At 31.4% G+C, this 117,193-nt stretch overlaps 8 protein-coding genes, 5 long non-coding RNA genes and 2 other non-coding genes across 15 annotated transcripts; 4 read left to right on the top strand and 11 right to left on the bottom strand.

Moving 5' to 3' along the window:
* Positions 1 to 4,647: 4,647 nt before the first annotated feature.
* On the bottom strand, positions 4,648 to 11,613 carry LOC106367480 (WAT1-related protein At1g25270-like). Its single transcript, XM_013807264.3, has 9 exons — positions 10,900 to 11,613; positions 10,418 to 10,480; positions 10,183 to 10,299; positions 9,454 to 9,712; positions 8,955 to 9,113; positions 8,705 to 8,856; positions 5,350 to 8,604; positions 5,132 to 5,182; positions 4,648 to 4,891 (listed from the first exon to the last, which is right to left on the bottom strand). Exons 1-7 carry the CDS (start codon positions 11,127 to 11,129, stop codon positions 8,436 to 8,438), a joined length of 1,149 nt encoding a protein of 382 aa, XP_013662718.1. The 5' UTR covers positions 11,130 to 11,613; the 3' UTR covers positions 4,648 to 4,891; positions 5,132 to 5,182; positions 5,350 to 8,435.
* Positions 11,614 to 28,103: 16,490 nt separating this feature from the next.
* Positions 28,104 to 36,574, top strand: LOC106367483 (mRNA turnover protein 4 homolog). The gene is made up of 8 exons (XM_013807268.3): positions 28,104 to 28,249; positions 28,410 to 28,575; positions 28,678 to 28,768; positions 28,845 to 28,903; positions 29,007 to 29,067; positions 35,915 to 36,005; positions 36,084 to 36,160; positions 36,242 to 36,574. The coding sequence occupies exons 1-8, from the start codon at positions 28,222 to 28,224 to the stop codon at positions 36,356 to 36,358; spliced, it is 690 nt and encodes a 229-aa protein (XP_013662722.1). The 5' UTR covers positions 28,104 to 28,221; the 3' UTR covers positions 36,359 to 36,574.
* Positions 36,575 to 39,221: 2,647 nt separating this feature from the next.
* On the bottom strand, positions 39,222 to 41,976 carry LOC106367481 (protein indeterminate-domain 16). The gene is made up of 3 exons (XM_013807266.3): positions 41,387 to 41,976; positions 40,765 to 41,170; positions 39,222 to 40,065 (listed from the first exon to the last, which is right to left on the bottom strand). Exons 1-3 carry the CDS (start codon positions 41,502 to 41,504, stop codon positions 39,438 to 39,440), a joined length of 1,152 nt encoding a protein of 383 aa, XP_013662720.1. The 5' UTR covers positions 41,505 to 41,976; the 3' UTR covers positions 39,222 to 39,437.
* A 12,119-nt stretch (positions 41,977 to 54,095) lies between these two features.
* Positions 54,096 to 62,782, top strand: LOC125577951. The gene is made up of 2 exons (XM_048740150.1): positions 54,096 to 54,256; positions 61,463 to 62,782. The coding sequence occupies exons 1-2, from the start codon at positions 54,100 to 54,102 to the stop codon at positions 62,239 to 62,241; spliced, it is 936 nt and encodes a 311-aa protein (XP_048596107.1). The 5' UTR covers positions 54,096 to 54,099; the 3' UTR covers positions 62,242 to 62,782.
* On the bottom strand, positions 56,491 to 56,597 carry LOC125578706. Its single transcript, XR_007316789.1, has one exon. It is a non-coding gene; the product is annotated as a small nucleolar RNA R71 (small nucleolar RNA).
* A 1,018-nt stretch (positions 62,783 to 63,800) lies between the features above and the next one.
* On the bottom strand, positions 63,801 to 65,336 carry LOC106364754 (putative clathrin assembly protein At1g25240). Its single transcript, XM_013804272.3, has one exon. It carries the CDS (start codon positions 65,054 to 65,056, stop codon positions 63,920 to 63,922), a length of 1,137 nt encoding a protein of 378 aa, XP_013659726.2. The 5' UTR covers positions 65,057 to 65,336; the 3' UTR covers positions 63,801 to 63,919.
* Positions 65,337 to 66,726: 1,390 nt separating this feature from the next.
* LOC106363326 (ADP-ribosylation factor GTPase-activating protein AGD12-like) lies at positions 66,727 to 67,818 on the top strand. The gene is made up of 4 exons (XM_048740494.1): positions 66,727 to 66,732; positions 67,155 to 67,309; positions 67,384 to 67,534; positions 67,642 to 67,818. The coding sequence occupies exons 1-4, from the start codon at positions 66,727 to 66,729 to the stop codon at positions 67,816 to 67,818; spliced, it is 489 nt and encodes a 162-aa protein (XP_048596451.1).
* Positions 67,819 to 67,961: 143 nt separating this feature from the next.
* On the bottom strand, positions 67,962 to 68,932 carry LOC106364755 (DNA-directed RNA polymerase III subunit RPC10). The gene is made up of 3 exons (XM_013804273.3): positions 68,773 to 68,932; positions 68,583 to 68,673; positions 67,962 to 68,337 (listed from the first exon to the last, which is right to left on the bottom strand). Exons 1-3 carry the CDS (start codon positions 68,866 to 68,868, stop codon positions 68,213 to 68,215), a joined length of 312 nt encoding a protein of 103 aa, XP_013659727.1. The 5' UTR covers positions 68,869 to 68,932; the 3' UTR covers positions 67,962 to 68,212.
* Positions 68,933 to 78,900: 9,968 nt separating this feature from the next.
* On the bottom strand, positions 78,901 to 79,764 carry LOC125577950. The gene is made up of 2 exons (XR_007316327.1): positions 79,229 to 79,764; positions 78,901 to 79,115 (listed from the first exon to the last, which is right to left on the bottom strand). It is a non-coding gene; the product is annotated as an uncharacterized LOC125577950 (long non-coding RNA).
* A 1,467-nt stretch (positions 79,765 to 81,231) lies between these two features.
* On the bottom strand, positions 81,232 to 82,352 carry LOC125577949. The gene is made up of 2 exons (XR_007316326.1): positions 81,560 to 82,352; positions 81,232 to 81,446 (listed from the first exon to the last, which is right to left on the bottom strand). It is a non-coding gene; the product is annotated as an uncharacterized LOC125577949 (long non-coding RNA).
* A 1,058-nt stretch (positions 82,353 to 83,410) lies between these two features.
* LOC111200575 lies at positions 83,411 to 84,476 on the bottom strand. The gene is made up of 2 exons (XR_007316325.1): positions 83,906 to 84,476; positions 83,411 to 83,792 (listed from the first exon to the last, which is right to left on the bottom strand). It is a non-coding gene; the product is annotated as an uncharacterized LOC111200575 (long non-coding RNA).
* Positions 84,477 to 85,890: 1,414 nt separating this feature from the next.
* LOC111200574 lies at positions 85,891 to 87,985 on the bottom strand. Its single transcript, XR_007316324.1, has 2 exons — positions 86,219 to 87,985; positions 85,891 to 86,105 (listed from the first exon to the last, which is right to left on the bottom strand). It is a non-coding gene; the product is annotated as an uncharacterized LOC111200574 (long non-coding RNA).
* Positions 87,986 to 88,024: 39 nt separating this feature from the next.
* LOC111200573 lies at positions 88,025 to 89,021 on the bottom strand. The gene is made up of 2 exons (XR_002654234.2): positions 88,520 to 89,021; positions 88,025 to 88,406 (listed from the first exon to the last, which is right to left on the bottom strand). It is a non-coding gene; the product is annotated as an uncharacterized LOC111200573 (long non-coding RNA).
* Positions 89,022 to 90,991: 1,970 nt separating this feature from the next.
* LOC125578726 lies at positions 90,992 to 91,098 on the bottom strand. Its single transcript, XR_007316809.1, has one exon. It is a non-coding gene; the product is annotated as a small nucleolar RNA R71 (small nucleolar RNA).
* A 19,926-nt stretch (positions 91,099 to 111,024) lies between these two features.
* LOC106367360 (anthranilate synthase beta subunit 1, chloroplastic) lies at positions 111,025 to 113,113 on the top strand. The gene is made up of 8 exons (XM_013807122.3): positions 111,025 to 111,282; positions 111,364 to 111,545; positions 111,901 to 111,971; positions 112,060 to 112,097; positions 112,192 to 112,302; positions 112,384 to 112,483; positions 112,568 to 112,703; positions 112,801 to 113,113. Exons 1-8 carry the CDS (start codon positions 111,171 to 111,173, stop codon positions 112,900 to 112,902), a joined length of 852 nt encoding a protein of 283 aa, XP_013662576.1. The 5' UTR covers positions 111,025 to 111,170; the 3' UTR covers positions 112,903 to 113,113.
* The last annotated feature ends 4,080 nt before the right edge of the window (positions 113,114 to 117,193 follow it).

Below are 117,193 nucleotides of genomic sequence, written 5' to 3'. Positions count from 1 at the left end.
TGCACAAAAAAAAAGTGTTCACATGTGGCAAAAAGTAAACAATTTGTGTAAATGGTGGAACTCATTCTGTTGCCTTTTCCAACATAGGGAGTCATCTACCCATCTAAATAAACCGCTAGGTCAATCTGACATCAAAGTCTAGTGAAAGTTTTGAAGTCATTTGACAATACATGCACAGCATTTTAGGTCTATTTGTTGGAATAATATTGTAAATTTTAAAATGCACCATGTGCCTTTCTGCTTGGCATTCTCTAGAACTGTATCTACTGAAGAAAGAGAAGCAAGACGTGAAATAGACGTGATTCTAACATGGGCTTTGAGTTATATTGACTACAATTTTGCTTAGATCGTTGATTTGGTTCGCAGACATATTAAAGTTAACATAACCGTTCGTCAAAAATGAAAAAGTTAAAACAACCGGGATGTAACTTTTAATTAAACATTGTAGCTATTATAGCCGAACTGGATTATATGATAATCTCAGAAACATGTAGAAACCCATGCCTTTTGCTTCTCAAAGCGTTTACGGTTTACGTAGACTGTTTAGAAACCCAACAATGGAGATCCATAGTTGGTATGAGGCTTTGATCCATATATAGACAAATCCTCTACCATTCTAACTCAACAGTGAACCACAACCACTTTATTTATTGATTACGATATTGCATACTATGTTTTAAAAAGATACGATTTAAAGATACGATTCAACATATTGTATATATAGATCTTAGTGAATACAAAGTTTAAGCACCAGACTAACCACTTGCTCTTTTACCACCTGCAATAAAAAAGTACACCAACATCAGTTCCAAAACCCCTTTTAGTTTCACCCAGTTGGAAAACAAAATCAACTTATATATGATCGGCTTAGTAGACATACACCGTAAAAGTTTCATTACATGGTAGATTAGACTGCACCCTACGGTAGGGACCGGTTTCATTATTTTTCTAGTGTTATAAAGTATACTAGATTTTGATCCGCGCTTGGAAAGCGCGGAGTTGTTGGATTATATTATAATACAAAGTTTTATTATATCGAAAAACATAATGTTTAACAGCTATATAATCTACAAATTAGTTTATTTGAGATTTTATATGTACATTTTTACGTAAGTTTCTTTTCGACATGAGAATTATATCCGGATCAAAAAACAAACCGAACCGACCCAAAATTATAGGTTTAGTTCAGGTCCAGAGAAGATAACATATTGGATTTTTTTTGACCTGCAAGTCTTTGTTTGAGTCCGGATCCTATCCTAGACCCGATCATAAATATGTGTTTATTAGGTATATTTGGATATTCCGAATATGTTTCCGGTATTATGGATATTGTTTTTAAGTTTTTGGTTTACGATTAGAGTTTTGATTTCAAGTAAATTTTTCAAATTAAAAAAAATTGGGTGTTTGGATAAAATTTTGGGTATTTTTCAGTTCATCGTGTCAGATTTTGAATAAGATTTTAAAATTTTAGGTATTTGAATTTTTTTGGTATTTGTTTGGAGTTTCAAATACTTTTCGTGTTTTGGATATTTTTCAGATTTTTCATATATTTCAAATTATTTTAGAATCTTAAATACCCGAACAGATGTGGACTCATTACGTCCATATCAGGTCCAAGAACCTTTTGATATAAATTTTTAACGTTATTGTACAAAAACATGGTTGATGAAATATTTTTCTGAGTAAAGGTATCATAAGAAATAATATTAAGATCTGTTAAAAATATTTAAAATATTGCATGTTTAGAATGATTAATGTATTATCAGAAAAATAATAAATAGTTATACATAACTCCAACAACTTTTTTATATTAGATTTTTTAAAACTCTTTCCTTTTTAATAGTATTGATTCGTTTTAAGTGAAAAATATATAAAAGTATAATATCTAAATAAATAATTTTCAAAATCTTGAATAATCAATACTGATATCGTGAAGTCAGGTTAGCTTTAATAGAACCAATGAATTTCTTCATTTTTGTGAAGGTAACATGAATATTTAGAAAAATCATTTTTAAATATGAAAATATTATCAAACTATAAATTGAAAGTTTAGTATATGATATGAGATTTTAGTGTGAAAGTTTATATATGATATGATTATTTTATTATAAACGAAAGAGGAAGTTAGAATGTACACATATATGTCTTGTAATTTATCTTGCTTTAAATCATATATTATATGATAAAAGTGATAATATAAAACATTAGTTTCAATGCTTTTACGATTAAAAATCAAAATGATAAATATAGTAATAGTAATGATTAGGATTTAAGAGTGAGATTTAAATAAAAAAAAGAATTGACTAAATTATTGTTAGAGAAATATATGGTAAGACTAAAAAATAATGAATTAAATGAAAGGGTTCAAACAACTTTTATAGGTAGATTTTTTTACACTCTTTCCCTTTTAATAGTATAGATTTACCTCGGCTGCATTGATGTTTGCATTTGGACGTTTTTTTGGCTGAAAAATGAAATAGTATTAAAAAAGATTTATAGAAATGGAATATGTGTGTGTGGCAATTAAGAAAGAAGAGAGTATATACTCACGGTCATGCTGGACGCAGCCGGTGGCGCAACAGTCGTAGCAGTCGCCGGGGCCTAACTGAGCCTCCACCACCATGTCCGAGTTGGAAGATAAAGCCACCAGAATCAGAAGAGCTACCACTATCATAACTTGCGTCGCATGTACCTGTTGCCAGGTTTGACCACTAGTACATGTACATGTGTCATGATTGTCACCTAGTGTTATCTATCAGCATTGTTCACAGTATTAACAACAAAATTATACTTCCTTTTTTTTTAAAGATGTTTAGCATAAACACATAAATTAAAAAAAAATTTACTTTCGATCGATAAAATTACGTGATTACAAAAAAAAAAAACTAAAAATAGTTAATCATTGTTATTCTGAACAAACAAAAACTACATATTAACTTTAAATATTTTAATCAATTGTTAAAATAATTTTGCATAAAAAATTTCAACAAATAGAAACAAAACTATCTTCTAAAACATCATACAAAAAAAATCAGAGGGAATATATCAACCGCTTTTATTTAACTTCTACTCAGACCAGCCTAACAAAAACAGATACCCCAGACGAGTATACACACACTATGAATGTCGATCATTTGTTCGTGATTTAAACCGAGTTTTGATGGAATTGCCGAAGGACTCTCACCAAGCTAAGAAGAACAAATCGAGAAACTTACCGATTAATCTAGGTCAAAAGCAAAAAAGGTCGATTGGAGGTTTGAACCTTAACGTTAGTACAGTTGATGAACTGGAGGAAGAAAAAGTATAACACACTTCCTCATTCATCTTATCCGTAAATGAGTACAACATTGTTTTTATATAATGAGTTTATCTCTAGTTTACATGACATATTAGCTAAACAACATTAAACCAACATTGATTACATGGTTATCTACACTACTACACACATTCGTTAAAACATATATAGATAAACAATCCTACTTGAGAAAGGAAAAACCACTTAACGAAAAGGACGTCCTTTTCTCTTTAGCTTAATTGATACTTTGATGCTAATGAAAAAGTACAAGCTTAAATTACTCTCCCTCATTTTAAAATATTAGTTTCAGTTTCAGTGAAAAGGAGATAAACTAGTAGATGCATAGATTTAGCCGAAAATGGAAAAATATAGGCTCCGAATGGTGACTGTGGCTTGAGCAGTGCGGAACAAGCGGTTTAATTGCGGTGCGGTTCTAACAGTTATAAAAATGTATAGATATAGGGTATATATAGAGATTTTTGTTACTGTTAACTGCGGAGCGGGGCGGGACGGAAAACTGGTTACTATTCGAAGTCATAGTAAACAGCGTATGATTGATTAGGGGTGGGCAAAAAACCTGAACCGAATTGAACCAAACCAAACCGACCCAACCGAACCCATACCTATCTAAACCAAACCAAAGTATATGTGTAACCCGTTTGGTTCAAGATTTTATCAAACTAAATGGTTCGGTTTGGTTTGGTTTAAAACCAAACTGAAAAACCGAAGTGTTTTTTAATTAGATTAATTGCATATACTAATAATATTAAGATTTAATGTATTTAACCATTTAGCATAAATAACTAAACATAATTTATACATTTTACTTTAAAGTGAATAGAATAAGCACAACTAAAAATAAAATAAAAGAATATGAACCTCATACATTAACATCAAAACGAAAAAGTTATTTTTTATGATATTTTTACTAGGTTTGAAGATAATAATATAAAATTATTGAATTACATTTTCTACATATTTATTGTGATGTTTGGTTTTACGTTTAAATATGAAGGAAATAATGATTTAATATCAAATGATAATTTGTTTATGTTTTTATAGGTCATATTTTTGTAACTGAACTAGAATAAAACTAAAAAATTAATTCGGTTGAAGTGAAAAATACAAATTAAACCAAATTAAACCGAACCAAACACAAACCAAACCAAATTAAAACTGAATCGAACACAAACCGGACTGAAGTAAATCCGAACCAAACCAAACTTAAACCAAACCATACTAATTTGGATTGACTTTGGTTCAAGATTTCTTAGACCCAAATAACCCAAACCAAACTGAACCCAAACCAAACCATAGTTAAACCGAAATGCCCTTCCCTATGATTGACAGCCTTTTAGTAAACCGGTTGGTCCGGTTTTCATTACATTTCAAAGTTGTTAATACATTATTGTACTAGAAGTGAAATCAAGCATTGTAGCTGTATTGCCTTATTGACTGATTACGATAACAACACACAATAGGAAATATGTTTTGAAGCGATACAGTTATGAAACGGAGATTACAACATCATTGAATCTAATTGGATCATCGTGGATATAAAGATTTATGCACCAGTCTTTCTTGCCTTTTTAGCATCTGCAATTACAAAAAAAAAAACACATTAGTTCCAAGTCCGCTTTTGGTTTTCATTCAGCTCCAAAAACTCATGCCGCGGGCCACATCGTATGATCCGATTCTGCTAGACAACATGGTTTTATGTACATTACATGTATGATAATCTACAAACCTAACCGACCCGGTTCGGTTATGGTTGCTATCGACTATATAAAGTATATCACAACCCGGTCTGGTAAGGATCCGGTTTCATTAATTTACCTGGGCCGCACCGAATGGAGCACTTGCGATCGCATCGGGCCATCTTTCTCGCTGGAGACAAGAAAAGAGAATATTAGAAGGTTATGTTTTTCAGTTTTTGTTTTTGTTTGTAACCAGAAATCTCGAATCAAAATTGAGACTAAGCTTCGATGTTTTATAGCATCTAGGATTCATATAAAGGGAAAGAAAAACTTATTGACAAAGAAGAAAGTGCTCACAGTCGCGCTGGACGCAGCCTGTGGAGCAACCATCGTAGCAGTCTCCGGGGCCTAACTGAGCCTCCGCAACCATATCTAAGTTGAAAGAAAAAGCCATTATGATCAGAAGAGCCGCCACTATTGTCACTTGCTTTTTCATCATTCTTATTTTTCTTTAGATCTTCTTTGTTATTGTTTCTGGTTTCTTTCTCTTTCTCTCTCCTTTAATGTGAGCTTTTGTGAATGTTTATAGAAATGTCACCGTTGCCAGGTTTGACCGCTAGTCCATGTGCCGCGCATATTCCTCTCCTATCGTTATCGATCCCTTTAATACTACTGCAAAAGTGTCTACTTCTTTTTATTTTCTTCCACTATTTTAGATTAATGGTTCACCGATACCAATTAATTACAGTTGGAAATTTGAGTCACACTCCCTCCCTTTTTAAATATAAGTCGTTTTACAACTATTCACATAAATTAAGAAAAATATTTATTTCTTATATTTTCTAAACAAAAACATCATTAATTATTTACCTAATCACTATTCAACCAATAAAAAAGTAGAAGATATATTATCATTGGTCAGACAATATTAATTAGTAATAAATTTTACATAGAAAACCGAAAACGACATATAATTTGAAACAAAAAAATTTCTCTAAAACGACTTATATCAAAAAAAAGAAAGGAATACTAATTAGTAAGATCCTACTATTTAATTTACCGCAGGCAGATGCACGCTGACCAACTTAAAATGTTTGAGATGCAAATAAAGATACGGATTAAATTTATTTTATGTGGAACCAACTGTGTCGAACTTAAACAGTTGATACCTGATAATCCACAATTTCTATAAAAAAAATCTAAAAAATATTTTGTAAAATTATAAATATTTATTTAATTTTAATTATAAATATATAACTATTTTATTTTCTAAAAATAATTAGAAATATATAAATAATTATCTTATCAGAATTAATATTATGCGGATTTCCTAGATCACTCGTCAATTTAAATAGACAAGTACAATATTTTTTATGCAGACTATGTGAATCGATTTTTGTACTAAAAGAATCTTCTAGTTTGCAGGAAAGTAAATTTGATCCGATTTCCAACATCCCCTTATTATTAAAGCAGAAGCAAATTAAAAGAGTAAGCTTTAAAAGGTAAATCATTTACGTTTATGCTATCTTCCATACGTGTTACCATGAAAATTATTTTTAGTCTCCTTTGATGTGTTATAACTAGACTATTAAGATGCCAATGGATTGACGTGTCACATAACTTGAGTAATCATAGTCATAATCAGGCCCGTGCCTTCCATAAGCCTGATGAAGCAAGAGTTTCAGGCCACAAAAAAAGTATAACTTTTGAGGCCACATTTTCAAAATATTAATATAGCTGAGTGGTTAAAAATATTGTTTTTGACTTCTTAGTTTAAGTATTCTTTTTTCTGTATTGTGATTTTTCTTAAACTATTAAAGTCTCTGTTTTTATATTATGTTCACATTGTATTTATCTTTTGTTTTGGACACCTGATTTGTTATTTCTTTTGTTTCTATTATCTTTGCTATTTATAACCATTTGTTATTATTGGGTGTTTTCTAATCTCCATCATTGCATATGAAATTATAGAAAGTAAAGAAGAATGTAATGTGATTGAATGTGTATGTGAGAAAGAAACTAATGTTAGAATATAATGGTTCAAAAATATTTTTCTCTAAAACCTTTTAACAAAAAAATGGTTCAAGAAACTACTAAAATGTGTTTATTATTTGTTAAAAACACTAAACATTATAGGTACAATATCACTTAATAGTCTACTATTCATCTAAATTTTTTATGCAGGACTAAACAATAATATGTTTCTCTTAAAAATAAAATATTGTATATAATATATAGTATGTTGATAAAAATATTATTAAATAGCATAGGCCACTATTTATAATTATGCTTCATGCCACAAAATATATTGGGACTGCACTGGTCATAATAACATTAGAGAACTTTACTACATGTTGGAAAGTAATCATAGTCGTAAACCTGAAATTTTGAACTATCATAGGAAGAAGACAATGATAATTTTTTTATAACTAGACTTTTTTGACAATTACATTAGAGAACTTTACTACAGATGGAAAGTAATCATTTTTTCTTTGGTAAATTTCCTTGATCATAACAACATTACAAGGTAGAATGACAAAGCCATCGAACACACACAATCCCCATAAACATCTATCCGAATAAAAAACTCCCCTAGAGATTAAGTCGGCGGATGAACTGCAAGTCCCCCAAAACCATAAACAAATATACAAGCTAAGAACTTAACAATACAATTTAGAACCAAACATGATAAAAAGACATAAAGGAACGTCAACATCCACAGTTGAAATTATTGAAGGACCAAACATGACACTCTTATTAAGGCTCTAAACCACACTAATCCAATTCCACTATAGGAGCCATGCCATGAACCGAATCGAACTGGTCTCTAAGGAAAATTCAGAGAAGACCTTGCTTTTATCTGACGACTCCCAAATGACAAGATGAACAAATAGCAAAAGCTACATATTCATTGAAAGAAGTCGGAAGTCTTCTATAAAAGAGAAGAAAAACGGGCAAACAGGTAAAGTAACATAAAATGAGAAAGACAGAAAATCACAAGAAATGTTTTTTGAGCGAGAGATTTTCAACCAATTTCGAGATACTCTCTTTTCATTTGTTCTTTTCCAGTTTCATTGGTTAAGTTCTTTTTGTTTTAAAGTTTAATAAAAAAGATTATATAGGAGTATATCAATATAATACATGTGAAAGAAGGTTCTACAAAGTTTTATCGTTAATGATGCTCTTAAATTTAAGCCGATTAAAAATAGCTAGACACTTAGGACTCTATTTGTATCATGAGCAATTTGAATTAGTTGACAGAAATTTTCACGATATAACATAGAACATAGCTTTTTAAGAGATATAAGTAGCAAGTTATAGATAGTGTTTTAATATTGAAGTCAGGGTGAAAAATCAAAGACATTGTCCAAATTCTCCATCTAGTAGTCCATATATATTCCATTTCTACGGACTTTATTTGATGATGCAGCTATATGGTTGGTTCACGGGTCATCTCTATTATTTATTGCTGAGAGATTGCCAAGGTTCACTTCTTTGATATTCTTGTTTGTTTCAATGTGGTCCAATGTAGCAGAGGCACTCTTCGCTTCCTTCATTTTACACCATATAACTAGGTATACACCTCCCACCATTATCATTGCACCAATTATACTGTACGTTCCACAAAATAAAAAGAGAATGAAATTTACATACTATATATATCATACACAAAACATTAGTTTGATGAAACACATGCATGATTTGGGTGTACCTTCCCAAATGAAGCGTTTCCTCTAAAGCAAATGATCCGGCGAGGGCTACGATCACAAGCCTTATAGGGCTAAACATCGTAACATATAACGGTCCTTTTGTTTTAATGCACCAAGCAATAAGAGGTATGACCATTCCTGAGACCACGACTCCCTACAAGTCACGGACAAGATATTCAATTAAAAACGTGTATCAAGTATACACAAACACGTCTTAAATGATCCTTAATCATTGGGTAGATTGTTTTATACCGAATAAACCGTAGCAAGAAGGCTGATGTTCCATCCTAATCGCCATTGTTTCCAGTTACGTTCTGAACAGAGAGCAACAATCATGCAAACCAAACTTCCCATCGCATTCATCAGACTTACGTTCCAATAACTTCCTCCAAGTTGATCGCCTATTTTTGCCTGTAAAGAAAAAAAATTACGTCTCTTGAAACATCATATCAACGCCAAAAATATGAAAGAAAATTCTTGACCAATATACAGAGGTTCTTTTTCAACATATTAAATTATATATTGTATATATATATATATATATTAATGGGTACATAAAAATACATGTGTATTCTTCACAAAGAATATGTATTTAGCTGTAGTTATCAATATAAATTAAATGTCTAGGAAGTAATATGGTAATTTTCTATTCAGATTTGAAACACAATCACACATAAAACATGTCGAATACGTTAGATTTCTTTTTCTTATTTTAAGACAATCGTTTGGTTTATGAAAAAGCAGCACTTACCTGCAATATTAACCAAAGTGAGAAGGAAACGTTACATCCAAAAACCATAAGAACTCCTGGAATTGAGATGTGGTGGTTCTCAGTGGCTTGGCCAGAAGATTGACCAGCGTTCGAGTTTTTAAGTAAGTCAACGTGTGTTGACCAGATATGAATCTCAACACCTTTATAGAATACAAATACGAGAGCCCCACCGGCACCAAACAACGTCCCCACAAGCTTAGCCCTCCCTTCGTTCGTTCCCAGCCGAAGAGTCTCTATCCTGTTAAATGAGAATTATATCATTAGTTAGCCTTTTCATTTCATTTCTCGACAGGCCAAGTTTGCAGATGAACCCCTTGATTCATATTCTCTTAGTTTTAAGAAGTTCCATTCTAACACGAAAAAAAAACTAAAATATACTCCTTCCATTTTTTATTAGATAATGTTTTAAAATTGTGCTTATTTATTAAGAAAATATTTCATTTTAAAATTTTCTAACAAAACCATCATTAATTATCCAAATATAATCATAATTCAACCAATAATAAAATAAACTGCACAATACCAATAAATATTGTACAACTTCAAAAAGTTTTACATTGAAAACTGAAAACTTCATCTAATTTTTAACAGAAAAAATTCTAAAATTTCAGATATTTGAAAAGGAGAGAGTATAATTTTGGGAACCAAATGAATATATCATACTTTTCCAAAAAGTTTTTGTTTAGCATTGGATGTGCGGTGCTTTACCTAAAAGCGACTGACAATACCAAGGTGATCAACGGACCAAGGATACTGGCCGCAGTCGAAAAGGTAGCTGATGTAAGAGCAAGTCCTGGCAAATAGAGAAAATTTGGTATCGCCGCTCTGTAAAGAAGTCAAATACATGAATCACATCATCTATAAAATTCCATGTATATATTTATAATAGTTTATGATTGTCAGTAACAGTTCAAATGAAATTACTGTACTAAGTTCTAAGTACCCAAGCATCCCCGAAAGAAAGGCTAGAAAGAGCAGTCTCCATGTAAATTCTGGCCGCTTATCCCTGATCACATAGAGTCCAAAAACAAAAAAAATTGATTGAAATAACATCAGAGTATTTAATTTATTGAATATGAACACACACACACAAATGTATGACTTAATGTAGTAGATCTGTTGGACGCCAGATTCCAACATGGTCATTCAAATCAGAGCCGGTCATGGTCAAATGAGCAAATAAAACATTGTTCTATAAACACCAAATTTTAAGAGATCATTTACATAATATAGCCTCCGAAAATTATTATTATTTTTGAACTAAAATCTTTTTAATTTGTCTATCACCCCTAAAATTTGAAGAACTGTCGTGATGCGAATATGTAACCCAAAGTGTATTTAAATCCGGTTTGGCATATATAAGAATATATGGTTTAATATAATGCAAAAATAACAATTATATACAATATGTAACAAAAAGGAAACCTCTGGAAGATGAGGGCGAGGGGAAGCATGGAAATGGTGGCGAAGGAGAGACGATAAGCCACGAGGATTCTGAGATTTGTACCATCATCGACCGTTAGCTTAAACAAAATGTACATTCCTGCGAAAATAAACTGGACCACCAGCATTATACTTATAGCTTTAACTTCTTTCAACATATCTCCAATTCGCCCACAACTTCTATATTGTACTTTGATACCCAGTCTAACCATTAACTATCCCTTGTAGTTGGATGAGCTTATTTATCTAGCCAACGTGTCTTCGTCTTTAATTATATTCCTATACCTTTTCCATTGTGCTCCACTTAAAATTTAGAGACCATGAAAAAAAATTAAGTGATATAAGAAGATGTGAAATTCAAGTGTTTGTTTATGGAAACTGGTGAACAAAGTAGCAAAGTTGTTAAGGATACAACTTTGAAGGCTTAGTGAGTGTGAAAGAGATACTATGTATACAAATATATAATGAAAAAGGGAAATAGAATACGTAAGTGAAGCGGTTATGCATAATAAAAGAAAGAACTATTTAACTATCGTTATAATCAATGGACCTCCACGACCACGAGATCTTAAGAGCGTTCGCAGAAGCATCTTTTTGTAGTCGTTGCAAAAGCATCTTTCTTTTTATCTTTTATTAAAAGAAAAGAGAGAAAAAATATTGGACATGTACATTGCCTTGGTGCCGCAAACATTTGTATGCATGCTCAGGGTAATTCGTTTTATTAACATTAGTTGTAAATTTTAAAAAGATTATAAAAGCGACATATTGGGTTGATGTTGACACGTGCTAAGCATGCTCTATATATGGTTCCCTTCCGTGGCTTGCCACACGAGAGAATTCCAAAAGAGATAAAAGCCTTGGTACACTTGGTAAAGATCAAAATTTGGAAGTTTTGGGTTTGGATTATCTTCCATTTTCTAGTGTGTTTCATTTAATTAGCAAAATGTTCGTGTATGTATTGTCCAGTTTTATCTGAACACAATACAGTAAGAACTCTATAAATTAATAATGTTATAACTATAGAATTGTATTAATTTATAGAGCTATTAATTTATAAAAAATATATTTTTTGCATGATAAAAATAATTGATTCACATGTTTATATACTCATTAGAATTTATAAATTCAATCCTCATGCAATTTAAATGTGTTTTCAGAGATAACTTTATTAGGTACAATCAAAATATTATTAGATTTAGATAAAAATAGAAATAAAATATATTCTAAATATTAAAATTAATACAATATATTATTTATACTTATATAAATTATATATACAAGTTACTAGTTTATGATTTTAATAGGACTAAATATTTACATTTGATCTTTTTAAAAATACTAGGTGGGCATTAACATTAATATTAAATTGATAATTACTGATTTACAACTAAATAATACTTATGTTACATGTATATGGTTAATATGAAAGATTCGAAGTTACATATTGATATTTATATTATGTTTATATGAACAAAGAATACATTAGAACGTTTAGAAAACGATCACATTTAACACTAATCTTAAAACATGAGAAAAATATAATTGAGAAAAAACAAATATTTCACGCATAACCCCAATAAAAAAATCAGCCATGAAATATAAAAGAGAGATTTGAATTACTTGAGATTTATTATCATTGGTTTCATTGTAACAAGAGAGATGATTTACGGTTTCCTTCTCTAAGCTTGAGTCAAAAAAGAGGCAATTCTAACAAAAATATTTAAAGATGTAAACAATCCCCAAAAGATAACAAATTATATAATTGATAGGACAACGTTAATGAGTTTCAAAGTTTTTAAAAAGCTTTGAGATTACCTTTGGCTCTCAGACGTACCGAAGAGGATCACGCACAATAAATAAATTGCACTTGATTAGCATAGACATCTTATATTATATTCTTGATAAGTGATTTAACTTTATAAAAAAGAGAATTACCTTTTCCGAAAGGGATGATCAGTTCCTGGATAAACAGAGTCGTCTCTTTTTATTAGTTGAATCACTACTGATGCAAAAATATAGATAGAGATACAACATGGAGAAGAAGATAACAAAAATAAAACGGAGAAGAAGAATCCCCCATAAAATTACCAGTAATGGTGTTCCCGTCTATGAGTTACTTATTGATTATCATACACCTGCGCAAGATCACAAAAGTAGAATTTAAATTAAAACGATCAAAAACATATGAAAAGTTAAAAGATAGATGCGTGAAACTAATGGGGTGGTGTGATATTTATATAGCAAATTAGTTTAAATTTCTAAATGACCTAGTTTTCAAGAGAAGTTATAAGATATAATATCCTCTAATAAATTTTAATTCAGCTATGAGATAGAATATCTTCTAATAAATTTTTAAAGATATTCTTGTTATAATATATACATAATTTTGGTAACTCAAATTTTGCTATATATATATATATATATATTTAAATATTAAATGCATGATATTAGAAAAGAAAATATATCGTTAGTTGATTGCAACTGGTTTTTGATAAAACAAATCCCACTATAAGGATTTAAATAATAGATAATGAGAAAAGAATAAGGAATTTTAACGTTAAAACCCCTCAACTAAGTTTGTTTTGGGTAAAAACCCCCAAACTAAGTATTTAACGAAAAACTCCATAAACTAACTTTATTTAATGAATTAAACTCTAACATGTCATAATTACTATTACTACCAGTAAATCTTTAGTATATGGGTTTCTACACTAAGTAAACATAGTTGAGGAATTTTATCATTGAAAATGAAAAAAATTCAAAATATTGTAATAGGAGTATAAATTTTCAAGATACATTTTATAAATTAATGTATAAGCTTCTATAAATGATTTAGAACCTCTTATAATAATTTAAAACGTCTGATTCTTATAAATGTATTTAGAATTTTATAAATGATTTATAAAGCATGCATTGAATTATTAGACATTAATAGTTATTATGATACTTTATATACATATATAATTCTTTCTATACAAATATAAAATCATTATATCAATTCAAATACACACTTTTGTTTATTTTTAATGTAATTTATAAATATATAAAAAAAATTGATCGCATTATTACTCTTTCATAGTTTCAACAATTAGTTACCATAAATAATTATTTCTAATATTATGTAGATTATTTGGAAAATGGTAATTGAATTATCCTTTCCTTTTAGATATAATTATAATAAATAAAATTAAAAATCATCGGTCAATCAAATTATAACAATTTGAAGAGTTTATTTATGATCAACACATAATAAAAAATCACTTATGTGACTTCTCAATCAGTATATAGTAGAATTTATATTTTTATAAATAATTTATCACACTATATAAATAATTTTAAAATTCTGATAAATTTATTCTGTAAACAACGATAAATAATTTAAAATCATATTAATTAACATGTTTAGATTTTTTAATATTTAAAATAGTTATTATATAATTATATTCGAATACAATTCATCAAGTAGAGTATAAAACTATTATAAGTATCTTATATAAAAATTCATTCATTATATTTTAGAGTTTATAAATATTAAAAGTAATAAATATAACATTATTAATCATTATATAATTTCGAGAATTAGTTACCATAAATTATTATTTGTAATATTCTTTAGATTATATGGCAGGTGATGTTAAATGTTTTTAGACTTACCTTAAATTTTAGATCTAATTTAAATAAATAAAAATTAAAAACAATCGACCAATCAAATTATAACAATTTTTTTGAAACTTCACATATGAGCGACACGTCACCGGACCTCACTAAAGTGACTTCTATTTTAATATATAGGGGTATTATTTTATCAATTTTTATCATATTTTGAACCGCCCTAATTCGAAACTGACGAAATTTATTAATTATATCATTTATTAATTTATCGAGTATCAATTTATAAAATTTCTACTGTACTTTTTTTTCTTACCAAAATATCTTATAAATAAAAATCTTATTTTATTAATAATTATTTTACAATATGAAAATTTTCATTTGAAATATTTAAAAATATCTGCCACCTAATAAAATAATTATTTTAATTTAATTTTTTCTATTATTGTGAGATTCTTTTAGTGAAATATTTAAATGGTCATGTTCTCATGGTATGAGCATCTACCAACAAATTCTCAAATAAAAAAAATATTTTTGGTATATATTAATAATATTTTATATTTAAATCAACTAAAATATTGGATAGTTGACAGTTTCATTGGATTTTTATTTCAACGTTTTGACAAAGTTTTCTCCTTCAGAACCGTTTTAAGGTAGACCAAAGAAAGTCAACCTTGTAAACATCATTCACAAGAAAATTCCAAAATAGAGGAAAACGCTCCTGCGTCAATAAGCAACTCGTAAAGTGTACACTTGGTATTGATCCAAATTTGAAAGTTTTGGGTTTGTGCACTAATATAATTTTCCTTTTAATGGTAAAAACATCATTTATCTTGACTCAAGGGTCCTGTACACTAATATAAATGTTACTTTTAACTGGTAGATTTTTAACTGCGCAAAAAGCTTTATATTTTCAAAAAAAAAGCTTTATATATATATATATATATATATATATATATATATATCAATTTGATGAAAACATCTAGCTCCAATTTCCCTTAACAAAGTAGCTAAATAGTCAAGCATTAGTTAAAAGCCTTGTTCGGAAACTCGTTAGGCGCTACGCGTGCGGCGCATATGGGTCTAGCGATTTATTAAAAACACGAAAAAAAATCGGAGAGTACTCGGCTCAGCGTAGTCAAGCATTAGTGCATGGCTCAGCGTAGAAAGCATCCGATTTTGCCCAATTCGCCACGTTCCACCTACGCATCATGTATACTCGGCCGAGTAATCGGCTCTGCGGACGAGTTTTTGAACAAGGGTTAAAATTTTAAGAAGTGATCCACTTAATTAATGACATGACGCCATCGCCACTTCTTTTCTTCCACTTGTGCTATTTTCCATCATTTTCATTTCTATAGAACCGCTGCTGTTGTTACCACTGACAACAATAGTCCTAACTGATTTTTGTACTTCGTTTTCCTCCAGTGGAACTAGTCCATTTAGCTTTTTCTTCATCTCATTATGCTTTCCCCATAACACAACATATAGCCCGCATACAATCAAGATTGCTCCAAGTACACTAAAATTTTGAAAATATTATTAGTATATGCGTTTTACTATATATATATATATATATATATATATGTCTAATTAAATCCCAAAATGTATATTGCATTTACCTTCCTAAATGTATATTGCATTTTACCTTCCTAAGTAAAGCTTTTCGTCCAAGAACAAATTACCAGCTAAGGCAACAATCACGAGCAGGAGGGGGTTAAAGACGGCTACGAAGTACGAAGAGTGGACCCCTTAGCCTCGCACAAATTGACATTAGTGCTACAACTAGTGCTGGCCCCATTGTTCCCTAGTTGTTTTAGTTCCAATATTTATTCGTTTGGTAATAGTGTTAGTTCAATATAAAGAGGTTTGATAGCATATATTATATTCCAAAAATGTCATAGAATGGAAATGGGATATATACCAAATATGCTACGGTCCATAACCTAATGTCCCAGCCGAGCTTACATTGTGTCCAATCCCTCTCCACACACAATGCATATATAGTCGATTGGAAGAAAGCCATTAAGCTCATCAATCCTGTACTCGCGTAATGGCATGGAAATGTTTCACTCATCTTTGCCTGTATTGAAAAATTTGTGTACCAAAAACAACTCATACATGTCCTTTCATTACTCGATGTGTATATATATATATTCTCTTTTCATAACCGCACATCCTAGACCGACCAGATCGTTCAGCTTACACACAAGACCCTAACAATAATGTATAGTATATGTTACTAAAGAAGGTTAATGTCAGACTTCAAAAAATCAATAGAAAAGCCTTTGTAAAAGGTTAACAGCATCGCTCCACCTATTCCCATTAACGTCCCGAATACTTTTGTTTTTCCTACTGCTGTTCTAATTTCTCCAACCTTTGATATAACATGTACGTATGTTATACAAATAAACACACACACACACACATCACACATGTATGCTTTTCGATATGTGTATATATATAGTAGAACCTCTATAAATTAATAATGTTGTGATTTAGAATTTTATTAATTTATAGAGATATTAATTTATAAAAGTTTTTTTATTTAGTTTTTTTATTCTAAGATACATTTATTCTAAGATAAGAAAATTATTTGATTTTAGTGTATACACATTAATTGTTATTCTTAGAAATTTGACATTTATATTAATTTTATTATATTATTCAGTGTATATAATATATATTGCATATAACTTAAATGTGGTTTTAGATATAATATTACTAAATTTCATCGAAAATATATTAAGTGTAGAAAATATAAAGATAATTTCATTGCGAATATAAAACAAACAATATAAAAATATAAAGATAATTTTATTGTGAATATAAAACAAACAATATAAAGATAATTTCATTGTGAATAATTTTAGTGGGACCATATATATACATAGAATTTTCTAAAAAATTTATACTATTAAAAGAGAATCATTCTAAAAAATCTACTTAAATAAGGTTGTTGCACCCTTTCATTTTTAGTCCAACCTATTATATATAACTAGATATTATAACTGAACTCCTATTACATAGCAACCAAATAATATTTTCCAAACGTAATTGACTTTTATAGGATCTACAACTTATAACACTAACCATTAACTAACGTGCTATACCAATATTAACACTATTAACAAAACAAATTATATCAATGTAGAAGGTTTCATATTATGTTATTAGATTATATATTTGGGACTGCAATACTAAATTAAAAAAAATATGCTAAATAAATCTTAAGACTTATCAACTCAACAAATAAAAATATTATAAAATGCACACCAAATATAATGAGAGAGAGTAAAGTTTAATATTTGGGTCTTCGGACCGAGTTGGATCGATTTCTTTTATGTCCTAGACATTTAAACCAACTAGATATTTGAAAATTTCAGTTCGGATTCGGGTTGGTTCCGGATCGGTTCAGATTCGTAATTCAAATAACTATAATTTTTGGTTACATAACAGGTCTGACCGATTTGAATATTTAAAACCCGAAAAGATTTGAAATACCCGAAAACACAAAAATGCATGAAACATGAAATTTTTTGAAAACTCAAACAAAACTCTAAAAAGTTCAAATAGTTTATATAACCCAAAACTTTACCCAAAATATGAACTAAAAAACAGTAAATATCCAAAATTTTAGTTGAATACCTGAAATATATAAGTAAATTTTGATAGCATCACCTTTTAACTTAAAAATATCCATAATACCAATCTTAATTATCCAGATATGCCTAATATACACAAAACAATTAGGTACTTTATTTAGCCGATCAAGTCTCAGATAAAACTCGGACCTAACCGAGACCCGCATGTTCAAAAGTATACCCAATAAGTACTTTGTTTTAGAAATTGACCAAACTGAATATGTATTTTTGGATCAGTTTTGGTTCAAATTTTTGGGTTCGGATAGAGTACATATGCCTAATAGAAATTTACATAAAAATAAATATACATTGAGAATCTCAAATAAGCTAATTAAATCTAAATAAATATCCTTCTTTGATATAATACGACTCTGTAACGTAATAATGTAAAACAATCTCAAAATGATAATTCATATCAAATTGTGTTTTTTCTTTATAATCCAAAAACCCGCGCTTCAGAGCGCGGGTCAAAATATAGTATTATCTTATTATTTTATCGATTCATGTCAAATTTTTAACCGGTCCAAATTGAATCCGATAAAATTTATTAATTTATAGAGATTATTAATTTATTGAGTATTAATTTATAGATGTTATATTGTACTACTTTGCTATTACGCCAATGACAAAAGTTACGGCAGGTATAAGATTTTCCATTGCAGTTATGAATGTAGCCGACGTTAGTGCCATACTTTCCATATATAGATGGTGCCCTAGAGATCCTCTGCAATATCATATGTATTTATGTCTAATTAGTTTATATATATGTATTTATGTCTAATCATATTTATAGTTGGAAAATATACAAAATGTCATGACATATATGAAGTTCACAATTATAAAAATGGCATACTTAATATCATGTAATCAATTATAGTGGTACAGATTAGTGATTATTATTACTATCAATTTAGAATATTGTCATTCACATGTTTAATTATAAATAAGGTAGAGATCTCAATGAGAAAGTTAACAATGATGTACAGATTCGATGCCACCCTACAATTTTGGACGCCGTTCGTTGTATATTCTTGATCTAGTAGCATTTTTTGTATATTTCTCTATTTCAACGATCAGTTATATGCAGTAATACGCATCATATATATAGAAACATATATGTTATACCCAGCAAGAGCAATAGTAAAAGAACTTTTATGACCTGTTGATAAAATTTTATATATTACAGAAGTTTTAGGCAAGTTTTATCCCTCATAAAAATAAGCACAGCTCCGCATGCATATATGTCTACAAGATTAATTAAGGTACCTCAGCTTAGAGTTAATTGAAAGATGGAACAATTCAAAATTATTTACCCGAATAAGCCACACAGGAAGCCTTGGAAAATAATTTTCCATGTTATGTTTGGTCTTCTTTCCCTGTAAAAAGAATAAATATCTTCGTAATTTTTTCTATGAAGTGCAAAGGTTAGCATCCGGTTCATGTAACACAACTTGATGAACTGTACAATTTTTTTGTATTTAAGAATATTCAGGTATACGAAAAGGGGAATCTGCTAAGCAGCTTACCAAATAGATTGAATAATCATACATATGTATAACCAGGGGCGAATCTAGGATTTTTATAAACTGGGTGCACCCATTCATAATAAAAGAAACAAAACATATGAAAGCATCGAACCCAGGTTTTTATGGGTGCACTACCTAAGCTTTTACCATCTATTCTAGCATTATTATGATAAATTTTCTCACAAAATCAAAACATAAATATAATTACGGATGCACTTGCACCTTTAGTGTTTCAAGTGGCTTCGCCCCTGTGTATAACATAGTTTTAATTCTAGTTTATATTCTGGAATTCGGACATATAATTCTGAGTTTCTATGAATATTAACCATATATTGAAGAGAAAATAATAAAAGAAGAAGACACACTAAAATTTGTACATGGCCTCCAAATAAAATGATCATGCTAGGCTGGAAACTTGCCGGTTGAAGAAGAAAGCAAGAGGAACCATAACAGCTGTGGATAGGAGGAAGCGGTAAGCGAGGAGGACATGTACGCTCACGGCACTGCTTATGGCCAGCTTGAAGAAGATGTTTGCTCCGGCTTGAGCCATCTGAACCACCAACATCAGTATCACCGGCTTCATCCCATTTGCCAGAGCCATTTCCACAGATAATAACTTGTTTGATTAAGGGAAATGAACATCTAAGTACATGTGGCTAAGTACATATAAATATACATGTTGGTGTATATAAGGAGAATCAGAGATAGTAAAACATTTGTAAATAAAAAGGTGAATCAGGGAGCCAATTTTCTCCGACCAATATGCGATTTTAATTTTCATTTTTATGTGCAATGAAAAATATATGGTGGTAACATATACAGTACAAAAATGTTATAATTACCCATGAAGGCCATCACAATTCGCTATTTTTTTTCATTTCTATACAACGATGTTACATATATAAATTCAAGACTAACCAAATGAAAAAAAATGTATGCTTAGGTCAAAAATTACTTATAAAATAATTTAGCAGTTAATTGGGCAGCCAGCTTGAAGGACACCAGTTTTTTTTTTTAAGGACTACAAGAATTATTCAATATTTTGAAGTATGGTTTTTGGTGGTTTAGGTAACATTGACATATTGTGACTCGAGACCTTTTTATGTCCAAAAACAAAAGAAAAACAAATCTTTTAAATTTCATTTTTAGATTAGCTGTTAAGAAAGAACTTTGTTATACAGGGACTCATCATCAGACTCTCAAGCGTCGAAAAGACAACAAAAATGGAACTTGCATATTTTGACTCTGCGGTGTCCAGCATTTTTCGTAGGCAAGGAGTTATAAAATAATAGTTTCTCTTATTAGGTGGTACCTTTTTCCTTTTGGGTCTTACTCGAATTTGGCAGTTAGTTAATAAGATTCAGTTTTTAACTTTTTATAGATTCTTGTAGTTTTAGATTCAAATTCTCATTTATTAGGATAACTTATTTTCTGCTGGAATTTATTTTTGTCGTAGAAGATTTTATTTTCTATAAATACTTAATTTATAGTCGATTCTAATTATTAACAATTCGAATTTCTTTGATGGTGCTTAGAACAAATTTCACCAAAACTACTTCTTCGCTGGTAATAGATTTCATTATATATTATGCTTAAAACGTTTCAGCATCTTGTTTGTTTATTGTTAATTTACTAGTATAAGTTAATCATTTCTGTTTTATTGTTGATATGTCATGTTTATCATGTCAATCCGTTTTACATTAATTAAACTAGAAGATAATCCGTGCGCGTATGCGCGGAGTGAGTTTTTATAATAATGTTTGTTTATAAAATAATTTTAATATTTTGTAACGTTATAATCTTTATCGATTATAAAATGATGAATGCAAATATTGGCCTCTTAAATATATCATCGTTTTTAAAGAGTTAACATATTACATCTTATTTAAATTATTTTTAAGACTTCATATGCACAAAAGAAAATTAAGTTTTACGGTTGACACAAATCACTAAAACCAAATAGACAACATCGATTGTATAATGCCAAAAGGGGATTAGGTTTTTTGCTCTCGATTTGTTTACTATTGACTCTCAATAACGGATTTCATTTTTTACTTTTATAGAATTGTGCTTTCGTTCTCGTCTTTGTTTCATTGATATGAGTTAAGTTTATTTTTTTTAACTTCTTCTATGAATTCAGTGAATTACATAAGTGTTAATTAAAAAAATGGAAATCTGTAAAAATTAGTTTCACTCCATATATATATCTAAGAATCAAAATTTTGAAAAAAATCACCGGCAAACTATATTAGCATGTTAGTGTTCAAATCTAATATATCAAGCTGTTATAAAATATAAGTGCAAACTCGAAATATAAATGTTTGTCTAGTATATATTCACTAGTCCAGTCGTCTAAAAATCATCTAATTAGAACAACTGAACAAATTACTTATTTCACCAGTTCCAGTAATATCTGAATCCGAACGGGTAACATCCGAACCCGAATCGATATCCAAAGATACCAAACATAAGTATACTTAACTCTATATTTCTAGTTTATTTCTCTCATTTTATTCAAAATATTTATATTAATGATTCTTACTGCTCAAAATTAGATAATATACATATAGACAAAATCATTTGTTACTCACTTAAAATGCATATCAAGTTCTTGTTTCTTGCATTAACAAAATTTGCATCTAAAATTTCAAAGTAACAACTAAATTAGTGTCTTTCTATTTTTAAAGTTTTATCTTCAAACCTATTAATAGTTTGATATTTTAAAAATTAGAAAAAAACAGTTAAGTTAAAATATATTTTAAATACAAAAAACTTAAACAATGAATGATTTATTTTTTTTTTCTTAAAAATTTAAATATCTGAACCCGAAATATCTAAACCGGAACATAAAATAACCGAACCCGACTCGAAGTGTAGAAATACCCGAACGGATTCTATACGTTATACTGAAATATCTGATACAAACCCAAACGTGTATCCGAACGCCCACCCCTATGATATATGATTATTTGTATCTTGCTTAAACAAAAAAAAAAGAGTTAAACCATTGATCACAAAATTTTTAATGTGAGACTTTTACCAATTTTAGTAATGTATAGTCGTTTTTAAAAATTTAAAATATAACATATAAGAAAAAATCTAATTGTTATTATTATATGCTTAATGTGATTGTTTAATTTTTTTAATAGTATAAAATTAAACAAAAAAGAGAGAGTTTAGAAATTTTTGTGTCAAATATGTATTATTCATAATCATTAATTGTCATATATATATGTTAACCATATTAGGTAATTCTGTAGCTTTTATTTAAGAAAAGAAAAAATATTATTTTGTACACTTATAATTAATTTGATAATTAGTTTAATAAAAAGCATAATATTTGTTTATATGGATCAACTTATTTTTCTGACAATTCTAATAATCATTTTCGTGATGACACGGAGCTACAAAAACATGTTGTAATGCTCCGAAATTAATATATAGGGGATACTGTACAAGTTTGATTCGATTCTCGTAATTTTTGTCACTTTGTGGATTACTACGACTACCGAAAGAAGTTAAGAAAAGTATTATTGGGATTTTAAAACTCGAGCTATCAGCCAAACTAGAACGAAAACGAACCATTTGACGAAATTGAATAATTCTGAATTAGCAATTTATGTTGTTTATATTTACTTATGTATCATTCTGAATTAAGTACAGGCCTTGAAGACCAATGTCTTCATGGATTGATGTTTTACAGTTTTGTTTTTAACTCAAACATTTCTTCTGTATTGTTACATGTAAACTTTGATGTATATGTTTTTAGGTTGGGACAAAATTCGTATCTATAACAAACTTAATAAAAAAATATATAATATGAAATATGAAAAATAAGAAATAAGTACAAAAAAAATCTTTATATAATTTTTATTAGTCAAATATAATGATTTAAGTTAGGGAGAATTTGCGAGATAACTAAGTTTGGTAGTTTAATTAAGTGCATGTAAATGATTTTGACATAATTAAAAAAATAACAAATGTGTCTCCTTTCGTCCGGTTATAATCCTCTATCCTACAAGTAATACGTGAAGGAAAGAAGGTAAGCCCACGTCGTCCATGTAAAATATCTGTATTTATCAGTGACAAATGATAAAGAGTGATGTTGACACCAACATATGTGGTCCACAATTTATGTGAACTTTGCATAACTTACGAACGAAAAAGGAACCACGTCACTTTAATTTTTTTACCATATAAAATAAACATGGATAAAACAAGATGAATGTATGAAGAAGTTAATACTTATCAAATTGTGTGTATACTATTCTATCTCAGTTACGCATGTACTATTGTATCTCACTGAAACCTTTACTGGAAACTATACAAGACACACCAGTGATTAATAAAGCTAACTCTAATCAAGGAAGCATAATCCCAAATAGAATGTATATAATACTCCCTCCGTTTTTTAATATAAGTCGTTTTACAGCTATGCACGTAGATTAAGAAAACCATTAATTTCTTATATTTTCTAAACAAAAACATCATTAATTATTTACCTAACCACAATTCAACCAATAGAAAAATATAAGATATATTACCATTGGTTATACAACATTAATTATTAATAAATTTTACATAAAAAACCGAAAACGACATATAATTTGGAACAAAAAAGTTTCTCTAAAACGACTTATAATAAAAAACGGAGGGAGTATGGTTTAATATACACAAACCTCTACTTAGTAAATCTAAACCCTAGGAAGAAACCTATAAACCCAAATACAATCTATAAATTTTTTTCTAATATTGGATACTTGAAGGCACACTTACTTGGTTAGCATGTTGCATATCTTCTATTTCCTAAATAGTATAGTAAACAAATGTTCCAAATAATCAAATTTATCCAGTGATGTATCCATAGTATGAAATGCAAACAGTAAGCTTTCCCCACCTGAAAAAATACAACGATACAAGACACGCCATTGATTAGTAAAACTAAACCCTAATCAAGGAAGCATAAACCCAAATATAATGTATATAATATGGTTTATTGTACACAAACCTCTATTTTGTAAATCTAAACCCTTGGCAGGAACCTATAAACTCGAATACAATATATAAATTGTTTTTCAATATTGGACACTTGAAAGCACATTTACTTGATTAGCATGTTGTATATCTTCTATTCCATATAGTCTAAATAATGTAGTAAACAAATTTTCCAAGTAATCAAATTTATCCAGTGATATATCCATAGTATGAAATGCAAACAGTAAGCTCTCACCACCCGAAAAAATACAACAATACAAGACACGCCACTTATTAGTAAAACTAAACCCTAATCAAGGAAGTATAAATCCAAATAGAATGTATTTAATATGGTTTAATATACTCAAACTTCTACTCCCTCTGTTTTTTAAAGATGGATGTTCTAGGAAAATATTTTGTTTCCAAAAGATGTATTTTTCATGTTTTCAAAGCATATTTTGTCAATTAATAATGAAAAATTGTGTGTTTCAAAAATATTAATTACATTTCTTTTAATCCTATTGGTTTAAAAATATAGGAAATATAAAGTTACAAAAAACTATGCATTAATAACTAAGTTTTAATATGATTTCTTAATAAGTGTGAAAATCCTAGAACATTCATCTTTAAAAAACAGAGGGAGTACTTAGTAAATCTAAACCCTAAGCAGGAACCTATAAACATAAATACAATCTATAAATTGTTTTCCAATATTTGACACTTGGATGCCATTTACTTGGTTAACATGTTGTATATCTTCTATTCCATATAGTCTAAGTAGTATAGTAAGAAAATCTTACAAATAATCAAATTTGTTCAATACTTGAGAAATATGAATTTTATATTACAACCAGTCACACAAAATTACAGAGAAGAGAACTATCAAATTTGAAAACATGACATATTATTATATCTTTAAGAAATAGTATAGAAATATGTCTCAAATAGTATGGTACCCTTACATAAAAAAGTACACTAAAATATATATACTATACTATTCTTTTCACCGGATATAGTATGGACGGAGAGTTCATCTTCTTCATTTCTTTTTTTAGACATGTTGATGGTGACACACATTTACTAGGCTCACAATCATTATTCTTCATCACCATATAGAGCTCGTCTTCATCTCCTTTCTTTTCCTGAAAAGGCGACATTTTTACCGATCCACTGTGTTATTCTTCACCACTGTATCTAAAAACAAAACCAGAAACAAAAACAGAGTATTAAAGTAAAAGCATGATTGTAAGTAATCAATGATTTAAGATAAGAAGAAAAAGAAATGAAAGAGTTTTTGTGTCTGCTCATTGTAATCCTTCGCCATGAACACAATAGAGTTCTTCGGGAGGCACTACACATCTGAACAAAATTGATCAATCTTTCTAATATTTACTAATAAAAATAACATTTAAAGATATGTGTAATTATTAAAAGGTATGACTAACAAAGAGACACGAGTAATTTTTTCACATTAATTATTATTAAATTTTAGTTTTTGTTTGTAGGTTTCTCCGGTTATTCGTGAGGGCAATATGGCTATTATTTATAAAAGAGAAGCGGTGTATCGGTGAGTTAGGGTATTTAGATAACTAGTGAATTATTAATATTGTTTGAAGGTTATACAGTCCAATCAATACTATTAAAACGGAATTAGTCATAAAAAATCTACTTACAAAAAGTTTTTGCACCTATTTATTTTTTAATCCAACCTATAGTATACAACTAAATATTATTAACTAACACCTATTATATAGCAACCATATATTGTCCTCTAACGTTTAAATAAATCTCACCCACTTTAATAAGATCATGACTATAATATATGGAATGTTTCAAATGTTTATTTTACTTAAATCAACTTCCTTCAATTTAACATATATACATTTGATATAAACGGTACCGAAGTTTCAATACGTAAGGGTCATTATCATATATACCATCATCCGCCATTAGATCAAAATTTTCTTACGAGATCAACTTTTGAAATATAAATGAGTCATGCCTTATTAAACATTATTCATCAAACCTCAAGAATATTTTCCATCCAAAATTTTATAAAACGAATCAATGAATTTTGCTAGGTCTGTGGTTTTTGGACCTAATTAGGTATTTAGAAAAACATATTTGGGTTCAGATTGGTTTCTTTCGGATCTGGATGGTTTCAACAACATAATTCAAATACCTATAAAATATATGTTTTTTTTTGTACGTAACGGGTATGGATCTATTCAGATATTTAGGACTCAAATAATACTCAATAAACATAAAAATACTCGGAAGACAAAAAAATATCCAACAATCTAAACAAATACCCAAAAGTCTAAAAAATACTCAAAAGGCCTAAATTTTTACCCGAAATCTGACCCAAGGAACCAAATAATACCCAAAATTGTATCTGAATACCCAAAAATATATTTTTAAAATTTGAATTTTTACTCGAAATCCAAAACTATAACCGGAAATTCAAACCAAAAACTCAAAAAATATATGTATACCAAAAACATATCCAAAATACACAAATATATCTAATATTCACAAACATTTTGGGTACTTTGGCTCCCAAACGGGTTTCAGGTAGGTCTCAGATGCGAACAGAGAACCACATTTCCAAAAAAAATATGTATTTTTCTCTGGACCAATGTGAACCAGTATTTTCGAGTTGATTTTGGTTTGGTTTTCCGGGGTTCATATAAAATACCCATGCATAAGAGATAATTACATGTGGAAGCACCCTAGCCTACTGGTTAAGGTTTAAAGGCTTCTACACCCAGGTCTGGGGTTCGAATCCTAGACTATGTAATTTATTGCAGATTACAGGAAATCCAGGTTTCAAGTCCCGGAAAGAGCGGTTTATTAAACAATTATCCAGACTATAGAAGAAAGGCTTACAAGGGATCTTCAACATGGTGCAAATAAATCTGGTCAGGCGTGGATCTTCATAGGACGGCTCAGGTGATGCAGTTAGGCGTAGGTCTTCATAAGGCATGTAGTATTGTCGGTTGTCGAATCGTCTATGTAATCTTTCTCGTATCGTAATTGTAATATCTTAATAAATCAGCGTCAAAAAAAAAAGAGAATTACATAAGATTTATACAAAATTCCAAATAAAATAATTCATGATTATATATATATTTTCTTAAAATAATTCTTTTATATAATTCGATTTTGTAGCATAATAATTTAAAACAATTACAAAATACTAATTCATATCAAAATTTGTTATAACAAAAGAATCGGATCAAAATCTAGCTTCTTTTTAAATTAAGTAACGTATATACAAAAGTTTGACAAAAAAAAGAAGTAATTTATATAAACAATGGTCCAGATTTCTTACAATAGGCCGGCTCGGATCACAGTGGGCCTAGTTCGGGTCAAGCTAAGTCACGGGTCGGAAATAAAAAAACGAACCAAAGCGGGGAACGAGGGTTTCAGTTTTTTTTTTTTGTGAAAGAAAATTGATTAAGAAGGCAAAGCCGTCTCTCTCTCTCTCTCTCTCTCTCTCTCTCTATTCTCCCACTTTTCACTTCAATCAGTCTGAAGCCCTACAAGACATGCCTAAATCAAAGCGAGACAGACCAGGTCAGGAACTCTCTCTCTTCCTTCACTCTTTCATGGTTCTATTGTCTTGAAACTTATAGCATCTTCGTTCGTTACTGAGCTGGGAAGCTCTGTGTTTTTTGTAGAGGAGCCCGTTTTGAATAAAGATTTTGAGTTTTTGTTGTCGTTGTTGCTGCTGCAGTTACTTTGTCGAAGACAAAGAAGAAAGGAAGGGAGCACAAGGAGATTATTGTAAATGGAATCAGAGAGGCTGTCGAAAAACATACATCTGTCTATGTTTTCTCTTTTGAGAACATGAGAAACATCAAATTCAAGGAGTTTAGAAACCAGTTTAGGCACAATGGAAGGTCTGTTTCTTTGTTTCTGTTGTAATCATGAATAGATTAGTAATATCTGTTTCTTTCAATCTTTGATTTTGTAGTTTAGTGATATTGTTTTATTGGTTTTAGGTTCTTCCTCGGTTCGAACAAAGTGATGCAGGTTGCTCTTGGTCGTTCGGCTTCTGATGAAATCCGTCCTGGCATCTTTAAAGTCTCCAAGGTTGGTGTTCTCTGCTGCTATCTTATACTATTACTTGGCCTTTTTTAACATATTATGTTGTGGGATGTTGTTTCAGCTGCTTCATGGTGATGCTGGACTTCTTGTAACAGATATGCCAAAAGAAGAGGTCGAAAGGTAATCTATTTGAGGGGCTTGAAATGTATCTCTATTTATCTCCTGGCTTTCCTTATTGTTTTAGTTACGGCTCAAAATGCTTCTTCTTCTGATTGCATTGCAGCTTGTTTAACGCTTATGAGGATTCAGACTTTTCAAGGACCGGAAGCACTGCTGTAGAAACGGTTCGTATATAGACACTTAATGCCAGCTTTATATATGCGTGTCTCTAGATAAACAAACAAGATTGACCCCCCGTTATTTCAAGAACTGTGTATGTCTTATTTATCTTAATTACTGATGTGATCATGGACCAACTATCTAATGGAGATGATGAGGATCTGGATAAGCCGACTGATGGAGATGTTCTAGCCTTGCCTAAAGGACCTATGACTCGATCAAGATCAAGGAAGCTCACGCAAGTTATTGGAGGATTAGTTAAGAGGTCTTGGAAGCAAGAGGAATGTCTTGGTAGAAGCTTGATCAACCAAGACACACTTATCACCATTCAAGCAACTTCACCATCAAGCTGATCATCAACTAAGCAAGCAAACTATGTGTGCTCTTTTTCCCTATCTTTGGTTTTGTCCCAATGGGTTTTCCAAAGATAGGTTTTTAACGAGGCCATAGATTTGCTTCTCAAATCTCTTAGTTGATGATCTCGATCCAATCTTATCCCGGATCAACCTTATGTTATAATAAGTCTTTCATTTCATGTTTTATTTTCAAACTTGTCATTTGTTTCTATTTTCAAGAGAGCGTGTGCCTTTACTCTCTTGATAGTTTTCGAGAAGCTTGGAGTCTGTTCCAACTTCTCTTATATAAGTGTACTTTGAACCCCTTATGAATAATCAATTATCTTTTATCATAAACCTTTTCTTTGTTCTCTCTACTGCTTGTCCGCGAGTTGTTGAGTGATCTTGTTGGTGTGTAATATCCAGCAACCCAAGAGTGTCTATCTCGGTGTGTCATATCCGATCTAGTCACTTAGGAGTATCAAGGAGCCTTTCCGCAGCCTCTTGTGTCACCAATCGATCCACAACCTTGTAGAACTTGAGTCTTTGATTCGTTCTAGCAAGGATCTATCCCATACTATCCAGAGAAGCAATCTAGGGACGTATTATGTGGTATCAGAGCATCTCTGGTTAGGGAAGTACTCGTTTCTCTTTTGTTTCGATTTAACCTGTTCATCTTCTTGATCAGTTTTTAGATCGATCCGTTTTGTTTCAACTGATCTGTTCTTTGTTTCGCAATATCCATTGATTGATCTGTGATCCGTGGTTGTTTGAGTGTGTGATCTAATCATTTTGTGTCGATCTAATTGTTAAGAGTTTGAGATTGATAGATCTAGGTTTCGCGTTTTTAGATCCGATTGTTATCGATTCATATTCTAGATTTGATCTTTTGTTGAATCTAATTGATCGTGTGATCTGTTTTAAATCATCTATAACATCTAGATCTACTTGTGTTTCGTTGAAATCTGATTAGCAAACCTACCTTGATCGCGTTTCTATAGTGATTTTCAAGTTGTCGATTTGAATCCTTCTTTGCTTGATAATCAAGTTTTCTTTTACCGCCAGTTATTTTCAGTTTAAAATCTCTTGATCATCTACTGATTACGATCAGTTTATTGGAACTATTTACTGGTTGAGTGTTGTTATTGATTCTAGGTACCAATGGGGAAAGAATCAGAAGAAGAAGCCGAGCTAGTAAGGAAGAACAAAATGCTGAGAGATCAGATGACCGAGCAAATGAATCAGACCATGATCTCTACTATGGCTGATATGCTTAAGGCTAGCATGAAGGAATTACGTGAGGAGATGAGACAAGAGTTGAGGCAAGCTACTGGCCAGGGACATAGCAATGAGTCTAGAAGGAACCGGCCTACTCCAGTACGGCAAGAGCATGCGGGTTCACAAGAGACCGACAACTACTACTCGCGCAATAGAACTGAGCACAATCCAACTGAGCGCAGTAGTTCATCTTCTGAACTAAGCAGAGGAAGATCAAGGCGTGAACATGATGGAAGGGGGTCACGCAAAGACAAGCTTTCAGGACTTAAGCTTAAGATTCCACCCTTCCATGGCAAGGTGGATCCAGATGCCTACTTGGAGTGGGAGAAGAAGATCGAGCTTGTCTTCAATTGCCAACACTACTCCAATGCCCAAAGGATCAAGATTGCAGCAACTGAATTCTATGATTATGCGTTGAGTTGGTGGGATCAACTTGTAACTACTAGACGGCTTAACCAAGAGAATCCGGTTGATTCATGGCACGAGATGAAGTCACTCATGCGCAAACGGTTTGTTCCAAGTCACTATCACCGCGACCTACATCAAAAGCTGCGAAGACTTACCCAAGGAACACGAACTGTTGAAGAATATTATCAAGACATGGAGTTGTTGATGTTGAGAGCTAGTATCTTGGAGGATAGAGAAGCCACTATGGCAAGGTTTCTTGGAGGGCTTAACCGTGAGATACAAGACAATGTGGAGATGCAACACTATGTGGAAATAGAAGAGATGTTGCACAAAGCTATTCTAGTGGAGCAGCAGCTCAAGAGGAAGGGTAACTCACGCAGCTATGGATCATCTAAGTTCCACCACTCTAAAGAAGAGAAAACATCCTATCTGAAGGATAGCAAGCCTCAGCAGAAAGAAGAGACTAAGCCGAGCAGTATATACAGCAAAGACAAAGGCAAAGCTGAAATTACTAGTTCAAGAACTAGAGATGTTAAGTGCTTCAAATGTCAAGGGCGTGGGCATTATGCTAATGAGTGCACCAACAAAAAGGTTATGATTCTTCTTGAGAATGGAGAGTATGAATCAGAGGAAGAGAAGTTTGGTTCTGATCATGAGGAGTCTGAAGAAGAAAGTGAAGTAGAACCCGTGAAAGGAAGATTGTTGGTGACAAGAAGGCTCTTGAACGTGCAAGCCAAGAATGGAGAGTTTGAGCAGCGAGAGAATCTATTCTACACAAGGTGTATGGTTCAGGGAAAGGTGTGCAGTCTCATTATTGATGGAGGAAGTTGTGTCAATGTAGCCAGTGAGACTATGGTGAAGAAATTGGGTTTGAAAATTCAGAAACACCCAAGACCCTACAGATTGCAGTGGCTCAATGAGGAGGGCGAGATGAAAGTTTCTACTCAAGTACTGGTTCCTATAGCCATTGGTAGATATGAAGATGAAGTCTTGTGTGATGTGTTGCCAATGGAAGCCAGTCATATACTCCTTGGAAGACCCTGGCAGTATGATAGACGTGTGAATCATGACGGCTTCACCAACAAACATTCTTTTGAATTCAACGGAAAGAAGACTGTGCTGGTGCCTCTGTCTCCTAAAGAGGTTCATGAAGATCAAATCCAGCTTCAGAAAAAGAAAGCGAAAGAGATTGATCTCAAACCTGATCATGACAAGCATCACAGCCTCTATGCCAAACAGGGAGATATCAAAAGAATTCTCTATTCTCAAAATTCTATTATCTTGCTTATGTTTAAAGAGACTCTTCTAACCATTACTGATCACACACCGGATCATCCGAGTGAACTAGTTTCTCTTTTACAGGAATATGCAGATGTGTTTCCAGAAGATAGCCCCATTGGATTGCCTCCAGTGCGTGGGATTGAGCACCAAATAGACTTTGTACCTGGTTCTACACTGCCCAACCGTCCAGCATACAGGACCAATCCACTTGAAACCAAAGAACTGCAGAAACAAGTAGAGGAGCTGATGGAGAAGGGTCATATCCGAGAAAGTTTGAGTCCTTGTGCAGTTCCAGTGCTCCTTGTGCCAAAGAAAGATGGGAGCTGGCGCATGTGTGTTGATTGTAGAGCAATCAACAACATAACAGTGAAGTATCGCCACCCTATTCCTAGATTAGATGATATGCTTGATGAATTGCATGGTTCTTGCATCTTTTCTAAGATAGACTTGAAAAGTGGATATCATCAGATTAGGATGAAAGAAGGAGATGAGTGGAAAACTGCATTTAAAACTAAACATGGCTTGTATGAATGGTTAGTTATGCCATTTGGATTAACCAATGCGCCTAGTACATTCATGAGATTGATGAATCATATTCTTAGGTCTTTCATAGGCATCTTTGTTGTTGTGTACTTTGATGATATCTTAGTTTACAGCAAATGCTTAGAAGATCATATAGAACATCTTAGGGCTGTTTTGGATGTTTTGAGAAAGGAAAAGCTATATGCCAATCTAAAGAAGTGCACTTTTTGCACAGATAACTTGGTCTTTCTAGGTTTTGTTGTAAGTGCAGATGGTGTAAAAGTGGATCAGGAAAAGATCAAAGCAATACAAGAGTGGCCGAGTCCAACTACAGTGGGAGAAGTAAGGAGTTTTCATGGACTGGCAGGTTTCTATAGGCGCTTTGTGAAGGATTTCAGCACTCTAGCAGCTCCCCTAACTGAGATAATCAAGAAGGATGTAGGATTCAAGTGGGGAGAAGCTCAGGAAGCCGCATTCCAACTCCTTAAAGAGAAGCTTACTCAATCTCCTCTTCTCATACTTCCTGATTTTTCTAAAACATTTGAAATAGAATGTGATGCCTCAGGAATTGGAATTGGTGCTGTGTTGATGCAGGATAAAAGACCTATTGCTTACTTCAGTGAGAAACTCAGTGGAGCTACTCTCAACTATGCCACTTATGACAAAGAACTCTACGCCTTGGTGAGAGCTCTACAAACTTGGCAGCATTATCTCTGGCCAAAGGAGTTTGTCATTCACACCGACCATGAATCTCTCAAGTATCTCAAAGGACAAAGTAAGCTCAGCAAGAGACATGCTAGATGGGTAGAATTCATTGAAACCTTCCCGTATGTGATCAAATACAAACAAGGTAAGGAGAATATAGTTGCTGATGCACTATCCCGAAGGTATGTCCTCTTAACTACTCTTGATGCTAAGTTGCTAGGCTTTGAGCAGATTAAAGAAATGTATGAATCTGATCCTGACTTTCAAGAAGCTTATAAATCATGTGCTAAGTATGCTTCAGGACATTATTTTAGGCATGATGGATTCTTATTCTATGACAATCGTTTATGTGTGCCTAATTGCTCTTTAAGAGATCTATTTGTCAGGGAATCCCATGGAGGAAGCTTGATGGGTCATTTTGGTATAGCAAAAACCCTTAAAGTTTTGCAGGATCACTTCTATTGGCCGCATATGAAAAGAGATGTGGAGAGAATCTGTGGAAGGTGCACAACTTGCAAGCTTGCAAAGTCTAAGGTTCAACCTCACGGTTTGTATACTCCTTTGCCTATTCCTACTCATCCTTGGAATGATATATCTATGGACTTTGTTATGGGTTTGCCTAGAACTAGGACTGGAAAGGATTCTATCTTTGTGGTTGTTGATAGATTCTCTAAAATGGCACATTTCATAGCTTGCAATAAGACTGATGATGCATTACATGTAGCTAATTTGTTCTTTAAAGAAGTGGTACGTTTGCATGGGATGCCTAGGACTATAGTTTCAGATAGAGATACTAAATTCCTTAGCTACTTTTGGAAAACATTGTGGTCTAAACTAGGAACTAAGCTATTGTTTTCTACTACTTGTCATCCACAAACTGATGGGCAAACTGAAGTAGTTAATAGAACCTTAGGTACTCTCCTGCGCGCATTCATTAAAAAGAACTTGAAATCATGGGAAGATTACTTACCTCATTGTGAATTTGCATACAATCATGCTATGCATTCTGCTTCTAAGTTTTCTCCATTTGAAATTGTTTATGGGTTCAATCCCATCTCACCTTTGGATCTAATACCTTTACCTGAGTGTGAAAGGGTTAGTATGGATGGGAAAAAGAAAGCTGAGATGGTTCAGCAGATTCATGAGCAAGCTAAGCGCAATCTAGAAGAGAAAACTAAGCAATACGCCAAACAAGCCAACAAGGGAAGGCGTGAGATGATCTTTGAAGTTGGAGATCAAGTATGGGTTCACTTGAGGAAAGAAAGGTTTCCAAAAGAGAGGAAGTCTAAGCTAATGCCGAGGATTGATGGCCCTTTTGAAGTCACCAAGAGGATCAATGACAATGCCTACAAACTTGATCTGCAAGGTAAGTACGACATAAGTGATAGCTTCAATGTTACTGACTTGATCCCTTTTGTTGCAGATGAGCCAGATTTGAGGTCAAATCCTTTTCAAGAGGGAGGGGATGATGTGATCATGGACCAACTATCTAATGGAGATGATGAGGATCTGGATAAGCCGACTGATGGAGATGTTCTAGCCTTGCCTAAAGGACCTATGACTCGATCAAGATCAAGGAAGCTCACGCAAGTTATTGGAGGATTAGTTAAGAGGTCTTGGAAGCAAGAGGAATGTCTTGGTAGAAGCTTGATCAACCAAGACACACTTATCACCATTCAAGCAACTTCACCATCAAGCTGATCATCAACTAAGCAAGCAAACTATGTGTGCTCTTTTTCCCTATCTTTGGTTTTGTCCCAATGGGTTTTCCAAAGATAGGTTTTTAACGAGGCCATAGATTTGCTTCTCAAATCTCTTAGTTGATGATCTCGATCCAATCTTATCCCGGATCAACCTTATGTTATAATAAGTCTTTCATTTCATGTTTTATTTTCAAACTTGTCATTTGTTTCTATTTTCAAGAGAGCGTGTGCCTTTACTCTCTTGATAGTTTTCGAGAAGCTTGGAGTCTGTTCCAACTTCTCTTATATAAGTGTACTTTGAACCCCTTATGAATAATCAATTATCTTTTATCATAAACCTTTTCTTTGTTCTCTCTACTGCTTGTCCGCGAGTTGTTGAGTGATCTTGTTGGTGTGTAATATCCAGCAACCCAAGAGTGTCTATCTCGGTGTGTCATATCCGATCTAGTCACTTAGGAGTATCAAGGAGCCTTTCCGCAGCCTCTTGTGTCACCAATCGATCCACAACCTTGTAGAACTTGAGTCTTTGATTCGTTCTAGCAAGGATCTATCCCATACTATCCAGAGAAGCAATCTAGGGACGTATTAATTACTGAACAACTCTGTTTTGAATTGATCAGGTTGAGCTGAAAGAAGGTCCTCTAGAACAGTTCACGCATGAGATGGAACCGTTTCTAAGGAAGCAGGGTATGCCTGTTCGTCTCAACAAAGGTTTGTAATCACAAGTATTGAAAGAAATATTGATCCACAAAGTTATAATGTCTTTTGCTGATTCATTACATAATGTAGGTACGGTAGAGTTACTCTCAGACTTTGTAGTTTGTGAAGAAGGAAAGCCTCTTTCGCCAGAATCTTCTCGCATTTTGGTAAATTAAAAGCCTTTTGCCCTTTTTCTTTCTTTTCTGAAAATTTGCTTATGCTTTGGGCTATATGAAATAATTTTGCAGCGTCTGTTGGGAATTAAGTTGGCTACTTTCAAACTCAACTTAGTCTGCAGATGGAGCCCTAATGACTTTGAGCTTTACCGTGAAGGTTTGGATCTCTCAGACGTCGAAACCTCTTAAAAAGCCCCCATGATTTTGATCATCTCTTTTAAGTCTATGATATCATACACACTTGGATGCTGCTTGCTCTGTTGTTGTGTGTTTGCACTTGGATGTTTTATGTCAAAGTTTTGTTTCTTTAGTCTGTAGAATATCAGATTATCTTCTTGAGTTCCCAGTATTCTTGACTTAAATTACAACATCAGTCTTAAAAATATTAAGCTTAACTTCTTGTTATTCATTAACATTATCAAATTTTTAAGAAACATGTTCAGATATTTAGACAAATACTATGATTAAACACTTTTCAAGCCCAATATTAGACCATACTTTTCATATAATATTTATGTAATAGCAAAAAAGGTTTTCCATATATAATATATATCAAATTGAGTATCAACAAGTATATCCAAGCCCAACATTAGACCATTCCTTTTTATATTCATGGATTAGGGGTGGGCAAAAAAACCGAACTGAATTGAGTCAAACCAAACTAATTATGGTTTAATATTTTTTAATCCGAACAAAGCAAATCGAAACCAATCCGAACCGAAACGAATTAAACTGAAGCGAATTAAACCAATATGTTTTTGTTATTATTTGAATTAAACATACTAGCATTATAAAATATACTAAAATCCTAACACTAGACTTTTTCAGTATTATATTAGATTTAATTTACATAGAAGAAGCATTATATATTAATGATGTTTTTTATTTTTCTATTTACTTTAGTTAACTTTGATTTAATTACGTTTTTATAGTTTTTTGTGTTTTTAAAAGTTTTTATTTTAATTTTATATTAGATTTAGTTTATATAGTTTATTTTTTCATATTCACTATAATGATTGCATGACCATGTGTTTTAAAATATTAGTTCTCTTAAAAGAATTAAACTAAGTGAACCTGATTAGTACGAACCATAACACACCAAATCGAATACAAACCGAATCGAATACAAACAAAACCAAAACCGATCCAAACCAAACTAATTATAGTTTATTTCAGTTGGAAAAAATCTAGAACCGAACCGAATGGAATCCGAATCAAGAATCAAAGTGTCCACCTTACCGCAGATTGCTATATCGCTTTGGACCTTAAATTTTGGTTTACGACTTGCATGTCCTATACAAAGGTAGCTAAATTAGGTTTTAAAACGAGCTTCATATATTTTGTTACAAGTTTCATATATTTATCCTTTTTAGAATTTTGTTCCTTGTCGTTATACACAAAACTATCAAACATATTACTCTGTCAGTTTATTCCATAAAAAAATTCTCCCTCTATCCCTAAATATATAGTATTTAGAAGAATTTTTATGTTCCAATATGTAAAATATTCTCATATTTTAAGGCAACTTTAACTTTATCAAAAATTGTGTAACCAATCAAATTTAATGGTTTTATTTTGTAATTAGTTCAGTTGTTTTTAATTTATAATTTTAATAATATATTTTAGATAAAAATAAATTTTCTTAATAAGCGTGTTTTACCTAAAACGTCTTACATTTAAGAGCGGAGGAAGTGCTTTTTAGTAATTTTTATTAATAATTTGTATATTTTAAAATAAATTTAAAATATTTTTAATAATTTGTTTATTTTGTTACAAGTTATTATGAAGTTTCTAGTAAAAGTAGAATAAAATTTAATTGTAAAAGTTCATTATATTTTTAATATACCTAATATTTTAGAAAATTCATCTTTGAAAAGATTGCAAGATTGTGGAGATCACGAAGAGAGAGTGTGGGGCTTTAAAGGTGTAAGAAAAGTGAACAGAGAGAGATAAGAAATGAAATCATGAAAGTGAGGGAAGAGTCAGGTGAGAAAGACTGAAGCCTGACTCCTAACCAATCTCTTTTGGCACTGAAATTCATGTCTTTACTTTTTTCTTCTAAAAAGGCAAACGACAACTACTTCTGCTCTTAAACACGGCATTTACTCCTTCCCTACCTCTCTACATCATTGCATATCTTTATTTTTTCACTCCCTTTGACACTGATTTTGGCTTTTTTCATGATGGTATCTTTTGAATTTGTTCCTCCCATTTTATAGCACATGCTTGATCGGTCTCCAATAGTTTTTTTTGATATACTATAGTATTAGTTTACCCATTCAACAGCTCAGAATTTTTAACCTCTCAACAAATGATATACTACTTGTTACTTCAATTTATCATATACAATACTCTCCTTATATCGCTTTAAATGGTGTTTAAAGTTTTTGCACAAAGATTAAGAAAATATAATTTTTATATAATTTATTTTGGTTACATAAAATAACTAAGATATTATTTTGTAAATTTCATACTGTTTTAAGTTCTAAGATCAGGTAGCTAAGAAGAAACGATATACCAAAAACAAAATTTCTAATTATTTAACTCCTGCAACGGTTTCTTAGAAGATTCTTCTCTATGTGAGAGAGATGGTTTCTCGTTTGGTCGAATTAAGACTACTAGGCTACAACTACAGTAATGTAAAGATGGGAAAGAGAAAGAGGTGACTCGTGATCATATTTTATTAGGTGAACATCAATCATTTATACCTGAGAATCTTACGCACACAATTTCGACCATCTACCAATTTTCTCTCGCATTTAATGCTAATTAAGTGATGTTTCCCCTCCTCAATCAGTGATTAATTCATAATCATTTAATTTTTTTTTTTTTGAAAAAGGGCTTTTTATCATTTAATTTTGTTTTATTATGGAACTGTCCATTAGTTTATAAAGAGAACAAAACATTTTCTTAAACCTTATTATTACGCTTAATGTTCCATAATCATAAGTTTCAACTTACACCAATCAATCAACCAACCCCACACCAATAACTACCATCTGTTTTTTGGTTTGGGAAAATATTTATTAATATCAGCCTAAAATCAGATAAATACAAAACAAACAAATTAATTAACTTTTTTTAACCGATAAGATCTTTAACAGAAATTTCAAATAATTCTCGGAATTTACTGTGGACACAGAAAATGATGCATATAGTAAAAAATGGATCCACACAATGGCAACCACTAAAATACAATCATTTCATTTAAAACCATTATGTTTTTCCTTTCGCCCGGCCTTGTGGGGATTTATGAAGAAGTATAGAATCATTCAAATTCCCCTTCCGTTCTCGCCGAGGAAACATAACTCATAACAAGAGACGTCTTACTTTCATCAGCCATAACGGGGAGCTGGAACAGTTGCTTGCAAGAACGACAAGTGATCTCCAAGATTGTTGTCTTTATTCTCTCCATTGCTTCTTCTCTAACAAACTGAGCTTTCTCCAGCTCGGCTTTCGCTTCTTCCCTTATATTCTTAGCCCTCTCAAAATCCATTTCCGCCATCTCTATCTGCCTCTTCGCTTCTTGTCTCATTTCATCCGCTCTCCTCGCTTCCTCATTCGCTCTCTCCAATGGTAAACTCATCTCTCCCTTTTCGCTTCTCTTTAGGTTTGATGATGTTTTGGCCATTCCTATGGATAGTTGAAGCTGAAGGCTTTCGTAAGAAGATGATGAAGCATCGAGAGGGTAAGCGAAAGCTAGTGACTGTTGATGGGACGCTTGTGGTGGCCTTAACATAGGAAGTCCATGGAGTAAAGGTCCAATGCTTGGGGTCGAAAGGGTTATTGATGGAGTTGCATGGCACGATGTGTTCTGCTTTAGAGGACGCGGGGGGTTGCTGGGTTGAGGTCGCCGGATGGTGCATGTATCTTGATGCTCTATGAAACTCTCAACCCTAAAAGACAGGAAATGAATCAATAATGAAAGAGTTGTAATTAGTTCATATATATAAATATGAGAGACAATTAGTGTAGTGTATACATATATATATGGTCTAAACTAAAATGAAAAAAATTGAATAGAGTTTACATCAAGAGGAATATATATGCTTGATGGAGTACGTACGTAATCAAAGGTAATAATATAAAATAGAAATGAATTATGGATTTAGGTATCTGAAAAAGGGATTACGTGATTAAAACTTTTTAGTTTGCGTATTAAATAAATGCAACAAAGTGTTTGTAATGGAAGTTCATAATGGGGTCAATGTGAGATCACATACTAAAGTCTAAAACATACAACTATCCGATTTATATAATTATATGAAATAAGCATATCTGGCAACAGTCAAAAGACTGATCTATATGCACATTCAAAACAAAAACAAAAAACACAAATCTATGTGCGTTATAGATAATATATAGATATACCTGTAATGTACCAACATTACACACCATCACAGAAAACATTTTTTTGTTCAGTTGATAAATTGTATTAATAAATTATCAAGAAGAAAACAGTCCAACTTCTGAAACCCAAGAAATTAAATCATCAGCACCAGAAAAACTGACTAGGGTTTCCACAGAACATCGAGTAAATTGACCCCACTTATTTTTATACATTAAGAGATAATGATGATGAAGAACTGAAGAACCTGGAGAAAACACGGCCGCAGTCACAGGAATGACCGCGTGAGCCGCATGTTTTGAGATGGGCTTTGTAATCAGATTGAACAGCGTAGCCTTTTGAGCATCTATCGCAAACCCATTGCTTGTGAGCACTGTGTTTCCTGCGGAAATGCTTTTTGATTCCGACCAGATCTCCTAGTGCGTGGCACGGGTTGTGGTGGAGACAAGTCGGCTCAGGACACACATAAACTCTCTTTCTCACCTCTTCATCTTTCTTCTCTCTCTTCAGTAGCTTCCATGGTACTTTATGCCTTCTTCTATGCATCTGGAGATTCTGATCCCTCTGAAACCCTTGGTTGCAGATCTCGCACACGTACCGATCTGACTCTAGCAACGTTCGTGGAGATAAAGATACAACCTCTGCATCTGGATCTGTTGCCACCGATACACAAGATTTGAAAATATTATATATAACCTATTTGGATTATCCAGCACACAAAATTAATAAAATCTTTAGCTGAGTTTAGAAAAGGCAATCCACAAAATAATCATATACATAATTTATTTGGGATATTATTTTAGCTGAATTATTGAAAACCTAATAGTAGATAATTAAAAGACTTAAGATGAATTGTTAAAGAAGCAAACCTGGTGTCCCTGCTGGTCTCCGTTTCCTCTTGTTGTTCACTGTGGTTCCATTGATGGCAAGGAGGAGATCGGAGGAAGATGAAGAGGGATGGTTGATGTTTTTCTCGAAGTCTATCATCGGATGTGGTTTATAATAATCTCTTTTTGTTTTTCTATACGGTTGTGGTATTGGAAGAAGTGTACCTCTATTACTGTGTGACTACTGAAAAAGAAAAGCAAAATCGAAGAATCTTTTGTTTTTTCATGTGAAGATTAGAGGTTTTCTCTTTATTTGGTGGATAGTGCTGTCTCAGCTTTATCTAATAGAGGAAGAAAGGGAGATGAGTTAAGAGGGAGAAACAAAGGGTTTTGCTTTCTGAAATCAACTTTTGTTTCAGCTCTCTTTTCCCAGGCCTAAAAGTTTTCTTTTTTGCCTTTGCTTCCTCTCTTTTTCTTATTTTCCTGGAAAAAGGTTTCTTCTTTATGTTAATTGTTTCATTGACCTCGCACCTTACCTGGAGAAGGCATTGTATGGTCTTCGATTGTTTAATCTTCTTTGCATACACTCATCTTCTTTTTCAGTTCTCTCTCTTTAAGTATATGCATACATATACATCTACAATCTACATACATGTGACCTAAAGGAAACGGGGTTGAAACTTAGAGCCCACAGATATTTGGAAAAGAAACAAAAAACATCCTATTTCACAACAAAACAAATCGAAGTCATTATTATTTCATATCACAGAATCTTCTTCTCCACAAATTACTCCTCATTATTATTTGGATATGTGTATATGTTTTTCATTGTCTAAATCCATATTATGACAATGTAGCAACATTATTACGAACTATTAGACTAAAAACTTCGATCGGAAATTTGGACAGAAATGTTACCAAATGATCACTACACGAAAACTTCTCACTTCCAATGAGAATTAGGACTCTAGTTTTCCGAAAATTCCGAGCAAATCTCGGCAATGTACCCCCAAAAAATCTGAGAAGTATATTTTGCATGATAAAATTTTCAATAACTAATAAGAAAACTCTTCGAAAAATTCTCGGGAATTAACATTATTTAAATGGATGATAGCGTCAAGTAGAGAGAATGTTAAAGGCTTACCCTCCCATGTGGGCATGGGATATGTAATGCTTTTTATGAAGATGACGACGTAGAGACAATGTCAGTTTTTAATATCTAAATGGTGAACAATTTTTTTGGGGTTACTTTATGGGTTGTCAACAGAACTTTTCACCTCCTCCATTGTTACTTCTTGAAAAGCAAAAAGCCAATGGGACCATATTATCATGACTCCTCTTCGTTAAGTATCAACTAAATTAACAATTGTGCTTATTTTTGTGTGTTAAAAATTCTGTTAGACTTTCGATCAGCAGAAAATTTGGAACATAGTATGCTCGAATAAATTTTTTGAATGGTGAATTTCTGACGAAGAGATCATTTTCAGTTAACTACATGCAAGCTCTTTTCAACTAAAGAAACATGCCAGCTCTTAATATTTCCTGGATAACATTTTTTGTCTTGAATATATAGTTTCTTCATTTATTTATATACCAAGTTGACTGTAAAGATATCAGCTTATCTATAAACTGAAGAAAAATGTTTTGGTGGAACACTCGGAAAAATTCATAGCTTTAGAAGTAACTTTAGAATCCAAATTCGTAAGAATGGCTACTCGCAAATATACGTTTGTATATGTACGAAAATATGTTCAGATTTACGTGCCAACCAGTGACTAGTCTATCATCTCCGTTAGGGTATTCCAGTCCAATTAGGATTACGCTACGAAAAGTTCCAAGTTCGATTTCAAATTAAAACTCAGGATCTTGAGTCCCTCCATAAGATGCAGCTACCCATTACTCAGCAGTCAAGCACGAAGCATATTTTGAAGAGAGAGAGAGAAATAATGTAAATACATATATGTAAATTTGGTCGTGCAACAGAAAAATCATTCAGACATTCATAATTAACTGACAAACGTCTCTTGCTAACGTATTAACATGTTTCTAGAAAACAACACTAGTTTATTGTTGAACAAAAAAGAAAAGCAAACAACACTAGTTTATATCTCAGAAGAATTCAAGTAGCAGATGTTCATTCAAAAATAATAATTAAAGTAGCAATATGGTATATTTAATGCTGTTTCTTTTATCATGATAACATAGCTTTTTACAAAACCTTTGATTCTTACAAAATCTTTGATGCGAAAACAATTTGCATACACATTTTGAAATCATCACGGGTCTTAAAAACAATCAGATTAGCCATACATACGTTTGGAAAACATGCAACACACGCTGATCAACTATGAACAAAGAGGATACAAGAGATATCGATTGGAGAAACATGATCTCACCGAAGAGATAGATTTTTTAACCAAAACAAAAAACAAAAAATCTCCTCGCAGTTGTAATAAATTATATAAAGCAAGCTTTCAACATAATCAATGCGGATCCGTGTTCCACCTTAATTAGTTAGGCCCGTGTGTTCAAATGGACCTGGTCTTTGTACACTTTTTAAATGATTTGCTCTTTCATGACACTCCAAGTCCAAATCAATGCAAGTTTTTACTCCGTGGAATATACTATATGATATGATCATATGATGACACCACATTGTATGGATTCCGGTTTCCACCCATGCAGAGACATGAGTTGATTATGTGCCCACGACACACGTAATAATAAGTAATGATTTGTCCTAACTTCCAAATAATTTTTAGGGTCAATTTGAATATCCGGAAAGAGTAGCCATTCGTGAACTGCACCTACCATTTCTATTTGGAATTAGTCTGAATTCTTCTATAGGTTTTGGATATCTCCAAGTTAATAAAAAAAATTCCAAATATTTTTATTAAATCCTTTAATATAGATGCGCCCACATATATGTACGTAGTAGATAGTATTAGCTTGCCGTAAGAACTTAACATTTGTATTGGACATCATTAGTACTTGTGAGGATAAGGATTCATAGGTTCTTAATTCAATACCAAATGATAAATAATTCTGTATAGTATTGTTGCTCCCTTCTTATTTCTGATGTAGAATTCCTAACATGGACCTTTTTTTTGACAAAGTCCTAACATGGACCTTTAGATCATTGTTTTTGTCTGATTGTCTCATTGATATGGAATTAAATCTATTTTCTTATATTTTGGATGGATTGTACACGTATGGATTTAGCGAACTATTATCCATATTAAAATGTCAAAAAAAAAATATTTTAAATTTGTTGAGAACAGATGAATTGATATATACCGCGACCAGTGACGTATAATGTTGATTTTATTGGGTGCACAAAGCTTGGAGGTGTTGTTCAATTATTTTAGTGGAGTTTAAATCCAAAACACAATTGACCGTTATTCAAACGATGATTCTAAATTCTGTTTTATAATCTATTGTTATTTGGTTTAGTATTTATAAATCTTATTTAAAATAGTATTCAATAAATGATTTAAATCCAATATTTGAAATCTAGTGTTATCAACTTTATAAAAAAAAAATTTATATTTCAAATTAATTTCAAATCATTTGTTGTGAAGTCTCATGAATAAATGATTGTAATTAAAATTCAAGGAATATTGTAAAGATTTTAGAATTCACCAACTTAAACTATCATAAAATTTAAAATTTGTTGGTTCATAAAACACTGATGATGATTTTAAATCATTGATTGAATAACACTCTCTTACAATATGGATGAATGAGTGATTCTAAGACCATCTCCAACCTCCACTTCATTTTCTACTTTATACTTCATTTTGAAGTGATATTTGCTCCAACTCTACTTCATTTCTTGCTTCAAAATGAAATAGTGAACAATGTTGCTTCAAATTTGAAGATCTATCGTACATATTTTATTCTTTTAAGATGAACTTTTTATATTGTGAATTCGACTTTAATTTTTTACTTATTCTTATATTTTGCCAAAAATAATTATATACGTTAATATTATCCAATCAATTTCAAAATTTTGACTATTATTTTCATATAATCAGATGTTTATATCAAAGACCATATGAATATTCATTTTTAAGAACTTTCAACTTGATTAAAAAGAATCAAAGATAAATAATCTTATCTCTTACTTCTAAACACTTTTGTTAATCACTTATAGAAAAATTATATATATAGCGCTTTTTTACAAACTATGATATTTTGTGTTTGTTTATTCTTGTTATGTAATAAATTTATTATATGAAAATGTTTAATTTATATTAATTAATAATTATGTTGGATTATTGTAAAAACAAAATAGTTAGGTAAATTTAGTAAATATAATAAATATAAGTATTTACTAGTACTTAATGATAAAATGGAGATGAAATATATTTGAAATATTCATTTTACAAGAAAAAACTGAAGCAAACCACTGGAGTAAATGTTGCTTTATTTTTTTCTTCATTTTGAAGAAAGTAAACTTTTGAAGATAGAAATGAAGTCAGCCGTTGGAATAAAAATTTATTTTCATTTTATCTTATAGCATGATCAGAAACTGAAAAATTAGTAGTGCACATGCACCCATAGTGTTCTACCTTGCTTCACCTGTGATCGCGACCCGCTACATCTCTATATTTATGAATAATAATAATAATTTCAAATTTTTAGAAACTCGATTGATCGTATTTATATAATATTTTTTTGAATCTAACTATTTAAAAAAAAAACTATATATAAATTGTGTATTTTGATCAAAATTTCTTACTTTTTGTTTGTTCAAATTAACTTCAAATTAATTTTGAAAATAGTTATTTATAAAAGAATTGTTAAATTTTATCTAAGTTAAAATGGAAAATTTATCCTACATTTATTTCTATTAATTTTTAGTATTTTATCAATCATTATGTATTTTTAATTACACATTTGTTATGTAACCAAATTTACCTATTATCTCTTTTTAGGATTCTTACGAAAACATTTTTTTTATCATTAAGCCAAATTTAGCTATTACCTTATTTTAGAAATTTTGCCAAAAATATATCATTAAAATTTGTACTTTCATAATGTGATGGAAACCATGTCACATTTTTCATTAAGCAACGTAATACTGTTTTCATGAGAATGGATGTGGTGATGAGACAAATTTTTTTTTTTTTAAATTACTTTACAGATAATGTTTGGGGATATTTAAATATACATAAATTTTGAATTTTATTGAAAATGTTCTTATTTCGAAAAAGATATATATTTATATAAAAATTGTTAGCTTTTATCCCAAGTTAAAACGAAAAAATTCTTACACTTGTATTTATATTAAATTTTAGTATTTAAGTGTAATTATGTATTTTTACTTACACTTTTGATATGTAACCAAACTCATCGATTCTATTCTTTTTGTAATCTTACCAAAAATATATAAAAAATTGTTAAACTTGATTTGCCTACTATCGTATTTTAGGTTTTTACCAAATAATCTATATTATTAAAAGAGAAGTACACATTAAAAATACTCCTAAGTTTTCTAACTTATTTACACTTCCATGCCACAGAGAATTAAATTAAACTACCTATTTTAATGCTTGTCTTTTCCAGTGAAATTAATGAGTTTTTTTTAATTAAATTTAAATTTAATGTCATTAAATGAACCTATCTATATTAATGCTTGTCTTTTTTAGTTAAATTAATGAGTTTTCCTTAATCAAATTAAACTTAATGTCATTAAATGAACCTACAAATACAACATATCTATATTATTAAAAGAGAAGTACACATTAAAAATACTCCTAAGTTTTCTAACTTATTTACACTTCCATGCCACAGAGAATTAAATTAAACTACCTATTTTAATGCTTGTCTTTTCCAGTGAAATTAATGAGTTTTTTTTAATTAAATTTAAATTTAATGTCATTAAATGAACCTATCTATATTAATGCTTGTCTTTTTTAGTTAAATTAATGAATTTTCCTTAATCAAATTAAACTTAATGTCATTAAATGAACCTACAAATACAACATATTTAACATAGCTTATTACAGACGAGTACAACCCAATAATGAACTTGAATTTTATTTTTACGAAAACGTGAATCATTTTACGTATGTAATATTTAAAATATATTAACTACAATATAACAAATGCATATAACCTACCTATACTTTAGTTTGAAATGATCATGCTCAAGTTTTATATAGTCAACTTACATCATGCATCGATCGATGTACAACATTCAAACTACCTATAGTTTTCGTTTTCTTTATAAGATGTATCAACCAACCAATCATCCTATTTATTTTCTAAGCTTTATAAAAAACAAATCAATAAATACAAACTCAAAATCAAATATCTTTTATTAATCAAAACAAAATATCTTCAATGTCGTATCTTTAATGTACCTATTAAATATATAAACCGTAACCAAAATTACACTAATTATAAGAATAGATTTGATTTCAACCAATTGATCTATTACTTCGGTAATTGATTTGCTTGTAGAAGAGGAAACAATAAATTTAAATTTTGTAAGAATATAAAAATATAAAGATTCAAACCAATGTCGATATTTGCGTATGATTTTCACATAATAAGCTTCAGATTGAACATTGAAAAAGATAGAGATAATTTTTTTTATCTTTTACCGACACAAAACTTAAACAAAACGAAAAGTTAAAGATATTTTTTTTTGTTACACTTCCCGAAAAAAACGGTTACAACATAGGCTTTCATATATGGTCTTTTAACATATTAATGTTATGAACATTTAATAATTATCTTGACGCAAAACAAAGACTATAAATAATTTATTATCAATAAAATTATGAAGTTATTTACAATTTGATGACCAATTCATCGTCCTTTTTTATATGTTAAATTTTTCATAGAAGTTTAAAAATCATTGTATTTTCTTTAAACATGTATAACTAATTTATAATCTTTTATGCCATACTAAGTCATAATATAATATTTCTTCATATTTTACATTAATAACCATTGTTTTTATATATCATCTACAATTCTCTAATTATGTTGTATTTGTTCAATTTTTTATATGATATCGAATATTCGTCATAAATAGATGGTTTAAGACACCAAAAAAATATTTACTTGGTGAATATAATACATCAAATATTACAAATACATCATTTAGTTAAATAAGTAACCAAAAACCAAAAATTCATACCCGCGCTGGTGCGCGGATCAGGGTCTAGTTATCATTAAAATTGGAGTATTTCAAAATATGATGGAATTCATATTATACTTTTTAGTAAATCGAGTCATTTAATAAAAGAATGAATGTAGTAATGATATATAAGCAATTTTTTTAAAAAAAAAATATTTTACAAATGACCATTAGTCTGTTTGCCATTTAATCCGTTCTATTTACTATTCAACAACTATCTGTAGACAAAGGCGTCCGAAAACATAAATAAACTGTAAGATGAAAGGTATAAAAAGATTATATAAGCAGTTTGAACAGGAAGCTTTTAATGAGTTTCTCACTTTCTTGTGATTAAAATTAAAGAGAGAAAATGTTCAAACGTTTTTAAATAAGAGATTTAGTTGGGTAAGAATTCATAGTTCACATGCTGGTTTTGTATTGGCTGAACTTTAAATAAATAAACAAATTTTAATTAGTTAAATAAATTTTGTTAAGAACTAATATTTTGTATTTTGTATTTTTAGAACTAAATTTTAATATTTAGTTTTAATTAGTTAAATAAGGGACTTCTTTCAGTTGGTGTTGCTCTAAGATGAGAAAAAGTAATACAAAAGCAAAACATGTTGCCTTACAGAAATTCTTTGTCGGCCTTTGGAAAAGTTGTTCGTATATATAACCCAAATCCCATATAATTTGACTAAAGTAACTTAATTAGTTAATTTCCAGTTAGGAACTAACTAGACTATTCAAAATTAGACTATTCGTTAGTATCATTACACATAAAATTATTTAGGCATTGTCTCAATACTTTGTTATAAAAAACTTTAATTTCGACTTTACTATATTATTATGCTTATGAACTAATTTTTGCCACAAATTTTTTTTTCATAACAGTTTTTATGATAATTTTCTTAAAAAAGATCTTGCTAATTCCAAAAAGGACAATAAGAAAGCTAAGTGTAATTCTAAAATTAGAAGTGTCCCAAAAGACAACTCTACACATACTTGTACTATATTTTGACATGACTTAAAACAACAACCTCATCCCAAGCAAAAATATCTCACAAATAAGTGAAAATAAAAACGAAAGATTATTTTTTTTTTTTTTTTTTTTTTTTTGACAGCAAGAAAATTTACAGACTCATATAGACTCTGTAAACCAATGTGGTAACTCCGCATCCATGTGTACGACGAAAGACGGTTGTGTCCGAGCACTACGTGCCAAGCGATCCGCCTTTATGTTTTCCGTCCTTGGAACATGAACAATCTCTGAGTTGGTAAAGCTTCTTCTCAAAAACTTAATGTCATCCAGGTAGCTTTCAAATGCCGGCCATTCTTCTGGTTCAGAAACCATCTTCACCAATTGAGAACAATCCGTTGCAAACGTGACCCGGTACTGTCGTAAGTTCTTCATACACTCCATTGCCCAAATTAGAGCCTCCAACTCCGCATGAAGAGGTGAAAGACTTGCCCTTACATTTCTTGCCCCTAACAAACCCTCAAACTCCGGAAGCGTGCTGAACCAGCCTTGTCCTGAGAAATAATCCTTGTCTTTCCAAGAACCGTCAATGAAACACCATCTTCCTGTAGTCTGTGAGTTAACTCTGAACTGCGCTTCAGGGGCCATCCTGGAATCATTAACAATTTGTGCCTCCGCCCAAAGTGTTGATTCCAATTCAGCTAAGTTTAGCGTTTCTCTCGGGTCAACATCAATATTACTAAAAACTTTATTATTCCGACCCTTCCAAATGTACCATAGAATCCATGCAAACTGATGATCCTCCATTTTTGGATTAACTCTCCAAAACAGATGATCCATATTAGCAAATATCGAGCCCAAAGGGAAAATATTTGGGTTCGATGGAATCTTAGATAGTGCCCACACTTGTCGTGCCGGAGGACATTCAAAAAACACATGATTTATTGATTCTTCCGGATCACCACACCTTGCACATCTTGTATCTCCTTGTATTCCACGTGATTTTAAATTTTTGGTCACTGCTATACAACCTGTCAACAACTGCCATAGAAAATGCCTTAACTTTGGAGGACACTTCACTTTCAAGTACTTAGATATTTAGATATTTTAACGATGGAATATATCAAGTACTTAGATATTTATTCACTAAAATAGTTTCTCCTATTTTTGATTTTTTTCTTCTTTTAATTGTAAGATATTTATAAGGAAAACTTTCGAAGAGATATACTTTTAGGCTTGGGTCCTTTTATTTATTAATTTTATCTGCTGCCAAAATAATTATAAAATCTTCTTGTAGTTTTTTTTTGATGTCAAGAAGATTTTAAATAAACTAGAAGAAGATTTTATTAATTTGGCAGCAGATAAAATTAATAAATAAAAGGACCCAAGCCTAAAAGTATCTCTATTCAAAAGTTTCCTTATAAATATCTTACAATTAAAAGAAAAAAAAAATCAAAAATAGGAGAAACTATCTTTGAAATTTCCTTATAAATATCTTATAAAATCTTCTTGTAGTTTAGTGGTGAAGTTTGTAATTAAAGGAAATGTAACAATTCGACTTTCTCATGTTTTAGATTAACATAAAATCTTTTAATTAGTGGGGTTTAGTGTTTAATCATCATTTAGCAAAAAAAGAAGGGTTTAATTATCATTTTGGTCTTCGGCCTTCAAATTGACAAATTCTCAGGATCAACTCTGTGCTAAGTTTTGGAAAATTTAGCAAAAGTTTGATAAACCTACTCACTTTTGACAAACTAAACAAAATGTATATGGCTACAACACTTACAATACTCATTATATCTGCCTTGATATTTACATATTTGTTTAATCAGTCTTGATTTAAGAAAATTTACGATAGACACGACCAAGTCCGGTGTGAGTTAGTATAAGACATACTCGTACGAAAATTTTGAAGTTATTTTTATGATTTTCTCTTCATTTTATTCATATAAAACCAATCACGAGACGCAAATTAGGCTTTTGGAATTCGTTTTGCAGCTTGCATCACAATTAGGCCTAATGACAATTATCCCTTCTAAAAACAAAACAATTGTACCAACATTTTAGTCATTCTGTTTTTAGTAAATTCTGGTTGAGGTCTATAATAATTACTAGAAAGAAAGTAACACTTCCAAAATTTATGGTCCATTCTTAAAGTCTTTGCTCTGGCCATACCATTTCTCGTGATCGATAGCGATCTGTCATCTAAGTTATTGCTTTCACTACAAATTTACGAACATTTCATATCAAACAAGTCAAATCAAAATGATTAAATTTCCAGTACGAAATGAAAGACAATAAAATATTCACCATGCAATTTGGTAAAGAGGCTAAAAAAAGATACATATAAAGTAATCTGATAGACAAATTTGATAATGATACGAATACAAAAATAATAAATAGACTATCATCTTAGTCAAAAGAATAATAACCATATCATATGTCTATACTTAACAGCGTGTATATATATATATATATATATTAACTGGTTTCTATACTTGACACCGTATAACATACGTAGTTTTTAGTTACAAAAAAAAACATACGTAGTTTTATTATATAAAATCTAAAACATAATTTAACTTGGGAAAATTGCCAAAAGAGAACAAGAAATCAGCATAGTTGTCCCTATAGTATAAATCCATTTTTTTCTATTTTTTCTCTTTTTTACCCTTTCCATATGTTAAAATTAATGTAATAAATAGTTATAAGAATCAAAAAAATTATTAAAAATATAAAAAAACTAATAAAACACCCATTTACACAAACACATATTTTTTTTAGGTTTGAAAAACATAATAAATAATGTTTTTAAATTACGTTCTACTAAAAGTAGAATTCTGTTTCTACACAAAACGGGTGAGTAGAAAATGAATTCTAGAATGAACACATCCATCTACTTGTTTTAGAACGTAAAAACTACTTTTTACTATAATTCTAAATATGGGGAATACGAATTCTACTATTTGTAATGATCGCTACTTTTATTCAGAAACATGTTTCTACTTTTATCGAGTATTCTAAGTTATCAGGAATGCAAAATCTAAAACATACACGAACGTCCACATAGTGTAGAAATTACATTCTGGAATTTTGTTATGTTCTACACAGTGTAGAAGGTGCCTTCTACGGATAAAAAAACTGAATTTTCGAAAATTAAGGAAGTTGCAGTTTTAAAAATATTCTAAAAATATTCTAACTTCCTAAAACGTGTTTTCATTGATTTGCTTCGTGAAAAATTAAAAAAAAAAACGATTTTGAATGTTCTTCTTCACCAATCTATGATTTCCCCATGATTTTTCTATAGTTTGTCTTGTGATTTTCACAAAAACATGTTCTATGATGCATATCTATACAACATGTGGTGTTTGGGAGTTTGGAGCAACCATGGGATGGGTTTTTTCGGCTGATGAGAAAGGGGCTAGGCTACTGTTATTGGAATCAAGTTCTACCTTAGAGGTTTTTAAAAGAATGGTTTTGGAAGATTTTGATATGGAAGAAGATAGCTTACCCGATTTGGAGTTGAGTTATCTACCTAATGAGTTGATCAATACATCAACTTGTCCACCTGTGATCATTGCGAATGATCGACAGCTTCAGAATTTTGTTGGTTTTGTTCAAAAGTGTGTTTCTACTCGATTGTGTGTAACGTCTAAAGCCAAAGTTGAGAATCTGAATGAACCAGACTTTGATCTTAACAAGTCGCCAGCTGATTCAAGTTCTGCTCAAGAGGAGGGAAACTCGGTTGATAGGGGGAACGAACCGGCTCCTGTGTTTGTTGAGAGGCAGTGCGAGAAAAAGAAAGAAAAGATTAGAAGAGTCGAAGTTGATGAGGATGCCTATCATGCCGATACCATGATCTCGGCCAAAGAGGACATACATAAGATGTCAAAGTTTTATGTGCTCAATGTTGTTAAGAAGGGACAATTGTTTGAGAACAAAACTTTGCTGAAGGCGACTTTCGAGATATGTGCAATGAAGCATAACTTTCACTACAAGGTTATCAAAACGGATAGACAACTTTGGTACGTTAGATGTGAGGATAATGCATGCAATTGGTATGTTCGAGCAGAGTGTTTGAAGGATTCTGAATATTTCATTATCAAAAAGTATGTCGGTGAACATACATGCGCACCTTCAAACAAAACCAAACCGGGTAGGACTGCTTCGGCCAAAACTATAGGCAGTCTGATTATGCATAGGTATGAAGGGGTTAAGGAAGGGCCAAAATGCAATGATATAATACAGATTATGCTTATGGATCATGGCTGTGAGATCACGAAATCTTTAGCATGGGATGCTCGTGAATATGCGGTTAATGCTGTTAGAGGTATACCAGAGAGAAGTTATGGAAAAATACCGAAATACTTGCACATGCTCAGAGAGGCTAATCCGGGAACACATTCATCGTATGAGATTGACAGCAATGGGAGATTTTGGTACCTGTTTATTGCATTTGGGAAACCGCTACGAGGATTTAACAGAGTCATAAGGAGGGTTATTGTGGTTGATGGCACTTTTCTGAAGAACAAATACAAAGGAGTTCTATTGGTTGCAACTGCTGTAGACGGAAATTCTAATTTGTATCCTCTTGCATTCGGAGTAGTCGACTCAGAGAATGAAAATTCTTAGGAATGGTTTATGAGACAACTAAATAGTGTCATTGCTGATGATCATCATTTGGCTTTCATTTCGGACAGACATGCGGCCATTGCTAAGGCGCTTGAGACTGTGTATCCAACAGCTAAACATGGTATTTGCATTCATCATTTGTTGAATAATGTGGTAACATATTACCATGGTGATATCTTGCATATTTGCATTGTTTTATCCATTCATCCATGAGCATTTTCATCATATAGATTAGGTTTCAGACATGTTTAGGTTGCATTTTGCATACATGAGTCTCTATTAGGTACTGGAATACCACATGAGGCTATTTGGAGCTCAAAAGAGGTGAAAAGGTGACCATTGAACGAACCGAGCATGGGAGCGACCTCCCGGAGCGACATCACGAAGTCGCTGTGTCCCACTTCTCAGAGCGACCTTCCTAAAGCGACGCCATGAAGTCGCTCGCGTTCTCATTACTCCGAACAGTCTTAGATGACCCTGGAGCGACCTCTCAGAGCGACCTACCAAAGTCGCTCCCGATCCAGAGCGACCCGTTGGAGCGACTGCACAAAGTCGCTCGCGTTTTCACGTCCGGAGACACACAACTCGCTCTCGGAGCGACCTCTCGCAGCGACCCAGCGAGGTCGCTCCCGAAGCTTGGAGCGACCTGTCCAGAGCGACAGGGAGAAGTCGCTCGCCATCTTGGTTCCCGGAGACAAGAAATCGCTCTCGGAGCGACCTCTCGCAGCGACCCAGCGAGGTCGCTCCCGAAGCCTGGAGCGACTTGTCGGAGCGACGAGCCGAGGTCGCTCCGCGCCTATTATCTGCTCGATTTCTATTTTACTTAAGGGCCTTTTGGTCATTTCATTATGCACGTTTTGCACTTGGAAAAACCTATGTTTTAAACATCTTTTGTAAGCCACGAGGAGGCACATCATCTTTGTTTTTAGAAAAACCACCAAAAACCTTTGGAAAGGGATCTCTTGGAATGAATTGATCAGTTTATTATTGAGAATTCTGTGTTCTTATCTATTTCCTGTGTTTCTCTACATGATTAATCTGAAATCCAATATGGGTTTAAGAGGAATCATGGAGATTAGTGAGTAATCACCTTTTGAATTCATGGGTTAGGGAGATTAAGGGTGATTAGGTTAGAGCTAGGATGTTTTAGTGTAGATCATTCATATTTCCTTGCTAGTAGAGTAATCATAATGCATCTTCTGAGTTGGCCACTCAGTTGTTGATCCTTAGGCATTTCTCACCCGAAAGGTGTTCGATGAAATGCCCGAGACAACTCTCCTAGGCTTTTAGTATACTTTGCCAAAGACATTTGTTGTTAAAGGTACTAAGATAGCTAATAGACTTGTTAGTAATGATTGCTTTCATATTATTCAACCAAAGACATTTGATGTTTGAGATATGTTAGCAAATGAGCATTCATCTAGACATAGAGCTTGCTTAGAATTGTGTCTAGGCTTAAGGTTGATTGTTTGATTGATCATTTGCCATTCTTAGTTCGATACTTGATCACCCAAGGTCTAATCCCTATACCCATGAGTTCTCTTTTCCTTTAGTCAAGAAAGTATCATTCTGTTATTGCTTTCTAGTTTTAGTCATAGTTTAAAACCCATCTAAATCATTGGTTGCACTTAGATTAAGTGAGTACTTGCATTCTCAGTGCTTTGATATCCCTCAGAACTGGTTCGACAATCTTTTATACTACAACATTTGTCTTAGGAGCCTTGAAAACTCCTAACATCAAATTGGCGCCGTTGCCAAATTCTGAGTAGATTTGAACATTGAGATTTAGTCACTTGCTTGAGACTAAGTCATTTTTATTTTCTTTTGTTACTGATTCTCTTTCTTCACCTCCCTTTAATCTACAGGTGTATGAACTTGAGGAGTAGGGGTCCATCAAACCTAGTTCCAATAGCTGCAGACATCAGAGCTTTAGAGAGAGAGTGTGCTAGAAATAGAAGAGAAGAAGAGCAACAGGCTCACTTGCAGAGATTGAGTACTGATATGGGAGACATACCTCAAAACCAACAGCGAGCAGCTCGACCCATTGGCACTTACGACCGCCCCAACATTCATGGTCATAGAATGGGAATCCGAGCACCCGCTGTGGCAGCCAACAACTTTGAGATCAAATCAGGACTCCTCAACGTGATCGAGAACAACAAGTATCATGGCTTGGCTCTGGAGGATCCATTTGATCACTTGGACAGGTTCGACAGCTACTGTGGGTTGTCAAAAACCAATGGTGTGTCCGAAGATGCCTTAAAGCTCAAGCTATTCCCTTTCTCTTTGGGGGATAAGGCACGTCAGTGGGAGAAGTCTCTACCCAGCGACTCCATTACCACTTGGGATGACTGCAAGAAAGCATTCTTGGAGAAGTTCTTCTCTACTTCAAGAACTGCTAAGCTGAGAAACGAGATCTCCAGCTTTCAACAGAAGGGCTTGGAAGGTTTCAGTGAAGCCTGGGAGAGATTCAAGGGCTATCAAGCTCAATGCCCACACCATGGTTTCTCTAAGGAGAGCTTGCTGAGCACATTCTACCGTGGTGCTCTCCCTAAGTACAGAGCCAGACTGGATACAGCTAGTAATGGGTTCTTCTTGGGGAGAACTGAGGAGGATGCAGAGGAGCTGGTTGACAACATGGTTAAGAGTGATGCAGTCTACAGTGGAGACCACGACAGAAGCAGTAGAACTGAGGATAAGCAAACGAGGAAGGAGTTGAAAGCTCTACAGGATAAGATAGACATCCTCCTTGCTGATAAAGCTACCCAAGAGCAGCTGCACTTTGTTGGCAACCCAAGCCAAGAGACACCAGCTGTTGTCCATGAAGTTGAGGGTTTGGAAGGTCAGGAAGAGCTGTGTTTCATCAACAACAATGGTAGCTGGTACAAGAAAGAACCCAACTTTCAGTACAACAACTACCAACAGAAGTCCTATTCCAACAACCAGCAGAGTGGTTATCAGCCTCGGAACAATCAGCAAGGCAGCTATCAGCCTCAGCAAAATCCCTCGTCTGGTTCCTCTGCTCCTCAAGAGAGCAGCACTGATACCTTACTGAAACAAATCTTGGAGTCTCAGACTAGAAGTGAGAAGCATGTTGGTTATGAGTTGAAGAACCTTCATACCAAGATTGATGGGAGCTACAATGAGCTCAACAACAAATTCTCACACCTTGCTTCTACAGTCAGGAATTTAGAGAATCAGTTTGCTTCCATGAACACTCACCAGAATCGCCAGCAAGGATCTCTACCTGGAAAGTCTGACCAAAACCCCAAGGAGGCCAAAGCTATCACCCTTAGGAGTGGTAAACAGTTGCCTCCTAGAACCCTCACCAAGGATGCTGAGAAACTAGGTGAGGGGGTTGCCATCAACATAGATGATGAAGTGGTGATTGTTGATGAGAAGATCAATGACGAGATCTTGGAGAAGATAGTGGAAGCCAAAGGTAAAGGAAAGGTTGGGGAAGCGAAGAAGACAGTAAAAGATGGTGAAGTTGTAACTCCAGCAAGTGAAAGTTCTTTTGTTCCTCCTCCCTATGAACCCAAACTTCCATTCCCTGGTAGATTCAAGAAGCAGCTGCTAGAGAAGTACAAGGCTCTGTTTGAGAAGCAAATGAGTGAAGCTCAGGTTGCAATGCCCATCATCGATGCTTTCATGTTGATTCCTCAATACAACAATTTCCTGAAAGATGTTGTAGCTGCAAAGAAGAAGGAGATGGAAGGCATGATGACTCTTACCCATGAGTGCAATGCCATCATCCAGAGGCTTGATGTTCCAGAGAAATTAGAGGATCCAGGAAGCTTCACACTACCTTGTGCTCTTGGACCTATGGTATTTGAGAAAAGTCTCTGCGATTTGGGAGCTAGTGTCAGCTTGATGCCTTTGTCTGTTGCAAAGAAGCTTGGATTCACTCAGTACAAGAAGTGTAGACTCTCTCTGGTGTTAGCTGATCGTTCAGTGAAGTACCCTGTGGGCATCTTAGAGGACCTCCCTGTGAAGATTGGAAGGTATGAGATACCTACAGATTTTGTGGTGCTTGAGATGGGTGAGGAGGCTCAAGACCCATTGATTCTAGGAAGGGCACGATTGATCTCCATTTGGGTAAAGAGAACATCCTCCACTTTGACATTAAGGAGAAAATGAGGAAACCAACTGTGTTCGGGCAAGCCTTCTACATTGAAGAGATGGCCACTCCTGCTGATGAGCATCTTGAAGAGTTACCACCTGAGGACGACGAGGAGGGAGCATCTCCCTCTACTCATTCCCTATAGAAGGTAAACCACCACACTCCCTTGTATATACCATTTCATTTTTTGCATATTAGTCTTCTTTTCGGTATCTCTCTCTACTTGACAACACAGAGACTGTGTAACTCAAGTTTGGGGGAGGTACCAAGTATTTGATGATGTTTGCTTTGATGTTGTTTCATTGAGTCATGCATTGCATACCTATTTGCATATTAAAAAAAAAAAAAAAAAACAATCATTTAGTTTGCATCATTTGCATTTCTAGGAGAGTCTAGAGCATATAGGTTGCATTCACTTGCATTGGGAGCAATGATTTTAAATGCCTTGTAAAGAACACTACGTTGCACCTGAGTAGCTTTTGCACCTCTCAAAAAGACTTGTATGTTCCGAGACTTGAAAACTCTTCCTGAAACTTGTTGATTGCTGAAACTCAGTCTTTGAAGCCAACTACAACCTTATTTGAACTGAACGAACTTAATGCCTCTTGCTCATGGTCCCTTGTGTACTGAGTCATGGCTATACACACTTGAGTTGTCACATCCTTTATGCCAATCTTATTTTGACAAACTCTAGTGGTAGACCACTCCCAAAACCCTTCCCTCCTTTTAAGCTTTCATTGTTTGATGAGTGAGGCCTTTTTCGGAAAGTCTTACATGTGCATAATGTTGAGAGTATCGGGAACGACAATGCTTGATCTTCATTCTTGCTAGATTGGGCACTCTATTGTCTAGCTATAGGTGGGGGGTGAGTGTTGTGATTATGATTTGGGAGAAATGAAAAGGAAAAGAATAGACTCTTTGTGCTTAAGTGAATTGTTTTATTGGGATAAGTAGAGAAGCCTCTAGCTCAAGTTTTGAAAAGTCTTGGCCCCCAGCCTAAAAAAAAAAAAAAAAAAAAAAAAAAAAGGAAAAAGAAAACGAAAAAAAAAAGAGAAAAGAAAAAAAAAGAAAAAGAAAAGAAAAAGGGGGCTAGCAAAGTTGTTAAGAGCTAAGAAATGTTTTGAGGTTGTGAAAAATCCCTTGTAGATTTCAAGGAGAAGGAGTTAAAGTTCTTAGGATCTTTTGGTGAGAGATGTGAGTTGGGTTTGACATTTGGGAATGATTGTGTAATTGTATGTTTGGGAAAAGGGTAGAACAATGGAGATTGAGCATTGTATGCATGAGTTGGTCCCTTTCTTAGATATATTATGTGCAATGTCAAGGCTACTTGTTTTGAGAGTAAACCACCTTAAAGATCATATGTTTTGAACCTCTTGAATCACTTGAATAAAAGCCTTCCCTTACCCAACCAAATGACTTGGACCAACTGACCATTTGCAAGAATTCACCTGATGTTTTGTGCTTAATGAATGTGAGAGTTGGTTGATTTGAATGTGTGGATGCTTGATGATGAGTGTAAGAACAAAAAGAGTTAAGATAGGCCTAGAGAAGCTAGAGTGTAATAAGAGAGTGTGCTAGTTGTGTTTCTTTTGGCTATGTGCTCCCTCCTTCAACCTCTCTCCCTATGAGTTCTAGAAAGTTCACTTGTGGACAAGTAAAAGAACAAGTTTGGGGGAGTTGATATCTTGCATATTTGCATTGTTTTATCCATTCATCCATGAGCATTTTCATCATATAGATTAGGTTTCAGACATGTTTAGGTTGCATTTTGCATACATGAGTCTCTATTAGGTACTGGAATACCACATGAGGCTATTTGGAGCTCAAAAGAGGTGAAAAGGTGACCATTGAACGAACCGAGCATGGGAGCGACCTCCCGGAGCGACATCACGAAGTCGCTGTGTCCCACTTCTCAGAGCGACCTTCCTAAAGCGACGCCATGAAGTCGCTCGCGTTCTCATTACTCCGAACAGTCTTAGATGACCCTGGAGCGACCTCTCAGAGCGACCTACCAAAGTCGCTCCCGATCCAGAGCGACCCGTTGGAGCGACTGCACAAAGTCGCTCGCGTTTTCACGTCCGGAGACACACAACTCGCTCTCGGAGCGACCTCTCGCAGCGACCCAGCGAGGTCGCTCCCGAAGCTTGGAGCGACCTGTCCAGAGCGACAGGGAGAAGTCGCTCGCCATCTTGGTTCCCGGAGACAAGAAATCGCTCTCGGAGCGACCTCTCGCAGCGACCCAGCGAGGTCGCTCCCGAAGCCTGGAGCGACTTGTCGGAGCGACGAGCCGAGGTCGCTCCGCGCCTATTATCTGCTCGATTTCTATTTTACTTAAGGGCCTTTTGGTCATTTCATTATGCACGTTTTGCACTTGGAAAAACCTATGTTTTAAACATCTTTTGTAAGCCACGAGGAGGCACATCATCTTTGTTTTTAGAAAAACCACCAAAAACCTTTGGAAAGGGATCTCTTGGAATGAATTGATCAGTTTATTATTGAGAATTCTGTGTTCTTATCTATTTCCTGTGTTTCTCTACATGATTAATCTGAAATCCAATATGGGTTTAAGAGGAATCATGGAGATTAGTGAGTAATCACCTTTTGAATTCATGGGTTAGGGAGATTAAGGGTGATTAGGTTAGAGCTAGGATGTTTTAGTGTAGATCATTCATATTTCCTTGCTAGTAGAGTAATCATAATGCATCTTCTGAGTTGGCCACTCAGTTGTTGATCCTTAGGCATTTCTCACCCGAAAGGTGTTCGATGAAATGCCCGAGACAACTCTCCTAGGCTTTTAGTATACTTTGCCAAAGACATTTGTTGTTAAAGGTACTAAGATAGCTAATAGACTTGTTAGTAATGATTGCTTTCATATTATTCAACCAAAGACATTTGATGTTTGAGATATGTTAGCAAATGAGCATTCATCTAGACATAGAGCTTGCTTAGAATTGTGTCTAGGCTTAAGGTTGATTGTTTGATTGATCATTTGCCATCCTTAGTTCGATACTTGATCACCCAAGGTCTAATCCCTATACCCATGAGTTCTCTTTTCCTTTAGTCAAGAAAGTATCATTCTGTTATTGCTTTCTAGTTTTAGTCATAGTTTAAAACCCATCTAAATCATTGGTTGCACTTAGATTAAGTGAGTACTTGCATTCTCAGTGCTTTGATATCCCTCAGAACTGGTTCGACAATCTTTTATACTACAACATTTGTCTTAGGAGCCTTGAAAACTCCTAACATCACATGGGAAAGGACTTGTTGGGTTGGTTGCAAAGGCGTCCAAGGTTTATAGAGTTGCTGAGTTTGAAAAGATATTTGCTAATGTGTGTAATATCAGTCCGGCAATTGGAAAATACCTAAGGGATGCTGAAGTCCAAAAGTGGGCAAGATGTCAATTCTCTGGATATAGATATGACATAAGGACAACAAACCCTGCCGAATCCATCAACTCTGCTTTGCGTTCGCCGAGAGAGTATCCAATCATTCCCTTGTTGGACAGTATCAGAGAAATGCTGACTCGGTGGTTTTATAACCGTAAGAAAAAGATTTCAAAGCATAATCATCCTCTTACCGAAGATGTGGAGAAAAAGATTGAAAGGAGAACCGAGAAAGGCAAAAGATTTGCAGTTTACCCTGTCAGCGATGGTCGCTTGCTTGTTAGAGGTGATAAAATCGACTGCTTAGTTGATTTGGATAGACGTACTTGCTCATGTGGGAAGTACAACCTGATGAAGATACCTTGTCGGCACGCAATTAAAGCTGGGTTTCATGTTGGAAGACAGCCACACACATTAACTGATTTATTTTACACTACAGAAGCTTGGCGAGAAGCTTATCATGAAAGCATCAATCCTATTGCTGTTCCTGAGGATGCTTGGTCCATGCCAGAAGACAAAATCGCCATCTTTATCTCCGTGAAAGAGAGAGGCGGAGAGACCAACGATGTTAGGGTTAGGGAAATCAAGCTTTTGACCCCTTTTCTTCTGATTTTTTTTTCTAACCCGGTAACTTTATTAAACTGAATCATTTTTATTTTTTTATAAAAAACCAAATTAATTATGTTTAATAAGATTAATTAAAGGTTACTTTTGGTATTATGGAAAACATTATACTATAGGGACTACTTTAGGTTGGATTTATACTATAGGGACAACTATGCTGATTTCTTGTTCTCTTTTGGCAATTTTCCCATTTAACTTTATGTTTTTAAATTATTATATATATGGAAAAATACTATATTAGGTAGTGTTTTGAAAGCCAGATCGGACTGGCCGGTCAGACCAGTTCAATAGTGAATCAGTAAACCAAGTCCAAGCTGAATTAAAACTCAGATTTAAATTAAACAACCAAAATCGGCACAAAACCAGCAGACTAATCACAAAACCCGGTTCAACCAAATACAAAATATAATGGATTAATTTTGCTTCTAAAAATTTAACATAAATGACATTTCTTGATTAGTTTCATATTTTTTAGTCGTTTGTGATTGGAAACCAAAATCATTTTTCCTTGGTCACATTTATTTTGTTTTCATTATACACACTTCCTATATGTTATTATAGCATTAATAGAAATAACTTTATTTAAATAATTCTAGTCATTTCGGTTTATATTTATTATTCATATACTGGATTGGGGATCTAAAAACAATAATGGTTCCATATACTTTTTTGATTTTGTAAATATTTTTTAAATATATTTTTCAATAAATTTATGAAATACTAAAAAAATCTCAGTAAAGTATTTAAAATATATATCATATTTTCAAATAATCATACACGTAAATATATATATATATATGAATATAATGAAAATATATATAATTTTGAAAACCCAGTTAGACCGATTCGACCAGTCATCGAATAGTAATAATGAGTTGATATGTCTTGTCGAGTTTTTAAAACATTAATATTATGTTATTAATTATATGAGTAAGGTAGAAAACATTGATTAATTCTGAACAAATAATCACAGGTTTGAAAGCCATAACCAAACACATTGTTTGAGAAAATAAATATCAATATATAATAATTGTTTGGTATAACTTGTAGGGGGATTATCAAAGTCAATGTAAAAAAAGGACTTTAGAAGTTTCAGAAGCTACTAAGACCACCTCCAATGGTGAGTTTTAACAAAATCCTTAGCATTAAACTTATTATAATAATCTGTGGGACCCATTATATTTAAAAGTATGTGCCAAATTAATCATTAGGTAAGGATTAATCTTCCACAAATTCTTCACTGTACGCGGGTCCCATCGCCACGTGGGGACCCGCGATTGGCTCTTCCTTTTTTTTTTTTTTTTTTTTTTAAGTAAAAAAAAATAAAAGTAATAAAATAATAAGAAAACTTACCTTGGTTATCGAGATTGAGAGTTTCAGCATTGCTGATGCTCTAATATATCTCGTAGTAACAAAAATATATTGTTCTGAGGTATATTAATCAATATCCAGTTAATTTTTTTTTTTTTGACGTCGAACGGCCATTCTATTAGTCAATGTCCAGTTATTAACTAACAGATTTAACAAGGGAAAATATATCATATTCTCAAATGCCTAAATGAAATGTAAAAAATGTGTACTCAGAAATCCTGGGAATTTTGAGATATATCTAATGTTTATTATCATCCCCACATCCAACAAAAAGAGCATTATATCATAAGAGAACCAAGCAATAAAAAGGAATCTGATCAAATTGCCATTAGAAGGTTATTAAATCCGGTAACGTGTGAGTGAAGTAAACTGGCTCATCAATAACTATAAGAGGCAGCAGACTCGGATCCACGTTATACTCTCTATGTTGATCAGTTTCTTTAATATCCTTACATGTGAAACACAAGTCATCTTCGAAAACTTCCCATTTATCAGTTATGATTGTCTTGAACTCTGGTCTCTCCACTAATATGATACTCTTTTCTTCCTCTACTTCCTCTTGCTCGTCCTTTGTCTCCTCTTTCTCTTCGACTCCGTTAATGGCTTTCTCGATTGCTTCAATGCCTTCTTCGGGAATTCTGACAAACTTAGGGATGTCGTGAGCATTTGAGACACCAAATTCTTTGCAGAACTCAAAGTAGAGAGCTAGGTCTTCTCCTTGAGATGTAGCCTTCTTTACAATCTTGAGAGCCATCACAGCTTCGGCTTTTTCAGCACCTGGCTGGATCTTGATGAGAAGCTTGGCAATGGCGCTGCAGATTCTTCCATAAACGTCAAAGATCTCGAGGACAACGCAGTCCATGGCTTCAAGGATAAGCGTCTTCTTCATGTTCTCAGCCATGGGACGGATCTGGAGTAGCATATGGAGAAGAGACTGAAGCTTCTGGATCCTCTCAAGCTCTTGTTCAACAGAACCATCCTGAGTTTTTTTGCCCCGACCACGGATTTGTTCGGAAAAGAAGAAAGCGTACTGGTCAAGAAACGAGAAGTAGGCTCGGATAAAAGCGTTGAAACCCCAAGTCTTGCTTGGACGTGAATGACCGTCCGAGAAATCAGATAGGTCGAAAGGGAGGCGACGTATCTCTTGTAGGGACGTGACTTTGCAGCAAAGGACACCGTGGACAAGCATTAGGGCTTTCACGGCGACGATCCAGCTTCTTGTACGGTTAACCCTAGAGGAAAGCGCGTGAACAAGGGGCTTGAGGTTGGCGGGAGAGGAGCGGACCCATTTGTAGACACGGTGGGCATTGTGGTAGTCGACGGATAAGTCGTCGTGAGAGGTTGCGTGGATGACGGCGGAGTCAAGGTCAGGGTTGCGGAAGGAGGTTTTACGGGAGAAGCTGATGGAAAACAAGCTTTTACGGTCTTTGAGAGCACCGGAAGCTCGTTTCCACAGCTTCATCATCACCCTCCTCCTCCTCCTCCTCTTTTTGCGCTCTTTTCCTTTCTTCTCTTTCTCACAAACCCACCAAACGTTACCTTTGTCTCTATTTTAAGGTTTTAAATCTTTTGCCACCTTTGTTTTTGACCGTTGTAACCGGTTTTTCTTTTACTTTTTCCTTTTAATTTCAGACAGAAGCTGTATATAAATATAAGCTGGCACGTGTGATCCGCTTCATGTTTTTGCTTAGTTTTGTGCACGTCGGCCTTATTAGAGCATGATTAATGGGAGGTTTTTAGGGTGAAGTTATTAGCGGAATATAAGAAACCGTCTCTTAGCTTTTAACTAAAAAAACTAAGAACTGGCTTTTAAATAAGATATTTAAAAGACACAGTTTCATTACTTTTAATATATTATCTGATCAATCTTATGATGCTATAATTAAGAACTAAAGCTGGGAACATTCCAGAGGTCCAGAAGTACTCTACAAATCTTGAAATCTTAGTGATATATAATATTTGCGACTGTTAACAGTATCGTGGGTTTGTTAGGGTGAATCCTGACCTCAGTAGATTCGCAAAACTAAAGCATGTCGACTTTGCATAATTTCAGGCACCAAGTACTGGGCTTCAAAGATACAGAGAATAATACGTTGGCATATTTTATAGAAGCATATAGCTAAAAGCCTGAATGGCTGAAACTTACAATTACAAACCTCAAATGCAAAACCTCTAAAGACTAAAGGTACACGAGTGTTTTTTTTTGCTTAAAAATGTACACAAGAGTGTTACAAGATACACACGCCTTATATCATGATATTTGTCCATGCCCTTCAACAAGAAAAAAATGTGTCCCATTACACGAGAGCACACACCTTCTATCATGATTCTCTTTGGCCTTGTCAATCTAGCGCAGCGTACGAACTAGATAATCAGCTCAACCAAGGGATTTGATAATCTTCTTTGGGACCTGTTTCGTTCAATCAAGGGATCCAAAGAACCATGCTTGAGACCGGTTTCTTGTGTTGATGAATTTAATCAAATCAAAAACAAGGAAAAAGAGAAACTTTCTAGTTTATTAATTATCAAAAGCCAATAAACAAAGAAGCTAGCAATGTCAAAGCTTAAATATAGTCTCGTCTATGTCACAAACCGACTTAGAGAAAACCTAGGTTTGAAACTACGCTAGGCGTGAATCGGGAGGCTGGTCCAAACCTAGCGAATTACCGAAAAATCGGTGACTAAACGGGAAGTACACGGGGCCTAGTTTTCAAGCCTTTTACATGTACATTTCAATATATATATATAAGGGTATATGTAATATGTTACTATATAAGCAATGTGGCGTATTATATATTAAATTTTTGTAAGATAACTGAGTTGTAAACGTGGTGTAGTGGACAGTTATACAGCCGGACTCGGTAACTCTGGTTCAGGTATGACACAATATTGATTTGTGGAATTTTCATTTTTCATGACATCATTTGTGTTTTCATTACTGTGATGAAATTCTACAAATTTAGAGAAAATTCACATTCTGTAGTTACAATAATGGCTGGAGAATTCACAAAATGATCTTTAGGGTTTCTGATGATTATTAGGTTGCGTATTTACCAGGTAAAAGGAGAATAAAAGATCTTTTTAAACAACCTGATAACCGAGTCTGCGCTCTGATTGTAGCGCTCCTGATCCTAAATGGGCGTAAGTTTTTCACCCTCCTCCTCTTCATTTGTGATTACAACGTTTTTGCTATTGAAAGCTGCAAACTTTTCCAAGCCATTTGATCATATAATATGTCTAATCAAGTTAATATATTATGTCTTCATTTAGCTTGAAATTTATACGACCTTTGAATTCTCACCATTTTTGTAATCATCACAAAAAGCTACTACAACACATGCTTGTGTTTAAGTTGTGATTCTCTGCCTCTTTATGTTTCTTTCTTTTGTTTAATCAGTTTGTGGCTTCTTTCTCAGATCACCAAATATTGGAGTCTTCATTTGCTTAAAATGTTGATATGAAATATATAGCTTCTATGTGCTGTCCCTTCTCTTTATTACTCAGACAATATTATCTCTTCTTTGTTGTGTACTCATACATATAGTTTGGTATGGTTTTTACAGGTCTTGTCTGTGACACAAGATGAATGGTCTGATGAGGAAGTCGACTCCATGATTGAATATGCTTCTGCTAGTTCAATTTACGAAGCTTTTGTACCTGAAGGAAGCTATAAGCCTGGACCTGATGTTAGTCATGACCAGCGTATGAGATTCATTAGGTACTTATTCTAAAAGAACTTGTGACAGTACAAATCTATCATTCTTTCTAATGAGTTACTCAATCTTTGTTTAGGTCCAAGTATGAACATCAAGAGTTTTTGAGACCAAGCTTGCGGATAACTTCAGGGAAAGCTTGCTCAACAAAGAAACCATCTTTTCTTAACTCAAGTATTTCTACAAAGTTCATGGATAGTTTTCGCGCACATTCGTCATCAAAGAAGATAGTAAAGTCTCCAACATGCAATCTTTTTTACAAGTTTCTTCTTTTTATAAACTGAGATTTATAAGTTTGATTGAGGAAGGAATGGTAGAGTTTATTGGTTTGTTGAAGGTGACCGTTAAGAAAGGTACTAACTTAGCAATCAGAGACATGATGTCAAGTGATCCTTATGTTGTCTTGAATCTAGGGAGAGACGCAAATGATACCACGACTTGCGGAGGATCGTGGCGAGGTCAGCCTTCTTCCTCTGCTTATTGTTTCTCGAGGATCCTGACATTTTTGGTTTGAGGAAAATCATATCTGGAGGTTTAGCGGTCAGAGGAAGAAGAGGGAAGTTATTTAACAGCTGGTCAAAGTCAACAAACAAGACAAGATATGTACGTCATCGTTTTGTCCGAACAAAACTTTGCATAAGATTTGATTCGCAATCAAATACAAAGAAAATCCATTCAGATGAATGTTTCATTGTGGTTTATAAGAAACTGTAAACAAACATCAAAACTGCTTAAATCACACAGAAACATTCCCAAACAAAACAAAGGCAGATAACTCTGAAAGCTATCGAAAATTGCCAGTGTTACAAGTTACAAACAACAAACAAAAAAAAAACTCAAAAGAGCGAAATTAATGATTAGATAGATTGGCTTTCTTTTCTTGTGGATGGAAAAGTATAAAGGGATGATCATTCCTCGCGCCAAGTTTGCTCGCACTTGACGCATCTATAAAATCTCGATTCTGGCTCATCCGCTGAACGAATCTGCATTGTTTTAAAGTATGCCTTGTCGTGCCCGCATCTTGGACACGGTGCTGACAAACAAACACACAAAGAATCCAATAAATAAATGGTTATAATCAAATGGGATCCATTCTGTTTAACCAGCAAAAACAATTGAGATAAACGCTTTCATAACTAAGAGACATCAATGCTGTACTTTTGACTCACTAATTCAAGTGTTCTACCAATCTTTATTGATTTGCTATTTCTATCATCAACCAATCAACGATACATTAAGAATACTAACAGATCATTAACAGAAAAGCGAAAAGAATACCTTCAGTTTCAGGTCCTTTTGGTATATCATCTTTCTTCACAACCGGGTCAATTGATTTCTTAACCAGCAATTGCTTCTTCTTTATCTCAACCTGTCCAAAAAAAGCACCCAGAGAGAGAGAGATAAACGACTTGTACCTCTCAAACAAAGGGGTGGTTTTTGATTAGTTTAAGTAAGAATTAAGAAAAACCTGTCTTTCTATGCGGGCGATGTAAGGACATGTCGAGCAGAAGAACTGTGATTGACCGTAACGCAGCAAGTTCCCACATGTTGGACAGAACTCCATCTCGATCAACTCTGAAACAAGAAGTCTGTTTTTTTTCTAATCCAGCAACGACTGCGAGGTAAGGACAACATTAGGTGTCTTGCCCTAGGGCCCAATAGGAAGAGAGCCCAAAACATATTTATTTTTTGTTAAAAACAATTTTCATTTTTTAAGTTTTTGTTCTGATATCCAATATTAAAAAAGAATCCCAACATGTATATAGCCTTTTTATTTTATTTTGTTATTAAAAAAAACAACCTTATGATGCATCGTTGATTTAGGATAATCATAAGATATTTGTCTTTTAATTATCTTAGTTATTTTTATAATTATCTTAGTTAGTTATTATCTTTAAAACAATTTGTTAATTATTTGGTTTGCATATAAAATTATATGGTATCTGAAATTCAAAAAAATTAAGTTCAGTAATTAAAAGTATTTAAAGCATTCTACATGAGACATATAGAATAGAAAATCTAAAAATATAGTTATAATCTAAAGACATCTTAACATATTTCTCAAATGTTGATATTGTTATGCCTTCATGGAAGATGATAATACTTGCCACATTGTCAACCCCAACCGTACGTAAACTAAACGGAAATATAAACCTTAATCCAATGTCAACCTCAATTTTTCATAAACTAAACCCTAGTCACTAATCACTAAACCCTACATGGAATATAAACATTTATCCAATCTCAACCTCAATCTTTTATAAATTAAATCCAAATTTAAAAATGCAAATAATATGCATTTTTATTCTAAATGAGCATATAGAATGGAAAATGTAACAAACAATATAGCACATTACATATATATTATCCAAAATTTTGAAGTGTTTTTTTTTTTGGGTCAAATTTTGAAGTGTCTATAATTACATGGAATGACGTAATGCTTACACCAAATTCAGATTGATTGTAGAAAAAATAAATAAAGATTAATGGCATTAATAAAGGTGGAAGAGACAACATAATATGAATATCATTCTCATTCAACATCACAATGTTTTCTATTTTATTTGATGTCATAATAAATTATGTTCTATTTACGTTTAATATATTATTTTTTCTTTACAAAATTATATATAGACTAATATAAATCACATGTATACATCAATATAAAACTCATATCAATAGAACATGTAACAATAAAGAACAAGATTGAAACCCTTTCTTTCAAGCATCAAATAAAATATAACTTACTAAATAATACATTATATAATAATAAACATGAAAAATAAGAGAAGAGTTATTTCATTTCATAAAATAGTGGAGAAATACTATTACCCTTCCAGCTCATCCATGAAAAAACCTGAAGAACACAATGAAAAAGAAGCACATGTTAGTATACAAGTTGGAAGGAAATGTTAGCATATAAGATAGGCTACTAGTATATAAATTAATTTATGCTTAGGTTAAATGTTTAGTTGTGTCAATCGAAAATAGTCTATGCGAGTAAATGACAAGTTTAACTAGTACCCTATCTCATATGGAGTTTGGAAAATGACAAGTTATATTTCAGTTACGATGTCAAATATAAGAATTTGGAGTTTGGAAAATGACAAGTTTAACTGCAACTATGATTTTGTTCGGACTGTCAAAAAAAGCTATAAATGATCCCAAATCATATAAACTATTCTGAAAACTCAAAATAATTTTTACCAAAGCGTCAATAGGGTTTTGTTTTTGTTTTAAAATTTTTACTAAATCATCTCATTTACTCAAAACCCTCCCAAATCTCACCATAACTAAAATCCCTCCAAGCATTCTCAAATTCCCAATTCAATACACCCTCCTTAGAGTTTTGAGTTAAAGGATGAGGATTTGAGATTAAATTTTAAAAATTTATAAAATAAAAAATAAATATTAAAAAATTAAAAATAAAATTTTTTAAAAGAGTTTCAAAAAGTATTTCGAATTACAAAAAGAAAATTTGAAAAAATAATAAAAAAAAATCAAAAGAATTTTTTTCTAAAAAAGTTGGAATTTGAAAACATATAATCTGAAAATATATAAAAAATGAAACATTTTGGTCATTTTTCTCCTTAGGACCTATTTTTGTGATAAAAACTTGAAAATGGTCCGTTTATGAAAATTGTCTTTATACAGTAGAACCTCTATAAATTAATAATGTTAGAAATTTGAAATTTTATTAATTTATAGAGATATTAATTTATAAATTTTTTATATTTTAATTTCTTATTTTAAGATATATTTATTTTAAGATAAAAATATACATTAATTATTATTTTCTGAAATTTGAAATTTATATTCATATTATTATATTACTTGGTGTATATTATATATATTGCATAGAAAATATACATTAATTATTAAGTTCGTCCGACGACTTACATTGAAGTTGTCCATGATTTTATTCTGAGATTTAGAAAAAAATGATTATTTGTTTTATTTTTCAATTGCAAAACTAACCTGAGACGATTTACATGGAAGTCGTCTAGGTGTAACAAAATATGGATTTTAAAATTTTTCTATTGGACGACTTACGTGTAAGTCGTCTAGAAAAAGTCAAATTTCTGACAGAATCTGGTCAAATGCATAACTAACGTCTCGAGTTTTTTTTTTAATAAACAAAGATGGACGACTTCCATGTAAGTCGTCTAGGTTAAAAATCAATTGCAAAACTAACCTAAATGGACGACTTCCTAGAAGTCTACCAGACGACCTCCGTGGAAATCGTATGTGTCAATGTTTAATAAACTTTTATTTTCTCTAAAACTGTAAAGATTTTTTTAATTTTTTTTGTTAATTCATGTATATTAGTCAATATTGGGGCTACTGAATGAAATTTATAACCTAATTAGTGATATTTATCAGGTTACCAACATTCATGCTTAGTAAAGTTTCTAGCTAATCTACGTTAGTTTTTGTAAATTTGTTAAGTAACTTTAAGATATGTTTATTTAACTTCAAAAATATCAAGTAATATGGTTTAATGTGTCTTCTCAGATCATAAGATATACTTTTTACTTATGTATCTAATGAAAGTGTTCTAACTTTGAATCTTTTGTGAATTTGACTAAGTTTTCTTGAGAATTTTTCTCTCTTACCTGTAATAAATTTGATTAATTTTTTGTGTTATTGTGTTTTGCTATTGAAGTTGTATCAATAACTTAATTATGTCAAGTAATTTTGGCAAGGTAATATTGTAGAAATGAACATATTTACCAAATTTTTCATTAATATCTCTTCAAATTTACAAAAAAAAAGAGTCACAACTAAAGGAGTACACATGCAAATCACAAAACAGACCACAAACGAAACTATTATAGTTCATTCCTCTACAAATACAAGCTTAGACTCCACTTGATATAGAAGAAGACCCCGTCAGAAGACTTCCTGGAAGTCGTCTGGAAGACTTCTTTGAAGTCGTCTAGAAGACTTCTGGAAAACTTATTGAAGTCGTCTTCTAGCGCATTATATTTTAAAAGACTTCCGAGAAGACTTCCCATAGGTCTTCTAAAGTCTGATCCAGATCTGAAAAACATGTATATCAAATCCAGATCTGAAAAACCTGCATATCATATCAATAAACGTTCAAATGGCTTAAAAACAGAGAAAATAAGTGAAAAATTAGATAGACATACTTTTATAGAACACACAAAATACATATCCAAGTGGAAGATGAGAACCATCTGATTAAAAACCTGCAACAAAAAGATAGATTATTGAGAAATACATGAGACAATAATGAAAAATTCATATAAAATTTAGTATTTTCAAGTCAAAGAGATTATAGTGGGTTTGAAGAGTTTTAGTTTAGGAAAAATGTATGAATTTTATGCAACATGAAGTTACCAAATGAAGAAAAATCAGACATAAAAACATACCAAAACGCTCAAATCTATTATGAAAGGAAGACATGAGAGAAGGCCCTGTGAGAAGACTTCTTGGAAGTCGTCTGGAAGACTTCCTGAAAGATGTCTGAAAGTCTTCTAGCCCATAAGTCTTCCAGATCTGAAAAACCTGCATATCCCGAATCCAGATCTGAAAAACATCCATCTCCAAAAACGTTCAAACGGCATAAAAATAGAAAAAATGAGTGAAAGATTAGATAGATCTACCTTTATAGAACACACAAAAATACATATATAAAATTAATAAATATATCTTTAAATGAGTGAAAGATGAGAACCATGTGATGAAAAACCTGCAAAACAAGATAAACTAGTGAGAAAGACTTGAGAAAAAAACAATAAATTAATATAAGGTTTGGTGCTTATAAATTCAAAGAGATTAGAGAGTTTTAGAATGAGGAACATACCATTTTTGTTACAGCCATTTGAGAGGAGGAGAGAAAATGTGTAAATGTTTCTTTATATATGGAGACAAAAATTCTAGGTTAAATATTTTCGATCAGAAGACTTACTAGACGACGTACTTGTAAGTCGCCCACAAGACTTCAATATTTTTAGAGGGGAACTAAAAATTTTTTAGCGGGAGTTAGAAGACTTTCAGAGAAGTCTTCTAATCGCCAGATAACTTACATGTTAGTCGTCTAGACCCTAAACATAACTCCTAAAGTAAATTAACTAACTAAACACTTCATAAAATCAAATTAAAGTTAAAAGTGTTTATTTCAGGTTACGTTTGCAACGGATTGTTCTCAATTGGTGAAGATGGTTTCGGAACCAGAAGAATGGCCAGCATTTGAAAGCTACCTGGAAGATATCAAGCTTTTACGAAGAAGCTTCATCAACTCAGACGTCGTCCATGTACCCCGAACGGAGAACCTAAGGGCGGATAGCTTGGCACGTTGTGCTAGGAAACAACCGTCTTTCGTCGTTCATATGGATGCAGAGTTGCCGATTTGGTTTACAGAGTCAATATGAGTCTGTGAATGTCTTGCTGTCAAAAAAAAAAAAAAGTTAAAAGTGTTTACTATACACATGAATAATCACATGTAGTAAAAATTTAATTTAAAAAAAAACATTTAAACTTTCCAAAATCTAACCCTAAGAATACATACAATACTACAACATATGTTGCCAAACCCTAGACTAAAGTATATAATGATTCACTACTTTCACTCATCTATGTTGAAAACAGTTTAATTTTATTATATCTTAATTTGTATCACTAAAAACTATTTATAATTACGTGATTTTAATTTTTCGCTTATCAAATTACTTTTTACAAAATTTATAAAATTATTTTTAAGATCAACTATATCAGACGACTTCCGTGGACATCGTCCAAAAGACTTAACAGAATCTCAGAAGACTCAGAAGACTTAGCGGGGCTATATTCGTAAAAATGAATTCTTTTTTTTTGTTTGGTCACAAGAGGCTGGCTGTAATTTCACAATGCTTTTGGGTTACTTTTGCATTTGATTCAAGTTTGGGTATACTTTTGCAATCAAAATCAAGTTTTGAATCATATTTGGTAAATCCCCCATAATTTTATGCCTTAGATTTATTAAATGGTAAACTGAAATTTATTTTAAATAATTTTTAACTGAGAATTCAGATATGCTTTGGTATTTTAATTATAGTCATATTAAGTTCTACAAACATAAAAACATAAGAAATCCTGGCACACATTTACTACAGTGAAATAATATTATAGGTTATAGTTTGTATAACAGTTTTATTTTCTGAAAAAATATATTTTATAGATTGATAAATAAATAAAAATATATTCTCTTTTATATGAAAAATATAACTTTACTTAAGAAATATATATATATATAATATAGGAAAAACATAGATTTCCTAAAGAAATATATATAATAGTCAAAATATTGTATGGAGTATTATTAGATAAAAAATAATATGACATAAGATTTTACACGTTTTGTATCTAATTAGAACTAGCGCCGAGACGGCAATTATATTATTTAATGGTTACCAAAAAGACACATTTTACGTGAAAATCACTTAAACAAATAGTAGTCTAAACTACAATTTGCCAAGATACAACACGACAACAGTGTCACTAATATATTTTGCTTTATTGACCAATTCATCTTCAAAATCAAGAAGACAAACATTTCTCATCAATAAACTTGTCAATATCAATAATATATTGTTTCCTATAAGACGTATAAACACCAAACCATGTATTTTCAGTTATTTTACAATAAAAATTCTGCAATTAATAATGGTGTAAATATGGTATAGTATTAGTTTACCAAAACTTTCTGTTTATATTCAAATAAAAATCATTATTGTCATAGGTTATATATTAAATAATCAAAACTTTCCCTTTCATCATGTTTTTTTAAGATTATTTGGGTTATATAAGAATATGTATCATATAATGTAAATGTGTTTTATATGTAAATGATAAAACAATATAAAAATGTTTCGAATTGTTAAGATTAATTAGAGATTGACTTCATGGTAAAAATTACAATGATTTTTAATTATAAAATTTTTATATATAAGTTATTATTATAAAACTTTAATGAGACCATATTTGAAAAGACCTCCACCATTGTGAGTTTTTATAGAATATATTATCTTAATAATTGTGTTATATTTTGAATCAGTCCAATTCACACTGTCGGGCAACCATATTTGAAAAGACCTCCACCATTGTGAGTTTTTGATCAATCTCACATAGCGCTTTGGTTGCCCGACAGTGTGAATTGTTGCTGCAACACCAAACATTCTTTGGTGTTTTAGAGCATGTTGGTTTGGGCCCTCTGTTGAGGTTGGCGCCTGTATAAAATTTAAAACTTAAAAAAGGTAAGAAGATGAGAGAGGATATTATTATTATTTTAATGATAATGATAATAGGGGATTGGACGAAATGTAAGCAATATATGACATACATTCATGACAACTAGCAAGAAACACTAGAACAATACAAAATATAGCAAATTTAGATGTTGACATTGTAACTCCTCACTGTAAATAAATACTTTGTGTGTTTATTGTAGAAAACCTTAAATGTGAACATATACGGGAAAACGGCCGATTCCACCATGAACTTGATGTCTCCATTGTTTTCATACACAAACTATTGAATCAAGCCAAAACCACCACGGACTAAGTTTAATTTTGAATTTCAGACATGAACTTTTCTAATCAGGTTAATCACTACATAACCGATTCTGATTTCGGTTTAATTAGCTTCGGGTGCTGACATGGCACACACGAGGCTGGAATGGTATTGGTCGGTTTAAAATTAGACCAAATTATTTTTTTTTTCAATTTGCATTGACAAAACGTCGTCGTTTTGTCATCTGAAGTTAAAAAAAAATTGGGAAAATTAAAATTAGGGTTCATCGTGATTTTAGAAAAACAGCACAAAGAAGAGACGACATGGGAGTCTGAAATCAAAGAACAGAAGAGTAATCGTAGGATATTTCGAGTTCGAGTGGGCAAATTGAACCGAGAAGTGTTTCTGTGACTAGCGAGTCTGAAAGATGAGGTATGTCGAGTTATTTCAATGAATGAAAATTTTGGAATTTTTATACATATTAGGGTAAGATGTCGTATGGGATTTGTTTATCTAACCTTTTGGTGCCATTTTTATGTAAATTATAGTTCTCAGGAAGACAGACTGATCACCTTTGGCTGCTACTATGGTGGAAAAATTGAAGAGGTTGATGGTAAAGATCTTTACAATGGTGGTGGTTATAGGATAATGGAAGCTTATCCTAGTCGTTTATTTCCAGAGCTCATGAACCAACTACCCATAAGTCTCTATGGTCAAAGAGTGTGGTTTAAGTTTCCATATGAAAGTTTAGAAGAACGACACTTGATAAGAAATGGTGACGTTCAGTTCAACAAGATGTGTAGAGCTTCAGTATGGGTAGATTCAGTCGATATCTTTGTTGAGCCAAAGACAGAAGGAGATGAGTCAAGAGCTGAGAACGAGAGAGAGGAGACAGAGAGGTATGAGGCAGATTCAGAGGCCGAGAGATATGAGGCCGAGAGGAATGAACACCAATTTGATGAAGAAGCAAGAGTAGAAAGGAATGTGGCTGATTTTGTTGATGAAGATTTTGATGAGTATGCTACACCTTTATGTTCAGACGATGATGAAGATGGTGTTGAAAGAGATGGGTATTTGAGGTACATAAAAGGCAGTGGTGATCTGAAATTAAGACAAGCTTTTGAGAATTTGGAAGCTTTCAAAAAAGCTATGGTTGACTATGTGCTAAAGCATAGATGGGATATTAAGTATGTGCGTTGGGAGAAAGACAAATCAGAATTGAAGTTTCAAAAACTTTGAAAACTATATTTAGGATTATCCGGAAAAGCAGTTTTAAAATGATTGGTTAGTTTTATTTTTTAAATTAAAATATTTATTTTAAATTTTATTCCAAACATTTATTTTAACTTTTGCTACGAGTGACATCACCTTATAATACCATTTAGCGACAACCATATATACGCAATATTGAATGATTAAATATGTGGATAAAATCAACTAGCGACAGAATTAGCTACCAAATTAGCGTTTACTAATTTCTGTTCAATAACCTTAAATCTGAACATGTATATATGCCTAAAAAATGTTGTACCAAGATGATCCGAAAAACTAGATATTTTTATCTTAATTTTTTTCCGTTATATTCCAAATCATTTATGTTAAATAGTTGTTCCAAATGTTCATTTTATTCTGATAGGATATATCACCACATAAAATTACCAATTAATGACATATATATATATGTGTGTGTGTCTAATTTTGAAAATTCAAATATGTGGCCAAAAGTAATTAGCAACTACAATTTTATTTACTAATTTCATATAGTTTAAAAAAATATTCTTCAATTCTTAATGGGTAATATATAGATATAATGAAATTCATGCATACATTTACAGAAGTGAAATAATATTATAAGTAATAGTTTGTATAACAGTTCTTATTTTCTCAAAAAATATTTTATAGATTCATAAATAAATAAAAATATATTCTTAGTTCTATGAAAAATATAGATTTACTTAAGAATATATATATATATATATATATATATTAGGAAAAACATAGATTTCCTTAACAAATATATATATATATAATAGTCAAAATATTGAATGGAATATTTTAATATAAAATATAATATGACATAAGATTTTCAAATTATGTATCTAATTAGAACTTGCACCGAGACGGCCATTATATTATATATTGGTTACCAAAAAGATACGTTTTACGTGAAAATCATTTAAACATATAGTAGCCTAAACAACCATTTGCCAAGATACAACACGACAACAGTGTCAGTAATATATTTTGCACTATTGCTCAACTCATCTTCAAAATCAATAAGAAAAACATTTCTCATCAATAACCTTGTCAATATCCATAATATATTGTTTCCTATAAGACGTATAAACACCAAATCATGTCTTTTTATTTATTTTACAATAAAAATTCTGCAGTTATTAATGGTGTAAATATGATATAGTATTAGTTTACCAAAACATTCTGTTTATATTCAAATAAAAATCATTATTGTCATGGATGATATACTAAATAATCTAAACTTTCCCTTTCATCATGTTTTTTAAAGATTATTTGATGTCTTTAAAATTATGTGTCATATTATGTAAATGTGTTTTATATGTAAAATATAAAACAATATAAAAATGTTTCGATTTCTTAAGAATAATTAGAGATTGACTTCTTTGTGAAAATTACAATGATTTTTTTTAATTATACAAATTTTACATATTATTTATTATTATAAAACTTTAATGAGACCATATTTGAAAAGACCTCCACCATTGTGAATTTTATAGAATATATTATCTTATATAATTGTGTCATATTTTGAATCAGCCCAACCCGCGACTGGTGATAACTATTAATATTGGTGTTAGTTATTTTATAAATTCTATACTATGTTCTGAAAAATATATATTTTACTTTATTTTATAAGCCAATTGTTTACAACATTTAAATTCAGTTAGACAGTCTAAAATAATTTTATTCTCAATTTTACATAACATTTATAAACTTCTAAAATACAATTGAAGAAAGCCATAAACAACAATATATATTTCGATCTCTTTCGAAGGTATACCAAATTATTTAGTTCATAATACTAGATTCTTATTTGGAATAAGAATTACTATTTATTATTCGAATTTAGACTAATGGAAGTACAAAAATATTTGGAATAAATAATTATAGAAGTTCTCTTCAGAAAAATTCAACCGCGGACCCAACAAATCTTCTCACATAGCGCTTTGGTTTTCCGACAGTGTGAATTGTTGCTGCAACACCAAACATTCTTTGGTGTTTTAGAGCATGTTGGTTTGGGCCCTCTGTTGAGGTTGGCACCTGTATAAAATTTAAAACTTAAAACAATTAAAAAGATGATAGAGGATATTATTATTATTTTAATGATAATGATAAAAAGGGATTAGACGAAATGTAAGAAATATATGACATACATTCATGACAACTAGCAAGAAACACCAGAACAATATAAAATATAGCAAATTTAGATGCTGACATTGTAACTCTTCACTGTAAATAAATATTTTGTGTGTTTATTGTAGAAAACCTTAAATGTGAACATATACATATATATAAGTCTTTGAAAACTATTTTTAGGATTATCCGGAAAAACAGTTTTAAAATGATTGGTTAGTTTTATTTTTTTTAATTTTATTCCAAACATTTATTTTAATTTTTGTTACGATATGTCATCACCTTAAAATACCATTTAGCGACAACCATATATACGCAACGTTGAATGATTAAATATGTGGATAAAATCAACTAGCAATAGATTAGCTACCAAATTAGCATTTACTAATTTCTCTTCAATAACCTTAAATATGGACATGTATATATGCCACAAATAACGTTGTACTAAGATGATCCGAAAAACTAGAAATTATAATTTTTTATTATTTTTATTTTCGTTATATTCCAAAACATTTATGTTAAATAGTTGTTCCAAATTTTTCATTTTAGTTCTGATAGGATATATCACCACATAAAATTACCAATTAATGACATATATATATATATGTGTGTGTGCGTGTCTAATTTTGAAAATTTAAATATGTGGCCAAAAGTAATTAGCAACTACAATTTTATTTACTAATTTCATATAGTTAAAAAAATATTCTTCAATTCGTAATGGGTAATTTATATATATATATATATATAATGAAATTCATGCATACATTTACAGAAGTGAAATAATATTATAAGTAATAGTTTGTATAACAGTTCTTATTTTCTCAAAAAAATATTTTATAGATTCATAAATAAATAAAAATATATTCTTAGTTCTATGAAAAATATAGATTTACTTAAGAATATATATATATATATATATATATATATTATAGGAAAAAACAAAGATTTCCTTAAGAAATATATATATATAATAGTCAAAATATTGTATGGAATATTTTAATATAGAATATAATATGACATAAGATTTTCAAATTATGTATCTAATTAGAATTTGCACCGAGACGGCCATTATATTATATATTGGTTACCAAAAAGATACGTTTTACGTGAAAATCATTTAAACAAATAGTAGCTTAAACTACCATTTGCCAAGATACAACACGACAACAGTGTCAGTAATATATTTTGCATTATTGCTCAACTCATCTTCAAAATCAATAAGACAAACATTTCTCATCAATAACCTTGTCAATATCCATAATATATTGTTTCCTATAAGACGTATAAACACCAAATCATGTCTTTTTAGTTATTTTACAATAAAAATTCTGCAGTTAATAATGGTGTAAATATGGTATAGTATTAGTTTACCAAAACATTCTGTTTATATTCAAATAAAAATAATTATTGTCATGGATTATATACTAAATAATCTAAACTTTCCCTTTCATCATGTTTTTTAAAGATTATTTGATGTCTTTAAGATTATGTATCATATTATGTAAATGTGTTTTATATGTAAAATAATAAAACAATATAAAAATGTTTCAATTTTTTAAGAATAATTAGAGATTGACTTATTTGTGAAAATTACAATGATTTTTTTAATTATACAAATTTTACATATTATTTATTATTATAAAACTTTAATGAGACCATATTTGAAAAGACCTCTACCATAGTGAATTTTATAGAATATATTATCTTAAATAATTGTGTCATATTTTGAATCAGCCCAACCCGCGACTGGTGATAACTATTAATATTGGTGTTAGTTATTTTATAAATTCTATACTATGTTCTGAAAAATATATATTTTATTTTATTTTATAAGCCAATTGTTTACAACATTTAAATTCAGTTAGACAGTCTAAAATAATTTTATTCTCAATTTTACATAACATTTATAAACTTCTAAAATACAATTGAAGAAAGCCATAAACAACAATATATATTTCGATCTCTTTCGAAGGTATACCAAATTATTTAGTTCATAATACTAGATTCTTATTTGGAATAAGAATTACTATTTATTATTCGAATTTAGACTAAAGGAAGTACAAAAATATTTGGAATATATAATTATAGAAGTTCTCTTCAGAAAAATTCAACCGCGGACCCAACAAATCTTCTCACATAGCGCTTTGGTTTCCCGACAGTGTGAATTGTTGCTGCAACACCAAACATTCTTTGGTGTTTTAGAGCATGTTGGTTTGGGCCCTCTGTTGAGGTCGGCACCTGTATAAAATTTAAAACTTAAAAAAATTAAAAAGATGATAGATGATATTATTATTATTTTAATGATAATGATAAAAGGGGATTAGACGAAATGTAAGAAATATATGACATACATTCATGACAACTAGCAAGAAACATCAGAACAATACAAAATATAGCAAATTTAGATGCTGACATTATAACTCTTCACTGTAAATAAATATTTTGTGTGTTTATTGTAGAAAACCTTAAATGTGAACATATACATATATATAACTCTTTGAAAACTATTTTTAGGATTATCCGAAAAACAGTTTTAAAATGATTGGTTTGTTTTATTTTTTTTTAATTTTATTCCAAACATTTATTTTAATTTTTGTTACGATATGTCATCACCTTAAAATACCATTTAGCGACAACCATATATACGCAACGTTGAATGATTAAATATGTGGATAAAATCAACTAGCAATAGATTAGCTACCAAATTAGCATTTATTAATTTCTCTTCAATAACCTTAAATATGGACATGTATATATGCCACAAAAAACGTTGTACTATGATGATCCGAAAAACTAGAAATTATAATTTTTTATTATTTTTATTTTCGTTATATTCCAAAACATTTATGTTAAATAGTTGTTCCAAATTTTCATTTTAGTTCTGATAGGATATATCACCACATAAAATTACCAATTAATGACATATATATATATATATATATATATATATATATATGTGTGTGGCTAATTTTGAAAATTTAAATATGTGGCCAAAAGTAATTAGCAACTACAATTTTATTTACTAATTTCTTATAGTTAAACAAAATATTCTTCAATTCTTAATGGGTAATATATAGATATAATGAAATTCATGCATACATTTACAGAAGTGAAATAATATTATAAGTAATAGTTTGTATAACAGTTCTTATTTTCTAAAAAAAAAATATTTTATAGATTCATAAATAAATAATAATATATTCTTAGTTCTATGAAGAATATAGATTTACTTAAGAATATATATATATATATATATATATATATATATATATTATAAGAAAAATATAGATTTCCTTAACAAATATATATATATATAATAGTCAAAATATTGTATGGAATATTTTAATATAAAATATATTATGACATAAGATTTTCAAATTATGTATCTAATTAGAACTTGCACCGAGACGGCCATTATATTATATATTGGTTACCAAAAAGATACGTTTTACGTGAAAAACATTTAAACAAATAGTAGCCTAAACTACCATTTGCCAAGATACAACACGACAACAGTGTCAGTAATATATTTTGCATTATTGCTCAACTCATCTTCAAAATCAATAAGACAAACATTTCTCATCAATAACCTTGTCAATATCCATAATATATTGTTTCCTATAAGACGTGTAAATGCCAAATCATGTCTTTTTAGTTATTTTAGAATAAAAATTCTGCAGTTAATAATGGTGTAAATATGGTATAGTATTAGTTTACCAAAACATTCTGTTTATATTCAAATAAAAATCATTATTGTCATGGATTATATACTAAATAATCTAAACTTTCCCTTTCATCATGTTTTTTAAAGATTATTTGATGTCTTTAAGATTATGTATCATATTATGTAAATGTGTTTTATATGTAAAATTATAAAACAATATAAAATTGTTTCGATTTTTTAAGAATAATTAGAGATTGACTTATTTGTGAAAATTACAATGATTTTTTTAATTATACAAATTTTACATATTATTTATTATTATAAAACTTTAATGAGACCATATTTGAAAAGACCTCCACCATTGTGAATTTTATAGAATATATTATCTTAAATAATTGTGTCATATTTTGAATCATCCCAACCCGCGACTGGTGATAACTATTAATATTGGTGTTAGTTATTTTATAAATTATATACTATGTTCTGAAAAATATATATTTTATTTTATTTTATAAGCCAATTGTTTACAACATTTAAATTCAGTTAAACAGTCTAAAATAGTTTTATTCTCAATTTTACATAACATTTATAAACTTCTAAAATATAATTGAAGAAAGCCATAAACAAAAATATATATTTCGATCTCTTTCGAAGGTATATCAAATTATTTAGTTCATAATACTAGATTCTTATTTGGAATAAGAATTACTATTTATTATTCGAATTTAGACTAATGGAAGTACAAAAATATTTGGAATAAATAATTATAGAAGTTCTCTTCAGAAAAATTCAACCGCGGACCCAACAAATCTTCTCACATAGCGCTTTGGTTTCCCGACAGTGTGAATTGTTGCTGCAACACCAAACATTCTTTGGTGTTTTAGAGCATGTTGGTTTGGGCCCTCTGTTGAGGTCGGCACCTGTATAAAATTTAAAACTTACAAAAATTAAAAAGATGATAGAGGATATTATTATTATTTTAATGATAATAATAAAAGGGGATTAGACGAAATGTAAGAAATATATGACATACATTCATGACAACTAGCAAGAAACACCAGAACAATACAAAATATAGCAAATTTAGATGCTGACATTATAACTCTTCACTGTAAATAAATATTTTATGTGTTTATTGTAGAAAACCTTAAATGTGAACATATACATATATATAAGTCTCTGAAAACTATTTTTAGGATTATCCGGAAAAACAGTTTTAAAATGATTGGTTAGTTTTTTTTTAAAATTTTATTCCAAACATTTATCTTAATTTTTGTTACGATATGTCATCACCTTAAAATACCATATAGCAACAACCATATATACGCAACGTTGAATGATTAAATATGTGGATAAAATCAACTAGCAATAGATTAGCTACCAAATTAGCATTTACTAATTTATCTTCAATAACCTTAAATATGGACAGGTATATATGCCACAAAAAACGTTTTACTAAGATGATCCGAAAAACTAGAAATTATAATTTTTTATTATTTTTATTTTCGTTATATTCCAAAACATTTATGTTAAATAGTTGTTCCAAATTTTCATTTTAGTTCTGATAGGATATATCACCACATAAAATTACCAATTAATGACATATATATACATATATATATATGTGTGTGTGTCTAATTTTGAAAATTTAAATATGTGGCCAAAAGTAATTAGCAACTACAATTTTATTTACTAATTTCATATAGTTAAAAAAAATATTCTTCAATTCTTAATAGGTAATATATAGATATAATGAAATTCATGCATACATTTACAGAAGTGAAATAATATTATAAGTAATAGTTTGTATCACAGTTCTTATTTTCTCAAAAAAAATATTTTATAGATTCATAAATAAATAAAAATATATTCTTAGTTCTATGAAAAATATAGATTTACTTAAGAATATATATATATTATAGGAAAAACATAGATTTCCTTAACAAATATATATATATATATATAATAGTCAAAATATTGTATGGAATATTTTAATATAGAATATAATATGACATAAGATTTTCAAATTATGTATCTAATTAGAACTTGCACCGAGACGGCCATTATATTATATATTGGTTACCAAAAAGATACGTTTTACGTGAAAATCATTTAAACAAATAGTAGCCTAAACTACCATTTGCTAAGATACAACACGACAACAGTGTCAGTAATATATTTTGCATTATTGCTCAACTCATCATCAAAATCAATAAGACAAACATTTTTCATCAATAACCTTGTCAATATACATAATATATTGTTTCCTATAAGACGTATAAACACCAAATCATGTCTTTTTAGTTATTTTTCAATAAAAATTCTGCAGTTAATAATGGTGTAAATATGGTATAGTATTAGTTTACCAAAACATTCTGTTTACATTCAAATAAAAATCATTATTGTCATGGATTATATACTAAATAATCTAAACTTTCCCTTTCATCATGTTTTGTAAAGATTATTTGATGTCTTTAAGATTATGTATCATATTATGTAAATGTGTTTTATATGTAAAATTATAAAACAATATAAAAATTTTTCGATTTTTTAAGAATAATTAGAGATTGACTTATTTGTGAAAATTACAATGATTTTTTTAATTATACAAATTTTACATATTATTTATTATTATAAAACTTTAATGAGACCATATTTGAAAAGACCTCCACCATTGTGAATTTTATAGAATATATTATCTTAAATAATTGTGTCATATTTTGAATCAGTCCAACCCGCGACTGGTGATAACTATTAATTTTGGTGTTAGTTATTTTATAAATTCTATACTATGTTCTGAAAAATATATATTTTATTTTATTTAATAAGCTAATTGTTTACAACATTTAAATTCAGTTAAACAGTCTAAAATAATTTTATTCTCAATTTTACATAACATTTATAAACTTCTAAAATACAATTGAAGAAAGCCATAAACAACAATATATATTTCGATCTCTTTCGAAGGTATACCAAATTATTTAGTTCATAATACTAGATTCTTATTTGGAATAAGAATTACTATTTATTATTCGAATTTAGACTAATGGAAGTACAAAAATATTTGGAATAAATAATTATAGAAGTTCTCTTCAGAAAAATTCAACCGCGGACCCAACAAATCTTCTCACATAGCGCTTTGGTTTCCCGACAGTGTGAATTGTTGCTGCAACACCAAACATTCTTTGGTGTTTTAGAGCATGTTGGTTTGGGCCCTCTGTTGAGGTCGGCACCTGTATAAAATTTAAAACTTATAAAAATTAAAAAGATGATAGAGGATATTATTATTATTTTAATGATAATGATAAAAGGGGATTAGACGAAATGTAAGAAATATATGACATACATTCATGACAACTAGCAAGAAACACTAGAACAATACAAAATATAGCAAATTTAGATGCTGACATTGTAACTCTTCTCTGTAAATAAATATTTTGTGTGTTTATTGTAGAAAACCTTAAATGTGAACATATACATATATATAAGTCTTTGAAAACTATTTTTAGAATTATCCGGAAAAACAGTTTTAAAATGATTGGTTAGTTTTTTTTTTTAATTTTATTCCAAACATTTATTTTAATTTTTGTTACGATATGTCATCACCTTAAAATACCATTTAGCGTATATACGCAACGTTGAATGATTAAATATGTGGATAAAATCAACTAGCAATAGATTAGCTACCAAATTAGCATTTACTAATTTCTCTTCAATAACATTAAATATGGACATGTATATATGCCACAAAAAACGTTGTACTAAGATGATCCGAAAAACTAGAAATTATAATTTTTTATTATTTTTATTTTCGTTATATTCCAAAACATTTATGTTGAATAGTTGTTCCAAATTATCATTTTAGTTCTGATAGGATATATCACCACATAAAATTACCAATTAATGAAATATATATATGTGTGTGTGTGTGTGTCTAATTTTGAAAATTTAAATATGTGGCCAAAAGTAATTAGCAACTACAACTTTATTTACTAATTTCATATAGTTAAAAAAAATATTCTTCAATTCTTAATGGGTAATATATAGATATAATGAAATTCATGCATACATTTACAGAAGTGAAATAATATTATAAGTAATAGTTTGTATAACAGTTCTTATTTTCTCAAAAAAATATTTTATAGATTCATAAATAAATAAAAATATATTCTTAGTTCTATGAAAAATATAGATTTACTTCAGAATATATATATATATATATTATAGGAAAAACATAGATTTCCTTAACAAAGATATATATATAATAGTCAAAATATTGTATGGAATATTTTAATATAGAATATAATATGACATAAGATTTTCAAATTATGTATCTAATTAGAACTTGCACCGAGACGGCCATTATATTATATATTGGTTACCAAAAATATATGTTTTACATGAAAATCATTTAAACAAATAGTAGCCTAAACTACCATTTGCCAAGATACAACACGACAACAATGTCAGTAATATATTTTGCATTATTGCTCAACTCATCTTCAAAATCAATAAGACAAACATTTCTCATCAATAACTTTGTCAATATCCATAATATATTATTTCCTATAAGAGGTATAAACACCAAATCATGTCTTTTTAGTTATTTTACAATAAAAATTCTGCAGTTAATAATGGTGTAAATATGGTATAGTATTAGTTTACCAAAACATTCTGTTTATATTCAAATAAAAATCATTATTGTCATGGATTATATACTAAATAATCTAAACTTTCCCTTTCATCATGTTTTTTAAAGATTATTTGATGTCCTTAAGATTATGTATCATATTATGTAAATGTGTTTTATATGTAAAATTATAAAACAATATAAAAATGTTTCGATTTTTTTAGAATAATTAGATATTGACTTATTTTTGAAAATTACAATGATTTTTTTAATTATACAAATTTTACATATTATTTATTATTATAAAACTTTAATGAGACCATATTTGAAAAGATCTCCACCATTGTGAATTTTATAGAATATATTATCTTAAATAATTGTGTCATATTTTGAATCAGCCCAACCCGCGACTGGTGGTGATAACTATTAATATTGGTGTTAGTTATTTTATAAATTCTAAACTATGTTATGAAAATATATATTTTATTTTATTTTATAAGCCAATTGTTTACAACATTTAAATTCAGTTAAACAGTCTAAAATAGTTTTATTCTCAATTTTACATAACATTTATTAACTTCTAAAATACAATTGAAGAAAGCCATAAACAACAATATATATTTCGATCTCTTTCGAAGGAATATCAAATTATTTAGTTCATAATACTAGATTCTTATTTGGAATAAGAATTACTATTTATTATTCGAATTTAGACTAATGGAAGTACAAAAATATTTGGAATAAATAATTATAGAAGTTCTTTTCAGAAAAATTCAACCACGGACCCAACAAATCTTCTCACATAGCGCTTTGGTTTCCCGACAGTGTGAATTGTTGCTGCAACACCAAACATTCTTTGGTGTTTTAGAGCATGTTGGTTTGGGCCCTCTGTTGAGGTCGGCACCTGTATAAAATTTAAAACTTAAAAAAATTAAAAAGATGATAGAGGATATTATTATTATTTTAATGATAATAATAAAAGGGGATTAGACGAAATGTAAGAAATATATGACATACATTCATGACAACTAGCAAGAAACACCAGAACAATACAAAATATAGCAAATTTAGATGCTGACATTATAACTCTTCACTGTAAATAAATATTTTTTGTGTTTATTGTAGAAAACCTTAAATGTGAACATATACATATATATAAGTCTTTGAAAACTATTTTTAGAATTATCCGAAAAAACAGTTTTAAAATGATTGGTTAGTTTTTTTAAAAAAAAAAATTTATTCCAAACATTTATTTTAATTTTTGTTACGATTTGTCATCACCTTAAAATACCATTTAGCGACAACCATATATACGCAACGTTGAATGATTAAATATGTGGATAAAATCAACTAGCAATAGAGTAGCTACCAAATTAGCATTTACTAATTTCTCTTCAATAACCTTAAATATGGACATGTATATATGCCACAAAAAACGTTGTACTAAGATGATCCGAAAAACTAGAAATTATAATTTTTTATTATTTTTATTTTCATTATATTCCAAAACATTTTTGTTAAATAGTTGTTCCAAATTTTCATTTTAGTTCTGTGATATATGGTGTTTTATACATCTTGTATATATGCTTTTCAATTGGTTTTCAAGTCTTTATCGAGTCTTCCTAGTCCTTTTCGAGTCATTACAGGTCTGGAGTTGCATTGGATAGGAGATGGACCAGCTGGAACAAAAGAGGCAGCAAACAGTGCAATTTGGTGATTTTCACGCAGAACAGTCTTGATGACTGTTCCGGATAGCGGAGCAACCCGAGTGACTGTTCCGAGTGAGTGTTCCAGCGGCAGAGATTTTTAAGGAAACTACAACCTATTTCGGGATTTGCCCTAATCTCTCTATTTTCTCTCCCAACCGTCTGTGGCTTGAATATATATTATTTTTCTGTTTTTCCTTATCATTCTACGCTAGTTTACATAGAGGAACCAGACCCAAAAACTCCGTTGTTGGATTTGCTTATTGTAAAGGGAGAAGGATCTCTACACTCTTGAGAAGAATCCTGAACCCTATCTCTTTTATTTTATTGATTCAACATGTTTTCTTCATCTGTTATCTCTGTGTTCTCTGTAGCTATGGCTGAGTAGTCAGCTTGCTTAGTCTAGGGTGTTAGATCCGTGAGCTTGACATAAATAAGTTATAAATCGATTGTCTTCATTCATTGTTGTTCTTAAGGCTTGCATCAAGTTAACCACTTAGTGCCTGATTCTAGGTTTAATCTATTCATCAAAAGTGTTATAGGTTGCTAGACATAACTTGAATGAGCATTGCATCCCTAACCAGCGAAAGTAGATGTTAGGGTGTTTTGTGAATATATCGGACTTGACCTCTATTGCTTGCTGTCGCATCTTGATCCAAACGAGAGTTTAGGTATCAAGATCGATCAGCATAGGGAGCAGTACCACGACAGTGGGCTGTTCTACTTGAGTGATCCGAGTTCTAGACTTGCTCTTAATTAAACTTGAATAATTGTTTGGCTCACACTTGTTTAACACCCGATCAAACCACCCTAGGCTAGCATTTTTAATCATCTGAAAACTTTAATTCAATCTATTACTTGCTTGTTACGATTCCTCAACTTTAAAACCCCCATATTGTTTTAGCTTGATATTGATCCCATAAAGATAAAGTGTAATAGTTGGTCTCTGTGGATTCGATCCTAAAGTGCTACATCGACATACCATTCGATTGTGGTAGTGTGCACATTAGGTTATTTGGTGTGCGTATACACGTAATATCAATTTGGCGCCGTTGCCGGGGACCATCTTTTTACCTTTATTTTTCGGTTATTTATTTAGTCTAAGACCTCTAACTTGCCTTATCCTTTTTGTTGCAGCTAATGTTCCAGGTGCATGACCAGTAGACATACTCGAAGAAACGCACAAGGAGAGTTAGTTACATTTACCAACCAGGAGCTAGCAAGGTTAGAAAGAACAAATCGTCAACAGCCAAGGCAAACTGACACCACTATGGGTGATCACGCCAATCAGGATGATCTCGCTGCGGCTATGGCACTCATGCAGCAGCAGATGCAACAAATGCAGCAGACCATCCAAGCTCAGCAGGATGCTGCTGAACAGGCTGCTCTCGCGCAGCAGGAACAACAGGCGCAGACTGTTCCAATCGGGCAGAGAAACCTTCCGCGTAACATCCCTACTACGCGCTCTGCCATTGTTCCTCCACTCTGCACCAGGCAGGACTTCGAGATCAAGCCTGCTTTGATCGGTCTAGTACAGAGAAAGGTGTTCTCTGGTCTCTCTACAGAAATTCCAATGGAGCATATTGAGAGCTTCGAAAAAGTCTGTAGTTTCACTCGCGCTAATGGTGTTCCACCAGATTACATCAGGTGCATGTTATTCCCATTCTCTCTTGATGGAAAAGCTGCACGGTGGTTGAACTCTCTCCCTACCGGCTCTCTCACTTCATGGGAACAGGTCCGATCAGCGTTCCTCAGTTATTTCTACTCTAAGGCGAGAACAGCTGCATTGAGGAACAAGATCACCTCCTTCAAACAGCTCACTGATGAGCCTTTCTGCGACGCATGGGAGCGCTTCAATGACTATCGCAGAGAATGTCCTCACCATTGATTTGATGATGATTATCTCCTGGACATTTTCTATGATGGAGTGGACTGGAAATACCAAGGTGCTCTAAACTCTGCGAGCAATGGAGATTTCATGACTCAAACCACTGCTGGAGCGTTTAAGCTGATTGAGAACATGGCTGCTAGCTCAGGTAATAAGAAAGAGGAGAGTGATTGCTCCATGAAAGGGAACAGTTCTGACGCCCAGAAAATAGATGAGCTGACTGCCAAGGTTGATCAGCTACTGAAAAACAACCAAGGGCACGTTTTCAGCATGGAGCAAGCTACGGCCAGACATATTCAGAACCAAAACAAGCGACAACTGCAGAGCAATCAGCAAGCTGTTCCAGCTACTGAGAACAGTCAACCGGATGAGCTGAAGGGTCTGAGTATGATGATGCAACAGTTTTTGCAAGGTCAGCAGGTTCAGGCCAAGGCGTTGAATCAGGTAACCACAGAAATAGACACTAGGATGGGCAACATGTTCACTGAGCTGAATAACAAGTATGACAATCTTGTGATCGATATAAGAAAGATCGATGTTCAGCTTGCTCAAACAGTTGAGAGTGTCAAGAGGCAACAAGAGACGCTCCCTGGAAGAACTGATAAAAATCCTAGGACTGAGCACTGTAATGCAATAGAGCAGCCGTTTGCTGAGACTGTTCTAGGCACAGAAGAGAACTCAGAACAGTCTGCTAGCTCTGGAGTGACTGGTCCTAGCGTACCTGCTGAAACTCCACCAGTGCGAGTCTATGTTCCTAAGGTTCCCTATCCAATTCCACCTAGACATCTGATGGATCCCATTAGTGAAGAGCAGCTGATAGGTTTTAACAAGATGGTGAGAAGGCTTCCTAAAGAACTTGCATTCGAAGATGCTCTGCAGATTCGTCCATTGCTCCAGTTCTTTAAACACTGTAAAGAGACTCAAGAGGAGATCAAGGTCCTCTATACCAAAGCACTGTCTACACCAGCACTGAAGGTATTGCCTAAGGTTGATGATCCTGGAAAGTTTGTTTTCCCATGTTCCATCGCAGGAACAACCTTCAAAGATGCTCTTTGTGACTCTGGTTCTTGTGTGAATCTCGTCTCAAAGGCTATTGTAGACGATTTGGGTATTGCTGATGTTGAGCGTTCTCAGCTGACCCTGACCTTTGCAAACTCTTCTAGAGCAGTCCCATATGGAACCATCCGCAGCCTTCATGTTCAAGTAGGGGAATGCATTGTTCCTGCTGAGTTCCAAGTTGTTGAGATGAACAAGGATCATGAGATGCCTTTGATATTTGGAAGGACATTCATGGCTACTGTTGGAGCAACCATCGATATGTCCAACAAGAGAGTCTGCTTCTCCAACATCAACAAGAAAGTTTTCTACAAGGTTGTACCCACCAGATCTTCCTCATCACACGCCTCTCGCATCTCAGTGTTTGATGTAGAAAAGCTGAAGGTTGTTCCAGAGAAGGAGCATGGTGATAAGGGTGAGAGCAGGCTGTTCTCTGATGAAGATCCTAGCACTGATCCTACTAAATTCAGAGGGAATTCAAGGGTGAAACAAAAAGTCCAGAAGAAAAGGGTCAAGGGAGATCCTACAATGACTTTGATACCTCTCAAGTGTGATGAGAACTCCATTGAGTATGAGGTAAAGTGCAAGGGTACCTCCAAACCGTTCTCTAAAGTCAGAGCCATTCTCACACATGAGCTGAAGGAGAAAGGAGACGCTGCTGTGAAAGGGTTGCTGAGCAGAGTTCTGAAGCTGAACATGTCTGATTGTGGAGCTGGTTTTGGAACAGGCCCTCCTGCTCAATCCGACTGATCCCAGTCACCAAGTCAAGCTAGAGACTTAAACCAAGCGCTTGGTGGGAGGCAACCCACTGGTGAGTGTCATTAACATTAGGATTTTCTTTTTCACTTATTTTTGTTTTTAGTTTGTTGAGTCTCAGGTCATAAATCAGAAAATCCGAGACCCTTGACTGGAGCAAGCAGCTGGCTGCTCTCATTCCAGAGCATCCTTTGCTGGAGCAACCGCGTCTTGCTCTGTCAGGCTGCTCCGCGCCAGGTAAGTATCTCGAACAAAAAAAATGTTTATTCTTGATTTCACCTTCTCTCTGATTTATTTTCACACCAGGGACGTTGTGAAGTAAGTCTGGGGGAGGGTTTTCGTCGTTTACTAACTCGTTTCTTTCTTTTGTTTTTTTTCTTTTGGGTCAATTTGAGTAAGTTTTTATTGAGTCAGTCAAAAATTTGTGGGAATTAGGACCTTATTCCGTGTTGATCACATAACCACCTCGTGCTTTAGTTATCTTATTCAGTGACCTTAGCAGTGGCGAAAGACACACATGTGGACCTGGAACAACCTGACATATCTCACTTGATTCTCCAGAAGTTCTCAGCCGATCAGGTTACACTGGGTAGACTTAACTCCACCTTACTTGAACCTAATCTTAACTGAAATTCTTCTTGTTATGGGCATTAGATCAGGGAAACGAGAACACACTCAGGACTTCTTATCCTTTTTATCCATCTTGCTGATCCTGAGTGGCTAGCTCATCTTTAGTTAGTTCCCACCCTGCACCTTAGCCTTTATTCCACCTTCGTGCATTTGTATTTCAGTGTCATATGTGCAGATATGTGCAAAAAGGTCATAGAGGAAAGGATCAACGCAGCCTCCTACTCATTACTGCTGCAGAAATTTTGTCAGAAAGGAGAACAAGCAGATTAAGGGAGCAACCGCCCCATAACCAATGAACTGCGCAAGAGCAGGGGTGGAGAACCAGAATGGTCGCGAAATCAGAACCACCAGTGGCACTCAGAACGATCATGTATTACCTCCGTCTTCGTCACATCACCATATCAGTATTCCAAAAAAAAAAAAAAAAAAAAAAAAAAAAACGAGAACAATGTGATGGAGAAGGGGAAGAAAGAAAAGAAACATAGAGCCACTGGAAAGGTCGAGCAAGAAGTTGGTACCAAGTATTGAAGAGTGTGTAGAGGAAAGTGGAAAGCAGAACAATCAGTTGCATGTTCCGTCATCAGAACAGTCGCACCAGATAGAGCAAAAACGAGTAGAGGCTGTGGACATCAATGGATCTATCCTCTCTTGCCATTTTGTGTGATATCCTGCATCCTCTTCAATGAAATGGTAGCCCCTAAACACTCTTAACTCCACCATTAAATAGCCTGTTCCACACCTAGACCGTCTACCCTGAATAATGCATGTGATGAGAAGCTCACGCTACTCTTAAATGAATGTAGGGAGTTCTGTCTGGATAGTGTTGCTTTTTCAGGTTTGAGATGAAGAGTATGGAGCCGATTTTTGAACAGCAGTCAGTGGGGTTCCGGTAAGGGTGTGTTGTCCTAGTTTTTCTGCTTGTATGGTTCAGAGATTCGTGGTTAAAGTATGGTTGCTGAGAATAGGAGAGTTCCCACACTTTCAAACCTTTCTCCCTGTTCTTGATACTTGACATTGTTTGAGGACAAACAAGGATCTAAGTCTGGGGGAATTGATATATGGTGTTTTATACATCTTGTATATATGCTTTTCAATTGGTTTTCAAGTCTTTATCGAGTCTTCCTAGTCCTTTTCGAGTCATTACAGGTCCGGAGTTGCATTGGATGGGAGATGGACCAGTTGGAACAAAAGAGGCAGCAAACAGTGCAATTTGGTGATTTTCACGCAGAACAGTCTTGATGACTGTTCCGGATAGCGGAGCAACCCGAGTGACTGTTCCGAGTGAGTGTTCCAGCGGCAGAGATTTTTAAGGAAACTACAACCTATTTCGGGATTTGCCCTAATCTCTCTATTTTCTCTCCCAGCCGCCTGTGGCTTGAATATATCTTCTTTTTCTGCTTTTCCTTATCATTCTACGCTAGTTTACATAGAGGAACCAGACCCACAAACTCCGTTGTTGGATTTGCTTATTGTAAAGGGAGAAGGATCTCTACACTCTTGAGAAGAATCCTGAACCCTATCTCTTTTATTTTATTGATTCAACATGTTTTCTTCATCTGTTATCTCTGTGTTCTCTGTAGCTATGGCTGAGTAGTCAGCTTGCTTAGTCTAGGGTGTTAGATCCGTGAGCTTGACATAAATAAGTTATAAATCGATTGTCTTCATTCATTGTTGTTCTTAAGGCTTGCATCAAGTTAACCACTTAGTGCCTGATTCTAGGTTTAATCTATTCATCAAAAGTGTTATAGGTTGCTAGACATAACTTGAATGAGCATTGCATCCCTAACCAGCGAAAGTAGATGTTAGGGTGTTTTGTGAACATATCGGACTTGACCTCTATTGCTTGCTGTCGCATCTTGATCCAAACGAAAGTTTAGGTATCAAGATCGATCAGCATAGGGAGCAGTACCACGACAGTGGGCTGTTCTACTTGAGTGATCCGAGTTCTAGACTTGCTCTTAATTAAACTTGAATAATTGTTTGGCTCACACTTGTTTAACATCCGATCAAACCACCCTAGGCTAGCATTTTTAATCATCTGAAAACTTTAATTCAACCTATTACTTGCTTGTTACGATTCCTCAACTTTAAAACCCCCATATTGTTTTAGCTTGATATTGATCCCATAAAGATAAAGTGTAATAGTTGGTCTCTGTGGATTCGATCCTAAAGTGCTACATCGACATACCATTCGATTGTGGTAGTGTGCACATTAGGTTATTTGGTGTGCGTATACACGTAATATCATTCTGATAGGATATATCACCACATAAAATTACCAATTAATGACATATGTATATATATATGTGTGTGTGTGTCTAATTTTGAAAATTTAAATATGTGGCCAAAAGTAATTAGCAACTACAATTTTATTTACTAATTTCATATAGTTAAAAAAAATATTCTTCAATTCTTAATGGGTAATATATAGATATAATGAAATTCATGCATACATTTACAGAAGTGAAATAATATTATAAGTAATAGTTTGTATAACAGTTCTTATTTTCTCAAAAAAAATATTTTATAGATTCATAAATAAATAAAAATATATTCTTAGTTCTATGAAAAATATAGTTTTACTTAAGAATATATATATATATTATAGGAAAAACATAGATTTCCTTAACAAATATATATATATATATAATAGTCAAAATATTGTATGGAAAATTTTAATATAGATTATAATATGATATAAGATTTTCAAATTATGTATCTAATTAGAACTTGCACTGAGACGGCCATTATATTATATATTGGTTACCAAAAAGATACGTTTTACGTGAAAATCATTTAAACAAATAGTAGCCAAAACTACCATTTGCCAAGATACAACACGACAACAGTGTCAGTAATATATTTTGCATTATTGCTCAACTCATCTTCAAAATCAATAAGACAAACATTTCTCATCATCAATAACCTTGTCAATGTCCATAATATATTGTTTCCTATAAGACGTAAAAACACCAAATCATGTTTTTTTAGTTATTTTAGAATAAAAATTCTGCAGTTAATAATGGTGTAAATATGGTATAGTATTAGTTTACCAAAACATTCTGTTTATATTCAAATAAAAATCATTATTGTCATGGATTATATACTAAATAATCTAAACTTTTCCTTTCATCATGTTTTTTAAAGATTATTTGATGTCTTTAAGATTATGTATCATATTATGTAAATGTGTTTTATATGTAAAATTATAAAACAATATAAAAATGTTTCGATTTTTTAAGAATAATTAGAGATTGATTTATTTGTGAAAATTACAATGATTTTTTTAATTATACAAATTTTACATATTATTTATTATTATAAAACTTTAATGAGACCATATTTGAAAAGACCTCCACCATTGTGAATTTTATAGAATATATTATCTTAAATAATTGTGTCATATTTTGAATCAGCCCAACCCGCGACTGGTGATAACTATTAATATTGGTGTTAGTTATTTTATAAATTCTATACTATGTTCTGAAAAATATATATTTTATTTTATTTTATAAGCCAATTGTTTACAACATTTAAATTCAGTTAGACAGTCTACAATAATTTTATTATCAATTTTACATAACATTTATACTTCTAAAATACAATTGAAGAAAGCCATAAACAACAATATATATTTCGATCTCTTTCGAAGGTATACCAAATTATTTAGTTCATAATACTAGATTCTTATTTGGAATAAGAATTACTATTTATTATTCGAATTTAGACTAATGGAAGTACAAAAATATTTGGAATAAATAATTATAGAAGTTCTCTTCAGAAAAATTTAACCGCGGACCCAACAAATCTTCTCACATAGCGCTTTGGTTTCCCGACAGTGTGAATTGTTGCTGCAACACCAAACATTTTTTGGTGTTTTAGAGCATGTTGGTTTAGGCCCTCTGTTGACGTCGGCACCTGTATAAAATTTAAAACTTAAAAAAATTAAAAAAATGATAGAGGATATTATTATTATTTTAATGATAATGATAAAAGGGGATAAGACGAAATGTAAGAAATATATGACATACATTCATGACAACTAGCAAGAAACACCAGAACAATACAAAATATAGCAAATTTAGATGCTGACATTATAACTCTTCACTGTAAATAAATATTTTGTGTGTTTATTGCAGAAAACCTTAAATGTGAACATATACATATATATATATATATATATATATAAAGTCTTTGAAAACTATTTTTAGGATTATCCGAAAAAACAGTTTTAAAATGATTGGTTAGTTTTTTTTTTAAAAAAAATTATTCCAAACATTTATTTTAATTTTTGTTACGATATGTCATCACCTTAAAATACCATTTAGCGACAACCATATATACGCAACGTTGAATGATTAAATATGTGGATAAAATCAACTAGCAATAGATTAGCTACCAAATTAGCATTTACTAATTTCTCCTCAATAACCTTAAATATGGACATGTATATATGCCACAAAAAACGTTGTACTAAGATGATCCGAAAAACTAGAAATTATAATTTTTTATTATTTTTATTTTCGTTATATTCCAAAACATTTCTGTTAAATAGTTGTTCCAAATTTTCATTTTATTATGATAGGATATATCACCACATAAAATTACCAATTAATGACATATATATATATATGTGTGTGTGTGTGTGTGTGTGTCTAATTTTGAAAATTTAAATATGTGGCCAAAAGTAATTAGCAACTACAATTTTATTTACTAATTTCATATAGTTAAAAAAATATTCTTCAATTCTTAATGGGTAATATATAGATATAATGAAATTCATGCATACATTTCGGAAGTGAAATAATATTATAAGTAATAGTTTGTATAACAGTTCTTATTTTCTCAAAAAAATATTTTATAGATTCATAAATAAATAAAAATATATTCTTAGTTCTATGAAAAATATAGATTTACTTAAAATATATATATATATATATATTATAGGAAAAACAAAGATTTCCTTAACAAATATATATATATAATAGTCAAAATATTGTATGGAATATTTTAATATAGAATATAATATGACATAAGATTTTCAAATTATGTATCTAATTAGAACTTGCACCGAGACGGCCATTATATTATATATTGGTTACCAAAAAGATACATTTTACGTGAAAATCATTTAAACAAATAGTAGCCAAAACTACCATTTGCCAAGATACAACACGACAACAGTGTCAGTAATATATTTTGCATTATTGCTCAACTCATCTTCAAAATCAATAAGACAAACATTTCTCATCATCAATAACCTTGTCAATGTCCATACTATATTGTTTCCTATAAGACGTAAAAACACCAAATCATGTCTTTTTAGTTATTTTAGAATAAAAATTCTGCAGTTAATAATGGTGTAAATATGGTATAGTATTAGTTTACCAAAACATTCTGTTTATATTCAGATAAAAATCATTATTGTCATGGATTATATACTAAATAATCTAAACTTTCCCTTTCATCATGTTTTTTAAAGATTATTTGATGTCTTTAAGATTACTAGATTTTTTAACCGCGCTACGCGCGGATAAGATATTATATGTATTTCTCAATTCTAAAAAATAATGTATAATATTGTATTATATTATTTAAAAATATAAAATATGACTACATAACATAAATATATTTTTTAAATTTTCTTTGTGGAAATCATTATGTTGTTTGATTGTTGTACTTGATTCACATATTTGCATAGATATTTGTGATAGATGAATAACTATATTTTTATTATCAGTAAATAATATATATTTATTATATAATATAAGAAAAATAAAATTATTTACTTTTTAAACAAACTTGTCTCATGTTGGGGACTCGGTTATAGACATATCATATACGAATGAGACATTTTTACAGTTATCAATCTTCTTAACATTGAAAAAACAAATCTACATATCAAAACAATATCTCATAAAATCTATTTGTGGAATAATTACTCTGAAGAAATTGAATTTAGGCATCAAAAAGGACTGAAAATGTATGTGCATATATGTTATCTAAGTCTGCTTCACAAAGTACTATTCATAGTTCATATATCATTAATGTCCATCCTATTTTTTTGTCCACCATTTCTTAAACATCTTGAAATAACTGATGCTAATTAATAATAAACTTTTTGCTGGAAAAAAAATCAAATTTGTCTAATTATCGCTTAAATATTTTATTAATATGGTCTAAGAAGCTTTTAAGTGATATCATAGTTTAATTTATTAGTTTTTTTGTTAATTTTTAGAGGTTTTTGTATTTAAGATTTTTTTCCATATTAAGCTTATATTTCTTTCACAGAATTGATATATATATATATCATAAAAATTACCATCAAATCAGTTTTACTTATTTATTATTTTGTTTTAACGAAAATACACTTTTTAAATAATTTAATTTAAAATAAAATTATATATTAATTTGCTGTATTTTAACAATTTCATTGATTTAATTAATTTGCTTTGGTGGATAACTTAAAAAGTTTTCATATGAATCGGGGAAAGTAAATTTATGTTGTTATATTATATTTATTTTGTGTATATAGAATCTATATATAATGCTAGTGTAATAAAGAAAGAACATTATTTTTTTGTAACTTCAAAAAGATACATTATTACAATTTAAAATGAATCAAAATTGAATAAAATGGTAATTAAATATTTGTAAATCTAATTGTTTAGTTGGATTCTCATGAAAAAAAAATCGATTGGTTAAACAAATGTTTCAAAATTTGTTGTGGTATTGTTTTGTCTATAAATTATAAAATTTATTGAATTAATATATTTAATTATTGCATCCTTAAATAATATTTTATTAAGACATTAGAAAAATATGTTTTGAGTTGTTTTGTCAAATTGTACAAAAATATATGCTTTTTCATATTTGTAACTTCAAAAATATACATTATGATAATTTGAAATTAATCAAAATTGAATAAAATGGTAATTAAATATTTGTAAATCTAATTATTTTTTTATCTTGTTTAGTTGGATTCTCATAAAAAAATCGATAGGTTAAACAAACGTTTCAAAATTTGTTGTGTTATTGTTTTGTCTATAAATTACAAAATTTATTGAATTAATATATTTAATTATTACACCCTTAAATAATATTTTATTAAGACATTAGAGAATTATGTTATGAGTTCTTTTGTCAAAATTTTACAAAAATCTATGTTTTTTCATATTTGTCACGAAAATTTATATGTTAAACTTACTTTTACAAAATTCTTAACTTTGTCACGAAAACAAAAATCTATGCTTTTTCATATTTGTCAACGTTCTCACACTTTCTAAGAATATATTAGCTTGGTCACTTACTTATTTTTTAAAAATTATATATTAATTTGCTGTATTTTAACAATTTCATTGATTTAATTAATTTGCTTTGGTGGATAACTTAAAAAGTTTTCATATGAATCGGGGAAAGTAAATTTATGTTGTTATATTATATTTATTTTGTGTATATAGAATCTATATATAATGCTAGTGTAATAAAGAAAGAAGATTATTTTTTTGTAACTTCAAAAAGATACATTATTACAATTTAAAATGAATCAAAATTGAATAAAATGGTAATTAAATATTTGTAAATCTAATTGTTTAGTTGGATTCTCATGAAAACAAAATCGATTGGTTAAACAAATGTTTCAAAATTTGTTGTGGTATTGTTTTGTCTATAAATTATAAAATTTATTGAATTAATATATTTAATTATTGCATCCTTAAATAATATTTTATTAAGACATTAGAAAAATATGTTTTGAGTTGTTTTGTCAAATTGTACAAAAATATATGCTTTTTCATATTTGTAACTTCAAAAAGATACATTATGATAATTTGAAATTAATCAAAATTGAATAAAATGGTAATTAAATATTTGTAAATCTAATTATTTTTTTATCTTGTTTAGTTGGATTCTCATAAAAAAAAATCGATAGGTTAAACAAATGTTTCAAAATTTGTTGTGTTATTGTTTTGTCTATAAATTACAAAATTTATTGAATTAATATATTTAATTATTACACCCTTAAATAATATTTTATTAAGACATTATAGAAGTATGTTATGAGTTCTTTTGTCAAAATTTTACAAAAATCTATGTATTAATATATTTAATTATTACACCCTTAAATAATATTTTATTAAGACATTATAGAAGTATGTTATGAGTTCTTTTGTCAAAATTTTACAAAAATCTATGTTTTTTCATATTTGTCACAAAAATGTATATGTTAAACTTACTTTTACAAAATTCTTAACTTTGTCACGAAAACAAAAATCTATGCTTTTTCATATTTGTCAACGTTCTCACACTTTCTAAGAATATATTAACTTAGTCACTTACTTATTTTTTTTTACAAAACAAAGTATCGGAGTCTTGAAAGTTGAATTCATATTACTGTAAATGTACATAAGAGTTTGTGATTATATACTTAGTGGTTCTTGTATATGTGTCCAAGAAAGTTTCAATGGCTTAGTGGTAACTGTCCTATATATATATCATACTAACCCGGGTTCGATTCTCACATTCGCATTGTTTTTTTATTTTTTACGAAAAAAAATGAGATGACATGGCAATTTCGGGTTCTCTAATTGGTTGATTTTTCTATCCTATGTGGACACCCTCTCCATGACTTATATCCCCCTTTTAGTATAGTATAGATGTATCATATTATGTAAATGTGTTTTATATGTAAAATTATAAAACAATATAAAAATGTTTCGATTTTTTAAGAATAATTAGAGATTGATTTATTTTTGAAAATTACAATGATTTTTTTAATTATACAAATTTTACATATTATTTATTATTATAAAACTTTAATGAGACCATATTTGAAAAGACCTCCACCATTGTGAATTTTATAGAATATATTATCTTAAATAATTGTGTCATATTTTGAATCAGCCCAACCCGCGACTGGTGATAACTATTAATATTGGTGTTAGTTATTTTATAAATTCTATACTATGTTCTGAAAAATATATATTTTATTTTATTTTATAAGCCAATTTTTTGCAACATTTAAATTCAGTTAGACAGTCTAAAATAATTTTATTCTCAATTTTACATAACATTTATAAACTTCTAAAATACAATTGAAGAAAGCCATAAACAACAATATATATTTCGATCTCTTTCGAAGGTATACCAAATTATTTAGTTCATAATACTAGATTCTTATTTGGAATAAGAATTACTATTTATTATTCGAATTTAGACTAATGGAAGTACAAAAATATTTGGAATAAATAATTATAGAAGCTCTCTTCAGAAAAATTCAACCGCGGACCCAACAAATCTTCTCACATAGCGCTTTGGTTTCCCGACAGTGTGAATTGTTGCTGCAACACCAAACATTCTTTGGTGTTTTAGAGCATGTTGGTTTGGGCCCTCTGTTGAGGTCAGCACCTGTATAAAATTTAAAACTTAAAAAAAATTAAAAAGATGATAGAGGATATTATTATTATTTTAATGATAATGATAAAAGGGGATTAGATGAAATGTAAGAAATATATGGCATACATTCATGACAACTAGCAAGAAACACCAAAACAATACAAAATATAGCAAATTTAGATGCTGACATTATAACTCTTCACTGTAAATAAATATTTTGTGTGTTTATTGTAGAAAACCTTAAATGTGAACATATACATATATATAAGTCTTTGAAAACTATTTTTAGGATTATCCGGAAAAACAGTTTTAAAATGATTGGTTAGTTTTTTTTTATTTAATTTTATTTCAAACATTTATTTTAATTTTTGTTACGATATGTCATCACCTTAAAATACCATTTAGCGACAACCATATATACGCAACGTTGAATGATTAAATATGTGGATAAAATCAACTAGCAATAGATTAGCTACCAAATTAGCATTTACTAATTTCTCTTCAATAACCTTAAATATGGACATGTATATATGCCACAAAAAACGTTGTACTAAGATGATCCGAAAAACTAGAAATTATAATTTTTTATTAATTTTATTTTCGTTATATTCCAAAATATTTATGTTAAATAGTTGTTCCAAATTTTCATTTTAGTTCTGATAGGATATATCACCACATAAAATTACCAACTAATGACATTATATATATGTGTGTGTGTGTGTGTGTGTGTGTGTTGTGTAATTTTTATGGATTAAATATGAGGGCAAAATTAATTAGCAAGAAATTAGCAACTACTTTTTTATTACTAATTTTGTATAGTTGAAAAAAAATATTCGTCCATTCTTAATGGGTAATCTATAGATATAATGAAATTTGGGCATACATTTACCGAAGTGAAATAATGTTATAGGTAATAGTTTGTATAACAGTTCTTATTTTCTCAAAAATTATCTTATAGATTCATAAATAAATAAAAATATATTCTTAGTTATATGAAAAATATATATTTACTTAAGAATATATATATATATATATATAATATAGGAAAAATATAGATTTCCTTAAGAAAAATATATAATTGTCTAAATATTGTATGGAATATTATAATATAAAATATAATATGACATAAGATTTTACAAATTATGTATCTAATTAAAACTAGTACCCATACGACCATTATATTATTTATTTGTTACCAAAAATACAAGTTTTACGTGAAAATCACTTAAACATATAGTAGTCTAAACTACCATTTGCCAAGATACAACACGACAACAGTGTCAGTAATATATTTTTCATTATTGGCCAACTCATCTTCAAAATCAATAAGACAAACATTTCTCATCAATAACCTTGTCAATATCAATAATATATTGTTTCCTATAAGACATATAAACATCAAATTATGTCTTTTTAGTTATTTTACAATAAAAATTATGTAATTAATAATTGTGTAAATATGGTATAGTATTAGTTTACCAAAAATTTCTGTTTATATTTAAATAAAAATCATTATTGGCATGGTTTATATATTAAATAATCTAAACTTTCCCTTTCATCATGTTTTCATAAGATTATTTAATGTATATAAGAATATGTATCATATAATGTAAATGTGTTTTCCCTTTACCATGGTGTTCATAACTCCATAGCTTATATGTCCTAGTTGAGCATACCACCTCTATGTAGCATCTTCATCTCTGACAAGTAAACACTTCATGTAGCTAATCTCCATTGGGATCTTGTAGATACGGTTTGAAGATCTTGTAACTCATACTAGCACTCTTTGACATGAATATGTGAGTGTTAAATTGATGTCTTTCATGTTAACTTCACATCCGTTTTCTGTCGCTTGTCCAAGATACAATATGTTATGCTTGAGGTCGGTATGTAATATATGTCTTTGAGTGCCTTCTTCTCTTCGGTATTGCACACAATAGTAACCACACCATTTCCTACAATATCAATACATGAACCATCACCAAACTTCACCTTCCCTTTGGTGTTTTGATCCAAACTCGAAAAGAGCTCCTTGTTTCCTGTTATGTGATTGCTCGCTCCATTATTTAAATACCAAACAATTACATTGCCTTTGTCGATATCAAGATTCTTCGGAATCACTTTGTCTTCATTCAAGAACACCACCTCATGTACATAGAGGGCGTCGGCCTCTTGTGTCTCGTTTTGGTTGGCTTCTTGATTCTGTATCGGTTTCTCGGGATAGAAAGTTGTATAGTGATCCGGCTTGTCACATCTCCAACATATCATCTTTGAACGATCCTTCTTCGGTGTGTGACACATGGTTCTGATTGTTAACCGACCTCGATCGTTGCCTCTTCCATTTCGTCCTCTTCCATGGTTGTTATTTGAAAACATAGGCTTCCCTTGGTTTTCTTTCTGGGTTTTTCCCCTACATGCTCCTCATATGGCTTTAGCCTTCCAACTATATCTTCAAAACCCATAGAATTAAGGTCTAGGAATTTCTCAATAGATGCTACGATCTGGATGTACTAGTGTCAGAGGAGTCCCTATCAAACTCCGTTATCAATGTCTGAAGTCTCGCCTCTCTTACACGACTCTGAGGTGTCATGACTTGATGGCGTTCCAAATCTCTTTTGAAGCGGTTTATTCTCTCACCTAAAGAATCAAAGTTTCAGGAACGGACTGAAACAAAAAAGCAGTCGCAGCATCGTTTTTCTTTTGATTATCTGAACCGGGTTCGATTGTGTCCCACACTTCATGAACACACAGCAAAACTTTCATCCTCATCGACTACACCGTATAGTTTGTCGATGACACCATTGGACATTGGATGGATTCGGCTCAAAAGTCGTTTGTACGAGGTGCAACTCGAGTCATGTCGGCCATCTTGCTTACGTGATCGATGAATCAACTTAAGCTTTGATACCAATTCAAAATCTCGATAAACACAAAGAATTATAAGAACAACCTTCTGTATTCCTCTAGAAACTTCTCCAAACTAAAGCTCTCAATGTTTCTCTTTGATCTTATTGAACACCTCTCCATTAGATCTCTATTTATAGTGAAAGACACTTTTTTTTACATATGGAATATAAAAACACAAACATAATATAAATACTAAACTTCTTTTTTTTAATCTTAGATTTCCTTTTTGTGTATTTAACTTATTAAACACTTAATAATAAGTTAACTTGCTGCACAAGTCTTGGAATTATCTAACACCATATAAGACATCATCTATATATTAAAAGAGAAACACTACAACATTTGAGGTAGTCCGGGTCATCACCATAATGATTCTTAGAATCCTTAGAAAAATATGTTGGTCCATCTATATATATAATAAGCTTTTATTAAATAAACCATAAATGTATCATTAATACTCTTCGTTCTTTCTTTAAAAAGAATTATGAAACTGCCTAATGTGGATATTAATGATTTTGGATAATAAATATTTAATAAAAAAAATTAGTGTATCGTCTACCAAATGTTTTAATTAAAAATATTATAATAAGTTAAACAACTACATTTACCATATAATAAAAACTTAGATTTTATGTATATGTTATATTTTGATTTTTTAAACGGCTATACTAAAACTGTTAAAATCTCACATTCAAATTTTTGTGTTCCATAATTTTAAAAAAAAAATTATGACAAGATACAGATGACTACAAAATAATATAAGTAAGAAATTTCATTTAATAAATATTAAGATTAAAATAATATATATATATATATATATATATATATATATATATATCATTTCAATTAAATTATATACCATATAAATTTTGAAATTTTCTTTGAAAGCTTTGAAAAAATATTGAAAAATTAATATTTAAATTTTAAACTTTCCAGTGAATGTTTTAAAAAAATTACAAATTACTAAAACTATTAATCTCACAATAAAAAAATTGTTATCAGTGATTTAAAGTCTTTGAAATAAAATATACTAATGATCAAAAAACCATATGGGTAAAAAGCATCATTTAATATATATCAATATTAAAAATACTCTATATATATATAAGTTAATATCATTTAAATTTAACTGTATACCATATAAAATAGAAAAGGTGATTGTTTGCATTAATGAAATTTATTTATGTGTTCACACCAATTTAATTATATACATAATAGTTACTGATTTTTTAATTGGGGCAATTCTCTTAAATATAACATTTTTGTTTTGTCACAAAAATATCCCCCAAGAAATAAAATAACCAAAATAGGTTTTAGTAAATAGACAAAAGACTCTTATACCCTAGATATATAAATAAAAAATATTTTTTTTTATAGATTCAAATTATATGTTTTTAAATTCGAACTTTTTGATAAAAAAATTGAATTTTTTCATCTTTTTATTTTTTCAAATTTTCTTTTTGAAATATGAAAGTTTTTTTTAAAGCTATTTTAAATTTTTGTTTTAAAATTTTAATTTTTTATTTTTTAAAATTTTAAACTTCACACCAAAACTCCACCCCTTAACTCTAAATCTTAAGGTCTAAATTAGTTAAACTTATGGATATGAGTGTATATTTATTTTTTTTAATGAAACATTTTGGTCATTTTCTTAACCACTAGACTTGCGTAACTTCCTTGATTTTGTAGTGTAAACATTAACACTTATATATACATTTTGATTTTATGAAATAAATCTTATCAATTTATTTAATCTTATCAAATAAATATATATTTTTTAAAAAAATAAATTTTATGAAACCTTATTTTATAAATTTCAATTAATTACTGTTGATTTAAATATTTAATTTTAGTATTATTAAAAATAAACATATAAAGTCAAATTATAATACTATTAAAAATTGTAATATTACAAATGAAATATATTAAACAACTAATTTAGATATATTGTAATATTATAAAAAAGAAATATAAAGTTGAATTTAACCTATAAATTTAACTCTATAGGCATAAAATAAAATAACTTATAAACAAAATAAAATAAAATATAAAGTCAAATTTAACTTATAAACAATATAAAATTAAATATTGAAACAAATGGTAATTAATTAAAATTTATAAAATAATAAGGTTTCGTAAACTTTAAAAAAAATATATAAATACTTATATATTTATTTGATAAGATTAAAACAAAAAATAATTGATAAGCTTTATTTGATAAAATCAAAACATATATATAAGTGTTAATGTTTACACTACTAAAACAAGAAAAGTTCTCTAGTCTAGCGGTTAAGATGTTCATTGAGGTGTTTTAGTGCTTGGGTTTGAAACTAGGAAGAAGCAGATTTTGATTTTTTAGATTTATCCAAAACGATGTCGTTTTGATAAATTAACAGTTGACTAATACTTTTCACAGTCAATATATATATAGGCACGATTTTGAGAGTTCATATAGGATTTTTGAATTTTTTGAAAGTTTATGATGAAATACGCATTACTGCAAAGTTCGTGTAGAAAAATGTACGATGTGTAAAGTCCATGTTAAAATAGGCAACTTTTTCATATTTGTGACAAAAACATTTTAGGGCTATCTAAGAATAATTCTCTTTTAATTATTCAATATTATATATATATATATTCCTTTTTATTTATTTAATGTATATATATTTATTATTTCTGAATATTTGAAAAACATATAATACATAAATATATATATATATATATATATATATTTATAATGTTCATCTTGTGCGAGACGCGGATATTAACTCTTAACCTAGTAAAAATATATAGATGTTGTTTGTAGTAATGAATGGCATTAACACAATCATAGACCAGTCATACAAAATCGTCTCCTGCAAGAACTCTGTATTAGATTTGATGGCTGCTTGACTCAGCTTACTACTAATTCTCAATTTCATTTTAGGTTTGAATGTTAAGTGCGGGACCAGCATACAACATAGCGGAAAGGTAAATGTGTCACCATTCATCACTATTTTGTTATGTTTTATTTTATTTTTTGAAATAATAAATTAAAAGAAAAATGTTGAAACCAGAGAGATTTGATCAGACCACACCTGCGTTCGAGAAGAAGGTCATATGGTGTGGTTCAAACAGCCCACTATAAATGAATTTAGTTTTTATTGTTTATAATTATTTAAGTAACACAAATTTACCTACTAGCTAGTATTTTTATTTATATAATACACATAAATTCAAGTTTCAATGTGTATTATTCAGTTGACAAATAAATTATGATAAAATAGTTTGTTTTCTATAATATAATTTATATACTTATAAATATTCACTATATTTAATTTTAAAATAATCAAACAATTTAAAAATACTATTTCTAAACTGAAATACCATACTTAAAAAAAAACAATACCCCCAAAACTGAATTATTAGAATATTTTTGTCAAAAATATTTAAAATTATCCTAATTATATAATTTTTAATTAATAATCTGATATTTTATAAAATTCAAATTTTCATACTTTTTAACCCGAATTAACCATAAAACGGAACTGAATTAGAATTGAATGGGATCCAAGTTCATTTCAAATATTAATCGGTTCCTGACTTTGTTACCTGAACCAAACCAAAAACCAAAAATATGAACGAAAAATAATTATCGATTGTTCTATGATTTATAAAATTACATAATAAAGATTCAATAGTAAAATTTTGATATATACTTTTACGTTTTCAATTTTAAAGAACAAACTTAATTAATTTTATTTAAAAACAACTTGCAAATTAGGCATGCAACATTTTACCGAAACCAAATACTCGAACCGCATCCGACCCGGAATGGACCGGTTCGGTTCGGTTTCTGTCATACCATAATTATCTGATGCCTACTGATGTTGATTATCCACAGGTATCGGTTCGGTTTTGCTTTTTCCCCGAAATCAATCGGGTACTCGATTAAAACGGTAGTTCACTTAAAAAAACATAGAAATGTATCCAGCGAGGGTCGAACCCAGGTTGGAGAGGCGCAATATCATGGGCAGTACCACTAGACTGGCTAAACTTCGTTGTACTTTCTCGGTTCCTGACTTTGTTACCTGAACCGAATCGAAAACTAAAAAATGAACCAAAAACAATTATCGATTGTTCTATGATTTATAAAATTACATAATAAAGATTAAATAGTAAAATTTTGATATATACTTTCATGTTTTCTATTTTAAATAACAAACTTAATTAATGTTATTTAAAAACAACTTGCAAATTAAGCCTGCGACATTTAACCAAAACCAAATACTCGAACCGCATCCGACCTAGAATGGACCGGATCAGTTTCGGTCATACCATAATTATTTGATGCCTACTGCTGTTGATTATCCACGGGTATCGGTTCGGTTTTGGTTTTTACCCGAAATCAATCGGGTACCCGATAACGACGGTGTTGCACTTAAAGAAACATGGAAATGTATCCAGTGAGGGTCGAACCCAGGTTGGAGAGATCATGGGCAGTACCACTAGACTGGCTTAACTTCGTTGTACTTTAGAACATTTTACAAGTATATATACGATTTCGATTTATTTCTATTTTCAATTTAAAAATAAATAAATATAAATATATATATTAAAATAAATCAGTTTAATATTTCGGGTTTAAAGTTGAATACCCGAACCGACCCAAAACCGGGTGGAACTGATCCAGATCCAAACCGAAAGTTTACTAAGTACTATTTGGGTATAATTTTCTTATAACTGAAATACCTGGAACTGATCCGAATATCTGAAGTCCCAGCTCTATTGCGGATTTATAATATTTTAAATAAAATATGATGTTATCTATAAAATTTCAATAGTTCTATATTAAATTTCATATTTCAGATATATAAAATACTTATTGAAATAAAAATAGCTATTTTGAAAATAATATTAGTAGATATTTTAGTTTGTAAAAATAAATATATTATGTGTATCCCGCAGTTCCACTATTCATATACATGTCACCATTCATATTTGGTTTTGAACCGCTTAGTTTGCATTTTTTCTAACACAAACCGTTTTTAAACCATACCGCACTAACCAATCCGTTTGTTCCGCACCGGCCTACCCGCTGTTAGCATTAGATTAATTATGGTTAGACTTAGACTTTGAGCCACAAAAGAACCATATTACAAATATGATTCACCTACTGATTAATAAACACGTGGTCCATGTTTTACATAAAACGCATCGTTTTACCTGCCACTTCCCAATTCGCTCTCTCTCTCTCAGAGAGCCTTCCTTCTTTATAAAATCTCCTCTCTCCTCTCTCCTCTCTCTCTTCGAACCAGAGAAAGGACTAAGGAGGATCTGTGCTTTCCGACAAATGGCGGCTACTACATTGCACAAGTTTTCTTCTTGTATTCTCCAACACAAGTCCGGCTCCACCACCCGCCTAAACCCTTCCTCTCTCGTCAAGCCCTGTCCGAATCCGACCAGTAAGAAGTCGCTGTTTCTTATGCGTTATTGGATTTTAAAAAAGTTTAATCTTTGTTGTTCTTTCCCTCTGGTGGTGATAGGAGTTTCGGTGTTGGGGAAGAGTCGTAGATATGTCGTCACGAAAGCTTCGATTGAAATGTCGCAATCGAACTCGACACCTTCTTCTTCGGTTGTTGTCAATTCGTCTAGTAAGCAGCACAAGGGTGGTGGTCCCATCATCGTGATTGATAATTACGACAGCTTCACCTACAATCTCTGTCAGGTTCCCACTCAAAGTTTTGGTTTTGATCCATCAAGTCTCAATAGATTAGGTCCTGCCTCATTGCAAGCTCTTAGCTTTATAGGAATGGTGTTCAAGTATTCATTATTAATATTTTACAAATCTAATCTTCGTTGGACAGAACTAGTGTAAGATGATGATTCTCTCGTGTGTTATGTCCGCACGTTGAATCTTATTGTGGAAAGCCCTTAGTTCTCTAGAGTATAGTGAAGTTCATTTGTTGCTCTGGATCCTTCATGTCTGACTTCTAGCTCTCCTTCACACATAATGGTGTCAAGTGCATCCAATTTGTCTTTCTCAGGCTTATGGTTTTGCATTCCTATGTTTTATTAAATAGTATATGGGAGAGGTAGGATGCCATTTTGAAGTTTACCGCAACGATGAACTCACAGTAGAGGAGCTAAAAGAGTGAGAATGAACCAATATTCATTCTGCTTAAAACAAAGCTGTAATCTGGCTTAAATCAGTGAGTGTTGATTTTCCTTTTCTTGTGCAGTAAAAATCCAAGAGGGGTTCTGATTTCTCCTGGGCCTGGTAAAAATGCTTTAGCCTCTGACATCGTTTTGTATCTTTTTATGATTCTTGTTAGGAAGAAGATAAACAGCTTTCTTAATATATTGATTGATAGGTACCCCACAAGACTCTGGGATTTCCTTACAAACTGTTTTGGAACTCGGACCACGTGTTCCTTTGTTTGGAGTATGTATGGGTTTGCAGTGTATAGGAGAAGCATTTGGAGGTTAGTTTTGCATAAGAAACAAAGACGTCTTAGTTTCCTATATCAGTGTTCTATAACATGGTTGTATACTTTGGTGTGTAGGAAAGATCGTGCGGTCACCATATGGTGTGATGCATGGGAAAAGCTCCATGGTTCACTATGATGAGAAAGGAGAAGAAGGCTTGTTCTCTGGTTTATCCAAGTATGACTCGTTGTTTTTATACTATATATGCTTTCTCTGAAAACTATTAATCATAAACAAATCTTGTTGGTGTTTCTTGTTCAGCCCTTTCCTTGTAGGTAGATATCACAGCCTAGTGATTGAGAAAGATACGTTTCCCAGTGATGAACTAGAGGTTACTGCGTGGACAGAAGATGGTTTGGTCATGGCAGCCCGACACAGGAAGCACAAGCATATACAGGTAGAAAAGAACTCTCTCAATTGCTTCATGTTTCTTCTTGACTCCTCTTTAAAGAAATAAACAGTACTGTTAAAGTTTTGTAAAAATTGGTTCACAGGGAGTTCAGTTTCATCCGGAGAGCATTATAACAACTGAAGGCAAGACTATTGTCCGCAATTTCATCAAACTTGTAGAGAAAAAAGAGGCTGAGAGAAGTTGACTTAGGGCTCTCCTCAATCAGAAAACATGAAGCTGTGTTCCTGTAATAAAGTTTTGCCAATGCAAAATGTTCCTTGTCATCTTCACATTGTTTTTATCATAAAGTTTCGATTGATTCAACAGAAAACTGATGCAACTTCTTTAGCAAAATTTGTATTACAGTAGTCGAATTGAACACATGGATTGAAATCACTGATGCAACCTCTTCTTTAGCAATGTGCATTAAAGATCTGGCGAGTCCTTTAGAGGTTTGGGGATTTCATCAGTTCCTAGTTTCACCGCATTGTGTTTCTTTCCTCTACTTCTTGATGACCTTCCCTTAAATACTTTCCCTCAGATACCATTACCATTCATATATGAAATAAACGTATTCATTGGAAACGAGATATATACAAAAAGAGTTAACAAAGTGATCATATTACTTATAGATTAACAAGTGCTATGGTGATCATATTACTTATGGATTAAGAATTTGCCAATCGACCAGGATTAGATCAGGCAATTTGTATTGGCACACACAATGGTCACACGGTTTCTGTCTCATTAGCCAAGCAGAATGCTTTGCAGCTACAAAACCGCTGCATTTAGTTTGAATTTGTTGTCCATTTTAACCACAATTTAAATTTTCTGATTACTTCTGTTATTTTACATTATTTTATTATTTAGGACTTGTGCGATTCTCTTGTACGAAAAATCCAAATACTATTTGTCCTAAAACTGTATATCTTCTCGACACTTTCAATAAGATTTTTTTCCCCAATTTGTTAGTGTTGTGCTTTTTGCAAATCCAATCTTAGTCTATAAATATTATTTATAAAATGCAAATTCTTCCCTGCATGTGGCATATTTGAATTTATTGTAACATGGAAGGGAAGCAAATCACCGTCCTATGTTATTGGAACCCATATTAATATGCTATATCATTTTAAGGAAATAAATTATAACATTAGTACATATGCGCTGTGAAATGATGATAGGATGGGCATATGTTAAGGAGTGGTATTAGGATCAAAGTCTCTATGCTCCACTAGCGTTGTTTGATTCTTCAAGGCATAGCAAAGAAGTGCACATGGGTGCATGCAGCTTTCTTCCCTTTTCTCTTTTTTCTACTTTATTTTATCCTCCCTTTCCTTTCAAATTTAATTGGCGACGTTAAAAAATTTGGTGACGATACGGGTTATTAGATAAAGTAAGAAAGAGCTAGCGGTTGATGACGATACGGTTGATCGATGAAATTGCGTTTCTAGACCGATTGTGTTACAAAAAGTAAACTATAATATGTTATGATTTTATAAAAGTAAGAACTTACAATATCATTTTTTATGTGTTTCCTGCAGGTCATAATTTGATGAAGATATAGATTCTAGCGACTAGAATTATGTATTAGTCATGACCGGTCTTTAGCATAGTGGATGAAAAATATACTTAGTTTCCAAAATTTAAATGATTAATGTCTTTTTATCTTTCAAATTGATATGAAAAAATAGTATATGTATAGATTCACCTCACTTCAAATTTGAATTTGTTTGAAATCCTATAAATTTTAGAGTTGACCCTAGTGTTGGTGGTGGTACAAATTTTGTAACATTGTGGTTATAGACCTATTATACCTCAAAACACATATCATTAGATTTTCTAGATTGACGTTATGTGATAATTTTATAGTAATTGATTTTTTTAAGTGATGTTACACGTGTTCTAAGTAGTTGAAATGATATATATATATATTTTTTCGAACAAATGTATATAATGATTAGCCGTAAAATTCAGAACGCGGTTCGTCCGCCATAATTGTATAGGAAGATCCGTTTATGGCTGCCCACATAACCTATTATTTGCAGATCAAGGCAATGACGTCGCTGTTTGTCCTAAAACTGTATATCTTCTCGACACTTTCGTAAACGTTTTCAAAAGCGTTCTCCGCATGTTATAGTTGAGTTGGTAGCCACAAAACCAACCCTAACAGAGTGTAAATATATCAAAAGAAAATATTACAATATTCCCGAGGAGTACTAAACCCAATGGATTGGTATTTTACAGCAATATTTTAGCCCCTTTGTGTTTGTAGTGGAAGCAAGCATGTGAGCACAAAACTCTAGTTAGATTAAAAAAAAATCGTTTGAGTAAGATTGCAGGATTTCCGACTCAAGAATATCAAATTATATAAGGTGTTTAATTTATAATTCTTGTCCCTGGCAAATCTTCATTTTATAGAAGCTTACTTGTTTACATTGTAGTTTTATAGAACTATTCACCTACATTGTAGTTTTGGAGATTGGAGATATAAATTTTTGGGAGCTTCAGCCACATAGAACTGATAGCTGGATTTGGAAGAGTTTGTGTAATCTGAGACATCTTGCTCGCCCCATGCTAGTGTGTGAGGTTGGTAACGGTAGAAGTGCAAGTTTCTGGCACGACAATTGGACATCTCTAGGTCCACTGATTGATATCACAGGACCGAGAGGACCAGCGGTTACGGGACTATCTGAGAATGAAGTTGTGGCGGGGGCAATTAATTAGTAATGGGGCCTGGTGGATTAGTAGAAGCCGTAGCAGGAACAGGTTCATATCATTGTTGAGGGAATGTCTTCCGGAAGTGGCTCCTATTTTATCGTCAGAGGTGGACGATATTTATTTGTGGAAACCGGGAAATAATGCAGCGTCGAGTTCTTTTTCAACAGCTAATACATGGGAAGCCCTTCGAACGCAAGGAGAGACAGTGTTTTGGCACAGACAAGTGTGGTTCCAAGGGAGAATTCCAAAGCATGCTTTCATTACTTGGGTGACGGCTAGAGACAGATTGGGCACTCGGGACAGAATGAGAAGGTGGGGGCTTCAGGTACCTGCGGGTTGCATCCTTTGTAACGCTGCGGATGAGTCAAGGCAACACCTGTTTTTTGACTGCTGCTTCAGTGCGGAGGTGTGGTCGTTCTTCTGCACTAGGCTCTCAATTACTCCTCCTGTGATATTTGAGGATGGGTTAAGATGGTTGAGTAACCCTTCCTCGGATGAGTTTTTGAAGTTGATCATCAAGCTTGTATATCAAGCAGCGATATATAGTATTTGGAAGGAAAGGAATGCTAGAGTGCATAACCAAAGTTTCAGACCAGCTCGGATTTTGATTGCTGAGATCAAGCAAGTAGTTCTAGCGCGTTTGGACCCCTTGTCAAGAGCTCATAACTCTTGCAGAACAGATACAACTTTGCTTGGGACTTGGTTTGGTAGATTTTGAAGTTTGTGGAAGGGTAGAAGAGTATATGGATTTCCTTTTTGGAGAAAGCTAGGAGATAGCTAGGAAATAGGCGACAGAAGTTTGCAGAAGAAAGTACAGGTTTGGATTCAGTCTTTATTTCTTGATGGCCCGGTTGTGGGTTTTTTTTCCTGCAGTAGTAGAGTTGTAATTTCTGATTAAATAAATAAAAGAATTTTTTAAAAAAAAAAAAAAAAAAAAAAAACTATTCACCTACATGACCTGAATTTAACCACTACACTAAAATAGCTTCAAAATTTTCTGAATTAGAGGGTGTGAAGCAAAGTTTTCTTGTTTTTTTAGCTTTGAAACCACAGAGTATGTAGACCCATATAAGACCGGAAAGTAGCATTCATTTGCTTATATTGCATATTTACACATCTATAAAAGTGATAATATGGCTCTTTATTCCTAACTTAAAGGTTGATATTCTTAGGTGATATCTCTTAGAATATGATTCTAAATGTTAGTGAAAAACAGCAGTTACAAGTTCATATACTTTTCTTATCGTCGTGGTCCATTGATTTTTACGAACCCAACTAACCTTACTTGAGAGAAAAGAGAAGAAGCATTATCCCTCGAAAAGGGAAAAAAGGTAACAAACATATATTTCGGACATCGAACATTTCCCTCTTTTCATGCGCAAAGCATCTAATCTTCACTAATTACTAATTACACCTTTTTCTTACTAATCATACAATTAAACATTAGTGACCACGTCAACATATTTTAATCATGATTTTGACTATCTACCTTATATTTTATTACCTTTCTTATATTTACCTTATATTTTATTAGTTCCTCAAATTGTATTATGTTTTAGACATTTGTTTTGTGTTTCACAAATTAACATTTTTTTCTATTTTTTTAATATTATAAAGGTAACAAAAAATTATTTAATTAAAATGTTACTATATTTATATAAAATATGATTTTGTTATTTTATTTTATCTAAAAGATCATACATTTAAGAAAATAGATAATAGTAGAAATTAGATATGTCTCACCCTATATCCTATAAGTTGTTTCTTAATTTAGTAGA

Source organism: Brassica napus, chromosome A9 (assembly GCF_020379485.1).
Source record: "Brassica napus cultivar Da-Ae chromosome A9, Da-Ae, whole genome shotgun sequence".
In the NCBI taxonomy this organism is placed as follows: Eukaryota; Viridiplantae; Streptophyta; class Magnoliopsida; order Brassicales; family Brassicaceae; genus Brassica; species Brassica napus.
Note: the sequence above shows the minus strand (reverse complement) of the source record. Positions and strands in the feature narration are given on the sequence as shown.

Coding starts and splice junctions, on each gene's coding strand:
- LOC106367480 (XM_013807264.3), bottom strand. CDS start 11,129: ATGGTTAGACTGGGTATCAAAGTACAATATAGAAGTTGTGGGCGAATT. Junction 10,481..10,899: donor CTCGCCCTCATCTTCCAGAG/GTTTCCTTTTTG, acceptor CTATGTGATCAG/GGATAAGCGGCCAGAATTTA. Junction 9,114..9,453: donor CACTTTGGTTAATATTGCAG/GTAAGTGCTGCT, acceptor TTTTCTTTACAG/GCAAAAATAGGCGATCAACT.
- LOC106367483 (XM_013807268.3), top strand. CDS start 28,222: ATGCCTAAATCAAAGCGAGACAGACCAG. Junction 28,250..28,409: donor ATCAAAGCGAGACAGACCAG/GTCAGGAACTCT, acceptor TTGCTGCTGCAG/TTACTTTGTCGAAGACAAAG. Junction 28,576..28,677: donor CAGTTTAGGCACAATGGAAG/GTCTGTTTCTTT, acceptor TATTGGTTTTAG/GTTCTTCCTCGGTTCGAACA.
- LOC106367481 (XM_013807266.3), bottom strand. CDS start 41,504: ATGATAGACTTCGAGAAAAACATCAACCATCCCTCTTCATCTTCCTCC. Junction 41,171..41,386: donor GAGACCAGCAGGGACACCAG/GTTTGCTTCTTT, acceptor CGGTGGCAACAG/ATCCAGATGCAGAGGTTGTA. Junction 40,066..40,764: donor TGCGGCCGTGTTTTCTCCAG/GTTCTTCAGTTC, acceptor CCTGTCTTTTAG/GGTTGAGAGTTTCATAGAGC.
- LOC125577951 (XM_048740150.1), top strand. CDS start 54,100: ATGAGACAACTAAATAGTGTCATTGCTGATGATCATCATTTGGCTTTC. Junction 54,257..61,462: donor TAATGTGGTAACATATTACC/ATGGTGATATCT, acceptor TCCTAACATCAC/ATGGGAAAGGACTTGTTGGG.
- LOC106364754 (XM_013804272.3), bottom strand. CDS start 65,056: ATGATGAAGCTGTGGAAACGAGCTTCCGGTGCTCTCAAAGACCGTAAA.
- LOC106363326 (XM_048740494.1), top strand. Junction 67,310..67,383: donor CAGCGTATGAGATTCATTAG/GTACTTATTCTA, acceptor ATCTTTGTTTAG/GTCCAAGTATGAACATCAAG. Junction 67,535..67,641: donor ATTCGTCATCAAAGAAGATA/GTAAAGTCTCCA, acceptor GGTTTGTTGAAG/GTGACCGTTAAGAAAGGTAC.
- LOC106364755 (XM_013804273.3), bottom strand. CDS start 68,868: ATGGAGTTCTGTCCAACATGTGGGAACTTGCTGCGTTACGGTCAATCA. Junction 68,674..68,772: donor TCGCCCGCATAGAAAGACAG/GTTTTTCTTAAT, acceptor TTTTTTGGACAG/GTTGAGATAAAGAAGAAGCA. Junction 68,338..68,582: donor AAAAGGACCTGAAACTGAAG/GTATTCTTTTCG, acceptor TTTGTTTGTCAG/CACCGTGTCCAAGATGCGGG.
- LOC106367360 (XM_013807122.3), top strand. CDS start 111,171: ATGGCGGCTACTACATTGCACAAGTTTTCTTCTTGTATTCTCCAACAC. Junction 111,972..112,059: donor ACAGTAGAGGAGCTAAAAGA/GTGAGAATGAAC, acceptor TTTCTTGTGCAG/TAAAAATCCAAGAGGGGTTC. Junction 112,098..112,191: donor TCTGATTTCTCCTGGGCCTG/GTAAAAATGCTT, acceptor ATTGATTGATAG/GTACCCCACAAGACTCTGGG.